At 46.8% G+C, this 144,179-nt stretch overlaps 2 protein-coding genes and 4 long non-coding RNA genes across 12 annotated transcripts; 3 read left to right on the top strand and 3 right to left on the bottom strand.

Annotated features, from left to right (window-relative positions):
* Positions 1-24,971: 24,971 nt before the first annotated feature.
* Positions 24,972-39,411, bottom strand: C9H5orf15 (chromosome 9 C5orf15 homolog). Its single transcript, XM_014856744.3, has 3 exons — positions 39,225-39,411; positions 28,728-29,254; positions 24,972-26,473 (listed from the first exon to the last, which is right to left on the bottom strand). The coding sequence occupies exons 1-3, from the start codon at positions 39,361-39,363 to the stop codon at positions 26,342-26,344; spliced, it is 798 nt and encodes a 265-aa protein (XP_014712230.2). The 5' UTR covers positions 39,364-39,411; the 3' UTR covers positions 24,972-26,341.
* Positions 39,412-39,470: 59 nt separating this feature from the next.
* Positions 39,471-45,866, top strand: LOC139046180 (uncharacterized). The gene is made up of 3 exons (XR_011505825.1): positions 39,471-39,560; positions 39,672-39,787; positions 45,729-45,866. It is a non-coding gene; the product is annotated as an uncharacterized lncRNA (long non-coding RNA).
* Positions 42,136-143,942, bottom strand: VDAC1 (voltage dependent anion channel 1). 6 transcript variants are annotated; one of them, XM_070517370.1, is made up of 10 exons: positions 143,776-143,942; positions 97,313-97,470; positions 57,089-57,161; positions 56,494-56,543; positions 55,711-55,863; positions 55,562-55,614; positions 48,848-49,075; positions 45,792-45,942; positions 44,060-44,117; positions 42,136-43,081 (listed from the first exon to the last, which is right to left on the bottom strand). In XM_070517370.1, the coding sequence occupies exons 2-10, from the start codon at positions 97,373-97,375 to the stop codon at positions 42,990-42,992; spliced, it is 921 nt and encodes a 306-aa protein (XP_070373471.1). In that variant the 5' UTR covers positions 97,376-97,470; positions 143,776-143,942; the 3' UTR covers positions 42,136-42,989. The 6 variants fall into 6 exon arrangements, with proteins under 6 accessions (XP_070373471.1, XP_070373470.1, XP_044636389.1 ...); XM_070517369.1 differs by having other exon boundaries at positions 143,625-143,896; XM_044780454.2 differs by lacking the exon at positions 143,776-143,942 and adding an exon at positions 67,941-68,952 and having other exon boundaries at positions 97,313-97,450.
* Positions 70,258-71,007, top strand: LOC139046179 (uncharacterized). Of its 2 annotated transcripts, none has more exons than XR_011505823.1 (3): positions 70,258-70,396; positions 70,599-70,658; positions 70,894-71,007. It is a non-coding gene; the product is annotated as an uncharacterized lncRNA (long non-coding RNA). The 2 variants fall into 2 exon arrangements; XR_011505824.1 differs by having other exon boundaries at positions 70,800-70,931.
* LOC123290102 (uncharacterized) lies at positions 75,376-80,827 on the top strand. Its single transcript, XR_006534438.2, has 3 exons — positions 75,376-75,673; positions 79,639-79,753; positions 80,118-80,827. It is a non-coding gene; the product is annotated as an uncharacterized lncRNA (long non-coding RNA).
* On the bottom strand, positions 76,526-87,388 carry LOC123290103 (uncharacterized). The gene is made up of 3 exons (XR_011505822.1): positions 87,173-87,388; positions 80,333-80,470; positions 76,526-76,709 (listed from the first exon to the last, which is right to left on the bottom strand). It is a non-coding gene; the product is annotated as an uncharacterized lncRNA (long non-coding RNA).
* Positions 143,943-144,179: the final 237 nt, after the last annotated feature.

Here is a 144,179-nt window from a genome sequence, read left to right as displayed (position 1 = left end):
CAATTTAACACTGAATGTTAATGTTATCCAAAAACACCCTCACAGAAACATCCAGAATAATGTTTGACCCAGTATCTGGGTGCCTGTGGCCCAGTCAAGTCGATACATAAAAGTAACCATCACAGTGGCAGAGAGCAAAGAGGCAAGTCAGGAGGCCTGGGTGTTGCTCTCTCTCCCACCCTCACCTCTGGCTGACCTCTGGACCCCTGTTTCCACATCTCATCAGGTGAGACAGGCCTGTGGACCCCTCTGTCTGCTGTAAAGGGCTCTATAGATGGGAGCTGCAGTGGTGGTGCTGGTGGTGGTGACTAGGATTCTTTTAGCCGCTCTTGGTAAATGACCAGAAGGTCGCCAACGGCCTTGGCAGGGTTCCCACATGCAGCTGGGGTGGGGATGGGGGTGGAATAATTGCCAAATACCTCCCTGACATGTTGATTTCCAGAGGGGATTTATGGGCCCCGGTAGTCATTATTTCAGTGCGATTTATCAAATAAAAGTGCCCATGGCCTCATCATAAGCACTTATTCCACAGGAAAGTTGTTTGCAAAACACAACAGACATCAATAACGATGTTCACAGAGTTGTAAATCTTCTAAGCCTGCCTCCCCTTCCTGGGGACTAAGGCACTTGATTTGGTTCTCCAGGAGCTTAGAAGTTGCCAAATAGATAACAGAATCCCAAAGTCCATTAAGCAAGATAATTTACAATAGTGGCAGGCCAAATTCAGGGAAATACATTAGAGCATTTTCGCATTTGGCTTGTAGAAAAGACATTATTCTAAGCATACACACAATGCATGCTGTTAGGTGACAACGAGGACATTGGTTAACTCTCCTAACGAGTTTATTTATCCCCCTCCGCACCCAGTGCCTTAATTGTGAATGGAAGTTGCACCACCAGCTGAGATTCTCAAAGCCCTGACATAGACACCTGAGACCTCATTTCTGACGCATTACATAGGCATCACTGGACATGGTAACAAGGAGAAGGGGGAAAAAGGCAACTTCTTACAGAGCTCTGACTCAGACATTATTCTGTCCTTGTCAAAGGTGTGAAATAAAGAAGCAATTTCAAACTTGTCTTGCAGAAACTTTCAGAGGCCCTGGGGAGTATTTGGGGGAAGGAATTAAACATAAACTGATATTTGTGAAATTGCTAAACTTTTTTTTCATTTTTTGTCTTAACTGACAACCAAAAGTTTGGTTCCATTCTCTACTGCCTTCCCCAGGTTGTACCCTCATGCCCCCCGGGAGTGGACTGCATTTCCAGGTGTCGTCAAGAAAGGAAGCTCCCCACTAGGGAGAAAATATGAATTATACTTGCTATTCTGTGGCCCAGCTATTGAGCAACCCAAAGAAAGAGAAGATAAACTAACTTAAAATTCAGTAGTTATTGATCCCATTGTATATCTTTGTTGCAAAGGACAGAAAACCAACTCAAACTGACTTAAACAAAGCAATGAATTTATTGGTAATTGGCACTGATCAGCCCAACCAGTACAGTAAACTCCTTCTCTGTCTGTAGGCTCAGTGTCATGAGGCCAGGTTGCAGTCTCAACTTTCAATTCCACAGTGTCGTTGTTTCCTGGAGGAACCATTCCTCCCTTGGAAATCAAGACTTCAAAACAAGCTGAGCCCAAAGTTGCAAGGCCACGAAGTAAAAAACATCTGAGTGGGTTATTTGGTATAGTAGTAAGGGGAGCTGTTCCCACATTCACCCTCTTGATTCTCAGATCCCTGTATTCTGGCTGTAGGAAAAATAGCGCCATAATGGTCCTTGATTCAAAGCACATACTGCATCCCGTAAGATAGAGCCCCAATCTTTCAAGATGTTGTCTCCCAATTGGTGCCATATGTGAATCTTCAATAGGCAATTCCACTGTTATATTGAGTTGAATCATTGAAATTGCTAATTTTATACATCAAAAACAATTGAATATTGGCAATTTCACATGATTCAACCTACTATCAGGACAGCTACTTTTCAATAATGGGGTACATGGTAAGACCAGTGAATTTCATGGGCATGCATGCATTGCTGTGCTTCTGTTACAAGGAAATGAGTTCCTTAAGAAGCAATGTTGCATGAGTACCTTAATGGTGAATAAGGCATTCCATACATCCATGAATGGTGGTGCTGGCAGAAGGCAGGGAAGGCAAATCCAGTGTCCAGAATACTTGTCTATCCCAAAGAAAACAAATTGCTGTCCTCTCAATGATAGAAGGGATCAAATATCCCAAGAAACAGTGCCATATCACAGGCTCAGCATTGGTCTCTGTTGCCGGCAGGTTAAGCACTCGGCAGTGGTGGTGTTAACCAGATCAACCTTGGAGACAACAAGTCCAGGCTTTGAGTCCACGTATAGTCTCCATTCCTCCCACCGTGGGCCCATTGAGCAAACACTGGTATCCCTGGGGGAAGAGGCTGACTAACTCTATAGAACATGTCATCGTGTCCACCTGTTACTGATGGCCTCATTTGCAGGGGATGCAATTTGGTGAGCATCCACACGGGACACAAATGTCTTCACACTCTGTGCCCTTCCAGAGGGGTCACTATACACACCTCTTATCCAGACCTCCACCAATGTCCAAGCCTGTTCTTTCCAAGTCCCCGACCACCCAGCCAAACTTTCAGCCATTGCCTATGACTTAGAGCAGGTTCACACTCTGGCCACCCCTGAGTCCAGAGAAAGTGGACAACCAGAGCTAGTTCTTCAAGTTCTGTCCTCTTGGAGGGTTTCTTTTCTCCACTTTCTTTCAGAGACAATCCTTATTACATTTTCTGCTGTAGCAGTCTTCTTCCAGAACATACCAGCAAATCCTGCAGAACCTTCTAATCTGGGTCCAATTTTTTTTCCCCTCACTCAACTAGTTATAAGAAACTCCCCATTTGGCCATAGTGTGGATCAAGAGCAAGGAGGCAACGCAGTGAGGGTATCTCCTTACTTACTCATGCAACTTACCTGTACTCTGTAGTTCTTTTAGCAACCATTTCCACTTGAGGCATGCTGCTGCACAAGCTCAACCTACGCCTGGGGGGTCAGGTGACACCCAGTGCGTGATGGGTAGCTCAGGTTGCCTGCTCAAGTGATGTCAGGCATTTAACCCACCAGGGCCCAGGAGAAAGCCAGGAGATGTTTCTCAAATGGGAAAATAATTATTTTCATAAGAAAGCACAATTTTTCTTCAAAACCCTGAGGGTTTATGCCTTGATTATCCTATTGGGGCTCGTCAGAGTCTCCACACGGCATCCTTACTACCAGAGCCACCTCTTGTACCAGTTGATCTGCTGGGTCCTAAAGCTCTGTGTCAGAGCATCTTGTACTGCTGCCTGGACCTCCTGCAGAGACTCCCCTTGCTCTGGGCTCCATGCACAACTATAAGCCTTATAAATTAACAAGTAGGTCAGTATGTATTGCTTCCAAAATCCAAGTAGGCCCCCAAGCATTGCGCCTCTTTAAAAGTAAGGGCTGCGAGATGCAGCAACTTTTCTTACACTTTGGAGAGAATATTCCCATATTCTCCAAACCACAGGACTCCACAAAACTTCAAAGAATTTTCATGGGGTTAATCTCTTACCCTCTGGCTTGTATGTGTCTTGCTAAGGCTAAGACACCAAGCTTTCTAAAATACTGACTACTTCCTGCTTATCAGGTCCAATCAGCAGGCAGTCATCAATGCAGGGGATCTGTGGGGTGTTCTGTGGACTGTTAAGATGATCAAGATCTCTACTGCCTGTGTTACGACAAGTAGCAGAAAAGATGACAGAATTCTGAGATGACACCATGAAGGTGCCCTGTCAACTGTGTACCTGACAGGAAAAAGCAAAAGTATTCATCAAATCGAAAACTTGCATGCCAGGTGCCAGGGGCTGTGCTTGTTCCAATAAAGATACCACAACTGGAATAGTGGCTGCAGTTAAAATCACCAACTAATTTAGGGTTTTGATAATCCACAGAATTTTCCAAGATCCAGTCACCTTCTGCACAGGCCAAATAGACGCGTTAAATGGGTGTGTGACAGAAATCACTACCTCTACATCTTTCAAGACTTTCTGATGCTAATCTCTGATATCCTCTCCACCCACCCACCTCCCACCCCACCCTCCACTCCCACCCCCACCCCACCCCACCCTGCCAAGGATGCAATATTGTTTTTGGCTCACTATCCTTGTAGGAAGGGGAAATTCCTTAATAGTTCTCAATCCACAGGTCAGGGAGCTAATGTGACGATTCTAGCAATTGCAGAGTATATCTATGCCAATTGTATGTTTAGAGACGAGGGAAATATCAGAGTAGGGCCACAGACCCAGTGTGAGATGGAGTTTGTCCAAAACTCCATCTATCACCTGACTGTCATTAACCTTGTCTTTGACTGCTAGACTACAGTGGCATTTTGAGTCCCCAGGAATTAGCAAAAACTAAGATTCAGTATCAAGTAACCCAAAAAAAAGAGTGTATATTTCCTCAGTCTACAGCCACCCTGGTAAATGGCTATGCATTCCATTTGGGAAGGCTTAGGAGCATGTTTACAGTACATACTTGAATGTATTTGTGGCGCTGTTGAGAGTTCTTCCTCGAGAGGGCCAGGGGTTGGCCCAGTGGCGCAGTGGTTAAGTGCACACGTTCTGCTTCGGCGGCCCGGGGTTCGCTGGTTCAGATCCCTGGTGCGGACGTGGCACTGCTTGGCACTCCATGCTGTGGTAGGCGTCCCACACATGAAGTAGAGGAAGATGGGCACAGATGTTAGCACAGGGCCAGTCTTTCTCAACAAAAAGAGGAGGATTGGCAGCAGATGTTAGCTCAGGGCTCATCTTCCTCAAAACAAATAGGGCCAGGAACCAGCTTCAATCATGTGCTTTCAGGTGTGTGATCTGGCTCAGGTCTTGGAAACTGGATAAGAGACCGTGGCTCTCCATTGTAGAGACTGAAGTTTGGCTTCTGGCCGCTGCATCGAGTTTCTCCTATTATGTAGACCAAGGAGTATTTTAGTTTGCTGTCCATCTACTTCATCCCTAGGGGAGTTGTGATAAAGAAGCTACCAACAAAAATGCCCGTGATCAAAATATTCTGGTTACCACACTGAATACGTGTGAAGGAGGAAGGAGAAGGAAGAGGACAAGAAAAATGTTAAACGTCCCTCCAAATCAGGTGGCTGCAAGCAGCTGACGTAGAGAGGGATCTGGAACTTGTCTCCTGCTCCTCAGCCAGCCTCCTCTGAGCCCCTTCCCCAAGTTCCCAGCTCAGCAACTTCCTCCCTGAGAGACCTTCAGTGTAACGTCTCCGCACCTCAGGTTCCACCTTAGATAGTGGGGCATTGTATATAGTACAGCAGTCTCCCCTTATCCACAGTTTCACTTTCCACAGTTTCAGTTACCTGCCAGCAACCACGGTCCAAAAATATTAAATGGAAAATTCCAGAAATAAACAATTCATAAGCTTTAAATTGTGAGTGATTCTGAGTAGTCTGATGAAGTCTCATGCCCTCCCACCCACGATGTGAATCATCCCTTTGTCTAGCATGTCCGTGCTGTATCCACTATCCCCCGTTAGTCACTCAGTAACCATCTTGGTTATCACAGTATCACACTGCTTGTGCTCAAGTAACCCTTATTTTACTTAATAATGGCCCCAAAGCACAAGAGTAGTGATGCTGGCCATTTGGATATACCAGAGAGAAGCCCTAAAGTGCTTCCGTTAAGTGAAAAGGTGAAAGTTCTCAATAAGGAAAGGAAAAAAATCAGGTGCTGAGGTTGCTAGGATCTACAATAAGAACAAATCCTTTACCCAAGAAATTGTGAAGAAGGAAAAAGAAATTTGTCCTACTTTTACTGCCCCACCTCAAATATGTACTTATAGGAAAAAACATCGCGTATATTGGGTTCGGTAATATCCATGGTTTCAGGCATCCACTGGGGGTCTTGGAACATATCCCCTGTGAATAAGGGGGGATTACTGAATATAAAATATATATATATAATATTATATTATATACAGCAGTCCCATCATAAGGTTCTTGTGAAAATTAAATTGGCTAATCCATGTGAAGACCTAGCTAGCGTTAAAGTTCAAAACTGCCAGATACTATTATTATTATTATTATTATTATTATTATCATTATTATTTTAAACCAGAGTACGCAATGGCCCCAGCTGATCTACTTGGTCAGGAATCAGGGAACACATCCTCAGCTGCAATTCGGGCATTGAAAGGCAAAATCTCCCAAAATGGAATTGGGTTAGTGTGCATACACATCTACAGCTTCCTTGAACTTGACAACTTTGTACAGCAAGGGCTGATTCGGGGTGAGGCGTGGCGGTGGGGAGCACTGCCGTGGACATGCAGACGTTCTAGTTTGTGCACTTTTTGATTGATCTCTTCCAGCTGGCTACCGGTAGGGGACCGTAGGGGGCGGGGGAGAGTTATCGGTGTGTGATAGATTAGCATTTTCTCTTCACAGGGGCCTGGAGAATGGGGAGGGATTTAGAGAAGCTATAAAGATAACTCAGGGCTCCTTTGAACATCTGAACCAAAAGCACTTCTGAAACCGAGAGGCTGGGCAGCACCATCAATCTTTAAGCTCCTCAGAGCTAGAGCCTCAGATGTGGGCTACGCTGAGGGACCAGAGATCTCAACTCCTTGCGGAAGTTAGTCAGACAGATCTCCCTGCCTATCCTTGCTGGGGACCAGACATGAAAAATCCCTCCTAAAGTAAACAACCAGCCTTCAGAGTCCTGAGCAGGTCCTGGTATTCTCAGAAATGTCTGTGGAGTCATTTCTGGGAAGCTCTTGCCTGTTCCCCAAAGCATGAGACCACAGCCAGAGCTGGGTCAACAGAAATTGCCCAGAGCGAGAGCCAGCTCGTGTCTCCCCTTCTTACTGAGGTCCTCCACAGGCAAGAGAGGTCAGAGCTGACACAACCTCATCCCACGAGTAGTCTCACCCCTTCCCCTCCAGGAATGACACCATGGGTATAGTTGCCTCCCAGGCTGTGGGAAAGACGGGACTTTCTCACAGGGTTTTCTGCCTGAGAAGCTCTAGACAGCCCAGGGATTTGCGTACTGAACCAACTGTCCCAAATGGCCAACTGCTCTCTCAACAGTGGTGCTATCCACTAATGCATGTAACACACCCGGGGCTCAGTGGCTTTCTGATTTGAGAATCATCTGTGCATCTCTAAGGAAGCAAGGTGCCAAGTATTCACCATGGAATCAGTTTCATCCAGTGAGGCCGAAGGCATTTCTCCAAGTTCATGCCTGTCCTTTGCCCTCCGTGGAGTCATTGGAGCTGGGGACTGAACATAGAATGACTTGAGGTTGGACCTGATGGACCCCAAGTGCCTGAGGCTGGGGGGAGGAAGGGAGACAATTGTGCATCCTTTTGTCCTCACTGTCTGTCGGAGCCTTGGATTCGCTGTCAAAGCCAGAGCATTGTTCTAAGGATCCACAGAAACTCTGAGGCTTCACTTTTCCAAGAACACGAGTGGAGGAGGAAGGTCGCTGTTATGGTGTAGTCACACTACCCCCTGCTGGACAGAAGGCAGCATGACGATGAGGCCCACATGGCCAACGTTTGTGACATTTTCCAAGAGCCTGCTGTGGGCAAGGCACCAGGTATACAGTAAGCACTCAATACATGGTAATTATCATTAGTGTTGCTTAGTGGCTGTCACAGTTGCCAGTGATGTCACAGAGTGAGCACCACAGGAGGTCAGTGTGGCTGAGAGGGGTCAGGGAAGAAGGGTCTGGAACAGGCCTCAGATGAGTGGGACTTCAAAAAGCAGAGGGGGGACGATGAGCCAGAGCAGAGCTGGGAGATAGCAGGAAAGGCAGAGGGACGTGCTCTGCCTCCTGACTCTGCCATGGATTCTCACAGGAAAGATAGCTCCTCAAAGTGCGCTTCCTGTGCAGAGGGCCTCAAGGTCAGAGGCGAAGGAGCTGAACGTGGCCCACTGTCAATGCAACAGCAGCTCCGCTTCCACAGAAGGCCTGGCCCCGACTGCCCCAGAATAAGCGCCTGTGTGTGCCGAGTTCTCTCATCCCCAGGTCCACTAACAGACCCTCTGCAAACCCGCCTGTTCCCCACACTGCAAACATTTGCTGAGCTGATCCAGCTTAATTTAAACTGTAGCAGACCAAAACCTCCAGTGAGCTAACACGACCTTGCTGTTTTCATTTGCATCAAGATAAGAAAATGCCAAGATAAGTAATTGTCAGAGTTAATAATTTAACAATGCAATAGACCTTGTAATTAAAAATAAGCTGAAGGAGGCCACAAAGTGATTGTAATAATGTTTCAAGGGCCAATTATACGGAAGCCTCCTCTCACCCAGCCAGGAGAGCGGAAAGGGAGGAATCAAACTCATCAGGGCTTAGGGCAGTTTATGCCTCCTGAAAACCCTTTCCTCCGAGTCTGGGCCTTCGGAAAGCCTTGGATACATTTGGCCAATTTGGCTCACATCTTCATATATTTTCCCTATTTATTTATTTGTTTATCTATTTGGTTTTGTTTTTGTTTTGTTTGAGGCAGAAGTAATTGTGAACTCTCCTCCCTGCCTGCACCTGCCCCGCCTCTCCTGCGGCACATTCCCAGAGAGTCTAAAGCACCACTCCCAAGCTTTGGTCCCACTACTCCCTGGTGAGCCACCAAACGGTTTACTGGAATGATAGAGCAGCTTGATAGGGCAGTGTCCCCTTTCTTGACTGGCATTCACACTTACTCTCCTGAGAGAGAGAAAGAACAGGCATTATAACCATCACCCAGGAACGTGGCAGCTCTGATTTCTGACATCCCGGAACGGGGTTGGTGACTAGGCTTGCCTCTGCTCCTCAGGGCGGGCTCCAGCCTCCTGATTCAACAGTCCCGTTCCAACCACAAACATAGCAGACCACACGGTCCACACATTTCCTCTTAGAGAAACGCTTCTAAGGTATGTTTTCCAGACCTAATTGTTTTATTTTTAAATAAATTTCCATCATAATGAATTCTGACCATCACATCATAGACTTTTCCTCCCTCAAAAAAAATGTGTGTTTCCTCAAAAATCTAAGCCTGCCCATGGGAGGGCAGGGAGGGCACTGTGTATGTGAGCTTTGTCCTCATGCCAGTCACAGTGGATGAAAGGCAGAAAGGGCTGTGCAAGCTGGTGGGAGGGCAGAGAGAGGGCGGGGAAACCGGGACAAGGAATGGTCAAGGGCATTGTCCAGGGACGTGGTCCTGAGCAGCGCCTGATCCCAAATTGGAGGCTTTATCCACCAATGTGGCCAAGAGAACCCAAAAACTACACCCAGCAGGCAAGGCACCCTGCCTGCCTTCCCTTATTCTAAGACTCCAGGCCCCTAAGCCAGAGGGCACACAAGAACACGACCAAGAAAAGAAGTCAGAGATGTGTTTGTAAAACTAACAAAAACGAAGCCCAGAAATCATCATTGGAAACCTAGGAAGTCTCTAGTCTGAGGACTTTTAGGCCCCACAAAGACCTCCCTTCAATAGAACCTAAATTTTCAGAGAAAACAGCAAGACTTTATTTGAGGGTGGTGGATTCACTTATACAAAGAACACACAGACCGACAAATGTCTACCCTGGCCAGCAGTCTCCCTTCTCCAGAGTGAGGCTCCAGGCACCTAAAATAGAAATTTCCCTTTTCTATCTACCAGAATCCCACCCACAGAATGAGGGTGCCAGGAGGGCAAGAAGAGACGGCCTAGTCACAGGGGTAACCCGTAGATAGAGTCCAAAGGTCCACACCTAATCCTACGATGTCACGTAGGCCGCTTCAAGCTCAGGCATTGATTTTTGAGAGAAAGGAAGAGGAAAAGGAAGACCAGAAGGAGTCCTCAGCCTTCTGGAAAGGCCAGAGCCCATTCATGTCTTCCGCTGTGGAAACTCAACTAGGTTTGGGGTCTTGAGAGGCCGTATTCTAAGAGGGTACGGGTGGGGCAGGCAAGGCCAGAGGTACCCCTCAAAGCAGCGCCCCAGCCTCCAAAATGAAATCTCTGGATCCCTTTCCAGAAAGTAAATTCAGTTTGCATGTTCTTTTATTCAAATAGAAATATGGAAAAGATGAGCTCATTGCAATTTTTTTTCTCAATTTTCTTTGGAACCAAGATTTGGCCCCAGAAGTCAACTCAAGCATCATGTCCTTGATGAGTCTTCCCCTCACCCTGTATCCCCAGAACCCAGCACAGGGCCTGGCTGAGTATAGGCAATCATTAAACGCCTTTTGAATGAATGAGTTGCCTGTGGGCTCTTGGAGCAGAATGAGATGCCAAGTTTTACATTCCTTTATAGGCGTAGCCTGTCTCAGAGTAACTTCTCTGTTTTGGTGTTTGACTTGGCCATGTGTCCTTCCTAATGGGCTGAAAGACATCCCTTGTGTGTCTTCCTCTGCTAGAATATGGTTTACTACGTGGCTTTCTGCCTGAAAGCCCAAGGCTAAGAGTCTGGTCTATGTGCTAATGACTTACAGCAGCAAAGAAGCCCAATAGACCTTTGAAAGGGTTATGCTCCCATCCACCCTCAATCAGGCAACAGGGAAACCTTAACTTCCTTCTGCAAAAAGGGCAGGCTAATATAGGCAGAACTGTGTTTTTAATGAGAAATGAACACACTCTTTATTTGTTGGCAATCATAAGGTGAATGACTTCCAGGATCCAAGAGAGTCTTGCCATCAATACTGATGTAGTAGAAGTCTCATCATTGAGTATGCTGAGGACAAGGGGGTGCAAGACATCACACCCATGCACTTGCAGAGCCTAACAAGTGATTGCCCTGCTGCTCATAGAGACCTGACAAAGGCAGGGGATCAGAGAGAGTAGTTGGCTCTGCCTGACATCTGTCTCAACATCTTTGCCAACGTGTAATCAGCTTAATCAAGAAAGAAAGAAGAAAACTTCTGCCTCTAACTATGATGGAGTAGTTAGCACTTGTATAGCCCTCCCACCATAAACAACAATAAAACTGGAATATGTACATATACATATACATATATCATATATATTATATATATATCATATATATTATATATATATCATATATGTCTCATATATATGACAACTAATCAGGCAGGGATAGCAGGCAGGGTAAGACCGTGATCCCTCAGAGAAGGAAAACTCATGAGGTAAGTTACACCATCACTCAACCATCCAGCTCTCTAATTGAGGACAATTTCCCAATCACATTCAAAAAACCTGGAGTCCAAATAGAGCATGGCAGTGCCACTGCACTGAGGAGGCAGAGATCAGAGTCTAGAGCAGCTAAAGCAGCTAGAATCTGAGAGGTAGGGCATTGGAGAGAAGAAAACTGTGAAGTTAGGAAGCTTAATAGGTCAATGTAGGGGTTTCTTGTAAATCTGGCTGATGCCTAGGCTGTATGTGCAGGAAGAGACCACCTGAAGTTTGCCAGATAGTAATTGTTACCAAGTTGAGAGAAAAAGTGCTAAGAGAAATCAGTGTTATGGCCCTCCCCGAATGAAGAAATCTCATTAATACATGTTAACACCACATTAAGACTCCTGGCACTCAGCTGAGATGTCCATAAATCCTTGAGCTGAAAAATACAATAATTGAGAATCACTAGAGGGGTTCGACAGGAGATTTAAGTAGACAGAAGAAAGAATCAGCAAACTTAAAGATAGGACAATTGAAATTATCAAGTCTAAAGGGCAGAAAGGAAAAAAAATGAAATGAACAGAGTCTAAGGGACCTGCAGGACACCGTCAAGTAGACTAACATACACATTGTGGGAATTCCAGGATAAGAGAGAGAAAAAGGGGTGGAAAGAATGTTTGAAAAAATAATAGCCAAAAACTTCCCAAATTTGAAGAAAAACATGAATCTACAAATCCAAAATTCCAAGAAGCTCAAGAAGCTCCAAGAAGGATAAATCAAAGAGATGCTCACTGAGAAACATTAAATCAAACTGTTGAAAAACAAAGACAAAGTGAGAATCTTGAAAGCAGAGAGAAGCAACTCATCACATACAAGTGATCCTCAATAAGATTAACAGCCAATTTCTCATCAGAGATCAAAGAAGCCAGAAGACAGTGGGATGACATATTTAAAGTGCTAAAAGAAAAAACTGTCAACCAAATAGTTTAAATCCAGCAAAACTGTCCATCAAAAATGAGAGAGAAATTAAGACATTCCCAGATAAACAGAAGCTGAGAGAGTTCATTACTATTAGATCTACCCTGCAAGAATGCCAAAAAGAGTCCCTTGGATTGAAATGAAAGGACACTAGACAGTAACACAAAGCCATAAAAGGAATAAAGATCTCTGGTAAGATAAATGCATGGGCAAATATAAAAGAAGTATTATTATATTCTTTGGATTGTACCTCTAGTTTTTATTTCCTACAGAATTTAAAAAACAAATACATAAAAAAATAACTATAAATGTGCTATTGGGCAGACAATTATAAAGACATTATTTGTGACAATAACATAAAGCAGGAAAGATGGAACTGTATAACAGCAGAGTTCTAAAATAGATTGTCATAAATTTAGAATGTTAAATGTAACCCCCATGGTACCCATACAAAAAAATCTATAGAATATATACAAAAGGAAATGAGAAGGGAATCAAAGCAGTCCACTACAAAAAAATCAACTAAGCACAAAAGAAGGCAGTAGCAGAGGAATGAGGAACAGAAAAAGCATAAGACATACAGAAAACAAATAGCAAGATGGCAGAAGTAAGTCATTCCTTATCAGAAATTATTTTAAATGTAGAAGGATTAAACTCTCCAAGTCTAAAGACAGAGATTGGCAGAATGTATTCAAAAAAGCACAGTGAAACTACACACTGTCTGCAAAAGACTCACTTTAGATCCAAAGATACAAAAATGTCAAAAGCGAAAAGATGGAAAAAAAATACCCATGCAAATAGTAACCAAAAGAGAACTAGGATGGCTATAGTAATATCAGAAAAAATAAACTTTAAGTCAAAAATTGTTGAAAGAGACAAAGCATGACATTATAGATTGATAAAAGGGCCAATTCGTCAAGAAGATATAACAATTATAAACATACATAAACCAAACAACAGCCACAAAATATATAAAACCAACATTAACAGATTTGAAGGGAGAACCAGACAGTTCTACAGTAACAGAAACTTCAGTACACTACTTTCAACAAAGGATAGACAACCAGACAGAAGAGCAATAAGGAAACAGAGGACATGAACAACACTATAAACCAACTAGACATAACAGACATATATGGAACATGCTATCCAATAGCAGCAGCATACACATTCTTCTCAGGTCCACATGGAACATTCTTTAGGATAGACCACTATTACGCCACAAAACAAGTCTCAATAAATTTTTAAAAAATGAAAACATAGTATGTTTTTCAACCACAATGGAATTAAGCTGGAAATAAATAATCCAAGAGAAAAACTGGAAAATTCACAAATATGTAGAAATTAAACAATATACTCAAACAATCAACTATCTACATACTCAGACAACCAACAAATCAAACAATTTGTTTTTGTTGGGTTAAACAAACAAGAGAAATTAGAAAAGACTTAAAGATGAGTGAAAATGACAACACAACATACCAAAACTTACGGGATGCAGAGAAGGAGGTGCTCAGAGGGAAATTTATAGCTATAAATGCCTATACTAAAAAAGAAGAAAGATCTCAAATCAGTAACTTAACTTTACACCTTGAGGAACTAGAAAAAGAGGAGCAAACTAAACTCAAAGCTAGCAAAGGGAAGAAAAGAAAGATTAGAGAAGAGGTAAATAAAATAGAGAATAGAAAAATAATAGAATCAATAAAACCAGAAGTTGTTTCTTTTAAAAGATCAACAAAATTGACAAAACTTTAGCCAGACTGACAAAGGAAAAAGAGAGAAGATACAAGTAACTAAAATCAGAAATTAAAGTGGAGATGTTACTATTGACCTCACAGAAATAAGAAGGATTATGAGAGAATACTATGAACAATTACATGCCAACAAATTGAATGACCTAGATGAAATGGACAAATTCCTAGGAACACATAAATTACCTTAATGACTCAAGATAAAATGAAAAATTTCTACAGACCTATAAAAAGTAAAGAGATTGAATCAGTAATGAAAACCTTCCAACAAAGGAAAGTTCAGGACCAGATGGCTTCACTGGTGAATCCTACCAAACATGTAAAGAATTAACACCAATCCTTCTCAAAGTCTTCCGAAAAATAGAAGAGGATGGAACACTTCCTAACTATGAGACCAGCATTACTATGACAGCAAAGCCAGATAAAGACATCACAAGAAAAAAATTACAGATCAATATCCCAATGAATATAGATATGAAAATCCTCAAGAAAACACTAGCAAACCAAATCCAAAAGCATATCAAAAGGATTATAAACCACGACCAAGTGGGATCTAGACCAGGAGTGCAAGAGTGGTAAGAAGGCATAAGAATACTAATCAACATAACATATCACATTAATAAAACAAAGGAAAAAAAACACATGATCATCTTAATTGAAGCAGGAAAGGCATTTGACAGGATGAAAGAACTTTTCATGATTTAAAAAAAAAAAACTCAGAAAACTAGGAATAAGAGAGAACATCCTTGACATGATAAAAAGCATTTACAAAAAATGCACAGCTAAAATTATATGCAATGGTGAAAGACTGAAAATTTACCCCCTATAATGAGGAACAAGACAAAAATGCCCACTTTTACCACCACTATTCAACACTGTACCAGAAGTTCTAGCCAAAGCAACTAGACAAGAAAAAGAAATGAAGGGTATCTAAGTTGGAAAGAAAGAAGTAAGATTATCTCTGCGTGCAGATGACACTATCCTACATGTTAAAATTCCCCAAGAATCCACAGACAGCTGCTAAAACTAATAAACAGGTTCAGCAAAGTTGCAGGATATAAGATCAACACACAAAAATCAATTTGTTTCTATACACCAGCAGTGAACAATCCAAAATTAATTAAGAAAGTCCATTTACAATAGAATCTAAAAGAATAAAGTGTCTACAAATAATTTTAACTAAGGAAGTAAAAGACTTGTACACTGAAAACTATAAAACACTGCTTAAGGAAACTTAAAAGACCTAAATAAATGGAAAGACATTCTATGTTCACAGATAGAAAGACTTAATATTGTTAAGATGTCCACACTACTCAAAGAGATCTACAGATTCAATGCAACCCCTATCAAAATTCCAACAGCCTTTTTTGAAGAAATAGAGGAGTCACTCCTCAATTCATATAGAATTGCAAGAATCCCCAAATAGCCAAAACAATCTCAAAAAAAAAAGGACAAAGTCAGAGGACTTACACTCTCTGATTTCAAAACTTAGTACAGTTACAGAAATCAAAACAGTGTGGTACTAGCATAAGGATAGACATATAGACGAACGGAATAGAATTGAGAGCCCAGAAATAAGTCCATACGTCTATGGCCAATTGATTTTTGACAAGGATGCTAAGTCCACTCAATAGCAAAAGAACAGGCTCCTCAAAAGATAGTGCTGAAAAAAGAAAACAAACGGAAGTGAGACAACTGGATTTCCAGATGCAAAAAAGAATTAAAAGTTTACCTCACACCGTATACAAAAATTAACTCAAAATGGATCAATGACCCAAACATAAGAGCTAAAACCATAAGCTCTTGGAAGAAAACAAGATTTCATGACCTTGGATTTGGCAATGGATCCTTAGCTATAACATCAAAAGCATGAGCGAGGGAAAAAAAAAACATAAATTGAATCTTTCCAAAATTAAAAACTTTTTGCCAAAGCAATACTGAGAAAAAAGAACAAAGCTGGAGGTATCACACTCCTTGATTTCAAAATATATTAAAAAGCTTTAGTAATCAAAACAGCATGGTACTGGCAGAAAAACAGACACACAGATCAATGGAACAGAATTGAAAGCCCAGAAATAAAACCACACATCTATGGACAGTTAATTTTTGACAAAGGAGTCAAGAACATACAATGGAGAAAGGAAAGTCTTTTCAACAAATAGTGTTAAGAAAACTGGACAGCCACATGCAAAAGAATGAAAGTAGAATTAAAAACTTGAATGTAAGACCTGAAACCATAAAACTTCTAGAAGAAAACATAGGCAGTATGCTCTTTGACATAAGTCTCAGCAGCATCTTTTTGAACACCATGTTTCCCCAGGCAAGGGAAACAAGAGAAGAAATAAACAAATGGGACTACACCAAACTAAATATCTTCTGCACAGCAAAGGAAACCATCAACAAAACAAAAAGGCAACCTAACAATTGGGAGAAGATATTTGCAAATCGTATATCTGATCAGGGTTTAATATTCTAAAATATATAAAGAACTGATACAACTTAACAAAAAAGCAAAGAACCCAATTGAAAAATGGGCAAAGGATCTGAACAGACATTTTTGCAAAGAAGGCATATGAAAAGATGTTCAACATTACTAATTATAAGGGGAATGCAAATCAAAACTACAGTGAGATATCACCTCCCACCCATCAGAATGGCTATAATCAACAAGACAAGAAATAATAAGTGCTGGAGAGGGTGTGTAGAAAGGGAACCCTCATACACTGCTGGTGGGAATGTGAACTTGTGCAAACACTATGGAAAACAGTATGGAGATTCCTCAAAAATTTAAGAATAGAACTATCATTTGTGATCCAGCTATTCTACTTCTGGGTATTTATCCAAAGAACATGAACTCAGTAATTCAAAAAGATTTATACACCCCTATGTTCACCGCAGCATTATTCACAATAACAAGGCGTGGAAGCAACCCCAGTGCCCATCAGTGGATGAATGGATAAAGAGGATGTGGTGTATATATATATGGAATATATAACAATGGAATACTACTCAGCCATAAAAAATAATGAAATCTTGCCATTTGTTTCAATGTGGCTGGACCTTGAAGGTATTATACTAAATGAAATAAGCCAGACAGAGAAAACCAAATACCATAGGATTTCACTCATAAGTGGAAGATAAAAACAACAAAAATAACAACAATAAACAAACACATAGATATAGAGATTAGATTGGTGGCTACCAGAAAGGTAAAGGGGTAGGGGAGGGCAAAAGGAGTAAAAGGGCACTTGTGTACGATGACAGACAGTAATTAGTCTTCGGGAGGTGAACATGATATAGTCTACACAGAAATTGAAATATAATGTCATGCACCTGAAATTTATATAATGTTATAGACCAATGTTACCTTAATAAAAAGTAAACTTATGGGGCCAGCCCCATGGCTGAGTGGTTAAGTTCACGTGCTCTGCTGCTGCAGCCCAGGGTTTCGATGGTTTGAATCCTGGGCGCAGACATGGCACCGCTCATCAGGCCATGCTGAGGCAGCGTCCCACATGCCACAACTAGAAGGACCCACAACCAAAAATACCCAACTATGTAGTGGGGGCTTTGGGGAGAAAATGGAAAAAATTAAAAGTCACTTTAAAAAGTAAACTTAAAAATTTCGTAAATAAAACTAAAAGGCAAATGAAAAAAATGTTTTAACTTTTGTACATCAAAGGATATTATAAAGAAAGTGAAAAGACAACCTACAGGATGGGAGAAAGTACTTGCAAATCATATATCTGATAAGGGATTAAGATCCAAAATAAATGAAAAACTCCTAAAACTCAACGACAAAAAGACAAACAACCCAATTAAAAAATAGATAAAGGACTTGCATAGACATTTCTTCCGAGATATACATATGGCCAATAAGCACATGAGGAAGATAGTCAACATTCTTAGTCATTAGGGAAGTGCAAATCAAAACCACAATAAGATACCACTTCGCATCTATTAAAATATAAATAAATGAGTGAATGAATAAAAATAACAAGTGTTGGCAAAGATGTGGAGGAGTTAGAACCCTCATACACTGCTAGTAGGAATGTAAAAATGGTGCAGCTGCTGTGGTAGTCTGGCAGTTCCTCAAAAAGCTAAACACAGCATTACCATATGACACAGCAATTTCATGCCTAGGTATATGCCCAAAAGAATTGAAAACAAGAACTCAAACAGATATTTGTCTGCCAATGTAGACTGCAGCAATATTCACAATAACCAAAAGGTGAAAACAACCTAAGTGTCCGCCAAAAATGAATGGATAAACAAAATGTGGTATACACATACAATGGAATATTATTCAGTCTTAACAAGGAATGAAGTTCGGATACATGCTACAAAATGAAAACATTATACTAAGTGAAATAAGCAAGACATAAAAGAACAAATATTGGATGATTTCATTTGTGTGAAATATCTAGAATAGGTAAATTCATGGAGACAAAGTAGATCAGAGGTTATGGGGCAGTGGGGAGGGGAGATGTTGCTTAATGATTGCAGTTACTACTGGAGTGATGAAAAAGTTTTGGAAACAGTGGTGATGGTTGCACAACAGTGTGAACGTAATTAATGCCACTGAATTGTACACTTAAAAATGGTTAAAATGATACATTTTATCTTGTATTTTACCACAATAATAAAAAGTTTCTAAAAAACCAATATCAAGAAAGCAAACAAGCCAATTACAATATGGGCATAAGACACGGAGAAACATTTCACCAAAGAGAATATACAGATGACAAGCACATGAAAAGATGTTCAAGATCATTATCTATTAAGGAAATACAAATTAATGATAATAAGATATCACTACACATCTGTCAGAATGGTTAAAGTAAAAAAATAGCAACAACACCAAATGTTGGCGAGGATACAGAGAAACTGGATCACTCATATGTTGCCAGTAGGAATGTAAAATAGGACAGTCACGCTGGAAAGCACTTTAGCAATTTCTTAAAAAACTAAATATGCAACGGCCATACGACCCAGCAAAGCACTCCTGGGCATTTATCCCAGAAAAATGAAAACTTATGTTCACACAAAAATCTGTCCATGAATGTTTATGGCAGCTTTATTTACAATAGTCAAAACCTGAAACAACCCAGACGTCCTTGAGCAGATGGATGGTTGAAGAACATGTGGTAGGCCATACCATGGATTATCACTCAGCAATAAAAAGGAAGGAACTGTTGATACTTGTAACAACCTGGATGACTCTCCAGAGAATTATGCTGACTGAAAAAGCCAGTCACAAAAGGTTATATACCATATGAATCGTACTATATGATTCCACTAATCTAACATTCTTGGAATGAAAAAGAATAGAAATGGAGAACAGATTAGTGGCTGCCAGGGATTAAGGAGGGGTTGAGAGTGGGAGGGAAGTGAAAGTAGCTATAAAAGGGCAACAAGTGGGATCCTTGTGGGGACGGAAATGTTCTGTAGCTTGACTATATCAAAGTAACATCCTGGTTGGGCTATTGTACTATAGTTTTCCAAAATGTTATCACTGAGGGAAATTGGGTAAAGGACACACAGGATCTCTATATTATTTCCTACAACTGCATATGAGTCTATAATTATCATAAAATTAAAAGTTTAATATTATATACTTACAAGAGATTTAATATAACTATTAAATATTATTAAAATATTAAAATAAGCATTAATACATTTAAAGTAGTAATAATATATATTAAATTCCGATACAGAAATATATGTATATATCTAGAAACAACACAAATGTCCATCAACAGGAGAATGAATAAATAAATTATGTTCTATTAGTTCAATGAATACTACTTAGCAATAAAAAGAAAACTACTATTAATGCAACAATATGGGTGAATTTAAAAACAAAAATAAAAACACTATATTGACCTAAAGAAGTCAGACACAGGAGAATACATGCTTTTTATTCCTTCCATGTGAAAGTCTAGAATAGGCAGAACTCATGTATGGTGACAGGAAGCAGAAAGTGGTTACCTCTGGAAGGTGGATGAAGCATTGCCTGGAAAGAGGCACTAGGGAACTTTCTGTAGTGATGGAAATATCTTATATGTTGTTTGGAGTGGCAATTGCATAGATATACACGATTGTCAAAACTAATTGAACTGAATACTTAAAATCTGTGGATTTACGTATGTAAAGTACATCTGAATAAAAGAGCCATAATTTCCTCAAAAAATTTTAGGAACTTCTGTGAGTCAAAAGACACCATTAAGAGAGTGCCAAGGCAAGCTAGACACAGAGTAAGAGTATATGTGTGATTTGTCACATATATAACCAGGTAAGGGCTCATATCCAGAAGAGAGAACTCCCACAAGGCAGTAAGAAAAAGACAGACACTCCAGCAGAAAAAATCGTCAGGGAAATGCAAAGTCAACCCCAATGCGATACCACTATATATCCACCAGAATAGCTAAAATTAAGAACACTAACAACGTCAAGTGTTAGCAAGGATGTAGAGCAACAGGGACTCTCACACACTGCTAGAAAGAGTATAGATTGGTTCAATCACTTCAGAAAATTGTTTGGCATTAGTATTCAAGTTGAAAGTATGCATCCAGCAATTCAACTCCTAGGTACATACCCACCAGAAAGGCCAATACTCCTGCAAGCAATGAAAGACATGTATATGTATAAGAATGATCCCAACAGTATCATCCATAATGGTTTGAAGCTGGAAATCACTCAAAGGTACATCAACAGCAGACTAAATAAATATATTGCAGTGTATTCTTTACGAGAATACCATCTAGCAATGAAAATGAATGAACTACAGCTACACACTGAACTAACTGATGAATCTCACCATCATAATGCAGAAGCCAGTCACAAAAAAATACATGCAATGCATACCGTATGATTTCATTTTTTATAAAAGTTCAAAACTTAATAAATTATAGTATTGGGGACATATACTTAGGTGGTAAATCTAAAAAGAAAAGCTAGGTAGCGATTATGATAAAGGTCAAGATAACAGCTCCCTGTGGAGGGAGGGAAAGGGTAGTGACTAGGAGGGAAGCTGGAGATGCTGGCAAAGTTCTATTTCTCTCCCTGGGTGATAGCTACACAAGCATTTGCTTTGTAATAATTTGTTAAGCTGTACATTTGTTTGATGCATTTTCCTATCATGTGCAATGTTATAGTCATAATAAAAGCAATTTTAAAAGGAGGAAAACGAGAATATCCCTAAATGTTTACAGCCTAAGGGGAGAGAAACTTCGGATACTTTTTCTTCTTACTTTTCTGTAGCTGTCTCATTTTCTATCACAACAGGCAATTAGAGATAAAGAATAGGGAGTCTAGAGTCAGACCTTACCTTAATTCAAATCCCAGTTCTGTTTTAGCTGTACGACCTCAGGCAAGTCACTGAACTCTGTAGGCTTCTGTTTCCTTATCTGTGACATGGGGATAATAGCAACCACCTTCCTGGGCTGGGTGCACACACAGAGATAGCAGGGAGTGCCTGTCCATCATAAGCCCTCACTAGGTGTTATCTGCTACTGTAATGAGTCTAAATTACCTGCACCACGAAGAAACAAAACGGAAATCCAGTTTTTGACTTAGAACACTCATCACACTTCACTGTGATTGCTTAATTCTTTTTCTTCTTTGCCTGACAGTGGTCAGCATGAGGACAGAGACAGTGTCTGTGTTGACCTACTGTCATCCCCAGCTCGCAGCACAGAGCCCAAGTGGAAGAAGCTCAGTATTTTCCTTTACTGCGATGCTGTGCTACTGGTAGAAGGTGGACACGCAAGAGCGAACCTTAGCACCCAAGCCCTGCCTCTATCTTTGCTCCCCGAGACGAGCAAGCCCCTCTAGCTAAGGCACGCTAAGTAGCCTAAAAGTAGCTCTCTCTGGGGTCCTGGGTCCTACTGCCTCTAGGCAAACATTCTTGAAAACAGCCCAGGCCATGATGGGAAGGACCCTTTGGCCTTGTTTCATGGAAAGGATGAGGATGGGGAACAGGGAATGGGGTTGGGAGGCTCCCAGGAAGCCCCATCTGTCATCTAGCGGGCCATACATGCCCAGATGATTCGGGACAAACCCAGCTCTGACAAGCTGCATCCCTCAAGGGAGTCCTGGGGGAGCTGTCCAGGACTGTGGGCAGCTCCTTCAGGCTCTCACTCAGTGGGCCCAAGACTTGAGCTGGCTCTTCTGTGGTCAGTGGCTTGTTGGAAACTCCTCCCTTTACACAAAGTCCTTTCACATCCATAAATCCATTTTCTCTTCCTGACAAACCTGCAAGCTAATCAATTGCCCATTTTACAAGGTAGGAGACTGATACAATCACAAAGAGCTCAGACCAAGGTCATCCAGCCTTGACCTCACCCCACACCCCTCCTTCCCCTCCATTTCTCCCCAGGTCTGTCTTCCTAGAAGAGCAGAGAGGTGCAACATGTGCCAGGATGTCCTTAGCCCCAGCAAAGCCCAGGCCATTCATGTTAGCCCTTCAGACCCCAGACCCTTCTTCAGTCCCAAGGGGATCAGGAAATATGTTTGGCCTCTCCCTAGAGGATGCAAAATGGTCTGGCCAGAGTGAGAATCTAACCTAGACCTATCTGATCCCAGGGCCCACAACAGCTCCAACCCAGTGCAGGCACTGCTTCCTTTGAAAGGGTCTCAGATGGGAGTGCCGTCCAATCCACATGCCAAGGGTGGCCTGGGAGAAAAGCACAAAGGGCCCTATGGGAAGGGCACGCAGGAAGTAAAGGATTCCCAGAACATGGCATCTCAGGGTTTTCCAGCAGAGAAATGAGGCAGTTTGGGGTTATGAGAGAAAGAAGCATAGGGTTTCAGAGCAGAGATATTGGGCCGTTAGGTGGAGAAAGACTTCCCAAGGAGCAGGGGCTTTTAAATCTAGAGGCTCATCAATAATGGCAGAGGGGTCTGCGACTCCTTAGGAGGGAGCCAGAAGGCAGGTGGGCTTGGAGCTGATGGGGTAGAAGCTGCTACTTACTGTCCAAAATCAGACTCCCTAGAGTCACTTCAGCAGCCTAGTCAGCAGGTCACCACCACACAGGGCTATTGAGACGGGAGTCAGAAATGGACCCAGCTCCATTTCCAGAATCTGTCCCAGCAACTTCCACCCTCGTGTCAAAGCAAGTAAAACACAGGTGAACAGAATCCAGCCACAGACTGACCTCAAACCTCAGACAGCATCCTTTTCCACGCCCGTGGAAGACATCTGGCCCTCCGAATACTTTGAACCTCTGGGAAGGTTGGAACTACTTACTGCTAAACCCAGAAGGGAGGCTTACTGTTGCACCACCAGACCAGGGTGAGAGAAGGCCAAAGGTAAGGTCAGCCAGACAGACAGAGAGAGAAGAGAGACAGTTTGGCACCTGTGCCAGCAGTAACCTTCTCCATCCCCTTCAGTTTCACGGGCAGCAGCTGCTCTGATCAGAGCCTGCAGCATGGGGGAAGGAGTGATATCTCACACCATAGATGTGGGCTTTAGCTTCATGTAGGAATGTGGATGTTCAGATAAAGCTGACACACCACATCTTGGTTCTCCCCCCCTACATGCAGCTCCAGGTCCCAGATGTTAGTAGTATTAGACTCTATGCTGACTACATGAGCCAGCACAAAGCCTGATTTGTCTTGGTTTTCTCTTCATCTAATTTTGGAAATATATCATTGAACGATTTCAAGGGCCCCTGGTAGGTGCCAAGCAGTGAATATTGGGCTAGAGATGAGTAAGAGCCAGTCTCTCTTCTCAAGATCACACTATGTGAGGCAAACTACAGAGGGCCACCTCCTGCACAGTGCACAAAAGAGCTTGCCCTCACTCTCCTGAGTTCACAGCTAAAATCAAAACCCGTCAAGACACGCCTGCCTGCACACATTCTAAATGTCTGTAGTAACAAGTTGTAGAAACAAACGTCTGTCTGCCTCACAAGTTTCAACCATTCCTTTTCAGATAAGACACAGGAACTGAACTAAAGGGTAACCTTTTATGCCATAAGTAGTAACATTTGGTAAGAGCTCCTGGTCTGTCCAGGTGACACTGGGAGACAAGAACAGACACCACAGGTGAGTAGGATACATTAGTGCTGTAAGACTCAAGTGTGGGTATTTGCTCCATCCAGTTCTATTTATGCCTCCTCTGCCTCATGTAATTCAACAAACCGATTCCAGTACAGAGATCTTCATCACAACATTATTTCCAAACCAAAAATTGGAAACCATCCAAACATACAACAGGAAAATAGCTCAATAAATTATGTGGCTATTGTTTTCAAAGAATATTAACAATATGGAAAATGCTCATGATTTGTTAGGTAAAAAACAAGATACAAAACTCTCTATGAGATCAAAATCATTTAAAGATTATAATATATACATACATATGAATTATATACATATTTATAGGTCTGCTGGTCTGCAAGACTCGGCAGCAATTTTACAAATTTTATTTTTTTTTTGAGGAAGATTAGCCCTGAGCTAACATCTGCTGCCAATCCTGCTTTTTGCTGAGGAAGGCTGGCCCTGAGCTCACATCCGTGCCCATCTTCCTCCACTCTATCCATGGGACGTGTGCCACAGCATGGCTTGTCAAGCGGTGCCATGTCCACACCCAGGATCCAAACTGGCGAACCCTGGGCCACTGAAGCAGAATGTGCGCGCTTAACCACTGTGCCACCAGGCCGGGCCCTCTGGCAGCAATTTTAATTAATGTACAATCTGATGCTCCAACAGTCAGAGGCTACTTGATAGCAGCACTGGGACTTGGGAAGCAAAGAATGCGCCATCAGGAGGTGCCAAAGAACCCCGGATCCATTAAGGGGGATGATCCTCTAGGACGTGGGAGCCTTCAACAGGGAGACAACAGGGCGGCCAGGATACTAGAAAGTGCACATTGATTTAGCTGCTTTATTTTTCTTCACAATTCTACTTTGCTACAGTTTTCAATAAACTTCAGCACCTAGCAGTAAACTGTACCTAAAGCAGGATTTAGAAATGCAAGTGGGAATCAGAAGCAGACTTCTACTGCTAAAAGGAATAAAAGCAAGCTAGTCAGTTTAGCTTCCTCCCAGACAAAAGCACTACTCCTCTGTCACCACCCGAATGAAGGCCCCAAACCATCATTAAAATGAAACACACTTACAAAATCATGGATTTATATCTTTGCCATTTATTTTTTTTAAATCTTATTCAAAATATTAAATAATACAATTTCAGATATGAAAAAAATTACTGCAATAAAACAGTTCAGGTGTATTTCCATTGTGCTTCCCTTCCTTATTAGGACAATAAACTGTCCACCGAGAGAAATGATGGACTGCCCTGCTTCTTCCATCTCTACACAAAGCGCATGCCCACTGCCTCACTCAGGCTTTGTGAGTGGATGCTTAACGTGTATTAGGGGTTACGTTTTTTAAAAAGTTGTAGTGACGCTTGTAAGTCAACCATAGTTCAAATCACATATTTACATAGTGATCAATTCTTTATGATAAAAAGACAAGCTAAAATGAAATACAGTAAATAAATTTCCAGTTGCTGTAAAAAACAAAAAAAGAAAAGAAAACAAGTACGGGGAGAAAAAGTCACTGTACGCATATATCCTTTATGTATACAAACAACTTCGTTCGGGTATAATTCTAATTTGAAAGACCTAGATACAATATTACTTAGGTGATAATGGCCCCTAAGATTTATTCAAACTTACTATAAAATAATAAAAGTGAACAAACCTGATATAATTTTAAACTCTGCCTCTTGCTTGAAAGCTTGGAGGAACCCGTGCTATAATCAATTGCCAACTAAAAGCAATTGTACTTGTATTTAATATTTTACCACAAATTTCTACCTCTAAATTTAACTCAGTAATTCTAACCAAAAAATTGTATCTCTATAATATTTTATCTACGTCCACTGCAAACTGCAGGGAGTCTCTATTGCCAGAATTTCTAGACACATTTATTAATCTGTTACCTAAAATTGTGGTCAGAATGAGCAATATAATTACTTAAATTATGTTTAAATTATCCAAAAATATCCAAAGCAATTTCCCCAGAAGAAAAAATGTGACTTATATGCAAAGCATTATTATATACATCCTCGTAGACTATAGTTTGAGAGCACAAAGAAACGTGTGCTTAAAAAATAGTATTTGGATGGCAGAGAGAGAATCTCAGTCAGCAGTACTAGATACGTTAGAATTTAATTACAAGTTTGGGATCTTTCAAAAGTAGCATTACTAATACTTCCAGAAGAAGTACAATAAAGAAATCCAGAACAGTAAAAACTAACAGGTAATGCTTAGCTCCACATTTTGGACACCTGATAGAATTCACTTCTAAAAGTATAGGTAAAAAATTATGCACTCCTTGTTTGTGACATTTAATTTCCAAAGCACCAAGGCAAAATAGAGAGACCCACCTCTCATTTAAGTACCAATTACCTATGGCAAACATCTGCACGATATCATATAAAAAGTCAAGCAAATAAAATTACATAACAAGCAAACTCAAGTCACAGTGCTTTAAAAAATATAATCATTGGTAATCTTCAGAGAAGGCATTGCCTCGTTAACATTCTGGTCTAGACGATGATACTCCACTGTTTTAGAACAAAGACCATCACGCCATTTCCTACTTTGAACCAGAAGAAAAATCTGGAATAAAACAAAATAAATTAGATAAGCAAAAGAGAAAATGGAAGATATGCTAAAAGTTTTTATAACAAGTGAAATATCTCTCTCCTAGGTTCCCAAATACAAAAAGTACAACATCAACAACAAAAAAAGGGGTTTTTGTTTTCCGTCTTGTAAACAAGGCTTGACAGGGCTTCCCAAATTTTAACATACACAGAAGCACTTGGTAAAGACCGATCCCCAGACTCCATCTTCAGAGGTGAGTTAGTAGATTGCAGTGGAGCCCAGAAATCCAACAAGTCCCTCAGGTGTTTACACTAGAGACAGCCCAACTCTAAACCCTGGGAGAGAACATCTCTGGCTTCAAACTGTTGTCCACCTACAAATATTTACAAATCTAGTGATAAACCACTAAATCACAAATAACCAAAACGGTTTGTTTGCTTGTTTTCTAACTCAAAACCACAAACACGATATTAGAATCACCAATTCTCAAAGCTGGAAGGTATTGTGAAATTACCTGGTCCAGTTTTGTTATTTCTCAGAGAAAATCAAGGTCCCAAAGGGGAAGGTGGCTTGGCAGGAATCACAAATAAAGTTACAATGAAGTTACAATGAAGTCAAGACCTGAGATTTCCTGACCAGTTAAGTACTAGAAAGGACACTGTGTTTGATCTCCCTTTAAGTATTTTAACTGTTAGCTCTGGGGCTACGCGGTGCCGGGATGCACTCTCACACAAAATTAACCATCCAATCCTTTTTATGCCTCTTTTGCCTTGTGTAGCCCACAAACCAATTCCAGTACAGAAATGTTCACCACAATATAATCTCTGAACCAAAAATTGGAAACCATCTAAATGTTCAACAGGAAAATAGCTCAATAAATTATGTAGCTATTAAATCATGTTTTTAAAGAATATTAATGATATGGAAAATGTTCATGATATGTTAGGTAAAAAGCAAGATATAAAACTCTATATGAGATCAAATTCATTTAAAAATTATAACATATACATCTGAATTATATACATATTTACAGACCAGAAATATACCAAAATGTTAATAATGCTCAGATTCGGATGGTAGCTTAAATTCTCTCTTCTATACATTTCTGTGTTTTCTGAATTCCCTAAAACAAACACTTCATACTTTTACAACGAGGAAAAAAAGTTATGAAAATAACATTAAGTTCAATGCTTAACAAACTGAAAGTATCAGAGGCCACCTGGCGGCATAGTGGTTAAGTTTGCGTGCTCCGCTTTGGCAGCCCGGGGTTCATGGGTTTGGATCCCGGGCGTGGACCTAGCACAGCTTATCAAGCCACACTGTGGCAGCATCCTACATAAAAGAGAGGAAGATTGGCACAGATGTTAGCTCAGCAACAATCTTCCTCAAGGAAAAAGAGGAGGATTGGCAACAGATGTTAGCTCAGGGCCAATCTTCCTCAGAAAATATTTAAAAATTAAAAATTAATTAATTACAAGTATTAAAATAACAATCTGGGGCTGGCCTAGTGGTGTAGTGGTAAAGTTCATGTGCTCTGCTTCAGCGGCCTGGGGTTCACAGGTTCAGATCCAGGCATGGACCTACACACCGCTCATCAGGCCATGCTGTGGTGGGGTCCCATATACAAAGTAGAGGAAGACTGACACAGATGTTAACTCAGGGACAATCTTCCTCAAGCAAAAAGAAGAAGATTGGCAACAGTGGTTAGCTCAGGGCCAATCTTCCTCACCAAAAATAAATTAATTAACAATCCTTCTCCACAAGTATTCCACCGAAGTGGCAGTGCTAAATTAAGATATAAAACATTTTGGGGTTTTTTTAGGAAGATTAGCCCTGAGCTAACATCAGTGCCCATCTTCCTCTATTTTATGTGGATACTACCACAGCATGGCTTGACAAGCGGTACACAGGTCGGCACCTGGGATCAGAACCGGCAAGCCCCAGGCTGCCGAAGTGGAACACGCAAACTTAACCACTGCACCACTGGGCTAGCCCCAAGATATAAAACCTTTTTTAAAAAGTCACTGAGCTTTGGTTTTGCTCACTAAAAAGTAATTTGGCTTCTTTATTTTGAAGCACATACAGTAAAGCATTCTGTCTGTAATTTGTTAAAATATACCACAGATTTATAAACTGATTAGACATCTCAATATTTTTCCATCATTTTAAACGTGACTAAAAAAGAAAAAGCTCTGAACCATCAAAAGCGTTAATAATATAATTGAGATAATAAAGGGTACCTAAAAGGGCTGAAAAATCCCAAACTTACCTTCCTTTTGTTGTGATATGTAATGTAAACAACAGCAATACAAAAAGCAAAAATAATAAGATGAAAAAAGAAATGGCTATCTTCCTCTTCTATATTTGAGGATGGGGGCTTCAAAGATCTCACGGACTGCTCGATTTCCATGTAGCCCCTGTTTTCTTCCAAGGCTTCACTGGACTCATCGTCCCTGGGGCTGGTGGTCCAGTCATAGTCTGGTTCTCCGTAATCTCCATTGTCCAGAGTGTCTTTGGCGGTGGACGGAGAACTATTCAGTGTGAGCAGATCTTCCTCCTCTATGCTAGGCTCTTCATTGTTATCAGCTTCCTCTTGGGACAGAGAAGTAGTAGGCGAGGGATGAGGGGCCGCAGACGCCCCTCCACTTTTCTCTGTACTAGTTGTGGGAGACAAGGTGGTGCTGATTTCAGAATCAGACGGTTTGGTTTGGTTTTCATGTGTTAAAGCATTCATATCTGGAGTAGAAGTATCTAGATGGGGTTCACGTTGGCTTTGTGGATCCATCTGTGCTACAGCTAAAACAAGCAAATAAAGAACACGAAACTGAAATCTCCAAGTTTATCTCCACGAAGCTAGAAGCATATTTACCTAGATTTTTCACTAAGCATTTCTCTTTGCTAAATTCCTATAACTTTCCCTTGAGATTAGTTAAGTCGTCTCAATAGCCAGCAGTTACATTTCTTCTTAGTCAATTATTCATCAGATAACAACCGCCTTGCCAGATACTAACAACTTAAGCAGCATAATCCTACTGCATTATATAGCCTGCCACCAAAAGAAAAAGAAAAAATGAGTAGAGAGGGGTCTGACTCTAGGTCACAATGGCAGTCCACACAGAGCTCTTACCATCCCCTTTGTCTTCATTTCACAAAGAGGTTGGACTTCAATAATTTTTGCCCAGACTCCACCCTATCCCAAAACAGAAAGATAAGTGGCTGATCCTAGCTCAAGGAGGTCACAAACTAGATATGAAACGTGAACCTAAATATTTTCAACACAGTACAACAAAGTCAAGAGAAGCTGTAAGAGAAGTGAGCTGTAGACAGCATTTCTAAGTGATACTAGAACTGGAAGATTCTCTCTCCCCAATTTTTTTTTCCCCAATGACATTCTTTACAGAAATAGAACAAAGAATCCTAAAATTCATATGGGGCAACAAAAGACCCCAAATTGCAAAAGCAATCCTGAGAAAAAAGAACAAAGCTGGAGGCATCACAATCCCTGACTTCAAAACATTCTACAAAGCTACAGTAATCAAAACAGTGTGGTATTGGTACAAAAACAGGTGCACAGATCAATGGAACAGAATTGAAAGCCCAGAAATAAAACCACACATGTATGGACAGCTAATCTTCGACAAAGGAGCTGAGGGCCTACAATGAAGAAAAGAAAGTCTCTTCAACAAATGGTGCTGGGAAAATTGGACAGCCACATGTAAAAGAATGAAAATTGACCATTCTTTTTCACCATTCACAAAAATAAACTCAAAATGGATCAAAGACCTAAAGATTACACCTGAAACCACAAGGCTTCTAGAAGAAAATATAGGCAGTACACTCTTTGACATCAGTATCAAAAAGATCTTTTCAGACACCATATCTTCTCAGACAAGGGAAACAATAGAAAGAATAAACAAATGGGACTTTATCAGACTAAAGAGCTTCTTCAAGGCAAGGGAAAACAGGATTGAAACAAAAAAAAACCCACTAATTGGGAAAAAATATTTACAAGTTATATATCCAACAAAGGGTTAATTTCCATAATATATAAAGAACTCACACAACTGAACAACAAAAAATCAAACAACCTGATCAAAAAACAGGCAGGGGACATGAACAGACATTTCTCCAAAGAAGATATACGGATGGCCAATAGACACATGAAAAGATGCTCATCATCACTAATCATCAGGGAAATGAAAATCAAAACTACACTAAGATATCACCTTACACCCGTTAGAACTGCAAAAATAAACAAAACAAAAAGTGACAAATGTTGGAGAGGTCGTGGAGAAAAAGGAACCCTCATACACTGTTGGTGAGAATGCAAACTGGCGCAGCCACTACAGAAAACAGTATGGAGATTTCTCAAAAAATTAAAAATAGAAATACCACATGACCCAGCCATCCTACTACTGGGTATCTATCCAAAGAACTTAAAATCAGCAATTCCAAAAGTCCCATGCACCCCAATGTTCACTGCAGCATTATTTACAAGAGCCAAGACGTGGAACCAACCTAAGCGCCCATCAACTGATGATTGGATAAAGAAGATATGGTATATATATATATACATATACATACAATGGAATACTACTCAGCCATAAAAAAGGATAAACTAGTCCCATTCACAACAACACAGATGGACCTTGAGGGTATTATGTTAAGAGAAATAAGCCAGCGAGAGAAAGATAATCTGTGTATGACTCCACTCATATGAGGAATTTAAAACTATGGACCAAGAACAGTTTAGTGGATACCAGGGGAAAGGTGGGGTGGGGGGTGGGCACAAAGGGTGAAGTGGTGCACCTACAACATGACTGACAAACATTAATGTACAATTGAAATTTCACAAGATTGTAACCTATCAATAACTCAATAAAAAAAACAATAAAAAAAATTTGTAACTTCTAAAAGAAAAAAAAAAAAAAAGAGAAATAAGCCAGTAGAGAAAGATGAACTCTGTATGACTCCACTCATAGGTGGAAGTTAAACATGTAGACAAAGAGAACTAATTGGTGGTTACCAGGGGAAAGGGGGGGTGAGGGGATGGGCACAAAGGGTGAAGTGGTGCACCTACAACATGACTGACAATGACAATAATGTACAACTGAAATTTCACAAGGTTGTAAACTATCATAATCTTAACAAAAAGTAAAAAAAAAAAAAAAAGATTGGCTAACAACTGTTGCCAATCTTCTTTTTTTTTTTCTGCTTTTTCTGCTTTTTCTCCCCAAATCCCCCCAGTACATAGTTGTATATTTTAGTTGTTGGGCCGCCAAAATGGAGCATGCGAACTTAATCACTCAGCCATGGGGCCAGCCCCACAAATTTTTTTTTTTTTTTAAGTATTTTCAGGAAGAAAGGGACAACTCCTAAAGGAAAAGAATTAGAAAGTGGAACTTGAAAAGTAAGTGTGAACTAGACTATTATAAAGATTGGGGAAGGCAACCTAGGTATGGGAATGACACCAAATACATACAAGCTCTTATTTCCTTATGCTCCTACCCACTCAGCACGGTTTACTAAAGCAAAGGTTAAATTGTTCACAGAAGTAACTCTACCAAAAGTTCAGAGGAATCCTCTTTGAAATTTAACAGTTTCTAATTTATAATCTAATGCATCTATTAAAGAACTTCAAGAATATCCATTAAACTTAAAGAAAAAACTGTCCGGGGCAGGCCCCATGGCCAAGTGGTTAAGTTCGCATGCTCCGCTTAGGCGGCGCAGGGTTTCACCAGTTCAAATCCTGGGCACAGACATGGCACCGCTCATCAGGCCATGCTGAGGTGGCATCCCACATGCCACAACTAGAAGGACCCACAACTAAAATATACAACTATGTACCGCGGGGCTTTGGGGAGAAAAAGGAAAAATAAAAATCTTAAAAATAAACTGTCATATGAGATCTAAAACTACAGATAATATTTTAAAGTCTATCAAATTAAAGTAAAATATTTTATAGGGGTAAGATTAAACCAAATCATTCCTGGGTTTTCACAAACGTGTGTATGCACACAAACTAACAATCTAACAGACAACTCTTTGTTCTCTGGCTTGTGTATCAGAGTGGACATCTACTTCGTGCAGAGAAAATAAATAGGTAGTCAATTGTACTGAACAGAATCTCTCATAAAAAATAATTTAGTAAATCAGTAAAAAATTTAGTAAATTAGTAAAACTCTCTAAAAATTTTTGAACAGTTAGTTCCTTGAAATTTTTCACTGGAAGAAAAGAAATAAACACGGCCTAAAACTGAACACATTGAGTACACATTATTCAGAAAACTATTAAGAGGAATTTCTTAAAAGAATTTTAACATTTACCACCTCAACTTACTTATGATTCAGACATTTACAAATTACTATTTCTCTGATATATTTAATTTTCCTGCCAAAGTGTGGGAAAAAATGTTTTAAAATAACATTTTAAAAAACTGGGAGCCTACTAACTAACCTTGACTTTTTTTAAAAATTGTTTTTCTGTGCTTGGATTTTAGAATAATCATATATATTTAAAGGACACAAGCTGAAAGGGGTGGGAAAGATTATAATTTACCCCTATCTTCCATCCCTCTCCATGGCCAGAAATCCCTCCACTGTGCCTCTAGAATTCAGTCAGTCATCAGCAAATCCCTTCTATCATCCTTCACTTTTTTGTATAACTAAATCCTGGCTTTCCTGTAAGGACACACTGTCCCTGCAGCCCTTTTAATTAACAACTGTTTTTCTCACACATCTTTGCACCACTCAGTCTGGAGAAGGGGGAATTATTCTCCTGGGTTGGGGGAGCCTCACCCACATCACTTTCCCATTCCTCTCCCTGAATGCCCGCAGCCTTGATTCTCTTGTCATCTGCTATCACCGACTAACGTTTGTCCACCAACTCCTGGGTCACGGTCCCTATTTCTCAATGATTTTAGCTCCTGGCTCTAGAGTTCACTCTACCTAATACTCCTGGGTTGATTTCAAAATCCTCGACCTCCTCTCTTCTGATGAGCCAACCCTCTCCTTTCCCTTAACCTCTCACTCCCATGGTCATCACCTATCATCACAACTCTTCCATCATCTCAATTTCAAACATCCCACTTGCTGACATGACCTCCTAGCCTTCAAATTCATTCCCTGGTATTCTGAATCCATCAGAACCTACAATTCTCTGATCCCACCACCTTTTTGGTTCCTCATGGCCACCACTCCACCCTTGCCCAATACACTCTCTTCCCTCTTTACCCAGACTCAGTTCTGTGGTCAGCCACTATCCTTCTCTTATATATAACTTCAATCCCTTTCCCCCTTGCTCACTCTGTCTCACTTATTTGGCAAGGCTACATCCTGAGTTAAATCAAACTCTCTAACTACTCCCCATCTGCACTAAGCAGGTGAACATGGCAGGAAATAAATACACAAGCATGCCACTGTTTTTCATTTTAAGTTCAATGTAAAAAGTCAGGTGTACATGTAATGATGTTGGCAATTACACTGTATTTTCCTAGTCCATTCACCCTCCTACTCACTTAGGGGGCCATTCACATCTCCCTCTGTCCTCAAACTTCCAAACCTTCTCTACTGTCCTCATTGTCAACTGATGACATCACTTCCTAACTTCTCTGAGAAAAATGAAGCCATGAGAAGAGAATTACCATGAACTACCACAACTCTAGACTCATAAATCCAACTGCCCACTTGACATCTCCTCTTAGATGTATGACATTCAAGTTAACATGTTCAAAACGAATTCTGACTTTGGTTTCCAGGAAGATGGAGTAGACATACTTTTCCCTATTCTTCCTACTAAAGACAACTAAAAATCCTGAGTAGTATACATAAAATAACATAAGAAGACTCTGAAAGGTGGAGAGCAGTTAGAGACCTCGGGACCTGAGAAACGACCCGGTGGTAACTTCCTTGGATTTTCTTTTTATCTCATGTATTCTAGACTTGGAGCTGAAGAAGCTAGCAACCTGGCAACACCAAGGGGTATCGACAAAAAGGACTCCCCCAAAAAGCCTGCTCTCTCTAGCCAAAAGATCAAGAGCGAGTCAGCCTAGCAAGAAAGAAAACTTTTAAACAATGACTGCTCTACTCCGGGCAAACAGCACAGAAAAAACTGTGGCTCCACTCACATCCACACCAGCAAAGGCTGAGTGGAGAGCCCAGATTTCCAACCTCACCAGGCTGTAATGAGGTGCCCCTTCCCATCCACAATGGGATGGTGTCAGAGGAGGCCTAGTGGAGAGTCAAGACTTTAACCACTGCCTAGCAGTAAAGAGGCCACCCCCAGCATTATGTTGGTGCAGAACATGACAGGAGCCAGAACTCCCACCCCTGCCCAGAAGTAACATGACCACCACCCTTTGGGTGTCAACAGAGATCAAGTTGACCCTAGATTTCTATCTCTACCCGGCAGTAATGTGCAGCAACCCCCTATTCCCCTGCCAGGGCAATGTCATAAAAAACCAACTGAAAAATAAAGTTTAGATAAGACCAGAGTCTTAACACAAACTATCACAACTTATCCAATATGTAATACATCATCTGAATAGCCCTATAACTATAAAGGAAATTGAATTCTTAATTTTAAAACTTCCCAAAAATAAGTCTCCAATCCCAGATAGTTTCACTGGAGAATTCTAACAAATGTTTAAAGAAGAATTAACACCAATTCTACACAATCTCTTTCAGAGAATAGAAGAGGAGGGAACACTTCTCAATTCATTTTATGAAGCTGGTATTATTATCCTGATACCAAAACCAAAGAGACTACAGAAAAAGAAAACTACAGACCAGTATCTTTCATGAACATAGATGCAAAAATCCTTAACAAAATACTAGCAAATAGCAATCAGCAATATATAAAAAGAATGACAGTCCACGAACAGTGAGATTTATTCCAGGGACGCAAGACTGGCTCAATATTCAAAAATCAATCAACGTAATCCATCATATTAACAAGCTAAATGAACCTAGATCTAAGTCTCACACCTTATACAAAAGTTAACTAAAAATGGATCACAAATTTAAATGTAAAATGTAAAACTATAAAGTTTTTAGAAAAAGACATAGGAGAAAACCTTTGGAATCTAGGACTATGCAACAAATTCTTAGACCTGACACCAAAACTAGAATACATAAAAGGAAAAATTCATAAGTTGAATTCCATCAAAATTAAAGACTTTTGCTCCATGAAAGACCTTCCTGTGAGGATGAAAAGACAAGCCACAAAGTGGGAGAAATATTTGTAAGCCCCATACACAACAAAGGACTAGTATCTACAATAAAGAACTCTGAAAACTCAAAAGTGAAAAGGCAAACAATCCAGTTAAAACATAGGCAAAGACACAAATAGACAATTCACCAAAGAGAATATACAGATGGCAAATAAGCACATGAGAAGATATTAGCCACTAGGAAAATGCAAATTAAAATCACAGGTAGATATCACTGCATACCTATCAGAATGTCTAAAATGGCTATCAGAATGGCTAAAATGAAAAATAATGACAACAACAAATGTTGGTGAGGATGCAGAGAAACTAGATCACTCATATGTTGCTGGTGGTAAATGTAAAATAGGACAACCAGCCAGAAAACAGTTTGGCAGTTTCTTAAAAAACTAAATACCCAACTACAATATGACCCAGCAAATGCAGTCCTGGGCATTTATCCAAGAGAAATGAAAGCTTATGTTCACAAAAAAATCTGTACATGAATGTTTATAACAGCTTTATTCATAATAGTCAAAAACTGAAACAACCCAGACGTCCTTCAACGGGTGAATGGTTAAACAAAGTGCAGTACGTCCATACCATGGATTATTACTCAGCAATAAAAAGGAACAAACTATTGATATATGAAGCAACTTGGATAAATCTCCAGAGAATTACACTAGGTGAAAAAAGCCAATCCCAAAAAGTTACATGCCATATGATTCCATTTATATCACACTCTCAAATGACAAAATTCGAGAAATAAAAAACAGATTAGTGGTTGCCAGGATTCCAGGAGGCAGTGAGGAGAGGAGGGAAGGGCGGGGGGACTATAAAAGGGCAAGAAGGTCCTTATGGTGACGGAAATGCTCTGTATCTTGAGTGTATCAGTGTCAGTATCCTGGTTGTGGTATCGTTACCACTGGAGAAAACGAAATAAACAGTACACAGGGTCTGTATTATTCTTACAACTACAAGTGAATCTACAATTACTTCAAAATAAAAAGTTTAATTTAAAGAAATGCATTATTACCTCCCATGTCAAAAAGAAAAATATATATACTTGCTCTACCTACAGTCTCCCTCTCAGTTAATGGCAACTCCATTTTCCTAGTTAAGCCGAAAACCTTGGAGTCATCAATCCAATCTGTTATTCTATCTTCAAAATATATGCAGAATTTGAAAACTTGTCACCCCTCCACTGTACTGTCTAGGCCAAGCCACCATCATCTCACCTGGATTATCACAGTAGACTTCTAAATGACCTGCCTGCTCCTATCATAACCCATATCGTCCACTGTCAACACAACAGCCAGAGTCATCTTGTAAAAACTTAAGTTAAATGATATTACTCCTCTGCTTAAAACCCTCTGAGAGCTGTCCATTTCTCTCAAGAGTGAAATTCAAAGTCTTTATAATGGCCTATAAAATCCTACATGATCTGGCCCCCGTTACCTCAATCTCATCATCTCTTACTAATCTCCCTAACTACTCTGCTCCCATTGCCTACTTAGCAGATAGCAAGCATCCAACAGATATTTACTGAATATGCTCTTGATCCAACACTCAACACAAATCCTACACTGCTTCATAGGTAGCATCTTTGCACCGACTGCACCCTCTGAAAAGCCTTTCCCATAGTTCTCAGCCAGACAAAACCCCACTCATTCTTCTAAGGATATCTCCAATGTCACCCTATTTGTTGCTGTAACTCCAACACCTAGCACCAAGTAGCAGCAGAATCAATAAGTATTGTTCAAGGAGTAAAAACTTGCAAGTAATATATAAGAAAACAAACTAAAAATTCATCTGAAACATATGATGCAAATTAGATCAATCTCCTGGACCTCTACTCTTTCAAATCAGAGAAAGTTGATCCAGTCAAATATGAAGAGTACTCAGAACAAAGTGATAACTCTGACTTTACAAATTTAATTGTTGAGCTTCTACAAACATATACTACTTTAGACTTCTAAACATTGCATTTCTACCCTTTCCTATTTGATATTCCTCTCTAGTTGAGACTTACCATTTTAAAAATAAAACTTTCTAAATTTTATTCTCTCCTACTGGTCCCTTTTTAAAAAATGCCTTAAATTAAACTATATCAATATTTCTCAGATGAGAATGCACAGGACCCTGAGAATTCATTCACACACTGGAATGGGAAATACACACACACACACACACACACACAGACTGGAATATTAATCAGTCATAAAAAAGAATGGAATCTTGCCATTTGCAACAACACAGATGGACCTTGAGGGCATTATGCTAAGTGAAATAAGTTAGAGAGAGAACAGCAAATACTGTATGATTTCACTTATATGTGGAATCTAAAAAACCAAAAACAAACAAAACGAAATAAAACAAAAAAAACAGGCTCACAGATACAGACAACAGATTGGTGGCTGCCAAAGGAAAGAGGGGGTAGGGGTGGGAGAAATGAGTGAAGGGAGTCAAAAGGTACAAACTTCCTAGTTATAAAATAAAAAAGTCACGGGGATATACTGTACAGCATGGTGACTATAGTTAATAATATTGTATTGCATATTTGAAAGTTGCTAAGAGAGTATCTTAAAAGTACTCATTACAAGAAAAAAATTTCAGTAACTGTATGGTGATGGATGGTAACTAGACGACTATGCATATCATGTGCAGTGTATCCAAGGATCAAGTCATTATGTTGTACACTTGAAACTAACATGTCAATTATACCTCAAAAAAATAAAATTTTTTAAAATTAAAATAAAAAGAAGAAACTTAATCAAATGTTACGGATCCATTAAAATGAAGCAGGGTTGTCCGGTTAACCCAGGGCACAGGGAAGGGGTACCAGGTTTACAAAGAATCTCCTTTGTTCCGAAACTCCTCTCCTCCTCCCAAGCCACTGGGGAGCTTTTCAAGGCCCCAGTATTCTGGCTCTTTACTAAGTACCAGAACCTCCCAGACCTCAGAGATGCACCAGTACCCGAAGAAAGTTCTTTCCCCCTCACTTTTGCTCTCCGAAATATTCCATCACTCAGTCCGGTCACTGCCGCTGCCCACCTTCGTCTTTACCACTGACCTCACCCGTTCTGGAAAGCCCACATCCTCCCTCGGCCCTGCTAGACCCCTGGGTGCGCCCCTGCCCCCAACTGTGGGACCCTCTCTACACACCACACCTCCCAACCTCGGCCATCTCCTCAGCACCCGTCTCCCCCACCTCCTTTTCAAGACCCCCCTAAAACCCTCAGTCCAAGGAATTCTAGAGACCCCACTACCGCCATTTCCTGTGGCAACCCATTCTTCAAGACTCCAGACACCAGCACCACTCCTCCCTCCCCGCCCCTCTACACGCTCTCGGCTCCCTGGGTCCCTGCATCTCAACCCCGCTTCTCTGCCTCTTAGAGACCCCACCTCCTTAGACCCCTTCAGACCCCTCCCTCCTCAGGTCGCCGTCGCCGCCTGCTCCGGACACTCGGAAGCGCCCTTTCCCTGGCCCGGCCCGTGTGCCGGTCCACGCCGGGCCCTCCCCGTCTTCCCGCGCCCGCCCTGCCGCCGCGCCCTTCTTACTACTGGACACGATGGCGGACGCAAGCAGGAGCGCCAGGGCCAGCGGCCGCGCCAACCCCCCGGGGACCTGGATGCCCGGCCTGGGAGGCAGCTTCGCTTGCACGGCCCTCCGCATCTTCCTCAAGGCGACAGCGGCCATAACCGACTCGGCCGGGAGCCTACGCCGTCGCTAGGATTTGCGTCATGACGTCAGACACCGCGTAAGGCATCACTACCCCAGGCAACTACGTCCCAGCGTGATGACGTGGCAGCCTGGAGCGGGGCTCTAGAAACCGGAGTAACGAAGGGTAGGGGGTCTTGAGTCAAAGGGGCGCCCTGCCCAAACTTGACCGCGGGGTAAGGATGTACTGTGTAAGGTGTGAAGAGGGTCGGAGGGAGCCCCTCCCTGCGTCCCGCACGGTGGGATACTAAACAACTAGTAACAGTGTTTTAAAACGTTTTTAAAAGGAACATCCAACTGTGTAATAGATTGATCTGGAAAAGGAAGTAACTGCTCTCCCGCTCCCAAAGGCGAAGATAACAGAAATGTTAACAGTGGCCGGATCTGGGTGGTGGAATTATAGGTAAATACTTTATCTTTTATCTTTCCCCATAATTGTTACTTCAACAGATATTTAGCACCTCTCCGTATTTCGGTATACAGCAGTGAACAAAACGCCCCCCTACCTTTGTGGAGCATAATAGGGAGACTATGGTGTAAAATATACACTATATACGATCGTAAAGGTATTATGCAGGGAAGCAGGCTAGGAAGTAGGGGTGCAAACAGCTTCCACATTTCCTACAAGCTTCTATTACTTTTTAAATTTTGGAACTTAGAACAAAAACCCCAGTATATGAAAATGCAACTTAGAAACTTCCAGGAAGTTCCCTTAGGGCCCTGGCACAATGCTTTGGTCTGTATGTTCTGTGAATATTTCCTTAATAAACACCTATGGGCTTCAAATCATAGAAGTTCCACTTGATTCACAGGAAAACCAGTGTGGCACGAAGCAAGACATTTATTGTACCCACAGCTTCACCACTCTGGTCTCCGTGATTCCCTTAGAAGATTGCCGCTATCCCCCCAGAGACAGCTGAGCTGCCTCTGAAGAGAGGACCTGTGTTCTCCTGAATCTGGTTTCCCCTAACATTAATCTGGCCCTGGTGACAGCTCAGAAACACACAAACTGTGTTGTTAGGAAAACTAAGAGGTCATTCATCTGTTCATTTCCCTAAGCCCACCACAAGCCCAGATAGACTGAATGGTGCCCTTATTGTAAACCTTTAGGGAGGCCAGGATGCAGTCTTCTCAAGTTCCCCCCGGAGCTTTCCCTGCTGTGTGTACAGAAACCACCACTCACTCAGTTTAATGAATAAGCCTCTCAGTTCTAGCTTCTGCTTGTTGGGAGAGTCAGACTTGAACAAGCCTTTTTCTGTAATAAACACACCTTCAATCCTCTCTTCTTTGTCCACTTTGTTCCTTTGTCCCTATAACAGATCGTTTCAGTTCTCTTACTGGTGAGATATCATGAACTCAAGGCATTTTGCACAATATTCCGACATGCTGCACACAACAGGCAGATACTTAATATGTAAATGGAGAGGGAAATATTCCCTTACTCAGAGGGCCATTTTTACATTTCAAAATAGCGATTCTGTACCTGGCATCTATCCGACTGGATGTACCCAACAATTATGTGCCAAACTCTCTGAACAAATTCAACAAAGGTCACTTTGAAATAGTGCAGGTCCTTATGAACCTGATGAGGACAGTGTGACAAACAGGGGCCCAGGTGATCAATTACACAAAATGCTAAATCTTATACATGTTTGGAATTATCACTTCCAAACACCCATGAAAAGGAATTCTGCCTAAAAACATATCAATTGAATAGAAAAAATTTTCATATTTGTTGAAGCTGGATAGAGTTTACTATTTTACTTCGTAAATGTTTGAGATTTCCACAATCAAGTTACTTTTAAAAATATATGGCAGAATTCTAAAATGACCCGTGCTTTTGTATGATCCCCTGCCCTTCAGTGTGGGAGGGACCTGTGTATATGGAGATATAGTGACATCACTCCTGTGATTAGGTTATTTTACATGGCAGTTGACTTTAAGAATGGGAGATTCTCCTCCGTGGGCCTGACCTAATCAGGTGAGACTTTAAAAGGGTTGGGGCAGTACTAAGTTATGGAACTGTAATGTACAGCATGGTGACTAGATAATTAATGATACTCTGTTGTATATTTGAAAGTTGCTTAGAAAGTAGATCTAAAAAGTTATCACAAGGAAAAAAACTGTAACTGTGGTGACAGAGGTTAACTAGACTTATTGTGGTGATCCTTTTGGAATATATACAAGTATTGAATCATGTTGTACACCTGAAACTAATTTCATATGTCAATTATCTCAATAAAAAAATAAAAATGAAACTTTTTTAAAAAGGGTGTCAGGGCTCTTCCTGGAAGAGATTCGAAGTGTGAGAGGGATTTCACAGTGAGGGAATTTTTCTGTCCCAGCTTTGAAGATGGAGGGGACCACTCAGCAAAGAATACAGGGGGCCTCTATTTGCTGAGTGGCCCCTAGCTAATGGCCAGCAAGGAAATAGGGACCATTATTCTACAACCAAAAGGAACTGAATTCTGCCACAACCATGTGAGCCTGGAAGAGGACCCCAAGCGCCAGATGAGAACAGTCTGACAGACATCCTAATTTCAGCATCATTAAGAACTTTAACAGAGAGCCCAGCCACACCGTGCTCGGATTTCTGATCTGCAGACCTGTGAAATAAATAAATGAGCATTGTTTTATGCCACTAAATTTGTGGTAATTTGTTATGCAGCAGTAGAAAACAGCAAGGAGCCAAATAACAAGACCAGACAAATGCCCTGTTTTACACTTTTACTAATAAAGACAACTGAAGGATGAGGTTTCAATATTTTATTCAAGTTTTATTTTAAGTGATGTTAATTACAGCATTTGAAGGGGAGGATCTAATTCCACACAAAATGGAAGAGACTAAAATGTACCCATTAAACTACTAAAAAATAAACTGAGTGGCGAGAATACAACAGAAGTCCAATTTAGATTCGAGTGTTGTCCTCATGTGATTACAGTCACAGAGACTCTTCCCAGCTTGCAGCTGGAGCTCTTAGAAGCTATTTCATACTCTGGTGCAAAGGGCAAGGGCAAAAAAACCACAACATGAGAGGGAATTAGGTCCTGAATTATTGGCTTCATCACATCCACCTTCTCCACCCCAAAATGGCACAAAACAAACAGCCACCATGCCCTGCAGACTAAAAGAGGTGATGGACTGGGGTGGAAACAGGTCATGAAGATCTGTCTAAAAAAGTCCCTTTCAGATGAGTTTGTACACACCATCAAACCATAAGCCTCTCGCAATTAGGGTAGGAAACCAAGGTTCAATTCTCAGGAAGTCACAATTTCATTCATTTACTCAATAAGAATTTACAAAGTGCCTACAAATTATCAGCTTCCACTTGCAGCCATTTCTAGATAAAAAAGAAACCTGACATCTCTAGAGGGGCCGCCAAGTTCCCCCAAGTCTACAGCTGGAAGGACCTTTTTTGGAATTGGGTTTCTTCTGTACCTCTGAAAGGGTAACACTTTAAAGCTGAATCATCTTTAACCTGGAAGTCTAACATGATATTTAGCAATACTTGCATCCCAGACATACAACATTAAAAGGTACACTAAACTCTGAAGGTAGCTACACTGCAAAATAGTTTAAAATTAAACGATTGTACAGTATTCATTTATGCTTGAAATTCCAGTCCTAGACCAAGCTTGTGGCCACCAGCGTTGACATTCTTGCCATCCAGCAGAGCTGACAGCGTCAGTTTGATACCTGCAGGGGGAAAAATCGGGGAGAGGAAAGGGGGAGGGAAGGAGGAAAGAAAAGAGAAGACAGGTTAACACAGAGAGAGAGAAGAAAGATTCACACACACAGGAATGCTGGAGCACACTGGCAAAACCACACCAAATTCAGAACTCGTTCAGCTGAGGATGATGAGCAGGGGCAAAACCACACAGCCCTTCAAACCCCGTTACTTTACACCATATGACTAATGTACAGGCAGCCTAGAATGAGCTTATAAAACAATCATCACAACTCCACTGCCTACCCAAATCCACTTTACGGACTCCACTTTCCTCTTCCCTCTCATCATCCCCTGCTACAGTTAATCCCTCTACCATTGGCACCACGCAGTAAGCTTCTTCAGCAATAGCCCCTTGAAAGGAACCCCCAACCATGAATTGGACTCTGAGGTCTTACATTCACAGCATGCACACAAATACACACATGCACACAATTAACTGATATTTTCCCTACAAGAGCTTAATTACAGCATCATGTAATCTTAGATTTCCAGGTTTCAAAGGCCCAACTTGACCAGACTAACCCCAAAGTGGTATTATCTCCTGTAGCTCTAACACCCCATGGACTGGCTCGGCCAACTGCGCAGAGGAAACCTACACACCAGTTTTACAGATGGGATGATTTATGGGCTTGTTTTAAGAACCTGCTGGAAATAAGTATCAAGCACCATGTACTCACTGGAAAAAAAGGATAGAAGAAAATAACCAAAAATGTAATCTATGTTAGCCTTGGCCTTTTTTTTTCCTGCTTACTACTTCTATTCTCCAAATGTTTTATCATGACTCTGTATGCCTTTGTAAACATTTAATTATAGAACTTTATATACACTCATTTTTTTAATAATGTACTCTACAGGCATTTTATAAGCAATAACATAAAGCAACAAACCAGCACAATTTTTTTTTTTAAGACACAGAACAAATTTCACACACGACCAACACATACCTGGCTTTAGGGTCTGGGTGTATCCTAAACCTATCAGACTGGAGTTGTTCACCTTAGCCTAGTCAGGAAAAGATCAGACAGAGTGAAAATGTTAAGTACTTCCATGCTTCCATCTCCAAAATGAATCAAAGCTTTCTGATCAACCAGCTCTAAACTTCAGAATCAAATTCTCTTTCTTCATGACCACTTTGTTTATGGGACTCATTAAATTCAATAGGAAATATATCAAATTTGGGAGTTAGGTCTCAGATAGGAAACCCCAAGAGTCAACATAATTTTCAATTAAAAGAAAGTTGTTTATATTTGATTCCTGAAGGTATGAATCTCCCATTCTATTTATACTGAGTAGGTCTGTATTTAAGTTCTAACAGATGAGGACACTTTCATTGAGGGCCAGAGAGAGAAAAGGCTTTTTTGTAGGGAAGATTTCTTCAACATCTATTTATTGGGATAAGGGAAAATGGAGGAAATGTCAGATGGGGTTTTGAGGGTCTTGGGGTTTTTTAAGGTAGAACATTGTTAGAATTTTCTCTTGATGAAAAAGAGAAGCAAAAATCATACTGACATGAAGAAGTTTCAGGGCTGACAAGCATGAATATGAAATATATATTGGAGCAAAAGAATGACCTAGCCAATCACTTAAATTTCAGCACTTATCAACGCTGATGAATAATTAAGTTCAATAAAGCACTGGAATCAATAACTTTGCCCTCATTCTTCTGCCTGAGTCGGAAAATCTGGGCCTCTCACTGACCCCTTTCTGGTGAAATAAGGAGGGGTCAGGAGCAGAGCAAGCTCAGGCCATGAGAACACTGAGTCTTAGCAAATGCTGGGGCTGCCCAGAAGCATGTTTCCTGCTGGAATGCTGTCTTCAGACCTGACAGCTCCCATAAGAAAGAGCAAAGCAGGGGAAGGAAGGCCCCCTGGCAGTCAGCACCCCGTCTAGCTGTTCCTTTTTGCTCCTACCATCCAAATAACGAGATCCCTTTCCCTTTGTTTTTAAGTGCCTAACAGTAAGGGAGCCAAATTAAGTTCCCATTTCAGAAGACTTAAAATGGGCTGTCTGTCGATTACACAAACCATCCTGCAACAGGAGATTTCCTCATTCCACCCCAAAAGGGGTGCAGCTGACAGTGCCTCGTGGCAACAGACTTGGGCTCGACAGGATTTAATGCAAAAAGCGTGCAGCAACGCAAGGGGCCATAAGCAATGCTACAGGGTCTGCAAGATAAGATGCCAACCGCCCAGTGCCAGGGCCTGGTTTCTTAATCTGCAATATAGGAGCTGGGCAAGAGAATGAAAGATGAGGGTGAAAATGAACACTTAAAACCTTAGGGCTCAAGGTAATTCGCTTTACAGTCTGTGCAGCATGGAACACGGACTGGTCCGGGGAAGAGGCCCCACAACGAGCTCCTCTCGGTCAAGTCCAGGCCCCAGGACTTACCAACTGTCTGCCCCCAGGGAAGTTCCTCAACCTCTCTAAGCTCCCAGTTCCTCATTTGTGAAAACAGGAATGGAATGATTAAAAAACAAAAAGGCACCTACCCCAAATGGGTTGTGTACAAATTAAATAGAGTACCCCACCAACAATGGGCTCCACACAGTGCCTGGCACCCATAGGAAGTACCGTTACTATTATTGTTTTACTCAATTCGAATTCTTTCCACAGTGAGAAAACATCTAGCCAAAGCAGGGAACTCCAGCAATCCAGAAGGATTCCACCAGTACCCACCGAGAAGCACGCGTCAGGGTCGATCTGATACTTGGCTGCTATTCCGAAGCGAGTGTTACTGTTTCCTGCTGTCCAGGCGAGATTAACAGCAGTCTCCAACTTCTTGTTCACCTTCTGATAAATGGAGCCGCCAAACTCTGTCCCATCGTTTCTGTGAACAAGCACAACAGAAATGCCAAGCCGCCCAGGAAAGCAGGAGGGAGCTGGGCAGAGCTGCCCCAGTCTTAAAAGAGGGCAGGGATGCTGTAAATGGACTGATCACAATACAGGTACCAAATTACGGGAAGCTTGACAGGAATGGAACAAACACCAGAGTCAAGAAGGTTCGGAGGAAGGGAAAGGCTATTTCAACCATCACTGGGAACACACAAAGGCAGCTCAGTCAACTACTCAGGCTGCAGGAAACGTGAAGTTTGCTTCCAAAATATTCTTCAAAATAGAAATAGCAACTAAGGCATTGGGATTCTGGATTCTGAGTGATTTCTTTCTTCTGCTATTACTTTTATAAATGCTTCTATCATAAACATGGTAAGGGAGGGGAAGCAAATGAGACAAGAACACAGCCAGAAATGGCAAGAAAGGCTGGGCCACTCGTGTTCCTCAGACGCAGGTCATAGCCCTTAGCACCACCAGCTGCAGCCACTGCTGGGAGGACAGAGCCAGAGCTGACCTAGCCCCTTGGAGGAGCAGCAGTTACAGAAGAGCTTAAGCTATGATTCAGACTTGTCCACCTGTGCACACTGTTGGCCCATGTTGTAACATCTACGGTCGTGGTGGGATTTGAAAAGGAGCTACTTGATACATTACAAAATTCCTTCCTCTCTTCCAAACGCATCACATTAATTCTAGCCTCTGGAAATACCCCCTCCCCTTCCCTTCCATTTGGAACATAAAAAACCAATGTCAAAGTTGTGCCTCATCATCTTGGGTGTTTTCAGTGGAAATGGCATTGGAAACTGTTAAGGCAGAGCCCATGTGCTTCTAACACAAGAACAGATTGTTGCTATTTTATTGCAAACTGCTCTTCACCAATACACTCTCCCTAAAAGAGACGCTCATTATAAATACATTCTAAATTCTTAAGTTTTCCCCTGAATTCAGCGAGACAGACATTGTGCTTCCAGAAAGTACAGGGAGAGCCCAGGTAGCACCCGATTCACAGGGAATCCTGACTTCTTCAGAAAGTTTGAACATGCCACAAAAAGCAGCTTGTCAAAAATAATCGATTTTTGAGTGACTTTGGTATAATGGGGAGATGGTAAAATGGGGAAATTTTCAGGCTCAAATGTGTTTTTTAAAAAATGTCAGGGGCTGGCCCCGTGGCCAAGTGGTTAAGTTCGCATGCTCCGCTGCAGGCGGCCCAGTGTTTCGTTGGTTCGAATCCTGGGCACGGACATGGCACTGCTCATCAAACCACGCTGAGGCAGCGTCCCACATGCCACAACTAGAAGGATCCACAACGAAGAATATACAACTATGTACTGGGGGGCTTTGGGGAGAAAAAGGAAAAAAAATAAAATCTTAAAAAAAAAAGTCAGATTTTTCAATATATTCTAAAATCAGCAACAGTGCCTTCCTGTACTGAGCTCTCAAAACCATAAACAGAGGGAATTCATTGTTCAAATCCATCTACAGGAAGTACGAAGAACGTGTGTTCCACATCTGGGCCTCTGCAAGCACCAGGGCAGCCCAGATTAGTTGTGTCAGCTGTTTCCACGCCAGTTCCAAAATAAACCGTGCCAATTTATTAAAAATCCTGAAGCTCAGGTATGTGGGGAAAACAGCTAACCCCGCCACTGTTCTTCCTAAGAATTGGTGCCAATTCCCAATTCCTAACGAAGGAGGCACCTTCCATTGCAGTCAAAACTCTAAGTTAAAAAAACACTTCAATTCAGAAAATTGATAAACAATAATGTACACCCAAAATTATACAATGTTATAAACCATTATAATCCCAATAAAATTACTTGGGGGGGATATTTTTTCCTATGACTTTTCTGTGTGTATGTTACCTTTTTTTGAATTTTCATTCACTTTTTGGTGTACCTTTCTATGAATTCTAACACATGTACAGATGCATGTGACCACCACAGTCAGGATACAGAACAGTTCCGCCACCCCCCAACTCCCACGTGCCACCGCTCTGTAGTCATACCCTCACCGCCCGCCAGGGATCACAAGACTGTCCGCCTCTATGCTTCTCCTATGACTTTTTAGTTTTAAAAGACTCAAAATGTATTCATTATATTAATTTATTATACTTATATTAATCTATTAATTATAAAAATTCTTTAAAAATTTTTATTAATGGAAATATTAGTTTAGACACTAATACCATTTACTTGTCTTTATGAAGCCACTTCTTTACTGACCTCTAGTGGAAAGAAAGAGATTTGGTAAAGTTGTACCCCACTTACACCACAGGTTAGTTCCTCAAGTCTACAGGGATTTTCTGGATGAAATGTTTGTTTCCTTTATCCTAAAATCAGCACTCTACTTCAACTCTCATTCGATTACAAGGGGCTCTCTCTAACCTAACCTGTAATTTTCCCTTCCTTTCACTATACTGTCCAGTAGTTAATAAACTTTCAAATGCTCACCCATGCAGAGAAGACACTGTATTTAACTGAGATAACCCTCTCATCATTTGTCTCCCATGTCTACATTTCATTAAGCACAGCAAGCTGACCCTCGGGCATCATACAGAGAGAGGGAGCTGCCATCCCCCTGCCCCCCATCTTGTTAACTCAAACTGAAAGGACCTCCAGCGTCCACAAAGCTGCAGGGCAGGACACTCCTCTGGGCCGAGAGCACATCCTTGCTGCAACTGATCAGTCAGTCTGTGTGTACCAGTGACAACATTTACTGCTCACAGAGGAGAAAGAACTTAAGTCGCTTCGGTTCTTGGGAAATAGAAAAATACTAGCAAGCCCATCTGGCTCACCTGCTTCCAACAAACTCACTTCACACTGATTAAAACCTGAGCTTAGAAAAAAATTACGAAAAACAAGCCCCCTCCTGCACACACTCACACACCCACACTCCCCTGCACTTACACATTAGTGTGAAGCTGGAATTCATCAGTCTTGTAGCCAACCGCAAAGTTGCTCTGGGTCACTCGAGACTTCGCGGTCTCAAAATTCATCTGGTAGCCAGCCAGCCAACCCTCATAACCCAGCACCAGGGCGCCCCGGATTGAAGGCCCTGCGATGTCGAAGTCCACGTCGCAGCCCAGGTTGATGTGCTCTCGTTTGTACCCTGTCTTGATCTTAGCATTTTTTTTCCTGAAGGAAAAGAAATTGTATTACATTCAGAAGCTAATTCACCTTGTGACAACCATGCCAAGAAATGCAAATTGAAAAAAAATAATAATCCCAGCTTAAGTAGTGGGGTAGGGGGGGAAAGTCAGGGTCCCAGATCTCCCTTAAGCAGCTGCTGTGCCACAATGCGGAGAACGCAACCTCTCTTCAGCCGGAATCCAGTCTGCAGACATGCCACAAGGATGAAGTGCAAACACAAGCAGGAAAAGCTTGAAAAGCACTAAGCAATTTTCTTTGACTATCCTCTCCCTATGCTTAACATAGTGGCCTACACAGGCTTTATTACCTAGAGCGCCACTATGTCATTAGGAAACAGGTGCATCTTCGCTATTTTCTAAGCCTGTGGAAAAGATCTATCTGTCATGCAGGGAGCTATCTAAGTAGCAGCTTTCAAGGAGATGGTTGTCTTCTTATTTTGTGGCTCACTTAGTAAAAATAAAGAATCAAATACTAGATCCCTTCTAAGTAAATACAAGAGACAGCTTTTAATTCAGTATTCAAGAGATCCCAATGAGTATACATTTCAGAGAACTAGGTACTGATGTGGAACCAGGAGCCCCACAGTCTTGGAGGCCAGGAAGCCCTGCTTGACCAGACAAGACCCCGGGTCTAGTCTGCTGATCCCAGATTTACATATCTGACCACATCAGTACCTCCCTCACCTATTACTCAAGACCCAACATTATTAGGGAGGGTAGGTGAGTCATGTCACCTGCAAATATATTATCACCATGCCATTTACCAAAACTCAACACTGGAGACGAGATCACATCTATCAAATAAAATTCAGACTATTTTCACCTGACTGTTTCTGTCATTCAGCTTACAAGACGGACATCTCCCACAACGAGCTGCATTTTCAGCAGAGACAACAGGAGAAACTGGATCTGCTCAGAGGCCCAAGGACGGCACAGCCCTGTCCACCCCAGCTTCATCCCCAGCACCTAGATTGTGAGCCTAAATACCATTCCCTCCTAAAAGTGCTCCTGGGAGAAACAGTAGGTTCCAGGTTCGGGGCAGGAAATGTGCAAGGGGAGCTGGAAGCTGTATCAAAGATTACTGGGATTGGAGCAAAAGGACTCGAGATCTAACCTGAAGAGGCTCCCCAGGGCTTCAAACATGAGACAATGTATCATTAAGAATAACATCAGCAATAAACAGAAACATATCAGATACATTTCAATCTATGAACTCACAATGATATTCAAAACACACACACAGTAATCATCTTTAGAGACTAGAGAACCAATTTGTTACTTTGAAAACAGTAAATTAAAAAGGAATCAAACATTTATTCCACCTTTCCTAGACTAACTATATCTCAAGGTAACCAAACAGTTGATGAAAAGCTTCCCTTTATTGAAATGTTCCAGCCGAAATGAAGGAAGGATAAAAGTGGAATTATCACCAATGTGTAACCCTAACGAGTGGATCGTGAATGGCACTAATGTACAAAGAGAACACGAGGCCTTCTGAGTGCATCCCAATGGAAGCATACCGCACCTCTTATATTTTAGCACACCCTCCCACCCCCCACAGTGGATTCTAAATGTGAGGAAGCCTCCAGACTTACCAATTCATAGGAAATATGGGAGGCGGGGACAAGTTAAATGACACCACAGGGACGCAAACCGCAAAATTTACTCTGTATGTAATTCTACAGGACAAATTATCTCATTTCAACAAATAAATTGCAAGGGGAAAAAAACAGAGATGAAGAATCTAAAAATTAAGAGATTTAGGAGGCATATGAACAAATTTTTGCAATTCTGCATGGACAATTTTTGATTCTGTAAAAAAATTCATGAAATCATGTAAATTTGAAAAGGCTAGAGATTTGACAATATGAAGGAATTATGATTAAGTTTTTACAATGTAATTATATTGTGGTTATGCTTTTTATTTATTTATTTATTTATTTTGGTGAGGAAGATTGGCCCTGAGCTAATGTCTGTTGCCAATCTTCCTCTTTTTGCTTGAGGAAAATTGTCACTGAGCTAACATCTGTGCCCATCTCCCTCTATTTTGCATATGGGATGCCACCACAGCATGGCTTAATGAGCAGTGCGTAGGACTGTGCTTGGGATGCACACTCATGAACCCCGGGCTGCTGAAGCAGAGCATGCAAACTTAACCACTATGCCACCAGGCAGGCCCCAGGTTATGCTTTTTCAAAAGGGAACCTTATTTAAAGATACATATTAAAATATTTACAGATGAAATTATATGCTATCAGTTATTTACTTCAAAATAATCTGAGGGTGGGAGGGATTGATTATGGATGTATAAATAAAACCTGATTGGCCATGGGTTGATAATTATTAAAGCTGGGTGAGGGGAACATGCTGAGGGTTTAATACACCTTTCTGTATTCTTTTGTATGTTTGAAATTTTCATAATAAAGAACTAAAGGGTAAACACTCCAAGTTCTCAGTGAGACAAGAATTTCAAGAATTTCAGAGGTCATAGTCCAAAACAAAGCGAACACCCTTTCCAAGTGACAATGAAACTTGCAACTTTCGTTCAAGTTGCTTCTGTGCATTTTCACAAGCTGTGAAGGAAGGAGCAACCACCAAACAAATTCTCTCCCAATAAGAAAAACTCAAAATAAACCCATTTTGGTCTCTGTGCTCTTTGGGAGAAGCCTGGCTTTTGGCCAAGTATCCAATTGGCACCAAGCTGGGTGGGGTGATGAAGAAAAAGACAGCTGCTCAGGGCTACATTTAGAAAGAGAAGGAGACCAAGAAATGTAAAAACTGGGCATCTCCTAACCACTACCTAAAAAGCTGCTGCTGACCACAACATGGGATGCCTGCGGCGGCCTCCAGCCAGTGGTGTGCAGCAGCCGCACTGGGCGGTTTACCTCTACACGCCGTCTCACTGCATCCTGGCCAGGAGCACAAGGTCCCCAGAGAAAGGGCAGTGCTGGGGCAGTGACTCAGGCTTTCCTCCAGGTTTCTTCTCTAACGCAGCATTCTATGCCTTTGGAGCTTTTCTGCTTTCAGATATTATTGGGATTTTTTTTTTTAAAGATTGGCACCTGAGCTAACAACTGTTGCCAATCTTTTTTTTTTTCTTTCTGCTTTTCTCCCCAAATTCCCCCAGTCTATAGTTGCATATTTTAGCTGTGGGTCCTTCTAGTTGTAGTATGTGGGATGCCACCTCAGTGTGGCCTGATGAGCGATGCCATGTCCACGCCAAGAATCCGAACCAGAGAAACCCTGGGCTGCCGCAGCAGAGTGCACGAACTTAACCACTCGGCCACAGGACCAGCCCCCAATATTGGGATCCTTTAAAAGCTATTTAAACAGTGGTGCGAGTTTGACAAGCACATGAAAAGAGGCATGATCTGATTGGTGGTGAACAAACTGGCTTTATCTGTGGTAGGTGCTCAGTGTGGGTGCTGGTCCCTAGATGAGGTCTGCAGCCTCGCTCCTTATGGAAGCCTGGATGCTTTCCCAGACTATATCCCTCAGCCACTTTGAAAAGCCAGCTTTCATCTCCAATCTCCTGTCAAGTCACCAAATACCCAGTAGCAATGTGTACACCCTGCACCCACAATCTTGGTTTCTAAACACTATTCTTTTTGTTTGCTTAGTGAGGAAGACTGGCTCTGAGCGAACATCTGTGCGAATCTTCCTCTATTTTGTATGTAGGACGCCACCACAGCATGGCTTGATGAGTGGTGTGTAGGTCCATGCCCAGGATCCAAACTGGTGAACCCCGGGCCACCAAAGAGGAGTGCACAAACTTAACCACTATGCAACCAGGTCGGCCCCTAAACACCACTCTTCAAGGAAAACAACCAAGGCTCCTTAGAGAAATGGCTGACAGCAGGGCTAGGCAAGCGTAAGTAGAAGAGGAACCTGGTACATCTTCTGAAGAATTGCTCAAAAAAATGAGAAGGGTTTGTCAAAAACATACAGGATGTCAACTTGAAGGCACTCCCAATGGCCCTATGTGGGGACAACATGAGTAACAAAATAAACTATAGTAATGGATTATAACCCATAGAATAAATGTCCTTGAATCCATACTGATATAAATGATTAAAGAAATAAATGGAGAAGGAAGAGTCCTTCCTTACAGTAGAATCTCAATTAATAAATGTAGAAGGAATTATGGGAATAGAAAATCACCATTTGCCAAACATAATTGTTGTAGGCAAGAATCACCAATGGATGCTAATATTTGCAAGTCAAAGTATAAGAAATAGAATATTTGCACAGTCTCAAAGTATCTCCCCACAAGATACTTATTACTTACAAAGAGTAAAACAGTAACTTTAGAGAGAAACAGGCAAACACCACTTTAATCAAGTGATCAAAGTTTACATCACCAATCACGAGAAATGTTGACGTACACCTCCTGATATCATGTACCAAGACACACACAATACAACCTCACTTTTCTCATTGCCAAAATGCACAACCTGAGGGCCAGCCCCAGTGGCCTAGTGGTTAAGCTTGGCACGCTCTACTTCAGCAGCCCAGGTTCAGTTCCTGGGTGTAAACCTACATGGCTCTCTTAGTGGCCATGCTGTGCTGGCAGTCCACATACTAAAACATAGAAGAAGATTGGCATGGATGTTAGCTCAGGGCAAATCTTCCTCGGGGGGAAAAAAAAGCATAACCTGAGTTTAACCATGAGGAAATAACAGACAAATCCAAATTGAAGGATTCTACAAAATAATTGGCCAATTTTTTTTCTTTCTTTTTTTTTTTTTTTTTTTTTTTTTGCTGAGGAAGATTTGGCCTGAGCTAACATCTGTTACGAATTTTCTCTTCTTTTGCTTGAGGAAGATTAGCCCTGAACTAACATCTGTGCCAATCTTCCTCTATTTCATATGTGGGACACCACCACAGCATGTCTTGATGAGTGGTGTGTAGGTCCACACCTGCAATCCAAACCCACAAACCCCAGGCTGCTAAAGTAGAGTGTGTGAACTTAACCACTACACCACTGGGCCGGCCCCGGCCAATCCTCTTTACAAGTGTCATGGTCATGAAAGACAAAGAAACACTATGTCCCAGATTAGAGGAGACAAATGAGACATGACAACTAAATGCAATGTAGTATCCTGAACTGGATCATGGACCAGAAAGAAGATATCCATAGGACAAGAGATTCGTTAACAGTATGCTATCAACATAAATTTCTTGATTCTGTTAATTATAGTCATGTAAGATGTTAACATTAGCAGCAGCTAGGTGAAGGACACAAGGGAACTCCACATACTATTTGTGCAATATTTTTGTATAAGTATAAAATTATTTCAAAATAAAAAGTTAAATTAAAAAAAAGAAAAACACCTTCCTCTTATGTATATTAACTCAGAACCTGAAGACTTCTCTGTAAACCTGCCAAAGGTAATCAGAAATTCCTTAGAAATTCCAAAGTCTGCCATCTCAGGGCAGCAGGCAAAGTCCTGGGCAGCAAATTCAAGCCTGTGGGCACATCCTTCAGCCCCTGGTCCTATCAGAGGGTCTCTCTGGATAACTCCTCCCATCACAGCAGGGTGGCTGGGGGGAGGCAGACAAGCAGGAAGGCAATGCTCCTGCAGGAGAAACCACAGCAGAGATGAGAACAAGAGTAAATTCAGCTCCTGGCCAATGGTCTTCAGATGATCCATAACCAAGTTATCAGAAGACTACAACCTCCAGAGGCAGGAGCCCTGTCTGCTCAGCCCCTCGTGGTCCCCCTGCACCCAGCACAGGGTCTGAACTCAGTAGATCCTCCCTCTAATAAACATCTGTCAGAAGGGAAACAAGGAAGGAGAAAGAGAGGAAAATAAAATGGAATGGCCAAAAATGAAATTCATGAGGCCACTGAACTGTACACTTAAAGATGGTTGAGAGGGTAAATTTTATGACTATTTTATCACAATTTTAAAAACTAAAAAATGAAATTCAGTATTTGAGCCCATCATCAGTGTGCAAAACAACCTTCTGCAGGTTTAGGAGACCCACTGCTCTGAGTGGGAAAAAACAAGAGTGTGTTCTAGAAGGGAACAAACCCTCCTAGCCACTTTGGGAAGAGCTGAGGAGCTGAGGCAGACCATCTTGCCTCCAGATGTTCTGAGAACCCAGAACCATCAAGACTGATTTGTTTGTGGCTGGAGGGCCTGGGGTAAAAAGGGCAGCCTCGGGAGCCACCGTGGTACGCCCACATGCTCTCAGTGTCCCTCAGTAGGAAGCTGGGGACAGGGCCCTCCAAGCCCAAAAAATGGGGCTGGCAACAGGGACTGGCTAGCCCCTGCTCCCACACATCGCCCGCTGCCCCAGAGCCTTGGCCACTTGCACGACCAGCGGTGTGACTCACGTGAAATGGAGCATTACTGGACCTCCTACAGCCTCCACAGCTGAGGCCAGGGGAACAGTAACAGACAGCACAGAATCTTATTATAAAACATGGCTACACGTCCCCATGGAGAAAACACGAGCTTCTTACCCAGTGTTTGGTGAGAAGGATGAATCAAAGGTCAGCTTCAGTCCACGTGCAAGCTGAACAGAAAAGAAATTGGCCAGCAGGTTTAGTCACGAGGCAGGCCAGCAGATATCAATCAACAAAACCGTGTCTTTTTCGCGGGCGACCATTACCTGGTCTTCCACAGTAATCTCCGTGCCTAGTGTGTTGTCGGTGTTCCATTTCTCTGTAAACGTCAGACCATATTCGGTCCATCTGTACTTGGTTTCTAGACTGCCCGTCACTTTGGTGGTCTCAGTGTTGGCTGAACCTGAGCTTGTAAATTCCTTTCAAGGAGAGAGAGAGAGTCAGTGCCTGCACACCAGCCCTTCACTCCAGCCCGTCCCTTTATGCAGGAGGCGAGATTCTGAATGGGGAAAAAGCTAATTCTATAATTCAATTAGACACTTAAAGAACAGATGGGGCTAAAGGAGTCTGCTAATTAAAGGGATCTCATGGGACAGGAGATCAGGAGACAGCCTCCTTCCTGCCCTGTAACTCCTCAGTCTGGACAGGAAGGCAGCCCTCCTTCCACCCTGCCTCCAGCCTAGTACAGAGAAAAAGCATCGAGCTAAAGCTGACATGGCACGATTCAACCCCAAACTTCTTCCTCCCAACAATTACCACACACACAATCTAAAAGGGACTACTAGGATTTTTTTTTCATTATGTGGCATTGAACACAGGTCAATTTTGAAATAAGAAACACAAGGAAAAATAAAACTGAGGCCCAGCCCATATTCCTGTGAGTGTTAACAGCTGCTGAATTGGGGACCTATTGGTGTGGTTCCCCGGACTACCCATCCCCCAGAGGATGCGATGAACACGAGAACCACAAACTGCCAGCGCGGACATGGCAGTTATTTATTATTAATCTACAATAAATACTCAGGCTCCACAGGAGTAAGACAACTTACCAGTCCATTCTCAGATTTTGTTTTCAAATCAAGTTTTATTAAGCCAAATCCTAAGGAAAGAAGAGGATAACTGTTAATAGGTTAAATGACTAACTCGAGAGCAGCATCTCTGCCTCTCTCACGCTGTTTCAAAATGCCACGAGTGCGGAGGACGCCCGTCTCCACTGCTGCCTGCCCATGTGCGGAGCTCAGGTGCCATGGAACAGTGCAGGCAGAGCAGGCTCAGGCTCCACCTGGGCCCCACCCGCGCTCCCTGCGGAGTCTGAGAAAAAGGTGTGTGACAGCATGGGCACGTGCCGAAGCTAAGGACGGGCTAAATTTAGAAATCATGCGCCACCGCAGCACACCTGCAGAGCTGCTCCACACCTGGGAGAGGGGACAGGAACAGCCAGGCCACTTGTCTGCAGCAGCTCACCAGCCTGCCCCTACTGGGTGCACAGCCAAAACTGCTTTACTAGCCATAGGAAGCTTCTCTTTTCCCTGACACGAAAGTTGTCAGAGTTGACTGACCCAGGTCTCGCAAGCTGTGATGGGTAAAATCCCAAACACGCCAACCCAGTCTGTGAGCTGGAAGGCCACTCCAGGCACCACTCACCATAGCCCTTGGTGAAGACGTCCCTGGCGGATTTGCCAAGATCAGCGTAGGTGGGAGGCACAGCCATCTTCCGCTACAACAAAAGAACCAACAGAATAAACACGTTGGTAATTATGGAGATTACCATCAACTTTGCCAAGATTTCTCATCAATAAAAATTATTAGATATAACTGACAACCAATAACACTCATCAGCACTGAGGTCCAGGGACCTGATTCTCCCAGGGGTGGAGACAGACGCCTGTGCTGTCTCACACTTCTTTCTGTGGCCAGAGCTGAGACAGCCAATAAGTTTTTGTTGACAGCAGATCAGTCTGACTTTAGATCTCTTCTCCTTGGCATCCCCAGACAGTAGGAGTCAGTAAATATTTGCTGAATGAATTAATTGTCAAAGACACATTCCCATGAGCCAGCTACTTTACTGGATGGCAGGACTCTAGCCAATAAAACATATCTTCTTACAAAATGTTGACTGCTAGGGCACTAAACGCCCTGAAGAGAAATCAGAGCATTTCATGGCAACCTACTTTCCATATGGTTCTGATTTCATTCACTCAACAAATATCTACAAAGTACCTACTATGTACCAGAATGGATCCAACTTTTCATAAAAGTTTTGCATTTTAGGGGACTCCACTTTTAAAGTATCATATTCCTAACAGAGTAAAACCTAACTAATTAGGCAGCTCTTCACATGGAAGGAAATGCAACCACATCCTCTCCCCCAAATTTTCTTCAAATCGACATTTATTGAGCTCTAATGTGACTTTCTTTTTTAAAACAACTATCAAAGTACTACTTGGGATTGTTGCATATCACTAAGTCAGTCAACAAGCATTTATTAAGCAACTCAGTCAAGGCAGGCGAGTAATTCAAACAGTCCTTGCTAAGTACCACATGGCGCGCCTCGGAGGCTTTGCTTTGACACATTATGTACACAGAATTAAAATCCTAATCCAGGACAGCACACGCTGTGTGCTCCATCGAGGAGGAGATAGACCATGAAAAAGCACCATCTTTGGCATCTTCTCCGTCCTCAACATCATTTGCCTCTACTGGTCAGAAATTCAATTAACCAAAGGATGGTTCCATTAACTTTTAAAATACAGTATACCTAAATACCAAACTACATCCGCATACACCCCATCTAAAGTCACACACATCCACTCACACCCCTGCATGGCATGTTCTGGTAAGTGGGAGCCCACTAAAAAGTGGTTCAAGGGGGCCAGCCTGCTGGCGCAGCAGTTAAGTTCGCACGTTCCACTTCAGCAGCCCAGGGTTCACCAGTTCGGATCCTGGGTGTGGACATAGCACCACTTGGCAAGCCATGCTGTGGTAGGTGTCCCACATATAAAGTGGAGGAAGATGGGCACAGATCTTAGCTCAGGGCCAGTCTTCCTCAGCAAAAAGAGGAGGATTGGCAGCAGATGGTTAGCTCAAGGCTAATCTTCCCCTCCCAAAAAAAAGTGGTTCAAGTGATACTAGGGGAACAATATCACAATTAAAAGCTGCATTCCTGACCAAAGCCCTAACTTCAAAGACATTGCAAGGAGCCCCGAGAATCAGTGAGCACACTGAAAAAGAAACAACTATAAACTCCCACAATCTTAAATTATAAAATTGTGCTCCAGGTCCTATTTTACTTTCTTGAGAACTTTTGCTACTTCTGTCCCAACTCACTTTTGTGTGGGAGCCAAGAGGAGCAGCCCAGCGAGCTGTTTACGCTCTCCTATTTTTGTTGCTGTTGTTATTTCTTGCACATGATCGGGCTGGAACCATGGGCAGCTCAGTCTATTAGGGTCAGGGCACAAAGAACATGGGGGAAGATCCATTTTAGGCTGCCCCCACTGGTTCTTTCAAGTCTGGGAACTCCCCTCTCCCGAGTTTATCCACTTTCACCCCAAACAAACCCCACAGGCACACCCACCCCAGGGACAGACGGCAACCCGGTCCTGGACCAGGTCCTCCAGAAATACCCACTACCTAAGGCACATGTGCAGCATAGAAGGGCCTGGTCCCCTCCCAGGAGAAGCAATAAGACAGCCCTGGATGGAAGGCTGAAGTAATGCAGCCCCACGGAAACTTGCAGAACATCTCAGCCAAGGGCCCAGAACATCCTCCATCCCCGCCAGCACTAACAGGTATCAGTGGACAGAGTACCCCTCTTCAGCGCTGCCCCCTCCCCAGCTGGGCCACCAACTCAGCCCCAGGGTGAGGGGGAGAGCAGTCCAGCGGCACTATCTCTGGGTCAGCTAAGGCCTCCTTGTACCTCAGGGGCCAGGGCCCTCCCAAGGACCCTCCCCTGGCTCCAGGACTCGCTTCACCAGACACAAGCAGCTTTCACATCTGGACTGGCCCATCCCTCAGGGCAAAGGCAGAACACTCACCATTTAATGTTCCCCAAATACCCTCTCTCATCACTAATCCCCAAAACTGAACAAGCAAAGCCACCTGTCAAAAAACACCCCGCCCCCAGCAAACATCACCCCAAAGTACACGGCCACTAAGGAGATTACCATCCAAGGACAAGGGAGCTCAGATAAGGCCAGGCTCTCCCTGCGACTCCAGCACAGCTCCTGGCAGAGAAGATGCACAGGAACCACTGGCTGAGTGGAGCCAACTCCACTCCCAGACCTGAGATGACACCCGCCAAGGAGAACAGGAGGATGACTCTCCTCCCTAAAGGCCCCGGGCTGCTGTGCGGGTGTAGCTTCCCCTTCTGCCTTTTCCGAAGTCTTCCTCGTCCCCACGGTCCCCTGCTGCACTTATCTGATATGACTGAGGCAAGGCCTGAGGCAGCTGTGCCTCTGAGAACAGCTTTCTCACAACTGCAAACAGCACCCAGAAAATACCCATTTTTACGTAGTTCTCAGTACCTGCTTCAAAAACATTTTTTTTGTTGTTGTAGAAATCATTGTAGAAAGAATGATTTTCAATCATGTTTTCTCAGGCCAGGACTGGAGAGAGGAGAATTCAGCATTCTGCTTTCTCACTTAGCACTCTACCTGCCCTGGAGGCTGAACCCTGGCCCCCGCCCCGGCCTCCATAGGGATCAGCTCCAAGCCACCCACCGTCTTGTCTCGACAGCATCCACCCCATGTGCCTTCAGAAGCCCAACCTCTAGAGGCTGAGCATGAAGCAGGGCCCTCTGACATGGGCAAGGCATGTAAATCACATGGACAGATGTAAAGCACAAAGCTGCCTGGGGAAGGCAGGGCCCAGGTCTCTGCCTGGCTGACGGCTTCAAGGCAGAGCCTGGGAGCATGGCTCCCAAGGATAAGTGGTAAGCAAGGGATGGGCAGGGCCAGGCTGAGAGATGTACCTGCAGTCAATGATGACTTTGAGAAGGACCAATAAGTCACACCAGGATACAGGAGACCCTGGTTCTCCTCCACTGCCTGCCTGCCTACCTACCCAACCATTCCCTGGCTGACCTTGAACAGATTATGCAAGCTCCACTCCAGCTGAGGAATGAAAATCCAGCCCATACTGGAAGCCTGAGGGGAGAGATAGTATATCGCCCAGCATGGGCTGTGCAACACTTACATAACCTCATCCTGGGGGGACATATCCTCCTTGACTAATCAGCTGCATGGCAGTGACAGCTGCTCTGCTCCCAGCGCTCCCCCACTACCCCCACAAATGCACACCTACCCCCAAATCACACCCTTGAACTCAAAGCATCCCAGAGCCTGTCATGCATAAATTTATCCAAAATATGGAAAAAGCTATGTGTACAAAGATGCCAAAGCCTGATACATAGTAGACATTCAACATAAATGTCCGTTCAATGAGGAAATGCCCAACGAACATCAGAGTATTTTTATAGTAGGAAAAGAAAAGAAACTTAGTATCTGACAATAGGGACCAGGTAAATGACAATGTAACCAGGAAGCAGGAGCTCCCTGGGCAGGGAGGCTGCAGCACCACCAGGGATGGGGGCAGGGAGACCCATGACTAGCACCCCCCACCCACACCTTGGCCTAAGGGGAGCTGAACTCAGGCTGAGGAGACCCAGTGCCTTCAGAAGTGAGCACCGTCACCCCTGACCTCAGAACCAAGCCGGGACTTTATTCTAAGGGCCTTAGGGAGCCATTTGAGAGTACTGACACATCTGTGTTTGGGAAGCTCACTCAACCAACAGATTGGCAAGAATGTAAACGGCAATATCTACCGTTGGTGTGGAAAACGGCCACTCCCGTTCACGCTAAGTGGGAGTACTATATAAAGTACAGCCCTTTTGGAGCCAATAGCTGGGCAGCATCTAAGTGGGCACGCATTAACCCCAGTGGGGCAATTCTAAAGCTAGGAACCCACTCGACAACAGCACCCAAGGCACCCCAAGACATGTATACAAGGATGCTCACTGCAGTGTTATTTGCAACACAAAACCCAGAAGCAACCTAAAGGTCCAACAATAGGGAAATGAATAAGAATTAAGGTACTTGCAAACTAAGGAGTACCACGTGGCAATCAAAAAGAATGAGGTGGATTTATATGAAGTGGCATAGAAAGCTACCTATGACAGAGTGAAATGAAAAAAGCAAGTCAGAGAAAATTTGCAATTTCAAGTAATTAGAGGAAAACTTTTTTAAATACACATCTTCATATGTTCACACATTTGTGAATGGATGGCAAAGCATGTGGAAGGATACGAGCCAATCAGCAAACTGTGGCTGCCTCGGAGCTGCTTCTAGAAAGGAAACGGGGTCTAGGGAAGGAGTGGAGTTAGAATAGGCTTCTCATGTTGTATTCTACTTCATTATTTAAGTTGTTTGTACACAATAATCTTTTTTTTAAGGACAGAAACTTTAAAAATCCAACCCATATGTCTCAAATTGAGTCATTATCGCCTTTGTGATGCTGCAACATGTCACATTTTAAACCGCTGTTGCAGTAGAGGTGGCAGAAGGAAAAGCTATCTACAATGTTTCTGTACAGTCACACATCCCTTAATGATGGGCATACATTCAGAGAAATGTGTCATTAAGCAATTTCGTCCCTGTGCGAACATCAGCGAGCGTGCTTACACAAACCTAGGTGGCACAGCCTACTACACACCTAGGCTCTTTAGTGCTAATCTTATGGGACCACAGTCGTATATGCAGTTCATCCTTGACCAAGACATCACTATGTGGCATGTGACTGTACCGGTTCCAAGAGCAGATTCAAACTACACTGAGATGACAGGGTTAACAGGCAGGGCCTGTGGGGGGCACATTCTACTCCCAGGTGACCAGCTACGGCTTTGGCAACCCTGCCCAGAAGGCAGGAGCTGGGCAGAGCTCCTGAAATCACCTGAGGCACTTGTTCAAAGGCCTCCTTCCCTCCCTCTCAGCCTTTTGTCACCTAACAGGCTGGGCAGTCCTCAGATGCCACTGAGAAGAGTGGGCTCGCTCCCCGCATCAAGCACCTACCAGAACCCCCACTTTGAAGCAGGCTGTTTTCTCTGCAGAGGCTCCCTCAGAAGGATCCAGACAGGAGAGGCTTGATGCCCCTAGAGAGCCAACAATCACTGCGATGGTTGACACAGGTAGCAGGGTGGCTACAGGTCCCCAAGGCTCAGTTAGGAACAGCTAAGAGGAAAAGTCATCTGAACACAGGTAACCTCCAGTGGGTTGAGAGACAACATCTTCAAGGGAAGGGTATAACAGGGTCAGGATCTAAACACCAGGAGCCACCTGCCACAGCATCTCCCAGCCCATCCGGTGCTCAGGCAGCAGGCACTGGGTGGGGCTACAAGCCTGGCAGAGGTTCCATCCAATGCCAGCCCTTACCAGCTGTGTGTCTTTGGACATAGCACTTAAAACTTATGCTTCCAGGGCCTCATTTTGCTCATCTATAAAATGCAGCTACCAACAGTGCCTTTCTATCAAAGATATTGAAAGGGCTAAGTAAGTTAAACAGGTAAAGCATGTAGAAATGTCTGGCACTCAGTTAGTGCTCAATAAGTGGCAGTGGTAACCACAGTCCATGATTCTGGATATTCTTGGTTTGCCCCTCCAGATCCACTTTCCTCCTCCACCCTGCTCTGAATCCCAAGAGCTGATCATTATGGACCGTTATCAGTGGGCTACGGTTGGGCTCAGCCAACAGGACGTACCAGCAGAAGATGGGAGAGTGAGGTTGGAGTACTCATGCCCCAGGCCCCCTCTCTGCTGGGCCTCAGGTGGGCAGTGACTATTTTCCTCTACCCAAGGCCACAGCTCATGCCAAGGGGTCTCCTCTCGGTTCCAAAGGACCCAGGGACCACACCTCTTGTAAGGTGCCCCACACCCTGACCACACCCCTTGTAAGGTGCCCCACACCCTGCCCACACCTTTGCGAATGATCCCTTCATTATGCTTTCTTTGATTACCCTGCAGGAGAGTGCATCTGATTCCTGCAACGACCCCAACCAACACAGCAATCGTCACCATCGCCACCCTGGATTCCCCTTAGGAAGGAAGAATGCAGGGAAGCCTTTGGCTGTGCTGTTTCTCTAACACCATTCTAGGTGGTTTATCAGGGCAGAACTGGGCCAGCCCTTAGGAGGAGCATCAGACCAGTCAGAGACTAGAGCAAAAGTACCCGCCCTAACTCCAGGGACCAGGAAAAGCAACTTCCCCAGCAGGGAGCCAGCCCAGCTCTACAAGCCAGTGTGTGGGGCCAACACATCAGGAGCCTCCCCCACACCCCCACTGCACACCTTCTCACCAGGAAGAGGCAGCCCAGGAGAACAGCCCCTGGTTGGGTCTCCAGGATGCTGGCAAAGCCAATGCCCACGCTCTGCTAGTAGGTCTGTGTTCCCAGTGCAGCTGTTCCTCACTGCTCCCCTCCCCCCTGCCAGGACAGTCTCACACGGTGTAGCCGAGCTTTCCAGGCGTTGCTTCTATTTTAAAACACCCTGGAAGCTGGGCCACCACCATTACAGCCTTCCACAAGCCTCAAAAGAATGTAGTTGACTTGGGGGCAGCCTGCCCACCACCCATCAAGGGGGAAGGCCTGGGCTGGCAGGTAGCATGCCAAGGTCCAGGTCCCAGGCACATGCAGGGCTCCTGTCCGACCTCAGGCACCTCACTCACATTCCCTGAGCCTCGCTGCCTGGCTTGACCCAGGGGGCTTAAAATAAACAGTGCTCAGACAGGTAGACTCGGAAGTCAAGCAGACTCGAGTTCCAATCCTACTCCGCCACTCTCTGGACATGTGACTTTGGGCAAGTCACAACCTACCTGCACCTCATTTTTCTTCAGCTCTAATATGGGGAAAGAGTACCTGACTCAGCACCACCACGAGGGCTGAATTAGATTGTTAACATAAACCGTGTAGTACAGTGGCTGGTACCCAGTAAGCACGCAATAAACACAGTATTTTATTACAGTCTTTCATTTTATATATTTATTATAATTATGGCTGCCGTGCTGGTTGTCAAAAGGTCACTCTGAACCACAGGGTCCAGAGTCCTCCCTGACCATAATGAGGTATTGTTTAGCTGAATATTGTCCAGCCAGGTCCTGGAAGACGGCCTCCCACCTTGTTCCAGGGAAAACTGACCCTTCTCCTGATAAGACACCCAGCGCCACTGTCCTTGCAACAAATAGGGGTGACTCCACTGACCGCCGTCCACTGATAGCCGGTCCACACCCAGCCACGCACATGCTCACTCTGCTCAGTGTGAAAGAGTAATGCTTCCCCTCTGAACAGCAAATTCTACTTTTCAAAAGGCATTCACATCTATTAGCTCCTCACCGTGGCCCTTGGGAGTGGCGACTGCAGTGTGAAAGCACCAGAACTGGAGAAAGCCAGACCTAGCCCTGAATCCCAACTCCACCCCTGCTGAGCTATGTGACCTTGGGGTGCTGACTTCACCTCTCTGTGCTCAAGCCTCCTGACCCCTGAAATGGAAACAGCACCTCCCTTCCAGGGCTTGTAGGAAAGTGGATTCAATGTCACAGAAGACATGTCAAGCCCCCAGGAGGGTGCTGCGAAGGCCCTCAATAAAGAATGACTGTCAGGATGACGATCACATTTTTATAGGGGAGAAACTGAGGAACAAGAAAGTGACATGACCTGTACTAGACCCTGTGGCTCATGTCAGAGCTGTGTTGTGAGCGCCATCTGCTCTCCAGGACTCTTTCCAGCACGGTTCTGGGTAAAGGGTGTGGATTCCCGCCAACCCCCCACCCGCTGAGAGCAAGCAGTGAAATGCAGGAGTGCGCCCCGCCAGCCAAGGATCCCAATGCTCACCTTTCATCAGGGGCTACCAGAGGAGTCTGTGGGGAGCCCAAGGCCACAGACCCCCTGAGCACCCGGAGGGGCTGCCTGCAGGCTTTGGTTAGCTCGCAGCCACACACCTCTCTCAGTGACGATCCCAAAGGACGTCACACTGTGAGAAACGCCATCAAGGGTGAAGTGGACTTCAGTGCCTCAGGAGCATCTAACTGGTAAAGGTGGGGGTGAATGTCCCTCATTACCACCAGCTTGGAGGTCACTGTCCACATCTGCCTAGTGTCCAGCAGGACCAGAGGCTCACAGCAATTCCTCACCATATGGTCCCCCTGCGCCCCTGGGTTTGCGTCTACAAACAGCCCGTACCTACAGAATAGCAGAAATAAAACCAAGTAACCAACTGAGAGAGCAGCCCCCATGCCCAGGGAAAGCACTTTACTGAGGACAACTCCAGCAGAAGCCATCGACCCAGCCACCAGCAGAGAGGGAAAAGGCACCAGGCCCAAGGCCTTTAGGAGAATCCCATTCACCCAGGTCACCTCCCCTGCAAGCCCAGAAACACCAGTTCCACAAGTTCCCCACAGGACCTGGAGAGTCACAGAATGAAGATAACGTGTTTAAAGCAGCTATTTCAAAATCAGGAAACAGTCTGCCTCTCACTGCTCCAGGGATGTACATACAGTTGCAGCTCTCAGATATCTGTGATTCTCCGCTAGGCAAGGCTATTTCTTGGAAACGAGTGAGATGTGTGCGTCCCTCAAAAAGGATGTCCAGGATGAAGGGACCATGGCCCAGGCCTGCAGCCACTACATATGCCCATCCAATAATTCCACAAATACTTAATGGGCACCTCCTATCAGTCACATGCTGGAATGGTAAAACCACCCTCTGTCAATAAGGGCAAGCTGACTCTCAGACAAAAAGCAGGAGTGCACTTCCGCCCCCAGACCCTTCTCCAGGACCTACTGTGTGCCAGGTGGCACTACCCGAGGCACTGAAAACAAAGCTGCAGAGGGCTTAAGCCTGACCCTGGAGGAACTCAGTTCAGAGCTGACTGGAGAGACAGGAGGCAGGCCCTGGGCCATGTGCCCTGGCCCTGTCAACAGCACATTAGGCCAAGGAGGAAATCATTTCCCTATTTCCTCTGGAGAGGGGAGGCTGGTCAAGGGGATGGGGACCTCGGGCGGCACAGGCCCAGGCTTAGCCAGGTCTGCACCCACACTCAACTTCCTGCTCCAGCCTCACCTTGTCTGTCCATAATCGTAAAGGATTTCTCATGAATTATCTGAAAGTAACTCAATGCCTGGCACACAAATGCTTAATAAGAATGCGTAAAACAACAGGGGCTGCATTTACTGAACTCTTTCCAGAACACCACCGTGGAGCAAAACTGTCTGCGGGGGATGGGCTTGACCCTTCCCAAACTCTCAAGGGTATGTTCCAAGGTTTCTACAGAGGCCTTCTCGTTGCCAGACCCTGTTCTAAAGACTTCGAGTTAATCCACTCATTTTACTCTTCCTAAAACCCAATGAAGGAGAGGTATAATTGCTCCCGTTCTACAGATGAGAAAACTGAGGCTTGGCATCTTCGGAGCTGTGTGACCTTGGACAGTCACTAGGGCTGCAGGCCTCCAATCCAGACGGCTCTGAAACTGGCTCTGAACCAGTTTCGTGAATGCACTGCCGCATTTAGTAAATGAATGAACGATCAAATCAGAAATCCATCTCAAGGCCAAGGAGGCCAAGTCCCTCCCCGCGGGGCCTCCTCTGCCAAGGCCTAACCTCCTGCCCAGGCCCCAGCCCCAGCCCCTGCGGCCTAAGTCGACTCTCGGCCTCCCGTTCCGCCCCGGAAGGCGCTGGCACGCTCGGACAGTGCTGGGCACCAGCTGCCCCGGGCGTGGACCGGACAGGACGTGCGGGGCCACGGTCGTCACATGGGCTCATCCCCACGGGGACGCTGTGTCCCGCAGAGGTCCGAGGGCCGGGTCGGGCCGGGCCCGGCGAGCGTGGGTAGTGGGCAAGTCCCTGCCTGACCGGCGCTGGCGGCATCGAGGGCCTGAGGGCGCCGCCGGGGAAGGTCACCTAATCTGCAGGCGGTCCGGCCTCCACGCGGCCGCCTGTGCCCTTCCGCCCGCAGGTCCCCGCGGGCTCTGGCCCCCAGCCGCAGGCGCCTCCGGATGTGCGGCCTCCCGCTCCCCGGCCCGGGCCCGCTCGCCGCCCGACCGCGCGGCCTGCTCGGCCAGCTGCTGACCAGCCAGCCCCGCACGAGCCGCGCCCGCTCCCGCTCGGCCTCGGGCCCGGCCCGGGGACCCTCGCCCGTTCCCCCCTACTCCTCCCCCTCAACTCCCCAGGAGCCCGGCCCGCGGCCGGGACGCAGGCAGAGCCCAGGCTCCTCTCCTGCGCCTACCTTAGAGGCGGTGGCGGCGGGCTCGGCGGCGGCTGCGGCGGGGGTGCAACGCGGGGCGCGGAGCACGGAGCGCGGAGCGAGCGGCGGGGCTGAGGGCGGGGCGGCGCGGACGGCGGCGGCGCGGACCCGCCCAGACCCAGCGCGCCGGCTCCAAGAGCTCCGCCCCCACGGCCCGCCCTGGACGCAGCCCCGGCCGGGCCCTGGGTCCCTTCCAGCTCCCGAGTCGCCCTCTTACCTTCCCGGATCCCGCAGTGGACGCGTGTACCCACGGGCGTGTGCGGGCACGAGGGAGTGCCTGCGTGCGCCCGGGCACGGGGCGCTGACGTGCGCACGATGCGTGCGTGCGCAGGGACACGTGTGTCCAGCCTTTGCTGGAAATCTCGCCCGGTAGAAGCTTTCGAGAAGGGGGGTCTTCCGGTTAGCTGAGCGGTGGTCCGGGGTCCCCTGCACTCAGAGAAGACGGGCGGGGTCCTGGGCCTCCTGGCTCGGCCTCGGGGTAGGAGACAACCCTCCCCTCCTCCGGGAGTTGATGTGGCGGGTGGCGCTGGACCAAGGCCTAAGCCTGGGTGGACGAGGTGATCCCAGAGTCCCCCAGCAAAGCCCGCGCGGGGTGTCAAATCGGGCTCCGAGCCCCTGGGGCAGTCCCAGGCGCGGCTGGGGGCCTGGGCGCCGGAGGCGGCTCGGACACAGGGCAGCAGCCACGACTGTTGCTCCTGGCTCCCGATTCGGTGTTCGGGCGCCTCAGACCCTTCCTCACGCCGGGCCCGGCGGTGGCCGGGGCGAAGCGCCGAGAAACCCCACTGTGCGCCGAGTTTGCGTTCCAATTAGCAGTTTTCCCCTGTAGCGAAGCTGCAAACAGCCATTTTCGGAGTTTTTGAGAAGCGAAAAAAGTAAATTGCGTTTTGCAAGAACGTCCTCTGCTGGGTCTTACGGCGCGCCGAGGTAACGCAGGTTCGGACTAGCCGGGGGCCGCTCCGGGAACCCGTGCCCTGCCGCGGTCTGCTTCCCGCGGAGCTCGGGGAAGGTGCGTGGAGACTCCCCGCTAGCCCTAAGCGGTGATCTCCTTCACCACTGCGTGTCTCCGGCATCCCGGGCGAGGCCCGCCCCAAGCCGACTTGGAGGATGAATGAATTCGTGGCTGGATGCAGATTCTGCACATCCTTCGCCTTCGGCCAGCAAACTTTCTCCAAGACTTAAGGCGGCTAAGACCCCATGGAGGAGGCGCCAGGATGCTCCCTCACAACCACCTGTGGCGCAAATTAAAGAAATAGGCAGCTGGGGCGAGCGAAGAGGCAATCGGACAGGCTGCTGGAAAGAGGCGGCAGCTTAAATGGGAAAGTGGCAACTGGTGTTTCAGTGGGGGCGGGGTGCTGAGAAGGAGGGGGCTTACGGGCGGAGTGCGGACAGGGTGCCCTGGGCCCTGTAGGGGGCTCAGGTCTGACTGAAAATGTGAGGAGTAGTCCCTAAACTCCTTGAGGTCCCGGAGAGGGGAGGACCGATGCTAGAATTCTCCCCAGGCTCCTAAGCTGCTCCATGGCTGACTGGGGACTCGAGACTTCCCAACCTGGCCGTCCCCACCCCGCAGAGGTCCCAGTCCACTCCTGGAGAGGGTCGGGCAGGGAAAGCCACTGAGTCACCCATGAGTGCAGTGAGGCAGAGTTGGGAGGACAGGATCTCAGGGAGGCAGGGCAGGACCAGGTGGCTCTGCGGGAAGATGGGGCTCCGGAAACCTCCCACAACCTTGGAGCCGACGCTGCGTCCAGGGTCAGTGATGCCCAGAGTGCTCCCTCCCCTCCACCCCTCCCTGCCACCTCCCCCTCCCCCCCCTTTTCATGACCCTTAACCTGGGCCTGAGAGTTCCCCATGCCCCATCTGCTCTGAGTCCCTTCTGGGGCTCACCCAGGTGCTGCGTTCAGATTAGTCACCTGAACGCCTTTTACTGGCTGTGATCCTGAGCAACGGGCCTAACCTCTCGGCTTCAACTTGGGAGGGTTACTGTGAGTTAAAAATGGGACACTTAACAAATAAGCACTCAGAAAACAGTGAAGACATCAGGCGGGACAAGGGAGCCCTCAGGCCCTGGTGTTGACCCCTCCCCACCACAGCCCTGAGGCGAGAGCTGAGCAAAGACTGCTTGTCACACCCGGCTTACCAACCCCACCCCCAGCCCCGCCTCCACTCTGTCTGCCACCGCTGATTGGGCTGGGGCGGACACCTGACCCAAGCCCAGCCAATCAGGTCCTCTCTTGCAAATTTGAAGAAACCCAGGCCGGGTCCAATGGTTTTTCTTTGGGGGAATGAGTCTTCGCCGCCGCCTCCTCTTGTGCACAAGGTTCGATGGAGCTGACTCCATTCCTGACTCAAGGGCTGTTCCTGGGGTGGCCCTGTGGCTCGGCCTGACCAATCAAAGCATTGCACCCTCCCAGCTTCAGGGATGGACCAATGAGCCCCAGGCAGACATTCTGGGGTATTGAAATACCTCCTTTTTCTAAAAGCGAAGCCAGCCCACAAAAGAAAGTCAGAGACCGGATTCCTCGGACATCATGCCCTGGGATCTATCCATACCTCAGGCTACCCCCTGTGCTTTCCAGCCATCTGTGCTGAAATATTCACTTTTTGCTTGCTCCAGTTTGGATTAGGTTTCCTTCCAGGTCCTAACTCAGTTCACCTCCTCTCTTCAAGCAGAACAAGGTACAACATCCAGGGGAAATGAGATTCTTGTTTTATTTTTAGTATTGGAATGGGTGACCAGTGTAAGAATATTTCATTTAGAGAAGTTCTTTCTTATGTCTAACTTACAGCCGTAGCTCTTCTACTATATTTAGCAAGATGAAAAGCAGCCAATCCTTCCTAAGAACCTATGTTGAAACACTTCCCGCCCTTCTCTTTTCAGGGCCAGAGGTCCCTGTACGTCTTTATTGTCTTTGCCAAATAACCAGAACCTGAAGATGAGGTCTGTGAAAGTAGAAATGGAAGATGTAATTTATATAAATTAATTTTTAAAGAGAAAAATATTCTGCTTGTAACCAGCATGAATGAATGGGATTATAAAGCTGAATTTTCATAAAACCTAACCTTTCTAACCATTTTCCAGACTAAAGCCTGGGTAACGGGAGTCAGTAATGAGGGTTCATAGTCAAGAATCTCAGCCACTCTCCTCACGTTGTACCCTGACATTCATCATCCAGGGAAGGACCTGGCCAGGCCTCCAGGTTGTGCGTGACATGGAGAGCAGAAGTCAACAGGATGGAAACCATCCCAAGATAAACACAATAAAAATTTTTCTCCTGCATATCCAAACACATGAGTTGTCCTAGATCTAAAATAGTTCCAAGAAGTTCCAATATCCTATCCATGTTTTTTAAAAATTATATATACATACACCCAGAGAGAAATATTGGAAAGAAATGTATTAAGTAGTAATGAAAGTTGTATTTCAATTTATGGAATGATGAGTGATTTTTTCCTTCAGTTCTTTTTATATTTCCCATACCTTTAATATAAAAAGAGACAACCTTTTTTTTTTTTCTTTTTATGAAAGCCAAATGAGGTGGATCAGGAGAGGTTGTGTAAACTGACACAATCTGGAAAGCAATTAGGCAATGTGTAGAAAGAATCATAAACCTGCTCCCTTTGACCTGTTCCTGGGACCTATGCTAAGGCAATCGTCCCGAGCACGGGGTGGGGAACGCTGGCTTCAGGAAGCTGTACAGCAGCCCAGAGTGGAATGCAGCCTGGTTTCCAGCTTGAGCAAATTGAAGCACATCCCCTCTATGGAGCATTGACAGCCTTGAGGAAAGAAGGTTACAAAAACTTCCTGAGGGGACCATTTCTGCCACAATACTAACTAAAGGCAATCATATATTCCGTATCACTGCAAATATAACTTTAAAAACTATAGAGACAAACTATGGTAGAAAGAACAATGACCTCCCAAAGATGCCCACGTCCTGATCACCCAATCCTATACAGATGTTACCTTACATGTCAAAAGGACCTTTACAGACGTGATTATGTTAAGGATCTTGAGATGGAGAGATTAACCTGGATGGTCCAGGAGGACCCAATGTAATCACAAGGATCTTTCAAAGAGGAAGACCAGAGTCAGAGTGAGAGAGGTGATAGAACAGCAGCAGAGATGAGAGATTGGAAGATACTCCACTGCTGGCTTTGAAGATGCAAGAAGGGGCCACGAGCCACGTGATGCAGGCAGCCTATAGACGCTGGAAAAGGCGAGGAACCTGATTTCTCTCCTCAGGACCTCTAGAAGGAACCAGCCTTGCTGATGCCTTCACTTTGGCCCAATGAGACTGATTTTGGACTTCTGACCTCCAGAACTGTAAAATAATAAATTTAAATTTAAGCCACTAAGTCTGTGGTAGTTTGTTATAATAGACATTGCTATAAACGATTTGTTAGAACGGTGTCTAAGTCAGCTCGGGCTGCTATAGCAAAATACCACAGACCGGGCGGCTTAAACAGCAGACATTTGTTCTTCACGGTTCTGGAGGCTGGAAATCCGAGGTCAGAGTGCCAGCATGGTCAGCTTCTTGTAAGAGCTTTCTTCCAGGTTATAGCCTCACGGTCTTCCTTGGTGTGTGCTTGGCGGGAGGGGGGGGGGGCGCGCGGGTGGCGAGGGACAGAGAGAGAGATCATACTAAAATCATTGAAGAAAAGAGGTAGGGATTTCTGCTGTAGAAAACCACCTGCGATTTGGATTGTGCACCTTCCTGTTGTCGTGTGGCCAACCCAGGTCCAGCTCTGGTTCTTGTAAGGTCCCCTGGAAGGGACACCAGTGTGTGCGCACGTGCACCTGGGTGTGGGTGTGTGTAGGTGAGGGTGGCAGTAGAAATGACCTGGGCTGGAATCCTTCAGAGACCTGGGAGCCAAGAGAAGGCAAGAGTTTTTCCTTTGCTCAGCATGTGCTGGCTCCTGAGAAAGATGAAGAAAATTCAGCTAGGATCTCCTTTTATTGCAAGGGACAGGGAACCCGTTTTCCAGCCCACCCCCCCACCCCCCCCGCCAGTGAGTGGACACATGCAGTTTGCCCTGAAGACACATATGGAGCTGCATCTCCCCTTTGATTTGCATTCACTGCCCAAGGATCTGGGACCAGGGCCTCTGCTAACAGGCACAACTTGGTTTTTTATTTTTTAAAATGTAGGTGAAGTCAGATGGAGTTAAAATGGCGTAGTGTGTGGTGCCAACCTGGTAGGGCTACCCAGGGATGCTGCCTTCCAGGCACTGTGTGTCCAAGCCTGCCATGTAGGGTGGCATGGTTTACACACTGCACAAGCACAGGCCAAGGGGATGTGTGGGGCTGAGATCCTGTCCATGCATGGCTCATGAAGCCTCGGGTCCTGACAAGACTGTGTCAGCCACAAGGATGGGACTGTGTTTCTGCTTCTGGGCACCTTTTCACAGTCTGTATAGAGGTGTCAACTGCCAGCCGAGGCCCATGTGCTCCTCTGCCAGGCACACTCTTCCACCGATTTTTCCCACAGCTGGTGCCTCTCATTCTCTAGGCTCAGCTTAAATGGGAGCTCCTCAAAGCTGCCTTCCCTGTCGCACATCTAAGGCAAGTTCTTTTCTCCCCTCCGTCCTTACTCTGAGCTCAGCCCTTTTTCCATACCATGCAGCAGCCTTAAACATTACTTAATAGTTGGCTTGGTCTTTATTATTTGTCTCCCCGACTAGAATGAGTGCTGATCACGTCACAGGTGTTCAGTAAACGGTGAACAAATGAATGACTGAAGAGATGGTGAGTGATGCCCAGCATAAAGGGAGGCAGCTGACGAAGTGGCTCACGCTCCTCTATGCTGGTTACACACCTTGGGAACAAGTGTTCTCTGTCCTACAGCCCAGACATCTAGGAATTGTGCTCCACGGCTTGCCAAACCTCCAGGAAGAATGGTCTTGCTGTGGGCTGGGCACTGTTTAATCTGCCTGTGTAGTAAAGAGTTTAACCTCACCCAAAGAGAGGTCCAGCCTTTGCCCTTGGCTTCTGGAAAGTACTCTCTAAGCCCTTGCAATGTCCTGCCAGATAGGAGTATCTTTATTTAGGGTAGGGACTGGCCACACTGGACAAACTAACAATGTTATTTAGGGTGAGGGCTTGAAGTCACACAGTATCAGCAGGACCTCCAGAGCTACTGGACAGTTGACTACAGAGCCGTGATAAATCTCTGGACATCAAGGTTCGGGTGAACTTTCCTGGTGGGCAGTATTCCACATGTATTGTCACACATCGTTGCTAGAGCAGTTAACACTGTCTGGGACTCCACCGAGAGAAGACAGCTGGAAGCTCCAGGTTTGGATTTTCCTGGACTCTGCCCCATGCATCTCATCGCTTGGCTGATTTTTTTTTTTTTTAAGATTTTATTTTTCCTTTTTCTCCCCAAAGCCACTTGGTACATAGTTGTGTATTTTTAGTTGTGGGTCCTTCCAGTTGTGGCATGTGGGATGCTGCCTCAGTGTAGCCTGATGAGATGTGCCATGTCTGCACCCAGGATTCCAACTGGCAAAACCCTGGGCCACCGGAGGGGAGCACGTGAACTTAACCACTCGGCCATGGGGCCAGCCCCCTGATTTTTTTTTTTTTTTTTGAGGAAGATCAGCCCTGAGCTAACATCTGCTGCCAATCCTCCTCTTTTTGCTGAGGAAGATTGGCCCTGAGCTAACATCTGTGCCCACCTTCCTCTATTTTATATGTGGGATGCCACCACAACATGGCTTGATAAGCGGTGCACAGGTCCACGCCCAAGATCCCAACCGGCGAACCCTGGGCCACCAAAGAGCCTGCAAAATTAGCTCCTATGCCACTGGCCCCATCTCTTGGCTGAATTTAGTCTCTGCTTTTTCCCTGTAATAATTCGCAATTGTGAGTGTAACCGCCCTCAGTGAGTTCTGCGGGTCCTTCTAGTGAATTATCAAACGTAAGAGTGGTCTTGGAGACCCTCAAACTTGCAGTTGGTGTCAGCAGTGGGGGAGGTCTTGTGGACTGTGCTCCCTCTCACAGCGTGCTTCCTCTACATCACCCCCCATACACGTACATACGTGTACACTCTGTACAAAGAGGACTGGCTTCTCCTGGCTGCCCAAGGTCTGCTGTCAGGCCAAGCATCTGCCCTGGCTGAGATGGCACTGCCTACAGGTTCTTATTCCCCGAAGGCCTCCTCCAGGAACTGGAGAGAAGTTGCTTCCTCACTGGCCCCACCATCAGTGCCTCTTCCTCTGTCCTGGCCAGTGGGAAGGACTTTCTTTCCAATGTGGACAGTGACAGACAGACAGACAAAAAATCAGCAGCCACACTGGCTACTGAGCTCCAGTGTCCCTCCCACTGTCTCCACCGCAGCCTCTCATGCCCCCCTCCACCCCCTTGACTTACTCTGGTCTTTGCTAGAGGAGAGATTGTGGGGGGTAGGCTGACCATCAGGGTTTTCTCTGGAAATGCCATAGCTTTCCTAAAACTTGTTAGGTCCCTCCTTCCTCTGACACCCACCATCTCCCACAGCTGCCGAGTGGAGACAGTGGAGCCACAGATGCAGCCCTTCCTGCCACAGCCTGCCTGGCCCAAGTCAGCAGCAGCCTCACATGCCTCTCGAAGTCGAGAAGTTTCAGGTTCAAATCTAAACTTAGCAGCCCTGCTGCTCTGGGATTACAAAACAGGTTCTTCCATGACTCTTACATAAGAAGATTAGGCCCCTTCTCCCTCCCTCCCCTGTCCCCAGCTCCTCTTCACCCCTGGGGAAATGCTTGCTGCTCCCTAACTGTGCTAAAAGGGCCCCATATCGAGGACCCACCTCTTCTCTCCCTAGCGCCAGACACAAACCTCATAATTCCACACACAGGAAATCTGAAGAAGGAGAGAACCCAGTTTTGCTTCCTCTCTACCTGCTGTGGTTTAAGCATGATCCTGCCCAACCACAGGGAATCGGACCATCTGACCTCTCCATGATCCTGAGGAAGGTAAGGAAATATACCTCATTTTTCAGGGATTATGGGCCAGGCTGCTTGTTTACAAAGCCTTCTGGGAGAAATAAAGAAATACAGCTGCCAAGGTCTTAAGAGACACAAGGTGGTCTAAAGGAGAAACCAGCCCAAGAAAATCCAAACATCTGACACAGAAATGCAAAGGCGATGTTTTTTGTTTTTGCTGAGGAAGATTCGCCCTGAGCTAACATTTGTTGCCAATCTTCCTCTATTTTGTATATGAGCTGCCACCACAACATGGCCACTGACAGACAAGTGCTGTAGGTCCACACCCAGGAACCAAACCCAGGCCACCTAAGCAGAGTGCACCAGACTCAACCACTAGGCCGCCAGGGCTGGCCCTAGGCAATGTTTCTTTTTCTTTTTTTTTTTGAGGAAGACTAGCCCTGAGCTAACATCTGCCAATCCTCCTCTTTTTGCTGAGGAAGACTGGCCCTGAGCTAAGATCCATGCCCATCTTCCTCTACTTTATATGTGGGACGCCTACCACAGCATAGCTTGCCGAACTGGCGAACCCCAGGCCACCAAAGTGGAACGTGCGTACTTAACCGCTGCACCACCAGGCTGGCGCCTAGGCGATGTTTCTAAATGTAGTGCACAGGAGAATCACCTGGACTGCTGGGGACCCTGCAGGTGGTGGGGCCTCACCCCTCAGGGTTCTCCATTAATATTTCTGGGGTGAGGCCAGCAGCTGCATTTTTCACAAGCACCCTGAGTGATCCTGGAACAGCCCGCTCAGAGAAATGCTGTGACGTTACATAACCTCACAGAAAGAAATTCAGGGTGTGGCTGCTCTGAACACCAGCTCCCTGAGGGGGTTAAAGAAAAGCAGTTCAGAATATTTTTATTTACATCCCTCTTCTTCAGGATCCAGCATCTGCGTGTTGTAAAGAGGGTGATTCTATTGGAAGATGATTCACTTTTTGCCCCCCATCCTGTCGCTCCCACTCAGAGTTCATTCATCCAGCCAGTGTTCACTGCAGGTTGCTGTTTCCAGATGCTGCCTGAAGAACTGGGGATATAATATAATGGTGAGCAGAAACAGACACTGTCTCTTCCCTTGTGGAAAAGATAGACTTTGCTAAATCATCATACAAATAAACAAGGAATGATGAACTTTGATAAGTGTTATGGAAGAAAGTTTCTTAGAAACACTCATTCACTCAACAAATATGTATTGGGCTCCTACAGTGGGCCAGCTACTCTTCTAGCTGTTGAGGACTCAGCAGTGAACTAAGCAGACACAGTGCCTCCCTTCTTGGTGCTTACTGGCTAGAGGGCAAGACTGACAACTAGCAAATAAACATGGACTGCCCTGTCAAGCACTGGTCAGCGACTGTAGGAAATTAAGGCGGGGCAGGGGTAGAGAGCAACAGGGGGTCTCCTCAGGACAGTCAGGGAGGCCTCTCCTTGCAGATGACTTCTGAGGAGAAATAAATGAAGAAAATGATGTGAGCAAGTGAATATTTAATGGACGGCTTGACCTGCCCTGAGAAAGGTGGGCACAGTGTATTGTCTGCAAATATGATGGCAAATTCCTCCCAACCACTCCTCCTATTAAGACTGGGTTGGCCTCAGGGCTTGCTCTGACCAACAGAATGTGGTAGAAGGGACACTGTGCCCATTCTGGGCCTAGACCCTAGAGGCCAGGCAGCTTCCATTCTCTCTTTCATAGCCCTGGTCCCCTCAAATAAGAAATTCAACTACCCTGCTGGAGAGAGAGATCCAGCTGCCCTGCCACCCCCACCCCTACCCCCAGCAGCCAAGGTACCAGATATGTGAATGAAGCCATTTAGAACATTCCAGTCCTGGCCAAGCTCCCAGCTAAATGCACCTCCAAGCGTGACCCCAGGCAACACCACATGGAACGGAAGAACCGTCTAGCTGAGCCTTTGTGCTGGACCAGGCTTGGAATGAGGGTGGCTCAGACACTGGTGGGAGTGCAGTGGAGGTGAGGAGAGGATAAAGTAGACTGAGGAAGTAGAGCCTGTAAGACTCAGCCATGGAGGCGATGTTTCCGTCCAGATAACTAGGGGTTGGTGCTGTCCCTACTGAGCTGGGTGCACTGAGGAGGGGGAGGCGTAGGGAAAGACCGTGAGTTTGGGTTTAGCCATTGGAGGTGCCAACCCCCTGCCTTTTCCCACACCCCAGCCTGGGGGAGGGGGTTGCCTCTGGGATCACCACCAGTCTGGCCAAGGTGAGTGGCTGAAGAGTGAGAAGCTGGGCATGACTCCAACACGCAGGGTCCCTGCCCTGACACAAATCTTTGAGGGCCAAGCCCCAAATCAGAGAGAGTTTAAAGAGGAGGGGCCATGGTGTCTGTAGGAAAAAGGGAAAGGAAATAAATGAAGTTGACTTGATGTCTTCTTTAACAAGTACGTCATTAAACATTTGACCAAAAGATAGGAAAATGTCCCTTCCCACTGACCCTCCTGCTTGCTGAACACCCTGACTGGTTTTATTTGGGGCTTCCCTGGCCCAGTCTTGGGGAGAGGCCCTTAAGGCCAGGCCAACTGCAGCCCACTTGCCAGCCAAGTTGCTTTGCTGTCCCTGGGCTGGTTGAGCCCGGGGCGCACTCCCACTCACTCACCAACAGGTGGCAGCACACCCTGTGCCTGTGCCCCACAGGCTCTGAATAACAAATTCGCAGAGCTTTTCCTGGGTGTAAGACAGGCATCAATCTCCCTCATTTACATCCTCGGCTCATCTTCATGCAAATATTTCAGGCCCACTAGAGTGCTGGGCTGGTTTTCTAACTCAGCTCCTGGGGCAATCCCCAGGGGGCATTTGGCCACATCTGGAGGGTTTTGTGTGGGGTTTTTTTGAGCTAACCTCTGTCGCCAATCTTCCTCTTTTTGCTTGAGGAAGATTGTTCCTGAGCTAACATCTGTGCCAATCTTCTTCTATTTTGTATGTGAGATGCCACCACAGCATGGCTTGATGAACAGTGTGTAGGTCCACACCCAGAATCCAAACCCAGAAACCCTGGGCCGCGAAAGCAGAGCACATGAACTTAACCACTAGGCCACTGAGCAGGACCCTGGAGATGTTCTTAATCATCATAACAGGGGAGGATGTGCTATTGGCATCTACTGGTTAGAGGCCAGGGATGCTGCTAAACATCATACACAGGACAGCCCCCCACAACAGACAATTATCTAGCCCAAAATATCAACAATGCTGAAGTAGAGAAATGCTGATTTAATCAGATTCTCAAGAGGTGAAGGCCCATGAAGTCTTAGACATCTCTAGATCAGGGGCCACTGGACCAGGCTGATCCCCGGCCTCCCCTCTCTACCACCAGCCACAGAAGGCTTCCCATTGCCTCCTTTACTGGCAGCATCTCCCTCCTCCTTCCCTCAGACCTCGCCTCATTCGTGCCTCAGTTAACAGTTCCTGGGCAGCATGCATGTGCAAGGCACTGGGCTGGCCCTGGGGAGACTCTGGGCAACAAAAGCAGACACATCCCTGCCTTTCTTCATGGAGCTCTTAGGCTACAGGGAGAGACAACGCATTTGCAGATGTGACATGTGCTATGTGGGCACAACCAAGGTGCTAAGCTTTAACCAAGAAGGTTGGAAAGGGCTCTGAAAAGGCATCAGTTAAGCTAAGATCTGAAGAAGGAGTGGCCCTCTTTTTACTGAAAAGACAATATAACCAACACTAATACATAACAACACTAGCATTTCTTTAAATTGCTCATAATCCTCTCCCCGCCCACCTGCCATAACTGCAACTCTGTTCTTTTTGTGTAATAATTAATCTCCAGACCTTGTCCATGCATTGCTACAGCATTTCAACCATCCCTCAAGTAGATGTATTGTATCACGAGTTTTTTCTCCCGTGTTGCTATGCAGTTTGGTTATGATCATTTCTAACAGTGTTCAATGTTTCAGTATGGCCAGGATTTTCTAAGCAGTACCCCAATTGTTCATTTATAGGCGAGAAGGGACATCCATGTAATCTAATAGAGCTTCAGGAATCATGCTCAGCTCAACAATTTCTCTGGCCTGGACTTGCCCTTTTCCCACTTGCATCCTGTGAGTGTCTACTGAGGTAGGTGGGATGGCCACCCTCTCATGGTGGGAAGGGACCACCGAGGTCAGTCAACCTGGTGGTGGGCAAACCTGACTGCACATCAGGGGTCATCAGGGAACCTCGATACAGTATGGATTCCTAGGCCCCGCCCCATATGCCCATCATGATCTCAGGCGTAGGCCAGTGTGGAGGGTTTCAAGTATGTCCACTAATTCTTTGACAATCCTCCCTTCAATAGATGGCTCCTAATTCCCCTCTCCTTGAATGTGGACCAGAGGGTTTAGTGACTTGCTTCTAAGGAAAACATGCAGCAAAAATGATGCCATGTGACTTCCAAGGCAAGTCAGAAAAGACATTGGAGCTTCTGCCTTGCTCTCTCTAGGATTACTCACTCTGAAGAAGCTGGTGGCCATGTCATAAGGACACTCGAGCAGCCCTGGAAGAGGCCCATGTTGGGAGGAGCCAAGTTCTCCTGCCAACAACTGTTCCAGTTTGTCCGGGACAGTCCTAGTTTTGCACTCAAAGTCCCACATCCCATGAAACCTTTTAGTCCTAGGCAAATGGAAACAAGTGGTCACCCTAACAGCCAGCACCAACCTTCCAGCCATGTGAGTGAGCCACCTTGGAAGCAGAACCTCCAGCCCCAGCCAAGCCTTCAGATGACCGCAGCCCTGACTGCAACTTCATGAGAGACTCTGAGCCTAATAACACAGCCAAGTCACTCGAACTCCTGACCTACAGAAAGTATGTGAGATAATAAAGGTTAATTGTTGTTTAAGCCACCATATTTGGGGATAACTTAATATGCAGCAATAGATCAGTAATATACCCAGGACTCTATATTTCATCACATTCCTGGATAATTTGGTCTATGAATCAGCAGATGTGAACCACGGATCTGGTCTCATTCCCCAAAGTAGCACTTTCCAATAGAAATTTCTGCAATGATGGAACGGCCATATATCTGTGCTATCCAATGTGATAGTCCATAGCCAACTGTGGCTCCTGAGCCTTAGAAATGTGGCTGGTATAACTGAGGATCTGAATTTTCTATTTGATTTTAATTTTAATAAATTAAACTTTAAATCTAAATAGCACACATGTATGATTCCATTTACATAACATTGTGAAAATGACAAAATTATAGAGATGGAAAACAGATTAGTGGTTTACAGGGGTTAGGGATGGTGGGGGAGAGGGTGGTGGCTGATTGTAAAAGGGTAGCAGGTGGGAGATCTTTCTGGCAATGGAATAGTTCCGTGTCTTGATTATGGTGGTGGTTACACATATCTACATATGTGAGAAAATGACATAGCACTATACACACATTGTACCAACATCAGTTTCCTGGTGTTGATATTGTGCAGTGATGTAAAACGTAACCACTGGGGGAAACAGGTGAAGGGTACATAGGACCTCACTGTACTATTTTTGCCACTTCCTGGAAATCTATAATTATTTTACAATAAATAAAATATTTTTAAATATGAAATGAGCATAAAGCACCAAATAGCACATGTCACTAGTGCCTACCACCTTGGACAGTGAGGTCCTAAATAATTCACAGATCCCCCTGCAGTATCTTCTGGTCATTGAGCGTCTGTTCAGAACTTCTAGTGACAGCAGACTCACCACCTCTCAAGGTTAAGTAAGCTCAGACTCGCAGGTTGAAACCAGCAGGTAGAAAAGCTTTCCCTTCAGATCTCCATTGTGCTAGAATCATGAATTAGGCCCAGATTTGCTGGAACAAGGCCTCTTCCCCGGGGCGCCCAAGGGACCCAACAGAAAAATGGTCCAGCTGCCACCTCCATTACCATCACTTGTCATTCATGAGACAGACCACAACCTTTTGCCCCCAGGCAACCCTGGATGACCACCTTGGGTGGGCATCAAGTCAGCTTTAAAAGCAGCCATTTGCTGACCAATCCAGCTGATCAAGAGAGAACTAAACCCAGGCATAGGATTTTAGACAGTGAGGAATCTTCCAGTCCTCCTGGTTTTATCTCTGCCTTTTATAGATGGGAAAATAAAGACTTGGAGTAAATCTATAGGGATTAAATTCACTTCACTTAAAAAAAATGTATTACCTGTGGTAGACTGAATAATGTTCCCCCAAAAATATCTAGGTCCTAACCCTAGAATCTGTGAATGTTATCCTATGTGGCAAAAGGGACTTTGCAGAGGTAATTAAATTAAGGATCTTGAGATGGGGAGATTATCCTGGATTATCCGGATGGATCCTAAATGCAGTCACAAGTGTTTTTACGAGAGGCAAAGGGAGATTTTATACAGAAGGAGAAAGCAATGCAAGAAAGAAGTAAGATGCTATACTGCTGGCTTTGAAGATGGAGGAAGAGGCCATGAGCCAAAGAATGTAGCTCTATAAGGTGGAAAAGGCGAGGAAACAGCCTCTGTCCTAGGGCCTTGAGGGAGCACGGGCCTGGCAATCCCTTGGTTTTGGTCCAGTGAAACCGTTCAGACTTCTGGCCTCCAGAAATGGAAGACAATAAATCATGCTGTTTTAAGTCATGGAATTTGCGGTAATTTGTTACAGCGGCATTAGGAAATTAATATATTGGCTAATAAAACTACACCTACACTTACTTTTTGACCCAGCAACCCACTTCTCAAAATATACACCTCCAACAGTACAAAATATGCATGCTCAAGGTTATTCATTGCAGAATTGTTTGTAATTGCAAAATAATGGAAACCACCTAAATGTCCATGCAGGGGCCTGCCCCATGGCCAAGTGCTTAAATTCACACACTCTGCTTCAGCGGCCTGGGGTCGCCAGTTCAGATCCTGGGCACGGACCTATACACTGCTCACCAATCCATGGTGTGGCGACATCCCACATAGAGGAACTAGAATGACCTACAGCTAGGATATACAACTATGTACTGGGGCTTTGGGGAGGGAAAAAAAAAACAGGAATATTGGCAACAGATGTTAGCTCAGGGCCGATCTCCTCACCAAAAAAAAAAAAAAAAAAAGCCTATAAATGTCTATGCATAGGAGAGTAGTTGAATAAACTATGGTATGACCATATAACGGAGTAGCATGCAGCTGTAAATCAAAATGAAGAAACTAATACAAATTGATTCCCAAGAGGTATTAAGTGGAAGAAAATGCAAAAGAGTATCTATTTTATGTTATTTTTGGGGTAAAAAAAAAAGGAGATTTAAGAAAATATGCATGTATCTGCTCATTGTGCACAAAGTAATTCAGGTAGGAGAAACTATTAATTAATGAGCTTCCTTACCTACAGGGAGGGAGGGAAGGGGGTGTAGGAAGAGGGACGGAAAGGTAGAACGAGTGCCAGGGGAGCACCACTTCTCTGAGTGTATCTTTTTATATAGTTCTGGGTCTTAAACCATGGTAAAATTTCACATACCAAAAAAAAAATTAATTAAAATCAAGCAGGATGTGGGGAGGCCTCAAATGGAATAAAAATAGCAATAAATGAATTTAACTATATTAGAAATAAATAACAGAACCAGCCACACCAAAGGAGTGAGGAAGAAAAAAGCTAATCTAAGTAACTTTAAAAACGTTATTTTGACCATACATTGTAAGACAGAAGACAAAAAAGCACTATACACATCTATTTTAGTTTGTAATTTCTTCTTCAGAAGAGTATGGGTCAGCAATTCGAAAACTACTTTATGTGTGTAGTGGATTGAATAGTGTGTCCCCAAAAGATTTGTCCAGGTCCTAACCCTTGGTACCTGGGAACGTGACCTTATTTGGAAATAGGGTCTTTGCAGAATAAAGTTAAAGATCTCGAGATGAGAGTGGGCCCTCAATCCAATGACTGGAGTCCTTGTAAGGGAAGGGAGAGGGAGGGCCGGCCCTGTGGCCGTGGTTAAGTTCTCGCACTCCACTTTGGCGGCATGGGGTTTCACCAGTTTGGATCCTGGGAGCGGACATGGCACCGCTCATCAGGCTGTGCTGAGGTGGTGTCCCACATGCCACAGCTAGAAGGACCCACAACTAAAATATGCAACTATGTGCTGGGGGGATTTGGGGAGAAAAAGCAGAAAAAAAAATTAGATTGGCAACAGTTGTTAGCTCAGATACCAATCTTTAAAAAAATATTTAAAAATAGAAGAGAGGGAGATCAGACACACAGAGACACACAGGGAGGAAGGCCATGTGAAAACAGGCAGAGAATGGAATGATGCATCTACAAGCCAAGGAACCCCAAGGGCTGCCAGCACCACCCGAAGCCGGGAGAGAGGTGTGGAACCATTCTCCCTCAGAGCCTTGAGAAGGACCAACCCTACTGACACATTGATCTTGGATGACTGGTCTTCAGAACCGCGAGAAAATAAAATTCTATTGTTTTAAGCTGCCCGGTTTGTGGTAATTAGTTGCAGTAACCTTAGGAAACATACAATGTGTGTATTGGGATTGAGCAAATAAATATACATTTGTGGATAAGGAGGGCCAGGTTTCTCAATTTTGAAGACAAAGTTACAAATAAGAGAAGAGGAAAACTTAAAATCAACCCTGTGGTATTGAATTGGGATCGGAGGTATCAGTACAAATTCACGATTTTTTAAGAAAAAGCGAGCTTGAGATGTGTGTGTACCCGTCTACAGGGACGTGTGTTTCCTAGCTCTGTCCACTGAGCGGGCCTAGAGGCAGTCATGCTCTGCTATCCAGATCTTGGTTTCTAAGCACCATGCTCCGACAGAAGGAACCAGAGCCCCATGGAGAAATGGCTGCCCCCAGGGCTGAGGCACCGAAAGTATAAGATAAGCCTGGTGTATCTTGTGGTTCCAGAAATTACAGATTTGCTAGGAAAAAAAAAAAGGATAGGTGCCCACAGGAGCCAACATGAAAGAGTTGCCAAACATGGGACAATTTGAACAACAAAATAAATCATGATATTAATGGATTATAACTCCCAGAATAAAATAAATGTCCACGAATCTATACTGATATAAATAAATAATCTATTAAATCTATTACATAAATAAATAATAAATAAATCTAATAAAGAAAGAAAGAGTTGATAAAAACAGAAAATCACCATTTGTCAAACACCACAGAAACTGTTGCAGGCAAGAATCATGAATGGATGCTAAAATTAGTGAGCCAAAATATGACAAGAAATAGAATATTTGCATAGTCTCAATGTATTTCCTCAAGAGATGTTTTAATTACAAAGAGAGAACATCATAGCTTTACAGTGGAGAAACCTGGCAGACACTACCTTCCCCACATGATGGAAGTTAACATCCGCAGTAACAAGACTCACAGACACGTGTGCCTCCCAAGCTCCTGCTCTTAGAAGAACACAGCATCACTAGTGTGGTACTCCTGCCAAAATGCATAACCTCAGTCTAATCATCAAACATTTCAAACACACACAAATTGGGGGACTTCCACAAAATAACTAGCCAATACTCTTCAAAGTGTCAAGGTCATGAAAGACTGGGGGATTGTCCCAGACTGGAAGAAACTAAAGAGACATGAAACTAAATTCAAGACGGAATCCCTGGATTGAAACTTCAACCAGAATAAAGGACATTAATGGGGCAACTGAAATTGTATTAAGATCTAAAGATTAGTGAATTGTAGGGGCCGGCCCTGTGGCCAAGTGGTTAAGTTCGCGCACTCCCCTTTGGCGTCCCAGGGTTTCACCAGTTCCAATCCTGGGTGCAGACATGGCCCCGCTCACAGGCTATGCTGAGGCAGCATCCCACACAGCACAACCAGAAGGATCTAGAACTAGAATACACAACTGTGGACTGGGGCACCCAGGGAAGAAGAAGAAGAGAAAAAAGAAGAAGATTGGTGACAGATGTTAGCTGAGGGCCAATCTTAAAAAACATAAAATTTAAAAAAGTAAAAAAAAAGATTAGTGAATTATATTATATCAATGTTAATTCCTATGGTTATAAATTATATTGACATTAGGGTCAGCAGAGTGAAAGTATATCTGAACGCGGTAGTATTTTTACACTAAAATTATTTCAAAATAAAAGAGCTTTTTTTGGAGTATTTTTTGTGCATGTTTGTGAGGAAGATTGGCCCTGAACTAACATCTGTTGCTAGTCTTCTTCCTTTTTTTTGCTTTAGGAAGATTGTCACTGAGCTAACATCTGTGCCAATATTCCTCTATTTTATGTGGGATGCTGTCACAGTGTGGCCTGATAAGCCATGCTAGGTCCGGGACCAGGATCCAAACCTGCGAACCCTGGGCTGCCAGAACAGAGCATGTGAACTTAACCACTGTGCCACCAGTCCAGCCCTAGAGTGTTTATTAAGTCATATCTACATGCCAGAGGGTGTTCCAGAGACTGGGGGCGTTGTAGTCAATGCTAGATTTGGCCTCTGCCTTCCAGGAGTTATAATGCATGTGGTTCACGAACAAATAAGGAAACAAACACCTAAATGATACATTTCAAATAGTGAAAAGTGCAGTGGAGAACACAAAAGGGGGAGAAGAATTAGCTGAGGGTCCTAATTTAGTAAGAGTGGTCAGGAAAGATCTCTCTGACTTTAGAGCTGAGGACTGAAAGCACTCAGAGAGCAAACCATATAACTATCTGGGGGAAGAGTGGTCCAGGCAGAGCAAACAGCAAGTGCAAAAGCTCTGAGGTAGGAATGAGCAAAAAGTGGAGTGTGGCTGGAGTGAAGCCAATGAGGATGGAGTGGTAAGAGAGGAGATTGGAAGGCAGGCAGGGCCAGAGCCTGCACTGCAGGGTTTTGCCCACCATGGCCAGGACTGGAAACTTTATTTCTTGTGCAAATGCCAATGACTCCTCTCCACCAAACGTCACTCACAGCATATGTGTGGGAGAGCACGGGCAGATGCTTATGAGTCCAAAATAACTAGTGTTGTCTTGAAAACATGAAAAGATTTTCAAAAAGATGACTTGATTCTCTCAAGCCTTTTCTTGGTTCAAACTGCTATAAACCCTTCATTTGTAGAATGTTCTGGAATGTTCTCTGAGCTTTCCCTTGGTTCAAACACCTCCTTCACGGATTAAGTCCTTTCACCCTTTGCTAACTAGCCCATAACAATTAAAGTAGTTCTGCTTGGTATCAATATGATAGTAAATCCCAAAGCTACGTGGGAGACCAAAACCTTGGGAGAGTCAGTTAACAGCCCTCCAGGTAAGGCAAGGCATGTCCATATTGATTCTGGGTATTATCACTGAGATAAGACACAAATTAGCAAACGCCCATGGAAAAGCCACAGGCACTAATGTAAAGGCCCAATCTAGGCACAGTTGTTTATTGCGACCTTCTCCACTGTCGAGGTCACGACTCGCTGATCTGCATGCCTCTGAATTTTCAGAGCACTGGAGCGCGTCCACACGAGGGAAATGAAGCATGCTCTTCAGAAAGCGTCTGGAATTTCTCCTCCCCACCCCACCCTCCCTTCCTTGTTGGTTAGCAGAGGACCAGAGAACCAACCTCTCGGTGCTACAGTGATTCGAAAGCCGGGCTTCACGTCGGTGTCACCAGGAGAGCTCTAAAGACACTGGCGCCGGGCCCTCCCCCAGAGACGATGATTTAATGGGTCTGGGATGGCCCGGGACGTCGGTATTCTGAAAGCTCCGTCTGGTGATTCCACCGGGCAGCGGGCAGCCGGGGCTGAGAACCTTGGGTGGCCGGAAGACCTGGTTGCTCTTAGAGAATTAGCCGCCAGGTGGCGGTAGAAGATGGCCGAAGAAGCCTGGCGGGCGGCTGCCCGGCTCCCAAAGCCTGCTGCGTATCCGGGAGGAGGCAGAGTCCTCGGAATTCGGGGTGCGGGCCCTAGCCTCCTGCCACTAAAGGTTTTTTTCACCCTAAGAGTGTGCGTGCGATGTGGGCCTAGAGGCGTTTCCCCCAAATTTCCTTACCTCTCCTGGTTGGAGCCTCCGTGGGCCTTAGTAGGCTGCAGGGGGTCCCAGAAGCATTGCCCCCCACCTCCCACCCCCATACAGAGCAAATTCGCATGTACCTGTGGTCTGGTCAACTAAGAAAACAGAACTGGTGCCAGCACACCCCTTTTCAGGTGCAGGAGCTCCGGGAACACCAAAACAGGCCCCTCTCAGGGCCCAGAGCTGCGGGGGCCTCACTTCCCTGGATCCACAAGAAAGTTACCTGTGCTTTTGGCAACCAAGAGAGAGACCTCTAAGCAGGCAGCACTCACACCTTATAGGAAGCATTGGTTCCACATCTCTCCAAAACACCCTTGGAAGAAAAACCCAGTTACCCAGTAGTGCCCCCTCCCAAGGTGGGAAGGAGGACCACCCCAGGAAGTCATTGCTCCCGGAATTACTTTAACTTCCCAAGAGTTCGTCACAAAGGGCTGTGAACCCCTTTAAATCTAGTGCAAAATTCTGTGTGCGTTTTTTTCACCAAGGAGAGTGTCTATAGCTTTCACTAGAAAGATCAAAAATACAAAAGATTAAGAACTGTCAAAAGAGAGGGACTTTAATAAAGAAATTTAAAATATTTGGGATCCAGTTCCTTTATTCTGAATAAATGTGCTCACTTTGCTCACCCCACTGCCACTGGCCCCCATAAAGGGAAACACTGCCAGCCCCTTCCCTTGCTGGTTCAAGGATTTGGCCGGCCCTTTGTCCCTCCCTCACCTTCTGAACATCTCGGGTCACCTGCAGGCTCTGGGCATGATGGAGCTCACCTTGCTCAGGTGACTTTTTTCCTTGGAAGGTATCAGAAAAGAGACCTCTCTGGCTGTGGGCTGAAAATTCTGTGAACTAATCTTTTCTGCTTCAGGTGGCTGCATACCCTATGGGAGGGGTCACAGGCCCAGTGGGAGCACATCCATGGATCATGGAGCCCAGGCAGTGTGGGGGCCTCTACCAGACCAGAGGGCAGATGGAGGACGGGAGCTGGGGCTGGGGAAGACCACACCCGATGGCTGAGGTCCCACAGGATGTGAAGTACTTTTCCGATAGGCTCAGGAGTGGCTGTTCAGGGTGACCCTGGAAGTCAGCGCCATGAGTGGCACCAGATTCAGTGGTGTCTCATCCACCCTCTGCCAGCGGGAGTGGGAGAGACAGGGTGGAATAGAGCCCAGTGCCTCATTTCACCAGAGAGGAAACTGAAGCTCAGAGAGGGATAGGTCCTGCCTCATGTCATACAGCGAGGGGCCTCTAACCTGGGTCTTCTGCCTTCCATGTGGGGCCCTTTCTCTGGCCCCGTGAGGAGTCCCCAGCTCCAAGCATCCTTCTTGGTTGGGGGGAACTCCATGGGCTCAGGGCCCACCCAGGGTGGGCTGGCTGGCCTGTCCTCTGAGGGAGTGAGGCGCCACACTGGCCACCAGCCACCCCTCCCCAGATACCCTCACACTCCCTAACGGCCTGGCCACCCTCGATGCTCCTGAGGTGACCCGTTTCCCTCCTTTCCTCTCAGCTTCAAAACAAACCAAAATACAGACTAACATCCTTTGTTTGTTTTGGGGGATCAGAGAAAGGGGAAAGCAGCTCTGTGGGTTTGCACTTAAAAACAAAACTACTCTGAGCTGCCCGAGCAGAAACCAAACCAAAGGTGAATTCAGAGGCCAGAAACCCTCGTGGCAATGCTGTCTCGGAATGAGTCAAGGGAGGGCGTGGCAGTCTCGGAAACAAGGCCGCCCACTGACCCTGCGCTGGTGGCTCAGGGTCAGACAGCCGCCGCAGTGGGCTCAAGGCCATGGCCACCCCACACTCACCCTGGGCAGTGTGGACTTGGCAGGGGACCCAGCCCTGATAGAGGCCCAGACCTGCCCCCCTGGCAAGGAGGGAGAAGAAGATGGGGCACAGCAGTGGAAACCAAGCCCAGTGACTCTGGACCTCACAGCCTCTGACTACCCTCCCTCTTAGCATCCCTTGAGCCCACAGACCCGTGCAGGGTACCCAGGACCAGATGAAGCAGACCTGGGCCCTGCCCCATGGGAGCTCCTGGCCAGCAGGTGAGACAACGGGGGCCCACTTAGCACTGGGTGCTGTCATGGGCTATGGCCGAGCACTGTCTCACCTGCCTATTGGACTTGTGCTTCCTGATGAAACTGGGTTCCCCAGGCCTCCACCTCCAGGAGGGAGCACACAGTAGGGCAGAAACCAGAATGTTCCAGGCATCTGAGCACTCCCTTCTCAGCACTCAGGGTGTGTGGGCCCTGGGAGACATAGTGAGTGGGGACTCTGCCTGGGCCCTTTCCTGAGTTTGGCTGAGGGAATGGAGCATCTGAAGGCTGACCCACAGAGGCCAAGCTGGTGCTGCTGGAGCCCATCAACAGTCTCAGTGAACACCTATGAGCCGTGAGAGAGGTGGCAGGAGAACAGAGGTCAGAGACTCCAGGTTGAACAGCGAGTCAGCTGGCCTGGCAGAGCAATGTCATCTATATCGACTGTCCAAACATGGCCAGAGATGCTCTTCTCCCAAGAGTTTGAGGTGCTCAGTCTTATTTGAACTTCACAACTCTCCAGGCTGGAGAGAAGGAGGCAGCTGGGGTTCAGAGAGGCAAAGCAATTTACTTAAGGTCCCATAGCAAGCCAGCACCATGTCAGGCCTGGGCCATACCCCTCCCAGGAGTCACCCACTCAGAGCAAGACTCTAGACAGCGGGACTGCCTGGTGGGAGGTGGCTGGAAAGGACTCCTCACCTCCTCCCTGGTTATTCTGGCCTAGGATGTGTTGAACAGAGTTTGAATTGAGTGCTTCCATTTTCTTAAGCTACCGTTTTTAGCTCTTTGACAATAAGCTGAGCACTTGACCCTATTCTCTCATCTAATCCTCCTCCAGCCCTCACAAGTAGGTGTCTTCACTAGTCCATTTCAGAGGTGATGTAACTGACAATAATCAACCAGCCAAAGGTCACACAGCTGGTAAGTGGCAGACTGGGGCTCAACCAAGCCTTTCCGACTCCAGAGAGAGGCTCTTTCCTGCTCAGTCCCCCACATCCCACCCCTACCTCTTTACCACTGGAATTTTTAGCTTGCGCCCCCTCGTTGCTATAACTGCTGAAAAGTTGGGCCTGTTCCGAGATCCTGGGTTATGATTCGAGCCTAAACTTCAGAGGCTCATCACCCCTTGCAGGGAGGCAGACTCAGACATCTGTTCAGAGCCCCAGCGTACATGTGCAGGTGTGTATACCCACCAACGGCAGCCGACATCTGGTACCCACCTCCTATCAACGGGAGATCTGCCCCATCCTTCCTGCTTGGGTCCCCCTCAGCTGCTGGGCCCCACAGGGAAGCCCCCAGCGTCCATGGATTCCTACGACCTTCCAGGGCCCTGCTAAGCTAGCTGGCCTTTCAACTCCCTCGATACAACCGAAGCATCCTCTCTTCCTTCAGAATAGGAGCTCAACAGCACGTGTGTGTGCACATCTTTATGTGTCTGTGTGCACATTCCTGTGTGGGTGTGTATCTGTGTGTGCATTTGTATGCAGGTGCCTATCGAGGTGGGTGTCTCAGCGAAGAAATGATTGTGTGATGTGCCAAGCTGTGTGTCTGTGTGTGTGTCACTGAAATGTTGATTCTTGGGGCTGACCCCGTGGCTGAGTGGTTAAGTTCGCACGCTCTGCTTCGGCAGCACAGGGTTTCACAGGTTTAGATCCTGGGCGCGGACATGGCATCGCTCATCAAGCCATGTTGAGGCAGTATCCCACATGCCACAACTAGAAGGACCCACAACTAAAAAATACACAACTATGTACCAGGGGGCTTTGGGGAGAGAAAGGAAAAATAAAATCTTTAAAAAAAATAAAATTAAAATTAATGTTCATTCTTTCACCCCACATTTCTTGAGCACCGAGCCACATGTGAGGCACCCTCAACCCTGGCCATTCTCGGGAAGAGAGGCCTGGGCAGGGGCTGTAATGCCGTACTAGAGCCAGAGGGCAATTTTGGCTGGTCCCAAGACAGGGCCCAGCACAGGGGCCCAGCAACCCCCAACGAGGCCCGCCCTGCAAAGCTCCACTCTTTTCGTCCCTGACTTCATCACAGGCCAAACCCCCAGGGCCACAGGAGACAAAGCGACCGCTGCCACAGGGGAGGAAGAACAGCTAGGGATCAAGATTCCCAAAGAAAGTCCACAAAATCAGCCCGAACAATTCCAGGCCCTGCCAGCTTAAGCTTGGAACGCCTGCGGAGAAACACAGCGTGTGCGGCCCATCTGGGAGCCACCCCATTGTTTACAGAGGGGACAGCCGAAGCCAGTATGTTCGTTTCCTGTTGCTGCTGTAACAAATCCCCACAGACTTAGTGCCAAAACAACAGCCATTTATTAGCTTACAGCTCCGGAGCTCAGGAGTCCTGAAATCAAGGTGTGCGCAGAGCTGCATTCCTTCTGCAGCACTAGGAGAGAATCTTTTCCTTGCCTTTTCCAGCTTCTAGAAGCTGCCTGCATTCCTTAGCTCATGACCCCATCTTCCCTCTTCCACTCCAGCGCCACAGCGGAGTATCTTCAGATCTCCCCAGACCCCTGCTTTTGTGGCAGGGCTCTTCCGACTGGCTCTCCTGCCTCCCCCTTGAAGGAGCCTTGTGATTGCATTGGCCCCACCTGGATAATCCAGAAAATCATCCCGTTGCAAGATCCTTAAGAAATCACATCTGTGAAGTCCCTTTGGCCACGTAAAGGAACACACTCACAGGTCCTGGGGATTAGAGCGTGGACATTTGAGGGAAGTGGGAAATATTATTCTGCCCATCGCATCCAAAAATGCAAGGACCTGAGGTCTGAAGGAGTTGAGCAAAGGCCAGAACTCGGGCTGCAGGTCCTCCAGCTTTGGGTCCCTTTGGGTAGAGCCTCAGGATAGAGGAAAAGGAGGCCTCCCCCCAAACTTAAGCCGTTCTCCTAAAATACGCCATGCACAAGGTTGTCAATAGCACCTGGTTTGCTTTGCATCCCAGCTCCACCACCTACTCGTGGGGTGACCTTGGGCCTGTGGCTCAGTGCCTCTGGGCCTCTGACTTCTCATCCGTGAAGAGGGGTGATGATGAGGAGCCACCACATAGTCTAATTTGAGGGTGCAATGAGCCTGTGTTGGCTGCTGTTGGAGCTGTGGCAGTGATCTCAGCCGCCCCTCAGCGCACCCCTGCTCATTTAGAAATGAGAAAAGGGGGGACCTGGCAAGGGAAGGGACACACATAGGGACCCAGCAGGGCTGGTAACCAAGATAGTGACCTTGACCCTGGGAGCCCTTCTCGTGCCCCTCCCCAGAGCAGTGGGGTGCCTGCTTTCCTGGAAACTCCCCAGGGAATGAAGCCTTTGATACCTAAGGGGGTCGGAGAAAGAGAACAAAGGGATCTTTTTGCCTGAAAAGCTGCCTGCTGGTGCAGGGCAGAAACTCTGGTTAATAAAGGCTTGGGTGTTGTGTGACTACAGACACACAGGCAGGTGGTCCATGGGGTACCCCACGGGGTGGGGTGCCCACAGAGAGTCAACAGAGACTCGGTGAGTATCCCCAGAGCTTGGAGGGAGGGGCTATGTCAAAGGTGCTGCCAAGGCCTCTCCAAACAGGAGGTGGGGACTGGATGAGGAGAGGTTCCCGGGGAACTAAGAAGGCTTCCAGGACAGGGACGTGAGCCAGGTCGCTGAGGACCATTCCTGTGGGAGAAAGAAAAGATGCTCTCCTGTCCATCTCCAGCCACAGGATCTCCGGTCAGCCTCGACAGGAGGAAACTCAGGGCCAGCAGAGGCTGCAGGGCCTCGCCAGCGCCTCCACGGATGCTGCCCCCTCACCGTCATATTGCCGAAAAGTATTTGATCAGCTTATGGGACTGCAGACTGCAATCGGCTGCAGTCTTTGGGGTGTTTCCATTTTTTGCTTTTCCATGTTCTGTTTTGATTCTGCACACCTTTTCGTGCAGTGTGGACATATGCAAAGCAAATTAGCAAGTGACCTGGTGCTGCTCCCAGGGCAGCGAGGCTGGCTTGAGAGTGAAGGGGTATGTGTGCCAGGCCTCAGAGGCACACTTCACCACAGTGTCCTGCTTTTAACAACATCCACATCACAGCATGAAACTGGATCAGAAAAGGCTAACTGACGTGCACCATAGTTTTTCTCTGACTTTTTAAATATATAGAAACTTCATTACTATTCACAAAAGAAATTCATACTCAATAAAGAAAATTGGGTCATGAGAACAGCCCACTCAGTGGCCTCACCATCCAAAGACAGTCACAGCTAATATCTTGGTCTATTTCCTTCCAGTCTTTTTTCCAGGGAAAACTTTTTTTTTCTTTTTTTTTTGGGGGGGGGGGAAGATTAGCCCTGAGCTAACTGCTGCCAATCCTCCTGTTTTTGCTGAGGAAGACTGGCCCTGAGCTAACCTCCGTGCCCATCTTACTCTACTTTATACATGGGACACCTACCACAGCATGGCTTTTGCCAAGTGGTGCCATGTCCATACCCGGGATCGGAACCAGCGAACCCCCGGCTGCCAAGAAGCAGAATGTGCGCATTTAACCACTGCGCCACCAGGCCAGCCCGCCAGGGAAAACCTCTTATTTTTAACATATCTGTGCTCATGCTGCATATATACCTTCTGGGGTTTTTCATTTAGCACTAATTTATTTACTGCTGGAGCTCTGGCAGTTTGAGCAGTATGTGGCACAAGTAGGACCTCAGTAAGTATTTGCTGAATAAATGAATTAATGAACATAGACAATTTTTCTACATTATGCAAAAGTAATAATCATAATATGTGACAATCAAGGGCTTAGTTTGTGCTATTTTATGTACATTATCTCATGTGATGCTCACAAAACCGTGGGAGGTAGGTACTGTTATCCCCATTTTACAGATATGTAAACTAAGGTTCACAGAGAGATTAAGTCCCAGGGTTATATGGGTAGGACTAGGTTTCTTTCTTTCTTTTTTTTTTTTTTGGTGAGGAAGATTGTCCCTGAGCTAACACCTATGCCAATCTTCCACTATTTTGTATGTGGGATGCTGCCATAGCATGGCTTGATGGGTGATGTGTAATTCTGTGCCTAGGATCTGAGCCTGCAAACCCCATGCCACCAAAGCAGAGCATGCAAACTTAACCACTATACCACCGGGCAGGCCTGAGCACTGGGTTTCTAACCCAGGTCTGGCTGATCCCAAGCTGTATTCCTAATGCTATGTATCACTGCCTTTTAGTGAACATTTTTAGAAACAGAGTTTAAAATGACTTCATAATAGTCTTTTAAATAGACATCCATTCCTCAGTCACTACAAATTTAGGTTATTTTCTGGTTTTTCCCCACTGTCATAAATAATTCCACAATAAACAACTTTATGCATAACAGAACTCCACATTTAAGGGCTATTCGTTAGCAAAGACTCCCCAGAAATTGAATTCCTGGTTCAAACTGATGCAAGTACTTGTAAAGATTCTGAGGGATGTTTTTCATTCAATTATGTTTTGTTTTGTCCTGTTTTGTTTTACATATGGAAATTTAGATGTATTAAAGCCACCACCTTTTCTTTTATAATGTTGTCCACTGTTTCCAGCTTTGACATGCCCTCCCTTTCCAGGGAAGTTAATAATTCTATTTTCTAGTCATTGTACAGTATGCTTTCAAATTATTCAATCCTTTCGTTCTTCAGCACATCCTTTGGGGCCTGTGCTGAAGAGAGGCCCCCATTTACACTTCCAAGCCCCCCAGGAATGCCCTGCCTCTGTCCTCTGGGCAGGGGTTGAGATGAAAGAGAATGAGAAATAAGAAGAGTGTGAAATACAGAGGCAGGTGTTTTCCTAATTGCAGGGGAATGACTGCCCCTTCTTCTACACATGAATGACTTTCTCTCAAGGTCTTCCATTTCTCCTTAGAAGCTTCTAAAATGCAGTGCTTGACCTGGAGTTAAGGCAGAACTGTCCTAATGAGAGCCGGCTTAAGAAATTCCTTGAAAAACTCAAAGTATGCAAAAACTCTTCAAATGGACTAACAAAAATATGTCAAATTGGGAGTGAAGGTGTTGCTGGGCAAATTGGTTTTTGGTGAATTGGCTTTGGCCTAGTGGGTGGTGGCATCAAAATAGGGATGGGGGCTGTGACCCAGGTGGATAAAGACCCCACACACAGCCAAAGAGTCACAGGGCACATCTGGAGCACCACAGAAGGCCTCTCATAGCAGAGGCCTCTGGGTGGTTCTTGAAGGCGCACATGAGCCTGGCTGTGGGAAGAGTGGGCGGTATAGCCTGCCACGTGTAGTGAGTGGGTTCTGCCCTACACGAAGGCACGTGGTCGAGGGATCCAGCCCACACCCTCCAGCTAAGAGGATGGAGCACCTTCTTCTAGTTCTCTCACGGGCACCAGTGGGCTGGTGGTTGCCTGGACTGTAACAGTGAATTGTAAAAGGAGCACTGGACCAGGAGCCAGGAGGCTGGACCCTGATTCCAACTCTGCCATGGCTTTCAGGATGGGAGCCCGAATTACCCTCTCTGTGCCTCAGTTTTCCCATCTATAAGATGAAGTGTTGGCTAGCCAATTCCAATGGCCCACTCCAGCTCTGATGCTGAGTCTATTCTGAGAGTCTATGAGCAGCTCCTGCATCACCGCTGTGCTCGGCTGGGGCTGGAGAGAATACGCCCTTGGGAGCTTCCACAGGTTAGGGCAACCAGAACAAACAACATTCTTCCAGCAGAAGGGCTATTTCAGAGTAACGTGCACTTGGTTCGGGGTCAGAGCTTCCCGCATTGCTTTTTCCGTGCAGCTCCCTTTTGAAGGCTTCGGTTGAGCCTTGCTGAGTAAGTCAGCTGGCCCCCTATCCTCACAAGATGGATGTGATCCTACCTGTTCCGTCTCTCTTCCCTCTTGCTATAAACCCAACACCAATCAATTTATTGAGCACTGTCCATGTGCAGTTCCCATGCTTCCTGCTTTACCTGTTGACTCATTGAACCCTGACCTCCATGCCCCAGGGATGCTGCAGTTGCCATTTTGCAAGGTTAAGGAACAGGGGCCTCCAATTCCACAATACCACATATAACCAAGCAGGATTTGAACTCAGATGGTTCTAAGGTCCATAGGCCCTCGTAGAATTTCCACCTCTTTTGTAGGTGAGGAAACTGAAGCATGTAGTGGGGATGCCACTTGCCCAGCCACCCAGCAAGTTAGCAAAAAGATGACTTTTTTTAGAGGCTGAGAAGGCTCCCTCTCTATTCACAAGCCTTCTCAACTCCCCCCATCCCCTCAAAGCCTGGGAGATTCTGTATTTTGTCAATTTCCTGTGGTTCAGTGGACGCACTGCCCAACTCTCCACCATTGTCTAGGTTCCTCCCCTGAGCCATGCCAAGGCCAGGTGCTCCCGGGACAAGGTTGGCACCCTTCCTGTAGGAAGAGGCACACAGGGCAGCCTACATGAACTCAGTCCAGGGAGCTGGGCTGGGAGGAAGCCTGGCAAATAGGGGGTTGGGGACAGAACAGGTTGTTGGCACTCCATCTGCCTGCCTCAGGCCTCATTCCCAGGGCATCAGCAGTGGCCAGCCCATGCCGCATTGCCTGGACGGGGCTTTCTCTCCAACCTCCACTTTGCTGGGCAACTTGGGCGAGTCACTCAGCATCTCTATGCTACCCCAAAAACCACAGCCCACCCACTGTGGCAGATATTGAACCAGCCCCTGTCGCCTCACCTGGGAAAGACGCTTTATTTCTGAACCACAGGTCAACCAGTCAGAAACAGGGCTTCTTCGCATTCTTTATCTTTATGGTGGATTCCTCCCAGAGCTGGCATTTACTCACACGCGTTAAAAATTCGAAGAACAAAGTACAACAGAGAAGTTCTGACTTCCTGTGGGTTGCAGAGGCAAGAGGAGGGAACAATTAGCTGCTTTGTTTCCAGGGTTGCTGTTTGTCACTGTCAATGGCATTATTAAGGAATTATGATATTAGAGATTGGATAACCATTTGATATACATAGTAAAACATTTCAATTATGGTGTTTCTGGAAAGTGCTGTCCTCATCTGTTACAGGAATTTACCAAGTGCCTTTTAATTAAGTCAGTTCTAAATGAGACAGCTCCTCGGTACGGTAATTTTCTGAATGAAGCTACCCTGAAGTACTAATTAGTTTGTTTTTAATACTTAATTTACTCTGCCAACATGGTGGCTTGGGTGGGGCTTACCTGCTGGAACTGGATGAGGTCTCCCTGGCAGCACAGTATGCAGCGGGCACTCTCTCCCGGCTGGAGAGATGGAGGGATTTCATTTCACCCTGTCAAGTCCTAAACCGCTTGCTGAACTGACCACAGACTTTAAATTTATCTGGGAAATGCCTCAGCCACTGCCCCTCCTCCTGATCAACCCAAGGAAGCCACTTACTCCCCACAGGAAGACGGGGTGAGCTGTCTTGGACTGGAGTGGCTGCCCCATCACTAGAGGTGTCAAGCAGAGGGCATTTGGGCACTGGGTATGAAAGGGGGCTGGGTGATCTGAGAGGTCCCTTCCTGCTCAGCATCCCTCTGATGGTTCCTTTATTATTCATTGTTATGTCAGTCACCAAACATTATTGAGGCCCCTCTCTGTGCACATAAATGAAGAGCAAAGAGGGGTAGGATCCTGCCTTGATGGTGCCCAGGGTGTAGCTGCAAGTGGGGGGCGGTGGCGGTAACCAGTGTTAAGTGGCCACTGAGGAGACAGGCAGGGGGCTCTGGGAGCACGGGGCAGGGGCAGGGAGGCTCCCCATGGAAGTCACAGGGAGGGTTGGAGGGTAGGCCTGGGAAATTGCTCAGGAATAGGAGTTAGACCCGGCTGTGGCACCCACTGGGTGATTTGACCTGAGGGAGGACCGGCCACGGGAAGAGTTTTCAGCCCTGGGGCAGGCAGGAGAAATGGTGAACACTTCCCCCACCTTGCATGTGTGCGTGTGTGTGTGTGTGTGTGTGTGTGTGTGTATACACACACATTTGGGTCCTCATGATGCATAAGAATAATTGCTTATTTGTTTTTCATTGTGTTTTCTTTTTATTTAAAAATAAAGACACACTTGTAAAAGCATCACACAATACAGGAACACATAGGTTAAAAAGTGCAAGTGGCCCATGATCTCAATTATCAGTCCTCTCCCAGAGAAAAACCACCATTAACAGCCTTTTAGACCTTTCCTGTGTGTGTGCACATGTGTGCACACACACAAAGGACTTTGCTTGTTTAATAGGGTCATAGGAAACAGGTGGTTCTGTGACTCATTTTCACTTTACGACATACCCCAAACGTCTGTGCATATCATTCGGCTCATACAGATCCACCTCACTCTTTAACAGCTGTGAGCTTTCAGTAGCAGAGTCTAGTTGATTTACGCATCCCTGTGCTGATGGACATTAAGGCTGTTGTCATTTTTTTTTACAATTGCAAACAAAGCTGCAGTGAACATTCTTGAACACAACTTTTTGTGTTATATACAAATGCTCAGAACTGCAAACTTTTTATACCATTGTGTACATTTTGCTATATGAATTGTTCTCAGAAGCGTACTGCTGGATCAAAAGATACCTGTCTTTTAATAGTTATCAGATGCCGCCAAGTGGCCCTTCTGAAACAGGCTGGGCCCCTTGCTCCCTGCCATTTTCGTACCATAGAACCTGTTTTCCTACATTCTCTTCAGCACTGGGTGTTATTAGTCCCTTCAATTTTGTGCCAATGTGATGAGCAGAAAAGAAGAAGACTCTGCTCACTGTTTTCACTTCTGCCTTTGTTTGCTAAGTAAATAATGAAAGCAGGCTGATGAGTGGCTGGAGGGCCCAAGTTGGCAGCCTGGCTGTCCCTGGCTGACCTGGGGCCCTGGCTCTTAAGACCTCCTGGGAGACCTTGGGCAGACCACCACCGCACCGGTGTTCCAGTCAGGGCTGATGGGGACGGAGGGGACCTAAGCAGGCAGGGTCTTCCTGAGACAGAGGCCCCCGACACAGCAACACTGGCCTGGGCTCTGAAGGCCTCTGGAAAAGCCACTCTCCAGGGGGCTTCAGGCCCAGCACAGAGGCTCTGGCCCCCCTTGCCCCTCCCCATGTGCAGAGGCCAGCTCAGCCAAGGAGTCAGGGTGGGCTTCCCCACACCCGCAGGGTCTATCGGGGTCTGGGCCCAGCACTCCTGGACAGAACAGGTGAGCCTGGGTGACTCAGCACCGCCATGGTCGGCAATGGGCCAGGAGTCACAGAACACAGGCCTTCCGTCTGAGCAGGCTTTGCCAGCCTGCAGGGCGGCCACACTGGCAGGGAGCTGCAGAGCTCTAGGCTTCGGGTGCTGGGGAAAGCAAGGCCAGGACAGAAGTGGGAAACTGGGCACTCTTACACCTCCCCTCCCAGCCAGCCAACGGCTCCAGGGCCACAGAGCCAAGACCCCGCTTCAGGGGTGTGAGCCCAGGAGGAAGGCTTGGACATGCTCCAACCCACGTCTTCCCGGGCTCCAGACAAAGAGGAAACTAGCTGGCGTCAGAGCCCAGTGGAGGTTCAAAGCCCACATCTTCCAACCAAAACTAGAGGAGAGTCCAACCAGGGCGCCTGCCATGTGCAGTGGGTGTTCGACCCTGGGAGGTATGCCCCTGCCCTCCAAGATGTCCCCCCCACACCCCTAGGGCCTGGAGCAGCCTTGCTCGCAGGGCCAGGAGGCCAGGGTCAAAGGCACCCTACCAATGGGAACTGACATTTCAGACCTGCTGAGCATGGGCACATCTCTGAGCCATTTCAGCAGCAAGGGCTTCCATAGCTCTCAGAGAACTGGGTGAGTCTTCTGTGCCAGAATAATGAAGCCAAATGCACCCTCCCCCTCCCAACCCAACCCTGCCCCCTACAACATTCCTTTAGTCCAAGAACAGATTCTCAGCAACACAAACTTAAATGCTACCCAAGTTTGATGTCTTGTTTGTTTTCTCTTGTTATAAATGTTTGATTGTGTGGCTGAAGGTGACGCAGAAAGACACAAGCAGCAAGGAATGAGGGCCAAAGCCGGGCTCGGGCAGAGGCCCAGGGAGACTGTGTGTCTCCTTCAGGAGCAATCACGCCCCCGCCAGGGCTCCATCCTTCACTCTCCGGACCGTGAAATCTACAGGCCTCCCTGCACCCTACACACCCTCCAGGGCCCGAGCTGCTCCACTAAGAGCCTCTGCTGGGGATGAACATTTTTTTTAACACACTAGGCTGCGGCCCTCCAAAACTGCATGGAACAAGCTGAATACAGACTCTAATGAGCATGTGTTGGGCACATTGAAGCCAAGGGCGGGGCTAATGAGAGACAGATCCCTTACCTTTGCAGCTGTAAACTTGGTGCCATTTCTTAGGAACCAGCAATAATGGTCACCATGTATTGAGTGGCATCAGTGCTCCAGCCATCATGTTGATGCGCCTCACACACATTATTCCAGCCCGTGCTCAACCACCCACCCAGTGCCAGGAGCTTGCACCCCCGTGCCTGACCCAGGGCCTGGCACCAGGAGGTGCTCACTCAGGAGTATTGCTGAATGAGCAGCGAGAAGGACACAGATAAGGAAATCGAAGCTCTACTCAATCAAGGTACTCTGCCCAAACATTTCTTTTCTGATAATCATTTTCCTTTTGGAGATTGTCAATAGACATATTTTGCTTTACTTTTTTCTTTTAATTTTGAAGCATTTGAAACACATAAAAAAAGTACACAAAATAATATGATAGATCAAACTCCATTTTTAAAAAAAGCAAAGAATTTATGAATGCAACATCCAGGGTAGGGCTTACCTCTGGGCTGAGAGACAAAGGGTGAAGAAGGAAGATACAGGTAGTGAACGGAGGGGTCACAGGGCTCATTTTTAAGTTGTCCTTCATAAATCACATATATGTTGCATAAATCATTCTATGTGTATTATGTACACATACAGAAACATCTTTTTAAAGAAAACAACGTAACATATTTTTACCCATCATCCAGATTTGTTAATAAGATTTTATTTTATTTGCTTCAGATCTCCTCGTTCAGACATTTGGCTAAAGCTCGTCCTCCATCCTGTTCCCCATCTTCTCTCCTGGAGATAATAGTTAAGATTTTTAGGGGCTGGCCCCGTGGCCGAGTGGTTAAGTTTGCGCGCTCCGCTGCAGGCGGCCCAGTGTTTCGTTGGTTCGAATCCTGGGCGCGGACATGGCACTGCTCATCAGACCACGCTGAGGCAGCGTCCCACATGCCAAAACTAAAAGGACCCACAACGAAGAATATACAACTATGTTCTGGGGGGCTTTGGGGAGAAAAAGGAAAAAAATAAAATCTTTAAAAAAAAAAGATTTTTATATCACATCGGTATGTTGACCTTATATCCAGCCATCTTACTGAGCTCTTAGTTCTGTTTATCTGTATTTCCTTGAATTTTTATGTAGACAATCATGTCATCTGCACATAAAATTGCAATTTTTTCTTCTATTGTAATGTTTATTTTTTTAATTTCTTTTTCTTGTCTTACTCTGCCAGCTAAAACACATAGTACACTGTTGAATGGTATTAGCAATAGCAGGTAGATTTCTCTCATGTCTGATTTTGAAGGAAATGCCTCAAATACTTCACCATCAAGGATGTCATTTGCTGTTGGTATTTGATAGATGTCCTTTATCAGGAATTTCCCTTCAATTCTGAGTTGGTCAAGAGTTTTTATAACGAATGATGTTAAATTTTTATCTAATGCTTTTTTCCATTTGCATCTATTGAGATGATTATATGGGTTTTCTTTTTTACTTTGTTTATTTGGTAAGTTACTTTGGGTTTTCTAATTTTAAACTGTCCTTGTATTTCTGCTGGATCAGTTATGTATATACTCAGTTTGCTAATATTTCACTTAGGATTTTTGCCTTTCTCTTCATAAGTGAAATTGACCTATAGTTTTCTTTTCCCATATCATCCTTGACCAGCTTGCATATCAGGATTATATTAACCTCATATAGTTAATCAGGAGACATTCCTTCTTTTTCAACTTTCTGGAACAGTTTAAATAAAAGGAGGATATCTGTTCCTTGAATAATTTGGCAAAATCACCTATAAAACTGTCTGGGCCAGTTGTTTTTCAGTATGTTGGAGGGTTCTTGCTTTTTTTTTTAATAAACATTTAATTTTGGAACATACATTTTTTTTTTTTTGGTGAGGAAGATTTGCTCTGATTTAACATCCATCGTCAATCTTCCTCTTTTTTTGCTTGAAGAAGATTAGCCCTAAGCTAACATCTGTGCCAATCTTCTATTTTGTATGTGAGTCACTGCCACAGCATGGCTTGGCAAGTGGTATAGGCATGCACTCGAGATCCAAACCCGCAAACTCAGGCCATCAAAGTGGAGCATGCATGACTTAACCACTGAGAAAAGTTTTGCAAAGATAGCAAAGAGGGCTCCCCTGTACCTTTCACCTGGTTTCCCCTAATACTGGTATAAGAGTACATAACCATGGTACATTTGTCAAATAATATATCATTACTACATGTTACAATGTAGTAATGTACACTGGTATATTACTATTAACTAAACTCCAGACTTTATTTGAATTTCACCAGTTTTTCCACAACATCCTTTCTCTGCTCCAGCAACCAATGTGGAATCCCACATTATATTTACAGAAGGTTAATTTTTATGTTTACTTTGTAGTTTTGGTTGATCGTTATAGTAACAGGCCCCCAGTGAATGCCAATCCCTGTATTCTTACCAATGTATAATCCTTCCCACGTTGATTCAGTGACTTGCTTTGGCCAAGATTTGATATTATTTGGCCAGTGACACATTGGAAAATGCAACACAAGCAGAAGCTTGAAAATACTTGTGCGTTGGGGCTTGCCCCATTCTGCTGCTTGCTGGAAATCCTCTGCTAACATGAGAAGCCCAAATTAAGCTTATGGAGAAGTGTGACTCAGCTGATGGCCAGCATCAACTGCCAGACATGTGAGGAAGGCCATCCTGGACCATCCAGACCCAGCAGAGCTACCAGATGTCTGCCACTGCCAGAGCCACCCAGGGTGAGACGAGCAGAAGACTCGTTCTCACAATAATACCTGGCTAACCTGCTGACCCATGCACTCATGAGCCAATAAAGTGGTCGTTGTTTTAAGACACCATGTTTAGGGAGATTTTGTTACTCAGCAATAGATAACTGCTAGAAAGTATATGGAACTATTCTGTTTTTCTATAACTTCTTGAATCAGTTTTGGACATTTACATGTTTCTAGAAAATTATCCATTAATTTTGAAATTTCAAATTTATTGGCACAAAGCTGCTTATAGTATTTTCTCATAATTAAAAAAACTCTACTGTATCTTTTATTACATTCACTCTTTAATTATTTTAAATTAATTCATTTAGTAAATTAATATAGTATTTCTTGTTCGTTTTCTCTCTCTTTTTTTTTTTCGGTTGGTCCATCTTGCCAGAGGTTGTCTTGGTCTTTTCAAAGAACCAACTTTTACTTTTGCTTATTTCTCTATTGCTTCTGTGTTTTTCATTTTGTTCATTTCCATTCTTACCCCCTTTTCACTACTTTCTTCAGGTTATTCTGTTTTTCTTTTTCTAATTCTTGAGTTGGAAGCTCAGCTTATTAATTTTTAGTCTTCTTCTTTTTCTAATATATTTTTAAAGGATATAGATTTCTCTTTAATAATTGCTCTGATTCCCATAAATTTTCTTATATGTTTCAATGTCCTCCATTTTCAAAGATTTTATAATTTCTTTTATGATTTCTTCTTTTCCCTTTTTGCTTGAGGAAGATTGTCACTGAGCTAAAATCTGTGTCAATCTTCTTCTATTTTTAATGTGGGATGCCACCACAACATGGCTTGACAAGCAGTGCTAGGTCCATGCCCCGGATCTGAACCTGCAAACCCCAGGCCACCAAAGGCCATCATGCAGACTTAACCACTATGCCACCAGGACGGCCTCAAGATGAAAATTTTTATCTCTCACACAAAAGTCCTAGCTGATATGATGGCTGTCCGTAAATTATCAGGGGCCAGTCTCCTTTCTTATTACTCTGTCATGCTCAATATGCATCTTATGGTACAAGATAGATGATCTAGCTCCTGCTAGTACGTCTAAACTCCAGCCAACTAAAAGAGAAAAAGAAGAAAGAGAAGGGAATTTCCCTTCCTTTTAACGGCAATCCAGAAGCTGCAGGACCACTTCTGGTCACACATCATTTGCCACATCTATATATAAGGCAAAATGAAAGATGATACAAACTTGAAATCTGCTTAGCTAAAAATTCTCTTACCATTTGAGAAAGGGAGAACAGACATCAAGGGTTAGGTAATACTCTCAGCCACATCTGCCATTCTAGTTTGTGTTTCTATCTACAATGTTTCCTTTGCTGCTTTTGCCCCTCTTTTCCTGCTTGTGATTGCTTTGATCACATTTTCTGATCTTTATTTTCCCTACCACGTTAGAAATTTGGCATTTTGATTCTTATACTTTTAGCCGTTGTCTTTATATTTTTTAACATACATAACTATTTTAATAAAATGTAAATCTAAATATAAAACATTAGCCATACCTCAGAGGCAGATCTTGGTTTTATGGAACCTAAAGCTTATTCAGTTTGGAAGTCTTCTTTAAGAAAAAGGAGTCCAGCAGCTTGTGCTTCCTTAGCTTTACAATAAATTCACTTTCTGCTCTACTCTTTTCCAAAACAACAGAAGGATCCTAGAACGTTTTTCTCTATCTATCCTGTTCCATCTCATCCATTGTTGCTGCCTAGTACTTTTCCCTTTCTTGTTTTTAAATCCTCCATAATCGGTTGCCATTATAATTGTTGCTTTTCATCTACAGGGCTTGTTTAGATTCACCCATACGTATACTTTTTTCCCTCAACATTGCTTCTTTCATTCTACTCTTTGCTTCAGGGTTTAATGTCTTTCTTTCTGAGGAACATCCGCAGGCAGTTCTTTCAATGAGGGCATGGAAGTGAACATCTCTCTCATTCCTTTTTTGTCTGAAACGTCTTTATTTTGCCCTCATTCTTGAACAACATGTGGTTTAGGATAGAATTTGGGGATGACAATTCTTTTCCCTGGGCACTTTGAAGAGAGTATTCTCATCTCCTTTGTTGCTGAGGAGAAGGCTGTTTAATTATCATTTCTTTGTAGGTAATTTTTCTTTTTTCTGTGGTTTCTTTTAGGATTTTCTCACTGTCTTTGGTGTCACGAAGTTTCACTACAATGTGGCAGGGTAGAGAGTGATTCGTATTTTCTCTGCTCAGAAATCACTGTGCCACTTCAATCTGAGGATTCACGTATCCATCCGTTCTGAAAAATAGGCGCTGTCAGCTCTTTGCATATTGCCTCTTTCCCACTCGCTCTGCTGTCTTCTGAAATCCTTATTAGAGATGTTTGACCTGCTTATCTATGCTCTGTGTATCTTGATCTCCATTACTCATTTATTTTCAATCTTTTAAAGATCTCTATGTTAAACTGGTATATTCATCTAAGGTGAATTTAGAACAGCAAAAAAGTTCTCTAGGAGGTAATTTTTGCGTGTTTTAGTAAAAGCAAATTTTACTTAGTAGCAGTACGCTTGGGGGGCCCCAGCAAAACTCCCGCCCACAGAGCCAGCCCCTAGGTTTTGCTGTACTTTCAAAAGAAAACAAAGATGAATGTTAAAGAAATCAGAAGCATAGAATGACTTAGGGTAGTAAACTGCCAAGTTAGAGACAAGAACATCAAAAGATCAGCAAAACTAACTAGAGAAAAGGGAAATTTTTTTAGTGTTCTCTAAACCTTATGGTGAAGACTGAGAGGCCCATTTCAGTGACGGTAGCCATTTCAGTTGGGCTCGAACCCTCTGAACACATCCCAAGACAACAGACCTCTCCTAACACTTCTCTCCTACCCTCCGTGCCTAACAATTCAGGATGGTTCTTAACCTGTGAGGGGCCAGCCATGAATGGATTGGGGGTGGCGGGATGATGACCACGCAGAGGTGGAGGGACTCTCCCACAGCTAGTAATCACCACCTTTTAGGAAGAAAGTTGAACGTTTGACAAGTCCAAGCCCTATAGAAGATCCCTCCATCACCCCAGTTCTCCTGAGCAGCATCAGAGAGAAGAGAAGGGTGGAAAAACCAGACCCGGGACATCTGAGAAATGGGACTATGGCCAGGGTCATGTTCCTGCTTTCTAACATTTCTAATACTTCTCATTTCTCTGCTCTTGAGGTTTTGGGTTACAATAGAGATGTTTGCATGCTGATGGTAGCAGAGAAGCCAAGAATGCCTGGGTCCTTGCAACACCCTGAAGGGACATCTAGCCAGCAGCAGGCAGAGCCCGAGGGAGCCTGCTCAGGAGGGTTCTGCTCTGCATACAATCCCCTTCCCATTTTCCACCCCACGACTGTATACATGCTCTGCAAACTGGAAGGAGCAATGTGCTACGGAAGGACAGTGTGCTGCCCTACTCCGTCTCACACCTACAAGCCATCCGTCATGCCCCAAGGCGCCAGCATTCTCTTCTGCGAAATGAGGCTAGCAATAATTGCCCACCCAGCCCACTTAACAGGCTGGAGGCCTGTTTTGAAACATGAGAAAAATAAAGTGTTGTAAGTCTTTGTGGGGTGCTATTCAAATTCATAAAAATTATTGAGAAACCTGTCAAAATTTTGTTTTATATTCTTAGAACTGAATTTTTATCTAAATAAAATCCATTTTAAAATACATGATTATGGTATAAAGTATGGAAAATTTCAGAAAAGTCTAGGACAATAATAGTCACCCTTTATTTCAGCAACCAGATAAAACTACTATTAATAATTTGATATCCTATACCCTCTGGTCTTTTTTCTATAACAGGTATATATAGTTGTTGCTTTTATTTAATACCAAGAGCATTTTTTGATAGTAAATATTCCTCTGTATCATCATGGTTAATGCTTTGAAGTCATGGATTTTTCCACTGGGTAACTGGCTGGTGGTAAACTGGTTAATCAGTGAATATAACCAATCTCTACCCAGCCCTGGTGGTCTAGTGCTTAAGATTCGGGCTCTCACCAACCCGGCCTGGGTTCATTTCCCCGTCAGAGAACCACACCACCCGTCTGTCAGTCGTCCTACTGTGGTGGCTACTGTTGCTGAGATGCTGAAAGCTTTGACACCGGTGTTTCAAATACCAGCAAGGTCACTCAAGGTGGACAGGTTTCACTGGAGCTTCCAGACTAAGACAGATTAGGAAGAAGGACCTGACCACCCACTTCCGGAAAAAAATTGGTTAGCCAACGGAAGCACTAGGAGAGGATGGCGCAAGAAGACCAGGCAGGATTCAGCTCCTCTGTACACAGGGCTCGGCTAGGAGTTGGAATCCAGTGGAAGGCGCTAACGACAAAACCAGTCTCTACTGCTGAGTATTTCCAAGATTTCCCAATTCTAAACAACGCTCCCATGTGTTGTATGTACAGACATCTTTGTACCTATCTGTCATTATTTTCTTAGCAGCAATGAAATTCGCGTCTGGATCAAAGGTCTGCGTGGTTTTTAAGTATTCATACAAATATGTTGCCAAAACGGCCCGTTGGGTTTTCGTTGAAAACTCGTCCCCGCGTGCCCCACCCCGGCCGACTGCTCAGTGCTTAGCGCAGCCCGCCCCCCGCCCCACTTCCTCCAGGGGAACCTGCGGGTGGGGGCTCTGATTGTCCCACCCTAAGTCTGGAGGAGGTACCCAATCATGAAAGAGGTTTTGGGGGCTAACCCTGCAAACCTCGGCTCTGGGACCCTGGAGTCGAATTCCTCCGGAGCAGCCCCTCGGCCGGGCCTTCCCGGGGCTGAATTTACAAAGAGTGCGCAGCAGGTGCCACGGGGCGCATTCCCATGCAAAGCGATAGGCCAATGCCAGGGTGCGGGCGCAGCGGGGGCGGCGCCGCTCTGGGGAGGGGGACTGCGAACGCGGCCACTTCAAAGCCGCTCCGTTTGGGGCAAGCAGAGGAAGAGGCCGGACTCGGAGGCCCACAAAGGGAAGCCTCTCCGGGCTGCGCCCCTTCCCCCGCGCCCCCGGAAGGGGCGCGTGTGGCCAGCCCGTGCGGCGCTGTGTAGGTGGGGACATCCTTCTCGCCCAGCCTTGGGGGGACGCCCTCCTCCGCGGCCTCCGACTCAGGCCCACCCAGGGACCCGACCTGCAGACCCTCGGCGCCTCCAGCCTGGGGCACTTTTGGTCCGAAACACGGGTCGCGAACGCCGAAGACCAGCCCCACGCAGACCAAAAGTAACACTCTGAGCTTTTCCACCGTGTAGAATTCCCCCACTTTCGACTTTCGCTTTTTGGGTTAGCAGCGAGTATGTTGAAAGAAACGAGAAGTTAAGTTTTGAGTCTGAAAGGATTAAAATCCCCCTCTCAGTTCCAGTATTACTGCAGAGTTGGAGAGCGAAGGGGGGCGGATGGGTGGGTGACGGAATCCTGGACACAGCACGCCCGTGCCCTGAGCGCGCGCCGCCAGACCTTGGGCCCGGCCCAGAGATCCCCGCCATCCCCTCCGCCGTGGGAAAGGAGAAGCCAGGCCCCTCTCTACACGCCCCTCGCGGCCAGGCCGGTCCCAAGGTAACCCCTGCATAGAGGCAGAGTTTTCCCAAGAGCCCCTTTCACATCTGAAGTTGCGCAGAGGTTGTTCCTGGCCGTGGGAGCCAGCCCCGCTACAGCTGTGGCAGGGCAGGAAGGCCTCAAATAGCTGTGTAGCTGTCCCTAGGGTCCAGCCCCCACATCCCGGGAATGTGCAGCCTGAGCCCGACTCGTAGACACGGTGTAAGACATTCATTTGTTCCCTTATTCAACAAGGGTCTGTTAGGCTCTTACTGGTGGCTAGGTGCTGAGACTACAACATGAACAAATCAGGTAAGACAGTCAAGACTGTAGACATAACCCAAGAGAGAGGAACCCAGGTACAGGCCTACTGCAAACACTCCTGCGCCCGGATCCAAACTTTGCCCGACTGAAAGAGAGGGACCAGGGACCACCCTCCAGGGGACGGAGGGAGCTCCCATCCCTCCCACTGGGTTTGTGGCAGGATGGCTGAGGCTTCCTTCCTCCTCCCTTCCGATACCTGCAACAAACACAGGAGCCAGGGGCCCAGAGGAAGCTTCTTTCTGATGATCAAGGTTGCTAATGTTCATGGACATCAAAGGGGGTTAAGGGGCAAGGAGCCTGTTGAGCCAAGGGTGTCAAAATTCAGCTCTGGGTGGAGGCACCCGCCAAATGCCCTTTGGGATCTGACCCTCAGCCTGCAACTTGACCATCCTCAGGTGCAGAAGCGTCGCTCTCAAAGCCACCAAGCAGGCCTGGCAGGGGGGATGTTTTTAGTTCCAAGGGTCCAGGCTCCAGATTCCCTAACCCCTACTCCAGCAAAGTTCTGCCCTAACCTCAGTGTGACCTCCTGCAGTCCATCTGGGAATAGAGACAGCCTGCCTCAGGGTCCTGAAACCTCAAGATCTTTAGAAGACCCTCTCTGGGGGTGTGGTCTCCTGTTGTTTCTTTTATGAAAACCCCAGAGTTCTCCCCAATCACACTGTGTAAACAGCTCACCACTAGCCTCAAAGCCCTCTATTAGGCTCCACAGGGAAGAATGGGGTGAAGTGCAGGGCTGGGGGGTTGGGGCCCAGGAAAGGCTGGTCCCACAGGCTGTGTCTAGAGTCAAGAAGCCCCAGGCTTCCAAGCCCAGCTGGAACATCTGAGCAGACAGCCTTGCTAGCCAGACCCCTGGACCCATTACCAGTGCTCTGAAGGGCACTGCCAGTTAGAACACTCACTTCTCAGCAGAGGGAGGGGCCCGGGATGAATTCTCCCCAGAACATTGTCTCCCAAGGGTGAGGTGACTCTTTAAGCTGGTGGAGGCTGAGTAGCCAACACCCTGAGGCAGTGATTCTCACAGTAAGGTCCCAGGCTTACTTGGGAACTTGCTAGAAATGCAAATTCTCAGACCCACCCCAGATACCCTGAGTCAGAAATTCCAGGGGTCTGGCCCAGCAATCTGTATCTTACAAAGCTCTCCAGATGACTTTCATGCACAATAAGGCTTAAGCACCACTGTTCTGGGGTGAGGAAGACATACTATTTCATCTTTCACTTGAATACTTCCTCTGATGGAGATCTCATCACTAACCATGACAGCTATCCTTGAATTGAGCCAGGCTGAGAGTCATATATAAGGATATTTGCTACAGTATTGCTTGTGATGGTGAAAATCTGGAAACAATGTGAATGAATGTTCATCAGTGAGAGAATGGGTAAATAACCTATGGGAATACACACTTGGGAATACTAGGCAGTCATTAAAAAGAACACGGTGGGGGCCAGCCCAGTGGTGTAGTGGTTGACTTCACGTGCTCTGCTTTGGTGACCTGGGATTCACAGGTTGGGACCCCAGGTGCAGACCTAGGATTGCTCGTCAGGCTGTGCTGTGGCAGCATCCCACATAAAATAGAGGAAGACTGGAACAGATGTTAGCTCAGGGCCAATCTTCCTCAAGCAAAAAGAAGAAGATTGTCAACAAATGTTAGCTCAGGACCAATCTTCCTCACACACACAAAAAAAGGAACAAGGTGGATTTACATACATTGATGTGCAAAGATCTCCAAGATGTACCATTAAGTGAAAAAGGAAGTTGCTAAATAATACAGAGAATTCATATTTATGTAAAGAAAAACACTGTACACCAAACTAAACGATCTATATTTGTATCTACATACATATGAATGAAAATGCACTGACAAAGACTAGAAGAGGACCCACCCAACTGACACCCAACAGGTAGGGGACTGGAATGGGAGAACTCTAGCTTTAGGCCTGCTGTTTACTTTCTTTTCCAATATCTGAATTATTTACATCATTAAAAGTCGATTTTAAAGAATGAATAAAAACTTTGAAATTAAATCTGATTTGAAAAAGGAAGTTAAACCAAGGAGCAGGCCTGCTGGGGTGGGGGCATCCTGCAACCAGGTGTCAGGCACAGAGCCCAGCTGGGAGTCAGGCTCCGGAGTTCTGACCCTGGTTCATGAACACCAGGTCACGCTGGGAAGAGGGAGGAAGCGCTGTCTAGAGCAGGTGGAAGGCAGGAGGTCTCGTTGGCTGAGAGGCTGCTGGTGAGGCCAGGTGGACCTAACCCATAGGGTGTGTGCCGCAGCCTTACTCCTACGGGGCCTCTTTCCCTCCTGGTTCCCCCAAACCCATCCTCATCACTCAGCAGTGGGAGGGCTGTTGGCTTCTCTTTCCCACTTTAAACTCCCACTTGGAGTTTAAAAAAGAAACCTGGAGACGAACGGTGCTTACCCTACCCTGCAGGGAATTGTGTGCGGGTGGAGGGAACTCCCAGCTGATGAGCAGAGATTTGGTACTTGATGGTCTTTGCGTATGCTGTGAAAACGTCCACCGCCGGAGGCTTGTTTCCCCGGGAAACCTAGACAGAGCAAGTGGCACAGTCATGGGTGTCGTGGTGACTGTCCCCAGAACGCGGACCTGGGTCCTTGACCTCTGCTCCAGATCACCTGTAACCTTCCTCAATAGTGCAACTCCTCCCACTCCTTTCAACAGGCCTCAGGGCCTTTCACACCCTTTCCCCTTGACCTGCAATGCTCTCTCTCCCCATACCACCACTCACCAAGATAACGCCTATGAATGCCTCAGACCTCTGCAGAACACTCGCTTCTTGGGGACACCTGCCTGAGTCTCCCAGACCAGGTCATTTCCTGCTGAGGTCAGCCCTTATTTTCCTCTTGGACATCTGCTTTGTATGTAGCACATGCTGCAAAGACATGTTTATGTGTGTCTAATATTTGTGCAATGTCTGTTTCCCCATTTCTTTTCCTGGACCCTGAGCCCTGCATGGGCAAGGCTGAGTCAGCTTTGCTTGCTGCTCCTGGCACCCAGCACAGCCTGGTACGCAGTGAATTCAGGCCCAAGGAGAAGCCGTGGTATGCGGAGGGACTCCAAGCCCAGGCTGAGACTTCTTACGCCACGGCAACCTGCAAAGGGCCCAAGACACAGCCTTTCTTCCCTGGTGGCCAGGTGCATCTGTCATGAGGCAGGAGGCTGGACCAGATGGCCCCAAGGGAGTCATCCCATCCAAAGACCCAAGGCCATTAGGTACAGGAGGCTGAAGAGGCAGGAGAGACAACAACCGGCTCTCCGGGAGCTGAATCAGTTATTTTAAAGAAAGGCAGTTTGCCCTCTCTGAGCCTAATTTGGGTTTCTGTAGGTACCTGACAGTTCTGGGAGAAGGTCTGACGTAATGGCCAGATAATAATTATTACTAAAATGAAAATAAGCACTTAAAGTGTTTCTTCTTTTTGAGAGATGAAGCATTTATCCTTAAACCTCCTTGCTCTCCCAATTGCCTGGCAGAGTCTTCCTTCTCTAGCACAGGGAAAAAAAACTTCACCTCAACCTGGTTCAAAAAATCGAAAACTCTAAATCCTTTCAACAGTCTCTTCCTGAACATCTACCATGTGCTGGATGCAGCCCCTACCCTCACAGAGCTTATCCACACGAGAGAGTGATGCAGGGCTCAGCCCATGTACATGAAGCCTGTCCTCCCCACGCTGTCACCAGTACACTTCCCGCCACGCTGGGATGCCCATGGAACTTCATCATCGTCATCATCAACAAGACTAACATATACAGCACTTACTGTGTGTCCAACTCAGTTTAAGAGCTTTATGCGTATTCACTCATTTAATTCTCACAATAACCTTATGAGGCACGTACTCTCCATTGGACAGATGAGGAAACTGAGGCACAGAGAAGAGCTAGGCCTCCCTTTGACCTTCCCAGCACCCATCCAACCCAGGGGAGCCCATTTCTCCAGGAGCCCAGGAATACTTTCTTCAGAGCTCAGTGAAATGGAATGTGGTTTGTCTGAGTGTGCCAGCCTTTGCCACAGGTCAGATCTCCCACTAAAGCCAGAGAAGGACTTCAAAGGCATTCGACATTCACAGAAAATCCCCTGGAAAGAGACCCTTCCCCTTTGGCCCTGTCCCCTAATCATCAAGACCACAGGACAAGTTCCTTATAAAGAAAGCTGCATCAGGGAGCCCAGGGGACAGGGAGAAGTGGGGAGTCGCTGTCACATGCCAGCTGCTTCCAGACCCGAGTCAGATCCCCTGAGGTTATAAAAGGCGCAGAGAGACGGCTGTCCAGCACACACCTGCCAAGCCCCTTCTCCGTGCTGGACCCTCCTTGACTGGACAGGGCTGGGCTGGCCTGTGGAAACAGAGCCAAATTGGACCCCTGACCCCAGAAGCTGGAAATATACACAGGTGATGCATGCAAAATGGAGCTGCACACACATGCACAGGAGGGAAGTCAACTCTGACTATCTCTGGGGAAAGGCAAAGGGAAGAGGGCGGGGGATTCACTGAAGGGGGAGAGTGGTTGCACCCGGAGGTCCAGGGGCAGGCAGGGGCCTATTCAGGGCATTATGCAAAGCCTGAAAGGCTAGGAAGACGAAGGCTTACCTAGGGAGTCCCAAGTGGTTGGGTTTCCTCAGCACGCAGAGAACACTCGGGGAGCAGGCATGAGTTCTGAGAGACGGGAAGGCACCCTGGGCCTTAGAGGCCACAGTAGGGACTTTAGATTTGCCACACAGGGGTGCAAGGATAGTAAGCAAAGAAGGTCCATCTGCGGTGTGGTCCTCAAGCATCTAGGAAGGATGGCTCTGGCCGCTGTGTGTGTGTGGGTGGAATGGGGCCAAGGAGACAGAGAAGAGTGACAGTATCATGGAAGGGGGCCAGAGGCCTGGACTAAGACTGTCACAGAGAGTGTGGGGAGGAGGGGGTGGATTGGGGAAACACCAAAGGACAAATGGACTTAGTGTCCACCTTGGGTGGGGAACGAGGGAGTGGAAAAGCTGGAGAGGTGCCTCCAGTACACCCGGCCCAGCGGAGCAGGTGGAGGCCGTCCTTGCTGAGCCAAGAAGCTAGGAGGAGCTGCCTTTGTTTGGGGACATATCAGTCCAGATCAGTTGAACAGCTATGTATTGAAAGGCCACTCTGCGCCCAGCCCAATGCTCCCTTTGTTTACAAAGCCCTAGATGAGCTGGGTCATTTTCACAGCCTGCTGGCGCAAAGCCCCCTCCCCAGCCTTTCCAGGTGAGGAGGGTCTAGCCGAGGCATCTGCTAGTGGGGCCCCGAGGGCCACAGACGCCTCAGACCTTCACCCCAAGAAACCCACTCTGCAAGAGCCCAGAGGCCAGAATAGAAAGAGAGAAATAAAGGCTGTTGTTGACACGAGAGGAAAAACCGGGCTTCCTGTTTGAACTCAGGCAGGTACTGGAAGCTGTGAGTAATGTCGAACCTTGGCCTGCCCTGAAGGCGGCCTGCGGTGGGGGCTTCTCACACTTGCTGTGAAGAGTGGCTTTGAATCACTCCCTTGCAGGGGACCTGGGGCCCGGCCAGGGCAGGCCATGTAGAAGGACTGACTGTTGTATCCCTGCTGGCAGGCAGCAGGCTGGTTGACATCAATTCACGCTGCTCACTGCCGTCAATCACCCTCAATCAGTACCCAACATCAAATGTCCAGGGCTTCTCAAGTCTCAGTCCCCAGTGGCCTTGGCCCCCACCAGCCAGACCATTCCCAGGCCCTCAGAGGCTGGGACTGTCCCCTTTTGCCTTGATTAGGGTGGGGCTGGTGCAAGACGCCATAGGGTCAGGGACCCACTCTGGACTGGGAATGCTGGCCCGTACTGCACCAACTCCCTGTGGGACCTGGGACAAGGCCCTTGGCCTCTCCCAGCCCCAGGCCCCTGTCTATAATGGGATCTCATATTGTAATAAAACCTGCAAGCCATCCACAGAGGTAAAGAATCAGACACCAGGCTAACGCTTTATCTTATTTAAGCCTCACAACGTTATTCCTGGGTCACAGACAAGGAAACCGTTCTATTCTAAAATGTACCTATTTTTCAACTTTACTGAGGTATAATTGAAGTATACTAAACTGCATATATATATATATTTTAACTTTTTATTGAGCTCATAACAATTTACATCATTGTGAAATTTCACGTGTACATTATCTCTTGTCTGTCATCACATAAGTGCTCCCCTTCACCCCCTGTGCCCACCCTCCTGCCCCCTTCCCCCTGGTAACCACTCAACTGTTCTCTTTGTCCACGTGTTTGTTTATCTTCCACATACAAGTGAAATTATCTGGTGTTTTGTCTTTCTCAGTCTGGCTTATTTCACTTAACATAATACCCTCCAGGTCCATCCATGTTGTTGTGAATGGGATGATTTTCTCTTTTCTATGGCTGAGTAGTATTCCATTGTATATATACACCACATCTTCTTTATCATCAGTCGATGGGCACTTGGGTTGCTTCCATGTCTTGGCTATTGTGAATAATGCTGCAATGAACATAGGGGTGCATAAGCCTCTTTGAATTGTTGATTTCAAGTTCTTTGGATAGATGCTTAGTAGTGGGAGAGCTGGGTCATATGGCAGTTCTATTTTCAGTTTTTTGAGGAATCTCCGTACTGTTTTCCAGAGTGGCTGCACCAGTTTGCATTCCCACCAGCAGTGTATGAGGGTTCCCTTTTCTCCATAACCTCTCCAGCATTTGTTGTTTTTTGTCTTAGTGATTTTAGCCATTTTAACAAGTGTAAGGTGATATTTTAGTGTAGTTTTGATTTGCATTTCCCTGATGATTAGTGATGTTGAACATCTTTTCATGTGCCTATTGGCCATCTGTATATTTTCTTTGGAAAAATGTCTGTTAGTATCTTCTGCCCATTTTTTGATCATGCTGTTTGGGTTTTTTTTCAGTTGTGTGAGTTCTTTACATATTATGGAGATTAACCCCTTGTTGGATATATGATTTGCAAATGTTTTCTCCTAATTGGTGGGTTGTCTTGTTGTTTTGATCCCGTAAACTGTGTGTATTTAAAGTATACAATTAACAAGTTGTGACATGTGTACATCCATGAAATGATTACCACAATCAACATAACAAACATGCCCATCACCCCCAAAGTTTCCTCATGTATCTTTGTAATCTATTCCTCCCTCCTTCACCCCAGGCCCAGGCAACCACTGATCTACTCGCCATCAATATAGATTCCTTTACATTTTCTAGAGTTTCACATAAGTCAAATTACAGAGTATGTACTCTCTTTTGTCTGGATTTTCTCATTCAACATAATTATTGTGAGATTTATCCATGTTGTTTCATATATCAAAAGTTAACTCCTTTTCATTGCTGAGCACTATTCTATTGTATGAATGTACCACAATGTGTTCATCCATTCACTTTTTAGTAGCCATTTGGGCTGTTTCCAGTTTTTGGCTATTACAAAATAAGTTGCTATAAACATTTGTGTACAAGTCATTGTGTACCTGTTTTCATTTCCTTTGGGTAAATATCTAGGTGAAGAATGTCTAGGTCATATAACAGCTATATGTTTAACTTTTCAAAAAATTGCCAAACTATTGTCCGAAGTGGTTTTACATTCCCATCAGCAATACAACTGCTTCACATCCTCACCAACACCTGGTTTAGCTAGTTTTGGAGTAGTTTTTTAGCCATTCTAATGGATATGATAGAGGTATCTCATTGTGGTTTTAATTTGCATTTCCCTGATGACTAATAATGTTGAGCACCTCTTCATGGGTTTATCAGCCATTCATATATTTTCTTTTGTGAAGTGTCTATACAAATATTAACATCTCTGGAAGTGAGATGCACATTATAATTGATGGCTTAGCATAGTTTAACTGGCCAGAAGTGTTTTTTCTTTCTTGGTGGGACATAAAATATGGTACACCTTACGATGGATGGAGTCCTAGATTCATGGATGGAGTCCTAGATTCACGAAATACATGAAGTTACTTGCCCCGGTCACACAGTGGATGGGGAACAGGGTGTCCAATTCTGACCCTTTGCTTTGAAACAGCATATTATTCTACATGGTTGGAAGAGTCAGGACCAAGTTTGTGGTCAGTGTGAAAAAAACAGACTGGATCATCCCACTGCACGTCTGTGCTCCAAGTGCTAGTCCAGAGAGCCCTGAATGTTCAGTAGCCCAGCCTTGTGGGACCAGCTGGAAGGAGAAGCAGCCCGCAGGCTCGTAGGTCCCAGCTGGCCTTGGCATCCCTCTGCATAGCAGATGTCTTCGTTCTCAGAGCCTTCAACTAGCAGGGCTTTGTCAAGACCAACTCTGCCAGGCAGGTGTGTAGAGTGGATGGCGCTGAACAGGATGCAGCCTCTGACCTGCAGGACTCAGAGCCCAGAGAGGGAGACAGGAGAGACCCACAGAACACACACTCAGCAGAGGCTGGGAGTACTTGGATAAGGGAGGAGGATCCCCAAGAGCTTTGGGAATGGGATAAAGAGGTCAGTGTGTGTGGTGCATAAGGTCCTGGGCTTTTTAGGTCATAAGGTTCAAATCCTGGCTGCAGCCCTTACCAGATGTGTGACCTCAGGAAAGTGGCTTAACCTTCTGAGCCTCAGTTTCTCCATCTGCAAAATGGGGGATAAATGATGTTACAGGGGATATTTCCGTTCCCATTTTACAGGTGAGGAAGCAGAGAGGATTAAATAAGAAAATGTATGGCGGGCACTTGTCTCAAAGGAGGGCTCTTTGGTCTGGGCTTTAAGGATAGCTAGGAATTAGATGGGCAGGAAGAACGAGGAGATCCCAGGAGGGGAAACCTGGGTGATCCAACATAGGAAAGGGGCTCTGGGGAAGAGTCGGCTGGAGCACGGATTCTCCTGCCTTCGCCTCAGAAAGGCCTTGGTAGTTGCCTTGCAGAGCATCTCCTGAGAAGCTTCCAGGTGTTCTGTGGGGACTGAAGGCCCAGCAACAGGAGCTGCACACAGTAAGGAGGCCCAGAGGGCCAGGCACTCCAAGCCAGATCCTGAAACTCTGGCCCACATCTCAGTCCCCTCCAGGATCCCTAACCGAAGGGGTTGCCCACAAGATGGTCCAGAAATCCCCACGTCTGCTCAGGTCCTCGCCAGCCACCAGCTTGCCAGGGTTCCTATGGCTAGCCACTTAATCTTTCTGCACCTCAATTTCTCTATCTCTTGAATGGGGATATGAAAATATGGCCTGCCTGCCTGCCCACCCCGAAGAGCTGTGGCCAAGATCAAATGAACTGCTGAAAGGTATGTGAAAGTGCTTCGAAACCTATAAGATGGTATACTTATGCAAATCCAGGTAGTTCATAGAATCACAGAATCGCGGACTGTCACGCCTGGCAGGAATCCTAAAGAGCTTTCACCGTGACACCTGCATTTTCCTGATGAAGAAACTGAGGTCCAGAGCCGCAAAGTAATTCACCTAAAGTCACACAGCTGATAAGCCAAATTCAAGCCTCAGTCTGTCTTAACCAAGCCAGCTCTAACCCGTCTGCCTCACAGGCCAGGATGTCTGGGGTCACTGGGCACAAAGCAAAGCTAAAAATGCAGTCAAGCACCAAGAAGCTCTCTCCTAAGAGACTTGGGAAACCTCTGGTTTCAGTCCAAATCTTAGAGGTCTTTGAAAATGCCTGGTCTCTGCAGACACATTTACGGGAGATCCACTGAAAAGCCCCTCCCTTGGCCTTGGGGTATTTTCTGCGGTTGTTGGTCTAGTCACTCCTACCTTATCTGTAAAATGGGCATGTGCACTACCAGGGTTTGTGCTGGCTGCCAGACTGATATCACCCGCTCTATAGGATGGGAGATGAGATAATGGACTCGAAAGTGCTTTGAAAAACCAACCAACGCTTACACAACACGAGGGCCTGTTCCTATCGTTGTGTAATGACTCCAAGTGTGGGCAGCCCTTGGTAGATTCCAAATATTGATGAGCAAAGGGAAGAGCCTAAACTCACCCACAGGAGACAAAGAGCCTGATAAATTTGGAAACTGGAGACCTCCCCTGGAGAGGCCAATGTCCTCGAGCTCTCTGGGTCACTCAACATCAGCCTCCCAGAGTCTTCGCGATTAAGGAAAACAGATGGGCAGGAATGCTCAGATCCTCGGCAAGTTTTGCCAAGGGGAAAACGGCTCTTTCTAGAACATTGCCCACCATTTTCTCTTCTCACAAAATCCCCTTCTGATCGGTGCCTTGTTCTTTTTTTTTTTTTTTTTTGCAAGTTCTCCAATGCAGGCAGCAGAGAGGAGAATTTCACAGACTCAGCACATTCCTATCCCACTTCTCATAAGTTCGGGCGCCTGATTTTCCCTTGTGACGCGCATCCTAATGGTGAGCACAAGGTACAGTGCGTGGTTTTGAAGCAGTTTCTTATCATGGAGCGTTATCTGAGCCATCAAAGTACACTTTAAGAAAAAAGCAGTTTCAACATCAAACTTGAAGGTTTGACTGTTAAAAGGAAGAGCCGGGACAAAGCGACCACAGCTTTTATCGCACATTTATGAGGGCGGCATGTGGTGGGAATACTATATTTTGGGCCTGCTGCTGAGAATGCCTCCATGGCCTTTGAACAAAAAACAAACCATGCTATGGAAATTGCCGGTAATTGTCTTTACCTACAGTTTCAGAGGGCGCACACCGGGCCTTGCGGTTGTGGGCGCCGTTTCATGCCGGGGTTCGCGTCCCCTGCTCTGCTTGGCACAAAAGAGAGTGGAACAGATCGGGGCCTCAGATCTGCGCACACCTGTGGTCGCTGCAAGGAGGCGAGGCGGATTGCCACGAGATAAGGCAACAATGGAAAGTTTCTCACCTGAAAGGTCCGTGGAAGAGCCAGGAGGCCTGGGTGCCTGGGGAGCCTCATCTGCCCCCAGAAGCAAGGAGTGTGGAGGAAGCCAGCCCCGCGGCGCATGGCCCCCTCCCACCTAGGAACCCCACCCCACACTGCTCATTTTCTCATATGGTTTCTTTAGCATCAACATTGCAGGATTCCTTTTACCCATTAAGAGGCAATACCTGCCTTCATCTATCAATAGTTCTCCTTGAAGAAAATAAAAAGAGCAAACAGAACTTTGAAGATCAGAGATTTTTTTTTTCAAAAACTAGGTGTAATCTAAAGATGTGCTGTTCATACACAGTAAAGGTACTCCAGTGTGTCCCTCGGAGGGAGCTGCTACTGCCAGGGCAGGCCCGCTGCCAGAAGCCACCCAACAGCCATCCACAGAGGTCCTCCGACACACTTACTCAGCCTGTGGGCAGTTCCCGCAGGAACCCAGGCAAGGAAGTCCAAGCAGCTCTGACAATTCCTGACCTGAGGAGGGACAATTCAGAATCTCTCTGAGCCAGGAAACTCGTCCCCAGAGCCCAGGCTGGGCTAGGCCCAGAGGGGGCCAGAGGCTACTGAGAAGGGGGTCCCACAGCCCCCTGAGGGGGTCAGGAAGTCTCCTAGCCTATGACTCCATCAGCCCCAAAGAAGGCCTGGGTCTGAGCCAGGCTGAGTGGGACAAGTGGGAGGGGGCTGACCATGGGTGTGGGGGTGGGGAGGGAGAGAGCATTCCAGGGACCTGTGGGTGACAGTGAGATGGAGAGAAGAGGCAGACAGGGAGGCAGTGAGTGCCATGCTCGGTCGTTCGATGCTCCTCTGTTTCTGTTTTCTTAACCTTTTTTCACTGTGAGAAATAACACACTCAGAAAAGTACACGAAACATAAATGTACAGCTCAATTAACTATGAGAGTGAACGCGGCCATCGTCACCTCCGGGATCAAGAACTAGAACGGGGCCTGCCCCCTGGAAACTCCCCAGGCCCCTGCCGTCCCTTCCCCTCCCTCCTCACTAAAGGTTAGCACTCTCCCAACTTTTAGGGTAATCCCTTCCAACCTCAGTTTTATCCCCTAAGCTTACCTCCCCTAACACCACAGAATGGATCTGCCTAGTTTTGAACTTTAATCGAACGGAATGGATCACAGGTATTCTTTTAGCTTCTTTCGCTCAACACCCGCATGTTAAGACCCATCCACATTGTGTGTAGCTTTGGTTCATTCATATTCACTGCAGCCTGCCTCCTGGCCTGCTTTGAGGCACTGCCTCTCAGTTTGCAAGAAGCAGTGCCTGGGGGAGCCCAGGGTCCTTGCTCCCTTGCACCAGGTCTCCCCAGGCTGTGGGACTTTGTCCAGACTACATTGTCTCCAGCCAGCCTTGCTCCATGGGGACAAGTGAGGGCGAAGAGCAGCGTGGTCCCAACTTTCTCCACAGAGCTTCGCATGGGGCTGTGAGCACTCACAACAGAGGCTCACCAGCCTCAGCACAGACACCTGGCAGGGGTAGTGAGCCATGGCTGCTCTGCCATCGCTGAAAACCAGCTGGGCACTGGAAACAAACAATAAACTCAGGCACATCCCAAATGAGAAGCAGGTGGCTTCCTGAGACCAGCTTTCTTAACATTCCGTCCTCTTGGTTTACCCCTTCTCCAATGTGGTTCCCATTTGAAGGAGTCGGAGCCTTTGGAGCCTATAACCCATATGAAAAATGATATAAATTATAGCTCACCACCCTGGCTGTTTGGGATTTTGGCATAAACATTAAGGAAGGGCCACCCTGATTATAAGGTAGAGGCACTGGGGAGCGGTGGGGAGGGCTGGGCAGCCCCCCGACATGCCTCTCTCTGCTCCCCTCTGGGTACGGGGCGTGGCCGGTTCACCTCGGCCCAGTTGCCTTTGAAAATGAGGCTCAAGAGGAGTTTGTGAGGCAGGCTCCAAAGTGCTGGGAGCACGGACAAGTCACCTCCTGTCTCATCAGTCTCCTGTCCCCGCCACATGGCTCCCATCGTTCCCCATGTTCAGGCCCACTACCTCTGACCTCCTAGCTTTGCCCATGCCACTGGGCTATCCTCTCCCCTCCCCAGGTTTCACCCTACTTAGATCCCAGGGTCTATTCCAACTCTCCATGGACTCCTCCCGAGCAGTGGTTCAGAGACCCACCGGTGTTCTGGCCCCAAACGCCTGGCATTCCTCCTCCTCCTCTGAACCACAGCAATTAGTGCTGATTACAGAATGCCTGCATTGTTCTCTAACAGCTTCACATGTGGAAGTCCCAAATCCTCAGACGGGGGGGTGGGGGCAGGGTAGGGGTGAAGATTGGCCAAGCCTCTGCTCAGCGTCCCCTTCTCTAAAAGGAGATGGAGCCAGACCCTGACAGTTCTCCTGTGCCACGAAGTGTATGGCCTGGGGGCTCTGGTCTTCAGTAAAGGTTAGTGATGATGGACCATCCTTCCACCCTTGGCCTCCACCCTCAGGCCCTTTGCTGCCAGGAAACCCACTCCCACCAACCCTCAACTCGAGGTTGAGGTCACAGTTCTTGGCCTACACCCCCAGCCCCACCCCCTGCCACTTAAAGGCAGCATTGGGGCAAACATCCTAAACCACTGACTGCTTCTAAAAATATGGTGTTTTTGTCAGAGAGCAACCTTCCACTTCCTTCAGACTTTGATCTCCACGCAACCCATGGAGGAGAAGACACACTTACAATAACAGTTTAAAGCCTTCATCTTCCTTTGGGGGCTACCTCTCAAGGGCTTTGAACCCCCAACAGGGTGGTGGCACCCCCATGGTCCTTCTGAGCATGCTCAGATCCATCTGCAGTTGGCTCCAGGATGGGAGCCAGACACAGCTGGTCCTGCCCTCTGTGGGGAGAGGTCTGTCGTCCAGGAGAAAAGTCCAGGACAGAGGGGCTGCTAGGGCACAAACTGGCCATGGAACCCTATACAAGTTTGTAAGGCCCTTTACTGCCTAAACTCTAGAGAGAAAATTAATGCTACAGGATCGGGCTGAATAAATAAGTGCTGGAGCACAGAAATGGGCTGGGGAAAAAGAACGGAGAGGTTAACGCCAACACGGTGCTCGCGCAGAGGAGGCACTCAATAAATGTTTGCTGAACTTTCGATGAATGTTTCTGACCGGTGAGACCAGGAAAATTCTTCCCTTCCTTGCGAGCTGGGCCTTGGCAGGATGCTGAGAGATGGGGATGGAGGTGTCAGGGATTTCCTGGCAAAGGGAGCACGTGAACAAAGGCTCGGCCACACACCGAACAACAAAAGCACAAATCCACACCATATTTGGCAGAGACAGAGCTATGGAAACTCTCCCACCAGCCTTGCAGACATGTGAGCTATTGCTGCCCTGCCGGAAACACAAGTACAGGCAGAAAGAACAGGGAAGGGACGAAAGGATCATCCATGAGCACCTACTGTATGCCAGGCACCATGCTAAGCACCGAACATGCGAGTCCTTGCAACAGACCCAAGCTGTCACTATCCGCATTTACTTTTCCTTCAAGAAAACAGAGCCTCAGAGAGGGGAAGTGTCCTTTGGCCCCAGGTCAGTGACAGAGCTGGATTTGAACCCAGGCATCCCGGCTCCTGATAGATAAGCCCAGCAGGCTCTGCCTGAGGCCTCCGTGCAGGCTAATTCTGTGCTCCCTAAGCGAGACCCTGGTCTTCCTGCTTGGTCAGGAGTGCCCAGGGAGTAACCCCAGTTATTCCCATTTATCTGGGCCTCCTATGGGCCAACCACTCTCTGCTCGCTACCTCATTTAGTCCACCAGCAACCCTTGAATGAAGGGCTGATGTTAGTTACCAAAACCAGATGAGGACACCAAGGTTCAGAGTGGTTACCTCACACAGTTAGTAAGTGGTAGACTGGGAATTTGAACGTGGATCCATCTGACCCCAAATCCTGTACCCCTAACTTTTCTGCAGCCTCTCTGGGTCTCTCCTCCGCCTGGGAATTCCAGACTGTGAGTAATTCAAACATGTCTGAAAAAGTCAAAATCACTATAATTTCCTAAAGACTTTAATAGGGGCAGAACATCTCACTTCAAAACCAAAAATTTATCAGCAAAACTGCCAAGGGGGCTCTGAGTCACTGTCTTGGACTTCTCTCTGTTCTAGAGAGGGAACTGTGGCTGGTGGGGGGTGGTCCAGGACAGGGGCCAGGCTTGGAAGACCGAGGATGGGGTCCCGGCTTTGCCCCTCATGTGCTATTAAATCTGGGATATTGTCTTGACCTTTCTGGACCCATTTCCCTATCTGGAAGATGTGCGGGTTTCTCTGGGTGATCTCCAACACTGATTCTAGATCCTCCCAATTCGTGCCGGTTGCCCCCACGCAGAGAGCTAAGGTCCTGTACCACAGCACTGATGGACAGTTCAGTAAAATCACTGCCCAGCTTAGGTCATCACAGATTCCCATTCAAGTTACCTCTCCTTGGTTGCAGCCCTTGCCACCTAGCAGGGACCAGCAGAACTGCTGAAATTTCCTTGTCTGGCGGTTCACAGCTTTGACCAGGGTTTGCCAAAGACACCTGCAGCCAAGGCTTCTGCTTCAAGCTAACGCATAATCACCCTTCCAGGGCATAAAGATGATTTATGGATTCCTGACCCTGAGTCATAAATCCACTAGCCATCGGCAGCTGCCCAGGCCCTTTGCAAACCTGAATGTACATGTGAGTCATGCAAGCACAGGTGCACCTCGCTTGATAGAGCTGGATGTGGTCTTGAAAAGCTAGATGTAAATGGAACCCATTTCAAAAGCCCTGGAGGAGCCCTTAGCTTCTGAGGGTGGGTAAGATGGCTGCCTGTCACTTTTAATCAAGTTGGATTTTCACGTATTGGGAGTCCTGAGGTATGGTGAAGAAGGTGTGTGACAAGACTGACACGTGTGCGTGTGTGTCCCCATCTTGGCCACATGTGTCCCATGTGAGCAGTGCCCCCAGAGTTGTGCCGTGGCAGCCCTGCACGTGGGTATAGTGTGTCCCTAGGGAAAGGGGCCAGGAGGTCCAGGCTGGGCAGGCTGTCCTCCAGGAGGTGGAGCTGAGAATCCCCTCTCAGCCCAAGCCCTTCAGACCTGTAATGGCCCAGTGGCTGGTGACGTCTTTTCACAGGGCCTGACCTCTCAGATGTGGCCTCAGACTTCCCAGACTCGGCAGAAGGCAGTGCTCCAGATCTCCCGTCCGCACTCCTCACATCAGGCTCACAGCCGTGGGCTGGGTGAGAGAGAAGAGGCCTCTGTGCAGGGCAGAGACCTGCACCCACAGAGAGGCGGGGGAAGCGGAGGAGGGCACACCTCCCTGCTCTCCAGAGAGGACTGAGCCCCCCCCCCCGAGGGAGAGACGGCTGCTGGGCCACAACCCTCCGGAGACACATAGAAAGTGACCACGGCAGCCCCTCTCCTATCCCATTCTCTATTCTGGGAAGCTCTGTGGGAAACTTCTGAACGTCCCCGAGCTGGAATCCCCTCCTCACCTGAGAGTAACAGTTACTTTCCTGCCATCTGCAGCTCCAACCCCACTGAGGTGCCCCAGAGGCCAGGGCTGTGTGAGCCCCGACTGTTGGGGCTGGCAGCGTGGTGCGTGGGCTGCAGCCTCAGCTTGGCTTAATGCAAAGTGGACAGAGCTGAGCGCCGCCTCATCCCAGCAAGCACCACCACTTCCAGGTGGAGCTCTTGGATTCTGCCTGCTGGGGTGCAGGGGTGCAAGTCCCAGTCAGCTCTGGGCCTCGGCCTCCAGGCCGCCTACCTGAGCAGATGGAGGGAGCACCTGACAGATACCTACCCCCGCTCTCCTCTCTTCTCATCAGGATCCAGATGAGGTACTGGAACAAGAGAGGTTTCCCAGTCTGAACTCTGTGGTCAGTTACAGCAGTAGAAGACTGGAGAGACATGAGACGGAGCAGCTGCCTCTGCGCTCCCCACCGAGAGGCCCAAGGCCCCATGCCCTAAGGCCAATGGACAGAGCCGGGAAGAACTGCCCTCGGCCGCAAAGCTGCCATTTCCAGGGCAGAGCACACGGTGGCGGGTCCTCCCAAGGCCACTGCTGGGTTTCTGCCCAGGCTGGGAAGGGCTGGAATAACCCAAGGAGACTTCTACAGTTTTAACCAAGAGCTCCAGGGTTTCCTACACACAGGCTGCACGAACCGGCAGGAGCCCATCTGGGAGCACTAGTCCCTCCAGGAGTCTAGCTTCCTTGCCCAGAATTTCAAAGGGGTTCATGGAACACCGAGAGATGGACCATGAAAAAAGGTACTGTGGTCAAACACATTTGGAAAATTTGAGCTTAAATAAAACCAAATGGGTTTCTTCGGAGCAGAACCTCTCAGAGCCTTTATTTAACATGCTAACATGCATCTCAAAAATCCAAGAGGACAGAGTAATCTGTTTCCCAGATTAAATCTGACCTTTTTCTCATGGATTTTATCACAAGATGAGGGTTTATTGAAATCATTGGGGGGCCTGCTTCTATACCTGATGCTGCTGCTGACCCCCCAGGGTCCCCAGGGAGCTGGGAGAGGCTGACGAGGCACAGGGACTAGAGCTGTGCTGTCTGGAACACACATGGGGCTATTCAAATTTAAATTAATTAAAATTTAATTTAATTTAAAATGCAGCTCCTTGGTCACACTAGCCCCAGCTTAAGCGCTCAATAGGCACATGTGGCTGGTAGCTACCATATTGGACAGCGCAGAGAACATTTCCATCGTTGCGGAGAGTTCTATTGGACAGCACTGATGAGAGTCTCAGAGAGCCTAGGAGAGAAGCCCAGAGCCACACAGTAATTCTAGGAAATCCCAGACCAGCTCTTGGATTCTGCCCAGGCCTGGGAATCTGAGACCCAGCCTCCCTTGAGCCCTGAGCAGCCATGGGGCGCCAGCCCCTGAGTCAGATTCTACCCAAATGGAGCAGAGGCATTTCACTGAGACTAGAGTGAGGGGCACGCTTCCTCTCTCCAGGGCCTGACTCCCACACTCTTGTTCCCTGCCCTTCCCCAGCCCTCACTGAGCTGAATGGGGAAGGAGGGCCTGTGTTCCCCACCACCTCACACACACACACACACACACACACACATGCCCCTGCTCCCCAGAGGAGTCCCAGTCTCAAGGTGCCCTCACTCTCCATGCCAGGTGACAAGGCATCTAAAACATGGCATCTGCCCCAGCCAAGGCTCCAAGCCTACAGCTTGACTGAGCAGCCTTAGCTCTGGGATTTTAGGCAGGTTCCAGAAGCTGTTCTGCCAGGGCTCTCAGCACTATCAATTCCCTAGTCTGGCGGGGTAGGGGACTTTTGGACCACCCAGTCTCCTCTTCATTCGGGCAACCAAGGATACTCTGCTCCCATGCTCCAGCCTTCTTCCAGGCAGATGCCACAGGACTCCCTCCATGTTGGCTATCTGAGAAATGCAGAAAAGTGGTCTGGCTTCCCTAAGGACCCCCAGACTCACTGCTGCTCAGGCCAGTTCTGCTATGAGGCCGTCAGGCTGGGTGGTTGGGGAACTGGTCTGGGGGTTGGCCTCTAGCAAGGCAGTGCCAAAAACTCCTGCCCACTGCCCCCTTGGCACATCTGGGAATAGGCTCAGGCACCACTGGGCTTCTGCTGATTGATGCTTTGGACCTGAGTATTGGACAAGATGCCCCTACCTCTCAGGTCCCTGGAGATTTGAGCCCCACACAACGCCCAGAGCAGCCACCACATCTACTCAGGTCTACTCAGGCCCCTTTTTGCCTATCCTCAGATCTCCAGGCTCCCCTTAAGCCTTCCCTCCCAGGGTCATCTGCCCTGCCCCAGGAAAACGGAACCTGGGCCCTCCCCTCCAGGTGAACTGGCTGAGCTGGGAAGCTAATCTCTGTAAGACGCCAAGCCTACAACAATATAGACAATCCATGTGGCTGTCCTGTTCTGCCCAGATGTAGGTCAATGCACACACGGCTGTAGACTGGCCCTGCCCAGAGCTGAGTGCTCAGGAAGTCACAGGGCCTGCCCAATAACACGAAAGCAAAGACCAGTTCTAGCTGCCCATAGCTGGTTCCATTTGGGCCCCAATAAGGCCACCATGTCACATAACTCTGGGGGGCACCATTCCCATTACAGTCCATGTAAATGACGCCTCCTGGAGTTGTGGAATGTAAGCCTAGGTGGGCACATGCAGCAGCCTTGGCTGATGGGGTGGCACCTCCTGAGGAGAAAGCCTCACTGTCTGTACTACATGACAGCATATTCGACCTTTCTCCCCGGGAGCAGCTGTATTAGCAGTCCCAGGGCCTCCCTCTGGGCCTCACAATGAGGCCAACACAGGGCCTTTAGCAGAGGATAAGGGGCAGTGCAGAGGCCTGGAGCCTCATAGCTCTTCGGCTGTTTCTCTGTAAAGCCATTTGAACCATAGGCATAGTCCTGTCATTCTGTAAGCACTCCTACAAACTCATAAGAAGTCTGACTACCCAAAGGAAAAATGGGCAAAGGACACAGAGGTGACAGATAAGGAACTGAAAAAAATGGCTCTTAAACATGAGAAGACTCTCACCTTCTGTATAATGAGAGAAATGCAAATACAACATGATGCCATCTTCTCTCCTATCCGAACGGAAACGACCAACACGTTTTATAACACTAAGTATTGGTGAGGCTGTGGGGAGCCCAGCACCACCCTAAGTGGGAACTACCCCCACAGAGGACAACTGGGTTATTGCCGTCACAGTTACAAACACACCTCCTTGTTGACCTGGCCTCCAGACACACTTACACATGTCTGAAATGGTGAGTGTACGAAACCATTCATTGGAGCACTGTTTATCACCACAAATATCAGAAACAACCTAAGTCATGATCAAAAGAGGACTGATTTATTTCAGAACGGTTCATGCACACAATGGAATACTCTGCCACTGCTAAAGCAGACTGAGAGCCATCTCCATATACTGATAAGATGTGACCTCCAAGATATGTTGTTAAGTGAAAAAAACAAAGTACAGGACAATATGTTTAATATGCTACTTGTGGCAGGAAAAACAACAAGACGGCAGACATGCCTGTAGAATCGCAGAGTGTCTCTGAAGACAAACAAGAAAGCAACAGCAATGGCTGCCTCAGGGAAGGGATGAGGGAGGGGGAGAAAAGAAACTTAATTCTCACTGCATACCTGTTTGTACCTTTTCAAGTTTGTCCTGTTACCTATGTAGTCTTTTCAAAAGATGGATAAAACGAAATATAATAAACCCCCTTGAGACACCCATTTCCCATTTCCCTGCCCTCAGGCTGGTCCAAGCTCTACCCTCTTATAGATTTCGCCCAAATTGCTTGTTTCTCTCTGACCCCAGAAGGCCCTTGCAGATAACAAGGAGCCAGCCCCCTGGAGCTCAGCCTCTGTCTTTCCAAGGTCCCCATACAGACTCAAGGTGCTGGCTGCAGGATCAGGTGGAGGAGTAGGGGGTGCTGCCCACCTTCAGGGAAAAGAGGCAAGGCCAGAAGCCAGAGCATTCATTTCTCCTTTTCTTTCAGCATTCAGATTTCCACAATTGACTTTTGTTCCCCCATTTTTTTAGTTGTGGTATTTAAGAACACACAACATAAAGCTTACCATTTGAAATGTACGGTTCAGTAACATTAAGTCTATTCACATTGTTGTGCAACAGATCTGTAGGACTTTTTCATCTTTCAACACTCTCTGCCCCTGTGAAACTCTGTGCCCACTGAACACTGACTCACCCTCCCCTGCCCTCCAGCCCTTGGCAACCGCCTTTCTCTATTCTGCTTCAATGCCAAACGCATTCTTGATCCCCTCTGGGAAGACAGGCCCGGACCAAAGTTCCCAGTGGGGCTTGGCAGAGCGCGTACCTGTCCTTTGGAGCGCAGGCAAATCCATCCTGCTCTCCACAGAGGCGGCCTAGCTTTGAGGCTGAGAGCACGGACATTCTGGCTCTCCGTTGACAGGGTTGTATATCACGGAACAAGTTTCAAGCTATTTCCAGCTCAGTAAAATGGAGACTCACTTATAATAATGGTACTTCCTCTCTGAAGGACAGTACGTTGGGTGAGTAGCCTGGCCTATAGTATAGGCTCAGCAAATGCTAGCTTCGATCAACATTATCACTGGAGAAGCTCAGATCTTAGCGCCAGTTCTCCAGATCCATGCATCCGTGCATCCATCCGCCCATCCATCTACTGCCCGGGACTGACGATGCTGTTTGTGAAGCAGGCCCTGTCCTGTGCAACAGGGAAGGGCTGAGGTCAGAGCCTTCACAGGCCCTTGACAAATGTTCCCAGAAGAGAGAGGGGTAAGTGTCTAGGTCACCACAAATCCTCAGGAAAATCCCTGCACTCAGAAGTTCCTAACCTGGGGTCTATGAAATTGGATGCAGAACTGGGCAGATGTGAATGTCTTTCCTGAGAAAGGGTTCCTACTTTCATCGGATCCTCAGAGGAGCCACAATCCAACACAAGTTCAGAACCTCCTCCACCTGGTAGAGGTACCTGAGAGCTTCTGGTTGCCTTGGCCCATCCTGTATCCCCCTCCTTGCAAGGTGGCTCCCTGCCAGGCCTGACCACCAGACCCCAAGCCCACACAGAGCACAGCCCAGGCTCTGGACCAGGAGGACATGGGTCTGGGGTGACTCGTTTGTAAGCAGTGAACCAGTGTGAATGTGAGCCAGAGTGAGCTTCACACCACTCTTCCAGGCCCTGCACCAGCCATTGCTGAAGAGGGTTGCTTCCAATGGTGCTGGAAAAGAGCTGCGGGAGAGAAGATGTGGCGGTGAGGGAAAATATCCACTGTGCAGCCCATGTCTTGTCAAATCACAAAACAGCATACTGTGCAGTCTCCGTTTCATAAAAAAGCAAAAATGTATAGGTGCATAGAAAAGAAAGTCTGGGAAGAAGTACACCAAAAGCTTAACAGGGTTTAACCCTGGATATTGGAATTATAATTATTTTATCTTATTTTCTACAATGAATATATGTTATGTTTGAACTCAGTGGTTCTCAACTGGGGGTAATTCTGTCCCTGAGGGAACATCTGGAGTCACTTTTGGTGTCACAACAGTGGGGGCAGGGATGCGTGTATGCCACTGGCATCTAGTGGGTAGAGGTCAGTGATGTTGCTAAACATCCTACATTGCACAGGACAGCCCCCCACAGCAAAGAATTATTCAGCTGAAAAGGTCAACAGCACCAAGATTGAGAAACTCTGAGAAAAACATCAGCACTTACTCGAACAGAGAGACAGTGGTCAGGAGGCATGAGGCACAGCAGGCCAATTTAGCCTGTCCCACGGCCTGAGCGGCAGTCCCTTCTCACCCTCCCCACCATGTTCAGATAGACATTTATGGCTCTCCTGCAGGCAAACAGAAGCCTGGCCACAGGCCTGGCAGCCCGCTTTCAGGAAGCTGTGAATTTCCTAGGACCCAGCCCACAGCTAGAGGTTCATGGTGCCCAGAATACAGTCTCACCAGCATCACCATTTTCACCTCTACCCAAGGCACATCTCTGTCTAATAAAAAGACATCACACAGATTAGCACTGACTGTCAGGACCCTTAACTTCGCTGCCATCAATGAAACCCTCAAGTACTCAAACATCCTGTTCCCAACATTTTGACAGTGGCCTCCTGTTTTCTCTTGGAAGGAAACCCAGGCTGGATTGATTAACAAATACAATCATTAGTTAACCTCAGAAATGGGTTTTGAAATTAATTTACAATAAAAGAAAAAGTCCATGCTAAATAATCTCTCTAATTATATGGTAAGAACTCAGAATGGAAAACATTCAGGAACACAAAAGGCCTAAGCGAGCTCATTAGCTGTTTGCCTCTGAAGTATCTCTATGGCAACTCACTGAGGGTTGTGGAGGGGGGAGGTTTTTAAAATCAGATCATCAAGAACTTCACCCAGGACAGCCACAACACAAAGCTCTTTTAAATAAATCTTCGGATGATGAAACGGTGAGGGTGTTGTTTCCAGTCACAGCTGGGCACGGGCACAAGGCAGCCACCTCTTCCTGGAAGCAAGGGCCCCCTTCTTCTCACCCTGGAGAGGTCATTCCAATGGCTCGAGGGTGCTTGGCCCCTGCTCTGTACATCTATGTTGGAAGGGCTGCTGGCGATAGGGCCTGGTGCTCCTCTGAGCTCCTGGGGAGGACAGGGGCAGCAGTGTATGTCCAGAATGAGGCCGACAGCCAAAGAAGGAGGCAGGTGTCTCATTTTCCCTGCAACGGTGGCTCAGGTTCCTGGGGGCTTTCTCACTGCGGCCCTCACAGGACAGGTCTTGCCATCACAAGGATTCTTTTTTCTTGGACCAATCCTGTGCCAGCCTCTGACACTGCTCCCCTCTCACCATCCAACCCTCTGTGCCTAGACAGGTGGTGGTGCCCTGTGTGGCCCTGACCACCGGCCTCATCTTCATCATATGTCACATGAAGATCCTTGGCCTCAGGCTCTTGAGGTTTCCTGCATGGGCTTGTCCTTGGAGCTATCTGCAGCCTGCACAAGGAGGGGGTTAATGTCGAGGTGACCAGGGCCAGCCCAGCGCCTACCCTTATCCTTCGAGGCTCACCCAGAGGGACTGAGCCACTGGGGAGGGAACGAAGTCCAAAGGGGCCAAGTTTTAGTCCATAAGGGACAGGAAAACAACCCAGCTGGGCTGCACAGGATTCAAAGTTGTGTTTGAGGGCCTGTGATTCCAGAGCCTACGTCTGTTCAGGAGCAGTGGGCAAGACAGGACGGACTCCAGGTGCCCAGACTGCAGCACGATGAGCAAGGAGGTCAGGCACTGCAGGGGCTGCCCCAGGGAGGGGGTGAAGCTCTGAGGCAGAGGAGAAACAGAGACAGAGCCTGACAAAGAGAAGAGGAGAAGGTGGGAGGGCAGGGAGCGGAGGAGGCAGACGGGCAGGAAAGAGAGACCTTGTTGAAACTTACCGGCTCGGGGCTTATGTGCTTCAGGTTGAGCCCAGACTCTCAGAAGGAGGGCTTTTCAGGGGACTGTAATCTGGGCCACGGGAAAAAGCCAGCATCTGTCAGGGCCTCACTTGGGAGACTGTTCTGGTCTGGCCTCTGGTTGCCAAGAATTGCCCCTCGATGAGACTGGCCCTTTAACTTCCCAGAAGTTAAAGCCCTCCTGCTTCCCAGGGCCCTGGTGGCCCCCTTTGGGGATAGGTCAGGAGGCTGGAGCGGGGTGGACATGAGGTCCCTCTCACCACTTTTCTCCCCGCTTCCCCCATCAGCTCATCTGAACAGTCTGGCACAGCCCGGGTGGAGCAGGGCATCATGCCTATGGAGTCTCAGGGGCTCTGTCAGCTGCTAAACAGGCCCCCATCCCCTCCCTAGAGACAGCCTCTCCCAACCACCTTCCTTTTCTCACCAGAATCCAGGCCCAGGGGTTGAGGCCCAGTGGGAAAGGGGCTGTCCCTCATCTCCCAGGCCTTGCTAGTACAGCCTGGCTCCTTGGCTGGCCCTGGGTCTATCTAGCAGGCTCTGTGTGCCCAGCCCTGAGCCTAGGCCATAGGTGGAGAAAACAGAAGAAGCAGGATGCTTTTTATTTGTTAATTTAGATTTTATGTCCCACCCACTTCTCACAAGGATTCGAGGCCCCTGGGGAGTACTAAGTGTCCAGAGGTACAGACCCTAGCAGAGGCGGGGCAGGATTCCAGGAGGAAGAGAGGGTGGCAGTGGATCTGTTTGAGCTCAGGGATCTGCCTGGTGCAAGCTGGGTCAAGGATTTTCTGGCAGGCACAGGCCAGCCAAAGCCAACTCCCTTTCACATCTTACCCAGCGCTAGGCTTTGAGGGCACCCTTTCATTTGCATATCATTTGCATTCTATTTGTGTGTGAGGCAAAGGATGGAAAATCCCCCCCAACACTGGGCCCCAAGATTACAGTCCCTAATGCTTTCCTCCCATAGCTGCAGCAGCCGGCAGCAGACAGGGGGTCCTGCCCGTGATCTGGGCCTCCTGCCTCAAGGTGGCAGCTGCTCTGAAGGTGGTGACAGCAGCAGACACAGGTCTCACAAAACAAGACTTTCACATGTGACTCACACACTTAGGACCAGAAGCAAAATTACAGTGTGAAAACCAGAGCCGCCTGAGCCTTCTCTGGGGAATCCCCTCCAGCTCACTCTCTGTTTCACTCCTTTAAAAGGCCCTGGCACAGCCCAGGACTCTGGAACCCTCCAGGAAAGTTCCATGCTCTCCCAGGTATAGCGGGCAGGCACCATGCCACCCAGGCTGGGTCCCCTGATGCTCTCTCTTGGGAATCTAGGTCTCGGAAAGTATGTCAAAGAAGAAAAATAGGCAGAAATGAATTCATCCTGGGGGTGGGGGTGTTTCACAGATGGCAGAGCCCCGAGATTCTGCAGACATGATGCCCTGCTCCACCCTAGCTGTGCCAAGCTGTTCAGACGAAAGGATGAGCCAACGAGAGAAGTAGGGAGGAAGGTGGTGAGTGGGACCCCATGGGCCCCCAACCTCCTTACCTATCTCCAACTGCTCACGCCTCTGAGCAGTTGCTGTCTTTCAGGCCCCAGGGCTGCTCCACGCTCTTTTTTTCCCCAGCCTGGCTCCCTCCTTCCAATCTCTTCTGTGAGCCATCCCACATCCTTCCAATAAACTCCTGCTCTGCCCAAGACCACCAAAGCTGATTTCTGTTGCTTGCATCTAATCCCATCTGGCACATTCCTCACCATGGCAGGATGCCCTGAAGTCCTTAGCAAAGGCCACCGTCAGCTCCTGACACAGCCCTGGGTTTTCTGCCACCCCCAAGTTCAAACCACTTGTCAGCTACCAGTGGCCTGACCTTGGGGAGGCACTTCCTCCCTCTGGGCCCCTTCTTCTCTCAACCGTAAAATGAAGCTGCTAATTAAGAAACATAGGATTGGAGTAAAGATTAAATGAGATAAGGGAGAACTGACATATGAGCGGAGACTCAGCAAACCTTAATTTCCTTTAATTGTCATATTTCTTTGCAATTATACCAACTTTCTATCAATTCTTCTGATCACTTTATTTTATTATTATTTTCATTGTTATTGTTAGAAGCAAGAATAACATGGTGCCCTCACACATTACCCTGTGAAATAGCAAAGCAGTCATTATTCCCCACTTTTCAGAGAGGGAAACTGAGACCCAGAGAGAGCCATCCAGAAGGTAGGCTCCCAAGTTGGACTCTCTGGGCTCAAATCCCATCCCCATCACTAAAAAGCTGCATGACCCTGGCCAAGTGACTTGTCTTCTCAGCATCTCTGTTTCCTCATCTGTAAAATGGGGGCAGTAAGGGCACCTGCCTCATGGGCTGGGTATGAGATAACACCGAGGAATTATTACTCACTTTTTTGGATACAATAATGGCTTTGTGGTTTTGTAGGAAAATGTTCATAGTTTTAGAAATACACACTAAAGCATGCAAGGATGAAATCACATGATGTCTGGGATTTGCTTTACAATAGTTAATTAAAAAGAGAGAATGTGGGGCCCGCCTGGTAGCACAGCGGTTAAGTTCAGGGGCCACACTTCGGCGGCCGGGGATTCACCGGTTCCGATCCCTGGTGCAGACCTACGCACCGCTTATCGGGCCATTCTGTGGCAGGCATCCCAGAAATAAAATAGAGGAAGATGGGCATGGCTGTTAGCTCAGGGCCAGTCTTCCTCAGGAAAAAGAGGAGGATTGGCAGCAGATGTTAGCTCAGGGCTAATCTTGCTCACCAAAAAAAGAAAAGAGAGAGCTAGAAAAAGTAAGAAAGAGAGAGAGGGAGGGAGGAAAGACGAATGAAGGGAATGAAAGTAGGAAGGATGGTAGGAAGGAAGGAGGGAGGGAGAGAGGAAGGGGGAGGAGGGAGGGAGAGAAGGAAGAAACAGAGAGGGAGGTGGGAGGGAGGAAAGAAGGAAGAAGGGAAGGAAGGAGGGAGAGAGAAGTGAAACAATTGTGAAATTGGGGTGGTGGGATACACGTGGGATCATTATACTATTCTCTCTATCTTTGTTTGAGATTTTTTCATTTAAAAAAAGCCCACGGGCCTCATGGAGCCGTGGCTCGCCTGTGCTGGTGCACAAGAGGCACTCAGTAACCCTGAGACAACTTGTTACTGCCATCATCCTTGTGAATGTCCTGCCAGCCTGGGCAGCTGAGCCAGGGTAGAGCTGGGACTCCTGAGCCCTAGGGGCACTCTCAGGGACCCCTTGTACCGCCCCTCACTGTGGGGCCTCACCAGCTGTGTGCCACAGCTCTGTCACCAACACAAAGGCTGGGCTCAGGCACAAGGATCAGGAACGACTGGAGGCTGCCAGGCTCTCACACAGCCTGTCACCCCCACCCCATGGGAGCAACTTTGCTCTGAAAGACCCCCTTCTGAGGCTCAGTTGAACCAGCACATCTGGCCACCAGGTCTGCTCCAGAGCCCAGGTGAGAACTCTGTCGCAGCTCCCTGATGACTGAGGGAGATGAGTCCTGCCAGTGAGACCCAGTGCCCATCCTGTAGCATCCAGTGGTAGTAGGTGGTCGGGGGAGGCAGGAACCCAGTGTCCAAGCATCACCCTCCTGACGCCCCACCCCTGCAGGTCAGACACAGCCTCTTCCAGAGCCAGCCACGAGGGGGTGCCAGTGCGCAGTCCCAGCGCTGGGCAGCAGAATCATGGCCAGTCCGGATTCCGCAGGAAGGAGGCAGGGCAGGGAGTGAGGGAGTGAACTGCCTGTGACTGAGGAAGCTCCCAAGCCCCACCTTACCCCAAAGTGTGTATTTCCACCTGCATTTTTTGTAATGGTTTATAATGGTTTATTTTTTATTACAAAAGCAACTCATGCTCAATAGACTAAATGGGTCCTTTGGATTTTTGTTTGTTTGGTTGGTTTTGCTACATGTTTCGAGATTTCCTGAGCTTAGCGCAGATGGCTTCTAAATACTTTGGGCTATGAAGTAGAGGAAGGCACTCAAACAGGCTTTGAGTCGCAGGCAGGTCCCTGCCTCTCTGGGCCTCAGTTTCCCCTGTCCGCATGTTTGGGATCCCCGGTGATCTGAGTCTCTCTGAGCTCTAGGGGTCTGGCTTTCCTCCATGCTCTGGGCTGGTCCTGAGGTGGGATGGGGGGTGGGGGGGATCACCCTCCAACCTCCCTGTCTCCTGTCTCCCATGTTCTTTGGTGTGTAGTTCTGGCACCTCCTCCACGGACCCTCCCTGACCACCCTGATCCTCACTCTTTCCTCTTCTCTGAGGACCTACACAGCCTAGATTCTGCCGTCTAGGGCACTTAACGATGCTAGGCCCTGGTCCACAGAGCATAAGTCTCTGACTTCCCCTCGACACTCACCCATTCTCTGGGGGCTCTGGCACTGGCAGTGAGCATGGTAGCATAGCTCAGCTCCCTGCTAGCCTGCAAGCTGGTGCCCGGGCTCCCTGGGGACTTTCTGTAGGTACCCAGCAAAGGCCAAGACAGCATTTCCCACACTGGGGTGCAGGCATGCTGCGGGTCTGTCTCACGTGCAAGTCCCAGTCATCAACGAGGTCGAAGTGCTTTCCTCTGCAGATCTGAATCTCATCCTCGAGCACAAAATGAAATGTTAGCTCTCAGCCACACACAGAGGAGAAGTTCAGGCACCAGCCAGGTCCCACCCTGACTGTTTTGTAGAGGGAGGAGCTGGGGCCAAAAGCTTTGGGACTTCTGTCCCTCCCCAGTTTGGGGTCCTGAGTGTGGGGCTGAGCAGGAGGCAGGGAGCATTTCTCTGGTGCCATGGCAGAGGCAAGAATTCAAGTTACTCTCTGAGAGCCTGGCAGTTCTCAGCTCTGCAGTCCTGCCCTCCCAGAAACCAAGCGCCCAGCAGTGGTCCCACAGTCAGGATGGAAGGGCCATCCCAGCCCAGGGTCCTGCAACTGGGAATGCATTGCAAAGAGCCAGTCACTGTGGCTCAGTTTGCTGCAACTGAAGAAACCCCACCCAAACCGGAGAGGCTGTGGATTTCAGAAGGGGAGTTTTTGGCCACAGACGTGGTCCCACAATGACTCAGGATGAGTAGAGGGGCCCCACGAAAGCCTTTTCCCATCCTGTGTCTTGTCAGGATCTGCCCTGCACCTATTTTCCCAGGGCACTGCAGGCCCCCAGAAATCTGGTGACTTGCTTGCAGTCAGTGGGCTCAGCTGTTCTAGAAGCTTCCCTCAGCAGTGCGGCAACCCTGAGAGATGGAGAGTGTTGGAGGGAAGAAGGGATGAATCACGGCACAAGGAGGCATGTATGTGCAGGGCTGGAGGTGCCACAGCTCCCACTTAGAACAAGAAAGAGAATCCCAGTTCACAGGGTACCCTCTCCCTCAGATGCTGACCTCAGGGCTGGGTCCACCCTGGAGCGCCTCAGGCTTGCCAGGGCAGGAGCAGGGAGATGAGGGATGGAGCGGGAATTTGCTTTTAAACCAGCCCCCACCTACCTCCTGCTTCAGCATCTTCCAAAACCCTGGGCTGAGAGAAGTTCTAAAATTGTAAAAACAAAAGACAATGCTTGACCAGAAGGGGAAACCCTTTAAGATGTCAGTAATAATACAGCAGCGAGCAAAAAGTAAAAACAGCAAAGCTGACGAGGAAAACCGCAGCCGTCAGCGGAGGGCCACCATGACCCAGGGTAAGGCGGCACACTTTCACCCCACGGGGTGGAGGCTGGCTCCGCGGAGCTGGCCCGCTACCCTGAGACCCCAGCGCAGCTCCAGAGGCTGGAGGTGTGAGGAGGGGTACCCTGAACCGTTCTCTGATGCTCTCTCTCCAGGAAACGCAATGCTGTTGCCCCAAATGAGGCAAAGCTCTCATGTGCCACCTTTGGGACAGAGACTTGGACCCACCTCCCTGGCAGAGAGCTCCCGAGGGCATAGGCCTGTCTATCCTGGCACCCAGGAGGGCTGAGGAAGAACTTGCTACGTGAATAAATGATCCTCAGCATCCGCGAGCCCAGCCCCCCCCCCCCCATCAGAAGCCCTGGAGGCTGTGACTCTGGCCCCCTGGTAGTCGATAACACCATCTCCCCTGAGGGTTTCTGAGGAGCATTTCTGTGCCAGAGGAGGCCATGGGGGGCCTCCACCAACTAGGGGTTCCTTCTGCCCCCCAACCCTCCTCACACAAGGAAGGAGGAGCCGTCTCTGCAGGCTGCAGAGCTAGAGTTGATTTGCAGCCCTGAGACCCGAGTTTGAGCTGTGTGACCTTGGGCGAGTCACTTCCTCTCGACGTGCCAGTTTCCGCATCAGTAAAGCTGGGTTAAAAGACCTACCTCTCTGGGTTGTTGTGAGGATCAGAGGAGATTACAGACTAGACGGAAGGAGGTTTTTGGGGTTTTTTTCCCCTGTTTTCTTTTTTGTTTTTTCTTTTCCCCAAAGCCCCCCAGTACATAGTTGTGTATTCTAGTTGTAGGTCCTTCTGGTGGTGCTATTCGGGACGCCGCCTCAGCATGGATGGATGAGCGGTGCCATGTCTGCACCCAGGATCCGAACCAGCGAAACCCTGGGTCGCTGAAGCAGAGCGCGCGAACTTAACCACTCTGCCATAGGGCTGGCCCCTGGAAAGGAGTTTCGTAGACAGTAAAGTACAGTGCAAGTGTCCACTGTCCAGTATCTAGTGCATTCTTGAGTCCGACAAATATTTATTAGACATCCACTTTCTGCCAGGCCCTGGCTCAGCCCAGGGGACACAGTCAGGAGCAAGACAGAGAGAAGTCCTGCTGGGACGGAAGAGAAAATGGGAGTGAGCAGGACACCCAGGACCTACAGCCCCACCCACATCCAGAGAGTAGGGAACCCAGGTCTCCCAGCTCCTGTCCCTTGTCCCTGGAGGCTGTCCGGGGTGGCCTGGCACCCTCAGCAGTGTCACCGCCAAGGCAAACACAGCCAGCCCAGAACTCTGGTCGCTTCCAGGACCCCAGGAGGGAGGTTACTCAGATGGAGGAAGCAGGGCTGCAGTTTGTAATCGGAATCACCCAGCAACATTTCCACAAATTAGTCAGAGAGCTCTCCCCCAGGCAGCAGCCAGGAGAGGGGCCTTCCACCTCAGCAAGGCGGAAAGAGTGGGGGAGCCCCCTCTGCCCTCTCCTGCCCGCTAATCTGTTGTTGCCCTACTCCGGTGGGCGCTTGACCTCCCAGGAGAGGCCACCAACCACCTCCCCCCAGCAGAGCTGAGGGGTTAAGAGCCCAGATCCCGAAGACAGACCATCCTAAGTTTAGCCCAGCTCTGCCTCCAACTCGCTGTGTGACCTTGGGCAAGGAACTTGACCTTCTTGATTCACTTTCCCTAATAACAGTATTTCAACCTCTTTAGGTTGTCACCATCACTAAACATGGTGATGAGGTAAAGCCCCTTACATAGAACTAAGCTAGGCATAGGTCAGTTGCTCAATTTTTATCTATTTAACAAATACTTATATGGTGCTTCCTATGGACCACAAACGATAATTCACTTAATCTCCACAAGAGCCCAGTGAGATAGGTATTATTATCATTCCATCTTACAGATGAGAAAACTGAAGCACAGAGAGGTTAAGTGACTTGTTCAAAGTCACAGAGCTACTAAGTGGCAGAGCCAAACTTGAAACCCAGGCTCTCTCCTCTTCTGCTTCTTCTCATCTTTCATCTTCCAGCCCCTGGTTTTAGAAATTGAAACAAGTGAGGGGAGGCTAATGTAAGAACAAGACCCCTCCTACCACCAATCTGTCCTCCTCGACCCCAGCAGGCTCGAGGGGGCTGCCTGGGCACAGAACAGACTCAGGCTTCATGCAGCCAGCCACTGCACTAAGCTGCCTCCCCAGAAAGCTAAGATTGTTGTTACTAAAGCCCATTAAGGTCAGTCTGTTACAGCAACCCCCGCTCCCCTCCAGCCTCCAGCCCCAATGCAGAGCCAGAGGGTCTGAGCCTCTGCCCTCACACTCACCTCAGAGCCTGCTGTTGCTCAGCGGGCTGCAGCGGGCTCAACTGGACCAAGTGAGGGGCAGAGCCACACAGGAAGTACGAGAGACTGCCCACGGCCTTGGAGGAACCTGGAGGGTAGAAACTCCCCCTCAGCGGCTTCCCTCCCTTGGGAGCCCCCAGCCTCTGCTCGCACACCTCTGGTAACAGGGAGCTCACTGCCTCTGTCGGCAGCCCGGGCAAGCCACGGTTGGCCAGGTCTGACTGGTAGATGAGCTTCCTCAAGCCGAGATGAAATCTCTCCGTGTAATTTCCTCCCATTAGTCCTGTCTCTGCCCTCAGGCCCCACGGGCCAGCCAGCTCCCTCCAGCCTGCAGACATCTGGAGATGGCCATCTCTTGGCAGGAGGAGTCTGCACTCAGGCTGAACACTCGGTGGCCTCTACCTGGCCTCAGAAGACAGGGTTCTTGGAGCCTTCCCCACCCTGGTCCCCGCTCTCCACCCACAACTAGCAGGACTGCAGGATTGCAGGGAGAGCCTCTGCTAAGCATCTCCGCTCGGCGCTTCGAAGAGCCTGGTCTCCCACTCAGCCCTGCTGGTGGGGAATGATAATAATAATTGACACTGGTCGCCACTTAACAAGTACCTCCCTGTGCACTAGACACTGTGCTAAGCGCTTTACAAGCAGAAACTTATCCCATCTTCCCGGCTCTTTGAGACAAGTATTATTATTGCCCCCACTTAACAGATGCGGAAACGAAGGCTCCAAGAGGGAGGTGACTCGCGCTAGATCCCACCCACAAGGAGTAAGTGGAGATGCCCTAGTCCACACACAGGTTGTGAGTTTCAAGCCCAGCTCTGGACCACCAGACGCCAATGACAGCAGTCGAGGGAGAGGAGACTCATCCACAGGAAACAGACAAAACAGCTCAAGAGAAGTTGAATGGCTTCCAAAGGCATTGGAAGTCTGGAAGGGAGAAAGATCCCTGTGGACATGGTTGGCTGGAAGGCTTCCTGGATGAGGGAGAGGCCAGAGATGAGCCTTGCCAAAACCAGGCATCTCAGACACTGCAGAATTCCCGACTGACAAACCAACGGGAATAGCCCCCGGGAGCTTGAGGAACTGAGTTGGGTTAGACCTTCACACAACAGCTCCATCCCATTGGCAGCAGGCATCTATTAAGCACCACAGTATGCTTGGTCTATGTTAGCACTCCACAAGGGCACAGATGAAGGATCTACAATCCTGAGAAGCTGAGCATCCAGTAGGGCAGCAGTGAAGCCTAGTGAGAGCTATGATGACCAGCTTGGGGTGTCAATTTCCCTCCTATCAGGGACACAAATTGGAATATGTTTTGGATAAGGAGGGGCACTCCCTGCCTTCTGAAACCAGGGATACCAGCATTCCCCAAAAGACTTTCAGAGGAACCATATTCTTTGGAAAATCATAACATGGAAAAATAGTTTTATGGTCAAATAAGTTTGGGAGACACTTGGCTAAAAGAAGCTAGACAAGATTTCTCTGGTGCAGGACTTCTCAGAGTCCTTACTGGTGTGTCCATTGGGGCTCGCACAGGTCCTCTTCAAGTGCCCCCTGCCCACCGTGTCCTGTTGCTCCTCTCCCTGCCACCCAAGCTTCTAGAAATAAGACAGGGCACTCTCCATGGGCACTGAGCCAGGAAAGCCTTGAAGCCCAGAGCAAGATGGTGGATTACGCATCCAGGCAGTCTGTTCTAGGAGAGGGTGAAAACAGAGAGAGCCAGTGTCTGGGGATGGGTACTTGAGAGGAATTGTCCCAGGTGGTGGGGTGGGGGAACGGTGGGAACTGGGACATGAAGATGTGCCATTCTGAGCAAGGTTCAATAGATGGCCAAACCCTTCCCCAGGATCCTGGCTCACCTAGCCCCCAGAGACCCTATGGGGTCAAAATCCACCATAACGCACAGTATGGCTGCTACCCCACCTGATGAACGCCCTATCCTCTCAAATCCTACTTGTCTCTTATGCTGACCTTCTTCCTCCAGGAAGCCCTTCCTGACTGCCAGGTTGTGTGCCATGATGTGCATACAACAGCCATGTTTCTGAACCCCTGGCTCCTAGAAGCTCTATTTGGCCTTATGTCCTCCATAAGATGGCAAGTTCCTTGAAAGCAGGTACTGGGCTTGCTACTTCCTCCCCAGACTCTAAGTGATCACTGCTGTGAATTATTCACGCATCCATCTATCCATCCATCCATCCATTTATCCACCCATCCATCCATCTATTCAGTTATCCATGCAAACATTTGTGAGCACTGCCATTTGCTAGCTCTGTGTCAAGCCCTAGGGATAAGCAGCAAAGCCCTTACAGCCCTGTCTCAAAAACAGACACCCAATGGAGTCTCCCAGAAAGACATTCCTGTGTCAAGGTGTCTGGGGCTGTCTCCACGCCCCAAACACGACTTAATGTGGCCACACTCCTCTGTGAAGCTGCAGGCAACTCCCACCTGGATGTTTGGTCTCAGAATCCCCCACTTCTTGTTGCACTTGCAATGCCTCTCGTCTCTCATCCCTGGTCTGGTCTCATTGCTGTGGGCTTCTCCTGCATCCTTGGAACTAGGTAAGGGGCACTAGGCCCGGAGAAGGCAGAGGACTTACTTGAGTTCCCCCGGCAGTTCACCCAGGTGGAGCAGGGACCGGAACACAGGCCTCCCACCACCAAGCTCTTAGGAGACCAGTGCGCCCTGGTGACACGGTGCTTGGCAGACAGCAGCCACTCCCAGCTTGCCTTTGCTGCTGACACCTTGGTGCCTCAGACTCCAGACACCTTCCTGTGGAAACCCAGGGCTATTTATTCCTCTTGGCGAATGACTCCCAGCCCCAGTCACTGGGAACAATGGCTGGCACCGTGTGGGAAATTAGCCCATGGGAAACTGTCCTAACAAGCCCTCTGAACCTGTGGGACAGTTCTTTGTAATCTTACCACCACACCCCTCAAGCCAATTTGGCCGAACTTCCTTGGGGTTTCATCAGGAATAGGTAAATTCTAGCTTTATTATTAA

This window comes from Equus asinus, chromosome 9, assembly GCF_041296235.1.
Source record: "Equus asinus isolate D_3611 breed Donkey chromosome 9, EquAss-T2T_v2, whole genome shotgun sequence".
In the NCBI taxonomy this organism is placed as follows: domain Eukaryota; kingdom Metazoa; phylum Chordata; class Mammalia; order Perissodactyla; family Equidae; genus Equus; species Equus asinus.
This window is presented reverse-complemented; position numbering and strand designations above follow the sequence as displayed.

Excerpts from the sequence above, each read along its gene's own strand:
- C9H5orf15 (XM_014856744.3), bottom strand. The coding sequence starts at position 39,363 with ATGGCCGCTGTCGCCTTGAGGAAGATGCGGAGGGCCGTGCAAGCGAAG. Across the intron at positions 29,255-39,224 it reads GTCCGCCATCGTGTCCAGTA|CTGTAGCACAGATGGATCCA; the intron begins GTAAGAAGGGCG and ends TGCTTGTTTTAG. Across the intron at positions 26,474-28,727 it reads CATATCACAACAAAAGGAAG|ATTTTTCTTCTGGTTCAAAG; the intron begins GTAAGTTTGGGA and ends GTTTTATTCCAG.
- VDAC1 (XM_070517370.1), bottom strand. The coding sequence starts at position 97,375 with ATGCGAAGAAGCCCTGTTTCTGACTGGTTGACCTGTGGTTCAGAAATA. Across the intron at positions 55,864-56,493 it reads CAAAATCTGAGAATGGACTG|GAATTTACAAGCTCAGGTTC; the intron begins GTAAGTTGTCTT and ends TCTCCTTGAAAG. Across the intron at positions 45,943-48,847 it reads TTCCAGCTTCACACTAATGT|AAACGATGGGACAGAGTTTG; the intron begins GTAAGTGCAGGG and ends GCTTGTTCACAG.